The sequence below is a fragment of the Furipterus horrens genome, unplaced genomic scaffold, assembly GCF_987537825.1.
Source record: "Furipterus horrens unplaced genomic scaffold, mFurHor1.1.pri manual_scaffold_5, whole genome shotgun sequence".
Taxonomy (NCBI): domain Eukaryota; kingdom Metazoa; phylum Chordata; class Mammalia; order Chiroptera; family Furipteridae; genus Furipterus; species Furipterus horrens.
In genome coordinates, this window is record NW_028327175.1 from 71,633,041 (window position 1) to 71,777,219 (window position 144,179).

Below are 144,179 nucleotides of genomic sequence, written 5' to 3' on the forward strand. Positions count from 1 at the left end.
GGATACATGTATGGACTAAATTCAAATTAATTAGAAGCAAATTATTTTTAAGTGGGTTATGCTTTCAGGACACTGAATTTTATTCCTTTTCTTCATCTTAATTATAAATTAATTTATAATTCACACAGTATCACAGATATTTTGGTATATAAAAATATAAATATTCTATATCAAAGACTGAGGAGATTTATGCAGTAATGAGAAGAACACTAAAGTACAAAAATTATGAAATCTTAGTAAAGGAGGCTATTAGTATTAATGTATTCCAAATAATTTAAAATGCAATCACATAACATTGCTCTGATAACAGATAGTAATACTTGGAATATTCCTTTACCAAAACAACTTTTGATAATCTTCAGGATGCATTTTTCTTTATTGCAAGTATGTTTCCAATTGTAACATACATATTAGTTTTCTATAGTGTGATCTCCCTTGATAGGAGAGCAAGATGAATGTGAGCAATGTAGAGTAAAGTAGTTCTGATGAGAAGAGCAGCTACTGATAACATGTCAACCTGATTTTATACTCTCTAATATATCTACCAATCTAACATAAAATCTAATTCATGGTTTGATTATCATATTTAGGCTCTAAAGTTGATATTGAAAACTTCAAATATCATCTTTCAATTTCTACCTAAATTTAATTATAATCCAATAGCTGTCCATTCCTTCAAAGTAATAGAAAAAAATTTGCAAAGGTCTCTAGGGTTCAGAATGTGTGCCAGGAGTCTTGACTGTATTGTCTGTATTAAAGAATAACGCAAAGGCCATTGCACTGTAAAAAGAATCTATAAAAATACATTAATAATAACTATTTTAATACTATATGTTTTTATAGGTATTATTTTATGATGTATGCATTTACCTATATATGTGTATGCATGTGTATACACACATACACACACACTTTCTTCAGAAGCAAATTGGATAATTTTATTCTTGAATTCTAGTCTGTTGGTTTGGCATTGTCTAAGTGGTAACTCAAATATTAGTTGATAATAAATAAAATTATATATTTAAGTAGAAAAATGTCATAAATTTGGCAAAGATCTCTAAATGAAAAAGGAATCATCTCAAGGGGAGATAAAAGAGATTTCTTTTACTCACTTCCCTGCATTTCAAACAATTAAGAAAACAGAAAATCACTAAGCTTTTTACAATCTTTCAAGAGCACAAAGTGATTTTCAAGACAAAGTAATTTCTAAGATTCTAAATTGTAGTAAGAACTTGGAAGGAGACAAAAAGTTAAAAGGAAGGTTATCAGACTCAGTGTTGGTAATAAAGAATAAACATGTTTGAGGCACAATTTATTTTAAATTATTTAAAATATTTGGGCACAAAATGATGTAAAAGTTTCCCATTACTTGCTTTTCTGTCTTTTGAGCCCTTATTTCTTGCAGTTTATGACAATGAAGCTGACAGAAAAAAATTCTACTTCTAGTCTAAAGGAAAGGTCACAAAATTTATTATTTTAAAATCTGATTTGGATCTTCAGTAATTTTTGTACTTGTTGGGAGGACTGTGACAAAACTAGAAAACTTATCGAATAGCAGTGTCAAAAGTGAGCCCTAGATTTTGAAACATAACATGTATAGAACAGTGAACAAAGAATAAACTAAATTCATTAGTGAATATATTCTCTAACAGCCAAGCAGACATCCAGGCATCGTTAACTGATCATGATGCTCTGAGACTGACAGCAGCCACATAATTCATTCCCAAATTAAAAAAAGAAAGAAAGCTAGAAAGAAAGATAGAAAGCAAGCAAGAAAGAAAGAAATACTTTTTTTTTACACTTTGTACACTTAAGGAAATGGATACACATTAATATTACATGCTCATGGTCACACTTCAAATTGACCACAAAGCTAGGTCTAGAATGGACTAAATTTAATGTTAACTAAATGTTTAGAATGAGCCCCAAATTCTTTGTGTCACATAAAAGTCTATAATTAGGCATTTGGCATTTTTGTTGGGACAATCAATACATGTCAAATGAAAGATAGGATAAAATATTTTGATATTTCAAAATCTTGGTACTTGCAGTAAGTTCAGTTTTTCTTCCCTCACTCTTAATACACTTTTCATACTCTCTTCTCTTCTGAGTGTGTATGTGTTTGTGTGTGTATGTGTATATGAAAGAGAGAAAGCCAAATAAATATACTGTATTTCAAGTAATTTCAATACTATGTTATAACTTATGCACCCCTATGTTCATAGCAGCGTTGTTTACAATAGCCAAGTGCTGGAAACAGCCTAAGTGCCCATCAGTAAAGGAGTAAATTAAAAAAAACTGATAAATTTACACAACGGAATACTACACAGCAGAAAGAAAGAAGGAACTCCTACCTTTTGTGACAGCACGAATGGAACTAGAGAATATAATGCTATGTGAAATAAGCCAGGTGGTGGAAGACAAATACCATATGATCTCACCTATATAAAGAACCTAACGAACAAAATAAACAAATAGTAAAATAGAACCAGAAGCATGGAAACAAGGAACAGACTGACAGTGACCAGAGGGGAGAAGGGATGAGGATAGGGTGGAAAGAAGAGGAAAGGAATAGTCAAGGAACATGTATGGATGACCCATGGACATGGACAACAGGGTAGGGACTGACTGTGGGAGGGGATGTGGGCTGAACATAAAAGAGAAAAGGGGGGAAAATGGGACAGCTTTAATAGAACAATAATAAAATATTAATGAAAAAATAAAAATATTCAAAAATAAAGGTACATACTTAAAAAAAGAAAACCTTTCATACTTCAAACATAATTTTAACAGTCACTATAAGATATCTTACTATAGCAGTAATTTTGAACATCTTTGGACAGCTATACAAAGAAACAAATGACTAGCAACATCATGTACATCAGCTGTATCTTTATTAACAAGCTAAAATGAATTTAGTTTTATTAGGAAATGTATTCAAAATATTTTAATGAATCGTCGTCGTCGGCAGCCGTCCGTCTCGAGAGACGATGGTGTAGCTTCTTAAGAGCTGAAGCTACAGAGCCTGGGCAGGGTGATATGGAGGGTCTGCTGTTGCCCATGCAGCAGACCCCCCCTCTCTTCCCAGCTGAAGGGTCCAAGGGAAAGACGGAGTCAATACAGCTTGGCTTCAGGTGCGCCGCAGGAGTTGCCGGTGTTGACTACAACGTCAAACCGCCTTAGGGACTCCGGCTCCGGATTTTCTGTCGGGGTTTACTCCCTTAGCCTTTCCCCTGAAGAGGTATGCCGCAAGGCAGCGGAGGTTTTTTGGAGTCAGAGTTTTCCTTCTCTGATGTGCCCTGACTGGAAGATCGAACCAGCGACACTTAGCTCGCAGGCCGACGCTCAATCCACTGAGCCAAACCAGCCAGGGTCATTTTAATGAATACACAGATCAATAAAAGACATTTCTTTTATGCCACGTTAAACCACCTTCAGGTTTACGTTGTATAGTTCTTTACCTGATGCTGGTGAAGGAGGGGCCATGATAGGATTCAGGAGAAACAGCTCTTTCTATACCTGCACATGTTATTTGCCTTGATTTAATTAAGGCTTTGGTGCATCTGGAACTTTGTTTTTCCTTCTATAAAATGAGCAGGTTTGTGCTGTAGATCTTTAAAGATATTTCTAAAACTACGCTTATCAATTGTGAATTTATAATATGTCTGAAGCATAATTGTATTTCTGACAATATTTACTATAAAATACATTATTTAAGTGAAGTAATTTTTTAAATGCACATATCTCTAATGTTCATAATATATAATCTCTAACTTAATCCCTTTCTTTTTAATATCTGAACACTTTATTTCATTAAATTATACAATCAAAGTAAGAGCTTACAAACACAAAGACTCATCAAAATAAGTTTCATTAGGTGTCAGTAGGGAATTGAGTGTTAAATGTGGTTAAAGCATTTTTCCATCCCTGACATGACACAGCCCAAATTACACATTGTGAAGAAAGGTGTGTATGAGACATGTTCACCGCAGTGGAACAGGAAAGTCTGCCTAAGGACAGTGGAGTGGAAAATAAAGGGCAGGAAAGTGTGGAGACCAGACAAAATGACAAAGTCTGGTGGATTAGTAAAAAACGGCAATGAAAAAATAGAAAGAAAAAAGAAATCTTAATTCCTTATTTAAGAAATCAGTATGAAATAATTTCATGATGCTAGTATCTAATGTCATAAAGTTTTTGTAAAGTCATATTTACAAGAGAACACTGGCTGTAACTTCAGAGTATTAATTGGAAAAATATCTTCTGGCATACATTTAGTGCAAATATCTGAACCAAATGAAGTGGGAGAAACATACATACCAATTTATGATTCTATTATTCTTCTCATATCATTCTTCATGTTCCCACTGCAAATAAATGTGTTATTTTGATTCATTGTTGCAACAAGTAAAAATGTAATTAAATTTTAAGTTTAAAGATTAAAGAGCCAGGATTCTTCTGAATTTACCTGTGTGTTTTCTCTTAGGAGTCCTACAGTGTTAGCTAAACATTTCAGTCTTTGGCCCATTTTTGAGTTAATTTTGTATTTAATTGGGGTCCAGCATCATTCTTTCATATGTAGATATCCAGTTTTCCCAGTACCACTTATTAAAGAGACTAAATATAATACTTAAGCTCTCTTCTGTTGTCTGTACTATGTGTTTTCTCTAAGGAGAGTTATTCTAAAAGATCTGTGGACTGCCTTTTTAGTTCTAGATTTTATAATTTGCTTTGTGATTTGCCTAGTTTATTCATTGTTTTGAATCAAAGACAGGGTTAATTAGATAAAATAACTTCCCCCCTCTTTAATACATAAAGATACTGAAATGTTTATTCCTTTTGAGGGATAGATATATCTACAAGCAGGTTTTCTTTTGTGTGCTGAAGTAAAACAATCAGGAAGTTATGCCAAATTCACTCTTATGTAAAATGTAATCCCCTCTCTTGTAATACTCCTGAGATTATGCTCATATATGAGTATGTTACTTCTCCCTTCAGAGAAGGAAAACTCTGACTCCAAAAAACCTCCGCTGCCTTGCGGCATACCTCTTCAGGGGAAAGGCTAAGGGAGTAAACCCCGACAGAAAATCCGGAGCCGGAGTCCCTAAGGCGGTTTGACATTGTAGTCAACACCGGCAACTCCTGCGGCGCACCTGAACCCAAGCTGTATCGACTCCGTCTTTCCCTTGGACCCTTCAGCTGCGAAGAGAGGGGGGGTCTGCTGCATGGGCAACAGCAGACCCTCCATATCACCCTGCCCAGGCTCTGTAGCTTCAGCGTCATCGCAAGATGTCGATTCAACACGGGAGGAGACAGATACCGTGTCACTCCCGAGTCGGACTGCACAGCCATTCTCGGTGGTGCAGATAGACTCTTAAGCTACACCATCGTCTCTCGAGACAGACGGCTGCCGACGACGACGACGACTTCTCCCTTGTCTTCTGAATATATCCTTTATTAAATATATTTAATGTGATTTTAATAGATTTGGTAAGGAAGAATAAGCATCTAAGTAAACCCAATCAATAGTCAGTTACTGACATGTTTTAGCTTCATCATTTCTATGGAAGCTATTTTGAAATAAATGAAATAAATTAATTATCAGTTAGGAAATAATTAAATCTTTAAATAGCTCTAAATGAATTTGTTATATATATAGTGATCTAGATTCAGATTCCTCTTGTGGCTCAATGAAGTTCTTAAATAATGTAATTGAGCTTTTTTTTCTCTGTACAGCAGATAGAAATAATGTTTTTTATATAATTTCTCAGATTAGTCATTCACATGGATAAATCATCCTTATCTATCTTAATGATGTTCATTATATGGTAGTTATTCCATAATGGAGAAAGTTGATTTAGGGTGAAAAGCTTAGAAAATAAATTGATGATTTCTATGACATACACAAATATATCTAAAATAGGCATTGTAATTTCTTTATAATTTTAGGAATATGAAAATTGCTAAGAAACACACTTAGTAAATGAGATCACCAAGAGCATAATTACAAAGAAATGAGAGTGTGAAATAACTCATATGTTGTTAAACTCAAAGAATAAGGATATATATATACATATATATATATGTATATATATATATTAGATATTCTATGTGTAGACAGAATGAGAGTGGGGAGTATGTTCAGGAATGTTCATTGTACCTTATTTGCTTCATAAAAATAAGGAAAAATATTTTGAACTAGGGAACTCAACTGTAAAATGGATGTTGTCAATTATTTTTCAAAGGATTTTAGATCAATGAAACAAAATTTAGTAATAAAATATACATAAAATTCAATCTTATTAGATAATAATAATGCATGCATATTCATATAAAGAAGACCTATTACCTGCTGAGTCCAGTACAAGGTACTGATTGTGGAATGAGCCATATCTGAATGATAGTTCCAGTGCTCTGCCACTACTAGTTGTGGCATCTTGGTCAAGTAAATTACCTATATTGTTTCAATTTCCTAATGCCTAAAATGGGGGATATATTAACCCTATCTAAGGAATGAATAGAGGTAAATTTGATAATGTGTTTAATATTACACCATAGAATATCTGTTTACCATCATGAATCTGAGGCTGACTGGGAACTGTGGCTTACTTCTGCTGCCCAGAATACCTAGAGTACTGTGCCAAAGACAGTATTATACTGCTATTGACAGCCCAGGAACAGATACAAATTCAAAATTCAAAGTATGTTTTCTACCGAATGCATATGACTTTCTCACCATTATAAAGTCGAAAATCACTAAATCAGGTACTATCTGTATATCAAATGCAAATCCAATTGTCAAGTAGTATTCAATATCAAAGTTCAATCAATGAGCAATGGAGTTACTTTGTCTAGAATAGGTAGAACATTCCATCTATATTATCTTCAGACACTGGATATAATTACATGAAGAAAGTATTAATTCAAACAAATCAACTATTGCTATATTGGAAGCATTAATCTGAGCTCAGTGGGATACACAAGCATATAAAAGGACAAAGCAGTTGCCCTCAAACAAATTACATTTTAGAAAGACTAACAATAACTGAATACATAATGTAGTTTCCTGTTTCTGGTGGGCTAGATTACTTGCGTTAATTTTCCTGCTGAATATATTACACAATGATAAATAAAATGTATTTTTATTTTTACTTTTGATCATAGAAAAAAACAAAACTTTGTGAAGTCTTACTCTTTAGTGAAATAAGAATGCTACATGCAGAAAAGCATGAGGACCACTCTTGCCTAAAGAGTTTTCTTCTCCCCAGCTATTAAACACCTGTGCTAACAAACTTTCAGGAGAAAAAAAACATCAAAATCCAGGTTACAGTCAAGGGGATGAATGAAAGATAAGAGCTTTTCCCTCAAATGTGCAAGATCAAAGGCAGCAATATCAGGGTAAACATAACCCACGTAGAATTATAATCCAATTCAAAACTCAGTTCAACATTTCAAGTCTTGATTTTGGCTTATTGTGATCCTTAATTGGAAAAGGCACATGGTACTTCATAAAAGTAAATACAAATCTCATTGAATGGAAATAACCTTACTTTATTCCCCATAGTATCCATATCAATATGTTATTTTTCAAATATTATGTTCAGCCAATTGCCAAAAACAAGCACAGAAGGAACCTAGACTTCAAAACAAACAGCCAGACAAAACAAATACTGGCAACTGTTAATTCCCAACAATTCTAAAAATAGAATATATAAAACACTAAAATATGTTGAAATAAAAATTAGATGAATGGGTTTAAGAGTAGAAGAGATGGCAGGTGAAAGTTAGTTTTGTAGAAGATACCAGAAGAAATTCTTGAGAATGCATTAGGGAAACAGAAATAATAAAAGGAAAATACATAAATACCTGATATTTATATAGGGAAAATGAGCTCTGTGATAAAGAAATAGTAAAACTATTTTGCAGTTTTGTTTTGTTTATATAAGTCTAGGTGAAAGGACATCATAATGAACACTAATAACTTGTATTTGGAATTTATACAAAGGGACAGGTTTTAATAAATTATGGAATAGAATCCACTACAAATGAATATAAGTGGTGATAGAGATAAATGAATTGAGCATCACTTCATGGTTTCTGGCTTTTAAGATTGGAGGAGCTACAAAGGAGGAAAAATCTGCATTTTTCCGTTGGATTAAATATAAGGTGTCTGAGTACTATCTGAATAGAGATTTTTAACAATAAGAAAATGTGAATAAAGTGCAGATTTGGGTATTTCTAGCATAGACTGTTGTTGAAGTGATGAAAGCAAATAAATTGATTGATGAAAGAACAGCAGGGAATAGAACAAATATGTAAGGGGTATGGCAATGACTGTACAGGAAGGATCAGAGGGCTAAAGTGAGAAGAGAATGGCTATGCTGCCCCAGATTTCAAAGCAGGAAAGGCTGAATGGGTTTAAGAGCAGAAGAGACAGAGAAGGAGTAGGTTAATGATGTGGACAATTTCAGAAGGCATTGGAAAAAAACAAATGCTTAAGAGTAAAATACTTAATTTCTGAGAAGTTAAGATAAAAAAGGCATTAAAAATACTCTATTTTAGAGGAGTCATAGGAGAATTGTAGATTTCTAGTGAAGACAGGGAATATAAGCTATCTTTAAAGGGATGAAAAGTCACACATAAAAAGAATAAAGATTAAACACAAAAATTAAAAAAATTCAAGGGAAAATTTAAAAGTCCAGTGACCTTTATTTTTCCTTATATGTCAGATGCATGATAAGAACATTTTCTCCCAAACAAAACTAACAACTCTGCAATTTCTCATTGTAAAATTTAGAAAACACCCTTCATTAATCTATTTTCCATTAATTTATATTTTGCACTCGATATTTTCTGAAATGTGGATTCACCTTATCATTAATGTGGTAAGAAATTTTCATATCCTATTTTGATTGGCAGGATTGCATTTTGTAACAGTTGTAACTTCAGCTTTAATGAAATACAGATAACAAATGTAACTAACTACTAAAGTTTACAACGAATTATTCTTGACTCAGATCAAATATGCCAAGTAAATAATGACGCAGAAACATTACTCACATTTATATATTTAGATCCCAAATTCCTGATTGAGAAAATATTTTTATTTCTGTTGATTTCAAGTTAGAAAATTGTTACTGCAGAGCCTATAATTGATCACTAATTAAGTAATATAACAAACCATTTTACTTTAAAAAGGCATTCCATTTTAAAATTTAATATTTTGATTCAAATATTATAAAAATAAAGAGCAATATAAAATCATAAATATGTTAATGATAACACATACCATAAAAGAAGTTCATATGCATATAAATTCTATTGTGTGTTTTACTTATTTCTGACAGGTCTAAAACATAAAAAATTAATTTTGTTACAAAATATGGGTTTTTGCTCCCCTCATTTAAATAGTGTATGGGTTAAATCTCAATAGTAATTTGGTAATGCTGCTTTCTGATTTACTTGTTACATCTCAGAAGTTTACAGATATGTATATCTTAAGCTAACATTTTCTGTTAAAAACATAGGATTTGGTGCTATGGGCATTATTATTTCAGAGATGTCATTTTCGTCTTTAAGAGCATCATTTGGCTAAAAAAATTAATTATATCAATATATATATGTTCATCTATTAGATACTTTGATTACCTTAAATAGCATTTAGATGTGAAGGGGCATTACATGCTCAAGAAACACAAGGGAATGATTCCATCGTTATGAAAACATAATATACCTGATATCATAAACTGTTCTTAAAAACCTGAATAGTAACAACCTTCAAGTGACCTTAAACTAAGGAATAAAAATACTAAGAAAACTAAAAATAGCCCATCAAGTGCTTGTTGATTTATTATTTAGAAGAGAGACTTAAAGAAATAATATTGCTGATTTTTAGTACTTACCTCAATATCTCTTACATTCCATTTTCTAGATACTAAATTTCACACTGCAAATAAAAGATTTAAGTAAGTTCTAGAATGGTTAATTCAAATGGCTGATATCAAACATCTGAAAGAATTAAAAATATATGCTAAATCAAATTAGAATGCTTTGAATTAGAAAAGAGTTTATTGAGGCTTAGCATATGTTGAACTCAAAAAAGAATCTTAACCAAAGATACAAGAAAAACAGAATTCAACCACCAGTTTATTTATCTTGAGGAATATAATAGAGATATAATTTGTTTTAAATATTCTTTGAAGTAAGAAGTGAAACATGTAGGTGTCAGTAAATTATTTAGTATATAACAAGTAAACAGGCACTTGACAAAAAGTAAAGTGATGCAATTAATAATTAATTGGTTATCAAACATGCCTAAAATGAAAATCCTCTATTGTGGCAGTATTTAAAAAGGAAAGTGTCATTAGGCATTACAAATCCCTAACATAAATTTCATTCATTCATTTCACTTAATAGACTATTCATAGACTATTTTGGAAGGGTTTTTAACCACAATTTAGCCAATCAGTATAAAAACAAAAGGAAAAATAAAGCAAAGTTGTTTCAAGATATTATTCTTTTACTGTCTTTTTCTAATAAGTCAGTTATACTCACATTTTTAAAAGGAATACAGAAACTCCAAATTCAGAAAGAATGTAAAATATAATTATATAATATGATTATGCATTTGTTCCTCCTGATTTGATGAAATGCTTCTAAACTGTGCTGTATAGTCTGTGTACTTAGAAACAGCAGCACTTACATTGTGTAAAATGAACAGCTACTGAGCTCTAATGGGCTTCATTTCGTGTTTTAAAATTCCTCAAAATGATTTTGAGATCATTAGCTGCATAAGCACTAACGCATTCTACTATTCATAGAAGAGTGCAATTAAAAAGAAAAAGAAAAAGAAAAAGAAAAAAACATGAGTAGCTAACCTTAAAACTGCCTTAATTTTATAAAGAGGTGTATACACATATTTTTCTCATCCAAGAAATAAAAACATATGATATATTATCCCAATTTCTATTTAAAAATGTTACTTAAAAAGAAAGTATGATAATGAGATATAAGCAGAATTTTGCCTGAGGAAGTTAAAGAAAATTCTCTGAGGATTTTAAGCTTAAACTTCTTTATTTGAAGAACAGTTTAAATTACCTACCCTGGATCAGGGTGATCATCATCCTTAGTGATTGGAAACAAGTTTACTCACCATTTTTATACATCAGTTTATACATATTTTTTATTCATAATAGTGTTTGGGGAAACTTGTCCTTACTGGTAGATTGGAATCACTTTAATAAACAGCAGAAGTGCCCTGCTTTTCTTATTTAGCAGTGTATTAAATTCAGTGTGTGCCTTGAAAGTCTTACTTAGGTATTTAAATTTTTATAATATACCTGGAGCAAAGGAAATAGAATATCTGTGACTTCTGCCTTTTCCCAAAACTAAAATTACCCCTGAAAGGGAAGGGATTTCAGATCGTTGATGAGATTCAGGAAAATATGAGAGGGCAGCTGACGGTGATTGGGAGAACTGAGTGAGGTCCCAAGGTGTCTACCTTGAAAGGAATTGAGGCTTCATCATCCTATGTACGATGTTTCTTGTATTTTGTATCTATTTTTCATATTACATGGCTGGATACCTTTTGTACAGACCTTGTACACACAGCCATTTGACAACTTAAATAAAATGAACCACAACATATCTAATACAAAATATACTCATATAGTGTGATGTACCTATATATAACTCTAATGAAATGGAATTCATAATATAAATTATGCCAACTTAATTGTCAGGGCCACATAATTTCACCAAAATCTACCAACTGTTTAAAAAATAATTAACACCAATTCTACATAATATCTTCTAGAAAATAAACAAGGAGGGAAATCTTTCTGTTTAAAAACCTATTATTTTCCTGATTCCAAACCAGACAAAGAGAGTATGAAAAAGAGGTATATCATAGACTGATGTTCATAATAAATACAGTCACAAAAATCTTTAGCATAATATTATCAAATAAAATTCAGCAACATATACAATTATTTATACATCATTATTCTAGAAATGCAAGACTGGTACAATATTTGAAATTTAATGTAATTCAACATAGTATCATGAAAAATATCAACTGTCATCACTCCATCACTCATATTCAACATACTGCTGGAAGTTCTAATTAGTAACTCATTAGCAAGTTCATTCAAGTCACAGGATACATGACATACTCTAGGTGAGGATGTGGAGAAAAAAAACAACAAAAACAAAAAACCTGTCTTCTTTTGGTGAGAATGCACACTGGCATAGCAACTGTAGAATGTAGTATGGAGTTACCTCAGAAAATTAAAAATGAAACTGGTTTTGACCCAGCAATTCTATATCTGAGAATATATCTATGACATACAATTAAAAAATATTTTGAAATACCAGCATTGACCACAAACGCACTTAAATATATAAATATATAATGTCATTTATAGTTGCTAAATAAAGTAAAATACTTTGTTGTAATTATAACAAAACATGTACAGAACTTAAGTGCTGAAAGATCACAACATTGATGAATAAGTCCAAAGAGCTAAATAAATGAATAGGCACACTATTTTTATAGGTGGAAAAACTAAATATGTCAAAGATATCAATTTTCTCCAACTTAATATGAGGTTTAACATAATTGTACTCAAAATCACAAGTATTTTATAGACATAGACAATATTATTTTAAAATTATATGAAAAATAGAACTAGAATAGCTCATACTTGTCTATGTAACTTCAAAATTTATTATATGGCCACAGTAACCAAGGTTGTGTGGTATTGCATGGAGGAACAGATCTATAGATTGATGGAATTGAACCCAGAGCCTAGAAATACAATGAAACAAGTACACTCAACTATATGAAAGCAATTCATCAGCGGAAATATAGCGTTTAAAAAAAAATAGTGAGAGAACAATTGGACCTCCACAGGTTAAAAAGAAATTACCATAAACCCAGGTCTCATAACTTATGAAAACTACTGACATTGATAGTAAACTAAAATGTAAAATAAGATTATACAATTTCAGGAAAACATGGGAGGAAGTATTTGAAATCTAGGACAAGGTAAAAGTTTTTAGACTTGGCAACAAAGTACAATACGTAAAATGAAAACTGATGAATTGGATTTCAAAACTTAAAACTTTGTTCTGTAGATAATTTTGTTAACAGGATGGGAAAAAGCTACAAAATGGGAGCACACATTTCAAAGTACATATTGGACCAAGACCAGTATCTAGAGTGTGTGAATAAAATACTGACAAAACTCAGTAAAAAAAGGACAAAAAATCCAATTAGAATATGGGAGAAACATATGAAGAAACTGCACAGGTAAAAGATATACAGGTAACAAATGAGCATATGAAAAAATAATCCACATCATAACCATTAGGGAAATACAAGTTAGCATCAAAATGAGGCAACAGTATAGAACTATCTGAACTGCTAAATTTTCAAAAAATAAATACAAAATAATTGTGACAATGATAAGGGTAGTCAATGGTGTGGGACAAAAGCAAATCACTGCACAGCTGTTGGGAAAGTAATATGGTAGATCTATCCTGGAAAGGAGTTTGTTTCTTAAATCTAAACATACAATGATTGATCACAAAATCAGTGATCCCACTCTTAGGCATTTCTGTCAGGGAAATGAAGAATTATATTAGCACTAAATCCTGTACCCAAATGTTATTAGCAATTTTACTTATAACATCCAAAAACTGGAAACAACACAGATGCCTTTCAATGGTTGAATGAATGGTTTAAACAAACTGGCACGTCTATATCGTCATATACAGGGGTGCACAAAAGTAGATTTACAGTTGTAATACAAATAAATAATATAGTAATTAACAAATAATACAATAATAAACTCTTTCTTGTAGTTACTACTGTAAACCTACTTTCACCTACCACTGTACTTTTCAACAATGAAAGAACATAATAGATTATTGATATATACAACAAACTGGATGAATCTCCAGAGATTTATACAGTGTGAAAAAAGTCTATCCTAAAAGGTTAGGTATTGTATGTTTTGTAAACACTGTTGAAATGACAAAATTTTAGAACTGGAGAACAGATTAGTGGTTGTTGGAGACTGTTACAAAAGAGCAACATGAAAGATCCTCAGTATGATGAAAATATTTTGTGTTCTAACTATATCGATGCCAATACCCTGGTTGTGATACTATACTGCTGTTTTGAAAAATGGTTTCATTGGGAGAAAGAATGCATGGGATCTCTATTATTTCTTACAACTGCATGTGAATTTATAATTAGTTTAAGATCTAAAGAAAATTTTAATTGAGATGAAATCAATAGCAACTTTTATTTATTGATGTAGACTCTGGACACAGGGTTCAAGCAGGAAAACTGAATTTAATTTTCCATCTCATGTGCAGCACTTCTAGTCCCACTTATGTAACCAAACTTTCAGTTGTTGCTGACCACGTCCACACAGAGCATAGCATGACCATGTTTTGCTAATGTTTATGTTTGAATTTCTGTTTCTTTCTATATTAATATTGTTTATGAGTCCTGCTATCTTTTATTTATGCTTCTTAAAAATTAGTTTCCTGTCTATTTGTTTCTACATCTATATTTTTATGTCTTCCTATGTATATTTATCTGTCTTATTTAAAGATATTTAAAGAAGAGTAGTTATTTACTGTGTGATCCTGATAGGAGTACCTCAATAAGAATATAAATATTTAGAAAATATGCTGGCCCAACATTTATGGAATGAAAAAAACAAAAACAAAAAACAGATGTCATGACTAATATTTAGAATAGAATAGAGTCAAAGGGTTAGAAGCTTAAAATTGAGTTGCTTGAAATAAATGGTGACTCTGAGATATTTAAAATTTTCTTACCTGTTTTTATTGTTTCTTCAATGTGTGGGAAGTAGATGCAGACATTTAATTCCCAAAGGATTATACTAAACCAGGCAGGAAGCTGGGTGAGCACAGTTTCAGTAAAACACAGACCATCAGCCACTGAAAAACTGTGGAAGCCAGCATCTGACAGCCATTCAGCTGAGAAGACTCTTGGTGATGGTCACAGTATGTTATCACCTCTGCTGGCACTGGAAAAAAGCCTACCATTTTTTTTTTATCATCAAATAAAATCTATATAAGGTGAGGGCCAATAGAAAGATATTGTACTTACTATCCATTTGATTGTATTTATTCAATAAGTTAGCTCTCTTCTCTCAAAACTATTTATGGGGCAGCTACTTGATATTAGGTATTGTTCTAGATATTGGAGAGAAGAATAAACAGTATTTTTTTATGGTGATTAAATATGGTGCGAAGGAGATAACAATTTTAAGGACTTAGAAAAGTATAATGTGATTAAGTGTTTGGGGATGGAGATGAAAGTTTTACATATTTTCTTAAAGGAGAATTATCTGAAGAATTAACAGTTTAACTGAGATATGAATAAGTCAAGAATGATCGGTAATTGAGTTAATTTGTGCAGAGGTATTTTCAAGCAGGAGTTCCAAATAAAAATCTCTGAAAGAAAATTGTGATTATATTTGCATTCAAAATAGATTTTATAGGGTAAATGCAAATATATAATAAGTTTTAACTAGTTATTAAGAAATGAAGTTCTCTTCTCTATATACTAATTAATCACATATTGTTTTAAAATGTGAGAATTCTTAATTGGACCTGGGAAAAGTATTAAGTTGCACACTTTTGATTTGTCATTTCACAATGTATAAAGCACATTAAGCTGCTATGTTTATTTCTGCTAAACTCATATCCTAAATACTAGAAACATCTGATCTTTGCAAAAGATGTGGAAATTTTGAGACTTGTGTAATGTCTACAAAAAGCTTTTTATATTGTATATTCTAAAATATGTTAACACCTACTAACATTTCCTCATTAAAATATAAAGCTGTCTAATGAATAAAGCTCTATTTATTTCATTGGCAGTTTTCAGGAAGCAAGAATATGAGCCAATCCATGAATGTACTAAGTAATTACATGGATACCTTCCATTGGGCTGATGTGTTGAACATATTTATGCAGGTTAATAGCTTGCTGTAATATTTTCTACCACACTCCAAAGATGTAACTCACTTGTGAGTCGATTGATATTATTGATGTGTCACATAGATAACAATATAGGACTGGGTTGTCTGAACCAGAGGCGAGTAACCCAACCAGAAAAAGCCAGGAAGAGAGGAAAACAAAGAAACTTGAGCTGCCAATGTAAAGTTGAAAAATATTAAAGATTAAGTGCTGCAAACATGAATGGACACATTCAAGCTACAAAAATTAAAAAAAATTGAACACAAAAGTATATAAAATGTAAGAATACAAAGTGCTTTAATCATTATCTTTTTCATAGTTATGATTTTTTCTAGTTTCCTAGACATTTATATTTCATATTTTTAAACTCAGAAGGAATACTTAAATACAGTTTCAGTGTGAAAGTATTCAAACAGCAAAGATGAAAATCAAAACCAAATACTGCCATAAACCCTTCATCACCAACCTTTAATTCAATATCCTCATAAGAGATAATTCCTAATAATAGTCTGGATATGTTACTTATAACTTTTTTTATTAAACCCATTAGGGAATTTTGGATCTTGGGGATGTGTAAATTCCATGTCTTTTACCTTTTCTTTCATGTATTGTTTCTGGGTCCTTCTCCCCCCACCCCTTGGATTTAAAATAGTATTAGTTTAGATGTAAACTGAAGAAAATACAGTCTGAAAAAATTAGAAAATGATAGAATCTATTCTATATTCACTTCATTTCATTGTACCTATTAGACAGTTAAAAAAAAAAAACTAATCTAGACACTCTTGTACAGATAAATGAAGCATTAGATAATTAACATATTTAGGAAGCCAAAAATACCTAAGTCTTGCTTCTAATGATATATTACACTCCTTGATGCTAGGCTTTAATCAACACATATATTCAAAAAGAATAATATAAAATCATAATAAAATTTTTGGAAATATATTATGGCTCAAGAGCTGAGAACTGACATCTCTACCAAGCTAGGGTAGGTGAGTAAAGCCCCCATTTCCATCACTAAGTTAATTAGGCTAAACTCCATAGCAAGACAGTCATATTCCTTTCTCCCACATATCTAATACCTAAATTTGATTTTTTTTCTACTATATTTCATTTTGACTACATCAAAGGAACTATTTAAGAGATGATATAAAAAGCTAAGGAAGCTGGCCCTACTTAGGCAATTTTGCACTTATTGATTAAATCTACAAATAACTCAAAGAGTTCTTTAGAGAAAGAAGAGATAAATCGCACAACAGAGTAGCCCTGCCAAGATTCTGGATTTTCCACTTTCTAGGTACTTTTTACTACAGTTTTGGAAACCTTGAGACAAATTCTTTGGTAGTCCAGATGTTGCTTCTAGAAGCATATACAATGAATCAAAATGCAACTTTAAATATATCAACTTAAAGAATTACTCTATAATTACTCTAGTATGTTATCAAACTCAAATTACAGTTATGTAAATCAGTTGTTTTCAACCTTTTTCATCCCATGGCATACATAAACTAATTTCTAAAATTCTGCAGCACACCAAAAAATAAACATTTTGCTGATATGACAAAAAATAAGTGTAATTTTGATTAATTCACAACAGATGGCTATTGTTTTGTTGGCTGTTATTTTTTACTTGATAATTTAAGGGAAAAGAGGTCAGTGCCCTGACTAAGTACTCAAGAATTACATGTTTTAAAACTCCTTGCAGCACATATCATGGTACACCAGTTGAAAATCAAACTAAATTATTCAGTGTATAAAAGTTTATAAGATAAATGCAATGTCAGATATTGAAAAATGACTGAAATTTTTAACAATAACAAACTCCTATAGAATGTTTAAATATTGTGGGAGGGCAAGTGGAGGTGGAAGAAGGTATGGGGGGATAAATAGTGATAAAAAATACAATAAGGTAATTTAAAAATACAAACTGAAATTCTTTCATTTTACATAATCAAATTTACCAATCTCCCTTATCAAATTTCTTCTTACTCTAGTTACTCATAATCAAAAGAGTCTTAATCAGAGTTACAGTTTTTCTCAGTAGCCATATGAGGAAACATCTACAAAAAGGAGTTATATTGTTCCTTCAATATTCCCAAGAGTTACTTCAGTGTCTTGACATTTTGGTAGGCATAATATAGGACATTTGAAGTTACACTCTGTGAAAACTACGTACATATTATAGGTCGATTCATATTTTAATATGATTTGAGCTCTTTAATGAGGAATGATAGTTGACTTTGAAATTTTAAAAATCTAGTAACTTGCCTATGCAAGGTACAAATTTAATGAAGTACCCATGAACAGCAGCAAGATATTTATCAGAAAAGTATTGTTTCTTTCAAAATGCAGAAACAACATTTTTCACTGTGTATGGCTACAATATGTTGCTCTTGAAGAAAATTTTGGATTGACTAATGAATACACTTGCTATTAAAACAATCACACACACAAACCTTAAGACTGGATTAAATAAAGTAGCTTTAAGAAATATAAACTCTTGGTAAAGTATCAAAAGCACTGTATTCACAAAATACTCCCCTGTCTATTCAATTGAGTTGTTTTAAGAGTTTTTACATAAGAGTTTTGACATTCAGTCTTTAAGACTACATTAAATATATTCAAATTACTTTTAGAATATCTGGTTCAACCTCTTTCTAGCAATAGAGAGATGGCACAACCAGTGGTTCAATGATGATACTTCTTATCCTCAACACTATGTCATGGAGTTTATAGGAGAATGCTCTCTCTCTTCTCTGAAGGTGAAGGCAATGAATCCATGATATAAAACTTGAAAACATATGATTAAAGTATAATTTAAAGGCAAGAGTTTAAATGAAGATATCACTGGATTAGCCTTCTGATCCATGATCTTCATGGCCTTGAACTGTCTATGACTCTGCCAATATATAATTGCTCCAACTCATCTGAAAACAATGGGAGCCCCATTTTCCTAAGTGCAGGTTTTCAGTAGTTATAAATGATGACTATAAAAAGCTGGCTATTATTTCCAGTTGAAGCTCCAAACATAGAGCTGAGAAAAGCTATCCCTAGATGCTACGTGGAAATGCGTGGCTAAAAAAAAAAAAAAAAAAAAAAAAATCCATAACAAAATGTTGTACAGCACCACCCCTTGTTGTATAACAATAGTATATAGAACAGAAGTGTTACAAGCATGGAGGAAAACAGCATGAGATAAATTCAGCATTATATTAGATAAACCAGGGGCAAACAGGGGCAAATTTTTAAAAATTGCCTATTTCACATGTCTTCACCCTGGAATACAGATTAGAATGGCTTTTATCATTTTTAGAAATCAGTGTTACCCTTAGACACTAAAGCACTTTAATATTTTGAGCATTTATTCTTCAATGTAGAGTTACCTAAGTAATTAGAAGTACATCAATACATATTTTAGGCTAAAGCTAAGAGGATATTATACATTTCTACCTTCTCTATAGATAGTATTATTATAAAAGAGTCAATTTGAATTTGACTTATTTCATCAGCATCTCCATCTAAGAAAGAAGAGCCAGGAAATAGTTTTTAAATGTTTTTGTAACATATAATCACGTAATTCAGACTAATTGTTAAACTAAGAACAATTGGAGAACTGGGGCCTGACATTTAAAAGAATCAGAAAGCTAACAATGCAGTGAAAACTTACAATGCTGAGATCAGGAAGAAGAGAGAAATTTTGGATATAGCTCTCATCATCTGGGGCTATGTTTGCCTTGGGAATTTTAGCCTCTCTTGACTCATAGAGTTGACAAATCAGTATACAAAAACTAAAGAATAAACATTTTTGTACATAATCAGAAGAGTTTAGAAAATCACCAAATACTGAGCTATTAGGCAATTCCTAAAAATTTTCAATAATTGATATCATAAAAATTATGTGAATTAAGCTAGTATTTAATCACATAAAAACAAAATTAGAATATTCTTCTATATTAGTGTTGTAAACTGACTTGTATCTCCCCAAAATTCACTTTTAACTCCCAACTCCCAGTGTAACTTTATTTGGAAATAAGCTTTTTCAAGAGATAATTTAACTGAAGTCAAATGAGTGGAATCCTAATTGAATAGGAATGGTGTTCTTATCAAAAGAGGAAAACACCAGAAATGAACATGCACAGAAAAAAGACCATGTGAGGATTAAGGAAAAGGTGGCCATCTACAAACTAAAGGAAAAAGTCTCACTAGAAAACAACCAAATCAGCACCTAGATCTTGGACTCCCAGAACTGTAAAAATAAATTTCTGTTGTTTAAGCACCCCAGTCTATGGTATTCTCTTATGGCAGTATACTACAATGTGCGGAACAAAGCCAAAGTGGTGCTGGGAGGGAATGTTCATAGTATAAAGCTTATCTTAAAAAGCATGTCCGTGTTTTTAAAAAAATATGAACTTCCACCACAATGGGGGGGGGGTGCAATTTAGCAGAATAGGGGGAAAAGGGAAATAAACTATGAATAGAATAATGACAAAGAATAGTAAAATTCAATGGAATTTTCCCATTTTCAATAGGAAAAGCAGTTATTTAAACAGATAAGAGTGATAAGCTATTAAGAGAAAAGATTAAAATAATAGAAGTAGCTGAAAGTACCAATATTAATAATAAAGAACTAAGGACCACATTTTAATATTGAAATGGGAACAAAGCAAAGGTGTCAACACTCATTAATTCTATCCAATATATTTCTATAGATTCTAAGAAAAGCAATAAAGCAAAAAAGAAAAACGAAGGGAAAGAAGGGGAAAAAAGGAGAGCAAAAGGTATAAAATTTGTAATGAAAAAGTCAGAGTTTTTCTTTGCAGAAAACATGATCATTTATGCATAAAATGCTAATGAACTTTTTAAATTCAGTATTTTAGTTGACTTCTATAGAAATAATAGTACTATACAAAAACATTTGAGAAATCCAAGTAGTCAATACTTAAGAGTAAATTTGTACCCAATACTTAAGAGTAAATTTGTACCCTTTATGCATATTTTTTAAAAAAGAAACAGTACATAATAATATTTGGTAAATAAAATTTAGCAAGGAAATTTTAAAGTAATTTTCTATATTTCTCTAAATGAGGCAAAAGAACATTTTTGTTTCTATGAATAAATTAAAAATTAATTCAGGAAATTCACTCTAGAAAAAATAATCAGAAAATGAGTTTTCTTTCTTTCCTTTACCACAACTTTTATTCCATCCTGTACTGGGGGTTCTAACCATTAGAAGATGATAAATTGAATCAAAATGTAAAGTTTAGCAATAAATAAATTTTGATGACTTATATAGTGCTTATATAAAATAATTAAAAATAATCCATAGGTCTATTGTTCAAATTAATAAATGAATATAATCATGTTTACAAGAAGAATGAGTGAGTTTTTAATTTATCCATTGCTCTGCTTATAGGACATAGTTTATCTTTCCAGGAAATAAAGAAGATAATCTAGTTAAATTTCTTTGAAAAATACTGGCAATTTTCCTGACAAACACAGAAACTATGTTTTCTAGTGGGGGAACGTTTGTGGCAGTATATACCTACTCTGCCCGTGTTACTTAGGTTATCATGTATACCACAACTCAGCAAACTTCTTTTCCGTGAAGAGGTTGGATAGTAAACATGTAAGGAGTAGCAGTCCACATATGATCTTACGTATTCTTCTCTCTCTTTCTTTTAAATTAAAAACATTAAAGCCATTCTTAGCTCATGGGCCATTAAAAAAAAAAATTCTGCAGACCACATTCAGCCAATGGGCCATAATTTGTCAACCCTGACATAAACAAAATGGATAAAATGAAGATGTTTCATGTTCAGAATGACCCTTCTGTGAAAATTATGTAGTTGCATATATTACTTAGGGACTTCACATATTAACCTGAGCAAGGATACTTCTCACTAGCCCAAAATGACACAGTGAGCTGTGTTTCTGGTCCTGTGCCTCTTCTCCTGCACATTGCAATTGCTCACATTCTTGAAACAAATAGTAAGGTTTAATACAGCACAATAACTCCAGGTTGTATGAGTCTGATAGAAAATTTTAACCTTTAGAATATATTAAGGTCAAAATATAACAATAAATTATTCTCTCCCACATGCCATGATAAAGTAACAAGACACATGTAGCCTTCCACTTTAAACAGCCAAAAGGTGAGACAACCCATACAAAATATGATTCGTAGGCAATGCTCAACAGGAAACATAGGCAGTGATCCACCATCAAAGAGTAACAAAGGAGCAGAGCCCTGTGATTAATGCAGCACTTTGGGAAGTTTCAGGCCAAGCAGAGTGAGTGGGAACTTGGTAGAGCCTGGCTAGCAATCTGATTTTATGAGTCAGGGAGGCCTAGGTTTCTAGAAATACTAGAAAAGTCAGTCTACAAGAAACTTACATTAAATATAACACACTTGGTTAAATAAGGGGGAGGATAATAGAGGGTGGAGCGATGGAGCAAAAAGAAAAAAGAACTCATGGACATGGACAACAGTGTGGTAAATGTTAGGGGGTGGAGTGTAATGGGATTAACTGGTAATGAAAAAAATACAACAGATATAAAATTATTTAAACTTTTAAAAAATATGTCATGCTAACTTTAATGAAGAAAAACCTTGACTAGTACATTAAGACAAAACAAATTAGATCTGTAAGCTTAAAATATTACCAGAGCTAAAGAGAGTAATTTCAAATAATAAAGGATCAATTCATCAAGAAAATCCCCCCAAAACTAAATGTGTAAATGTGTGTGAACCTAACATGAAGAAATACAATACAAAAACTAATAGAACTGAAAGGAGAAATAAACAAATACATGATGATAGTTGAAGATTAATAGCATTCTTTTAATTGATACGGCAGAAAGTAATACTATACACAACTTGAATAATATCAGTCACTGTGAGTTAATTGTAATTATGGAAATACTCCACACAACATAAAGGGTCCTTTTTTCAGTGCACATGGACCACTTACCAAGGTAGATCACATTTGCTCCCATAAAACAAGTCACAGTGAATTTATGAATATTAAAATAATATAAATCATGTCCATTGATAATAGGCATAAAGTCGATATTAATAAGAGAAAGTGACTAAGAAAATATCAAAATATTTAAAAATTAATATTGCGAAATCATCTACGGTTCAAAAATGAATCACAAAGGAAATCATAAAATTCTTTTAATGACATTTTTAAAAATATGGTATGTTCAAAGTAGTGTGATGCAGCTAAAACTTTTCAATACTTACATTATAAAAAAAAAACAATTTCAAGGTGATGACATAAGCTTCCCACAATAAGAAATGACAGAACAGATTCAGTCCTATGCTAGCAGAAAAAAATAATTGTTAAAATAAAAATCAATGAAATAGAAAATATAACCACAATCAAATTAATAAAACAAAAAGCTCATCATTTGAAAAGATCAACACATTTAATAAATCTATTGCTGAATTTATCAAGAAGTGAAAAATAGAGGAATAACAAGATAATAGTATCAAGAAAAAGGAGGGGCAGATCAATAGAGATCCCAAGGGCATTTAAAGCTTAATAAAGAAATAGTTTAAATAATATTATTTTAATATATTCTACAGCTAAATAAAATGGGGAATTTACTTAAGACAAACTACCAATTCTCAAGAAAAAACAGATACCTTCAACAGTCTTAAATCTATGACAGTATTGAATTCATAGTTTAATATTTTCATAAAGAATATTCTAGGCCTAAAGGGTTTCATGTGGAAATTCTACAAAACCTTTAGGGAGAAATTCCAAACAAACTTTTTCAGGAAATAGAAAAAAAGCAATGTTTTCTAACTTCTATGAGACCAGAATTACTATGATATCAAAACCAGACAAACACATTGAAAGTAAACTTTAGATCAGCATCTCCCATGAACATAAATTTAAAAATTTCTTAAAAAGTATTAGTTGGTCAAAATTTAAATATATAAATAGTATATCATGCACTACTGGATTTTATCCTATATATGTGAACTTTACATAATATTTTTAAATCAACTAATTTTATTCACTATATCAACAAAACAGACAAAAAAACAGATATTGAATCATGTGATCATTTAATAAGGACAGAAACAGGTTTAGCGAAATTCAACACCTAATAATGATTTTTAAAAGCTAGGCAAAACAGGTATAGAGACAATTTTCTCATTCTGACAAAAAGCATTTATGAAAATTCTATATCTGATATCAAACTTAATGATGAAACACTGCATTCACCCAAAGACCAGAAAAAGGCAAAGATGTCTACTATCATATCTTCTATTCAACATTTTTCCAGAGGCCTTAGCTAGTCCAAATTAGAAAGGTGGTGATAACCCCTTTCTTGTAAGAACATAATTGCTTATGTAGATAATTATAATCAATATTTTTAAAACATTCAGATTGATTTAACAATGTTGCTGGGCAAAAATCAATATAAAATATTACATTATATATACAAAATATAAAATGTAGAAAAATAAAATGACTATCAAATTGTATACTTTAAATATGTTTTTTACTGAAAATAAATTTTTAAAATCAAACCATAAAGCATTTAATTGTTTTCAGCAGTGAAATTTTTAAAAATAAAATTTGAAAAAGACCTTGTTTACAAAACTAAAACTGCCAATTAGAATATATCAAAACTTGAATACACCTTTAAATAACACCTAAACCATTATTGTGATAAACTAAAAAAGAAACACATAATGATGGATGACATTTGCATGTTAGGAAAGTCAAGAATAAAGAGATTAAATCATTACGAATTTAGTATAGATTTATTAAAATACAATCAAAACCCCAGCTCATCTCTTTCTATATGTATGTGTGCAAACTGACAAGCTGATCCATAAAAATGATGTAAACTAACAAAGAACAAATATTGCTCTTTAAAAAATGGAAGCTAGGAAAAGGAGCTTATTTTTTAACCCGACAGTGTAGGTTAGTATATTTACTGTAATAAAGGGGGTGTGGTATTGGCCCAGAGATAGACACATAGACAAATGAAACAGACTAGAGATCACTAAGACATACCTCTGCATTTATCCATTCTTATTTCCATAAAAGTAGTATTCTAGATTGTTTTTTAAGTAACTTGTAGTGAATAGATTAGAAATGCATATGGGGTAAATGTGTCTCAAACACTATCCTAACCATACACAAAATTTAAAGCTAAGTAGACTGTAGAACAAAATTTAAAACACAGAGCTATTAAATTCTAGAGCTTAATAGATGAGGTTATTTTCATGAACTTGGAACAACGGAGCTGTTAAACAGGCTATAAAAAGCACTGGCCAGTAGGAAAAAGATGAGAAGTGTAAAAGCATTCAAATTAAGAAACTCAATTTACCACCAAATATGAAAAATTGACTGAAGATGTAACTTCCCTAGTGAGAGAAGATATTTACAACCAACAGATCTGACAAAATGTTGATATCCATAATGTTTGAAGCACTTACCATGCAACAACAAAGTCAGATAACATTATATAAAATGTAATTGGTGAAATAATAACTAATATAAAAATAAAATACATCTTCACATTTATGAAGAAGACTTGAAAAATCTGACGATACCCAATGCTGGCAAGAAATGGAGTATCTGGCCAAACTATTGCTGTAGCAGCATAATTTGTATTAACCAAAACACTGAAGAAAAAAAAAAAAAAAACAGTCAACGATAATATTGCATATATTCTCATAATGAAACGCCACATACTAAAGGAACTTGTGCAGCTATATGTTGAAAAATAGATAAATGTCAAAAAGGTAAACTGGAACAAAAGGAGCTAGACACAAAATTATACATGCTGTGTGATTCCACTTAGAGTTCACAAACTGTTCTATAGTATTGAGGTATATGTACTTCAGTAGGAAAAGTAGAAAGAATATAAAGGAAATGTATACCACAAAAGTCAGACAACTTTCTTTGAGAGGAGAATGATGGAGAAATTGGATTGCTATATAAAAGATACCCAGTGTCTTGTATGTTGGGAGTATTAAGTGTTACTGACCTAGGCCAAGACTTCACATGCATTTATATTGTCATAATTCATAAACTGTATATTTAAACTATATGTCTTATAGTCACATTAAAAATTTTGACTTTTATCATACTGGTCTATTTCTTATGGCAAATTTAAAGAAAATGCCTTCTGGGCCATTTCAGAGGCTACACATTAAATGGTGTGAATAAGCAGATAATACCCAATAGATTAAAACAGAATTTCTGTCTCATGAACTCATTGACTTCCATATTCTACATTGTACCAATGTCTTACACCAATTTGTTTTTATTAAACTGACCCACTTTAGACTGTTTTTTTACTGACCAACCCAGCAAACTACTAAAGTAGTATGTGACTCTCTGAGCTTGCTAGCTGAATGCAGAAATAAGTAAAAGAGACAGCATACACAAAAATCCTCTAGAACCAAAGATATGTTTCAGTTTTCTCTGATCAGTACCCTTAAAGTCCTGTATACACATATTATCTGATAGTTAAAGAAATTGAATTCTTTGTGGTATTACTATTTTATTGTAAAAGAATAAAAAATATTTATTTATTATATATTATTATATATTTTTATTATAAAATAAGAAACATTTAGTCTATAATCACAGAAGTTTTGAGAATTCATTAATGATTTAATGTTGTAATTTTGAGACATGTGCCAAGAATTCTTTTCAATCATCCTTTCATTCATTTGTTCACCTGTTCATCCATCCCTCACCTCTCTGTCTATCTATACACCACAGTGCTGCCCTAAACAACCATCCTGTTATTGAACAGCAAGTGAGGTCTTGCTGACCACCACCACCCTCTAGGCAAAATTCCTGAGGCAAAAGTTTAGTGGTAAAGGAAAGGAGTCTTTATATAAAAGCTTCAAAATTTTGGAATAACTGCTTTCCACAAGAATTAGTCACTTAGGCTTATCAATTAAGGTCAAACTCTTATAATTTAATCCTGACTTTAATCATGTAAGCCTATCAAGTAATGCTAAAATCTAACACTTGAGTTCTCCTGGTTTTTTTAGTTAGTTTCTATAGGGTAGTTTACAAACTAAGACAACACAATACACAAAAGCTACACAATTTTGGAAGAGTGGAAGGTTTCTGCCTCAAAGCCTGTTCCCTCTAGAACATCCAAAAAATAAACCTGCCACCTTCTGCCAGGCCAGCCCAATCCCTAGGCTGTGTCCATAGTTCCTTCCCATACAAAATACATTTCATTGGGAAATGCAGGCAGCTGCAGCACGATCACCCAGACATCCTCAAGGAAGTAGAGCCAGAGAGTGGGCTTGAGAGAGAGCCAGGGAGCCTGAGACTTTGAGAGCCAGGTCAGGAGCCAGAAAAGCTTGTGAGACAAAAAGCCAGCCCTGTTATTTCCATTGGCTCCGGAGACATTCAACTGCTCAGCCAATCCCTTCCTAGACTGCCTTGCATTGCCTCAGCAAACTGGCAAACTCCTACTATAGCACCTCCTCCTTCTCCCCAGTGATTGTAATCAGATCTCTCTGTATTTACCCCACCTCCTTGTTTTGTGATTTCTAACTTCCTTTAAAACTGATTTCTAAGAGACGTTTCTTGGATCCCCAAGTTACATTCTCAGAAACCACACATTTTCAGTCAACCTAAGATAAGACATGGTTAATTATTTCAACAATAGTACAAAAGGATAGCAGTTTTAGTTCTTAATAAACTAAACTGTGATGTATGAGAATTTTCTTCAAGATATTGTCAAGTTCAAAACAAATACTATACCAGTAAGTCACTAGTGAGATAAAATTTCCCCCAAAATAAACTTCCCAGATAAAAACTTTGGTTATGAGCCCGTTCTTTGCACCTGAGGTTCTGTGACTGGTAGACAATCCAAAATATATGTAGTAGAATAGAAACAGTTCCTCAAATTAATTGATGTTGAGCAGGCAAATATGAGATGCTTATTTCATTAGGGAATAAACAAACATATTCAAGTTCCAGTTTTGTCTGTAGTTGGTTGGTTGATTGTGAATAAACCACTGAGGGTGATACTATCCAAATCCCTAATATAGAAACAAGTTCTACAAGTTGACAATTATGCTTCCTTTTGTCCTAAGATTCTGTTATGTCTAATGATAAGTAATTAACATTTACATATGTTGATGGAACTAATTTCCCTTGATCAGGCCTAAAGCTGAGGAGATGCTGTTTATCTTTTGCATCTTTCTACTAAGAAACCATATAATTCTCAATGAAACTAAGCTGGAAAATGTGGATTTACTATTTTATATTCCACACTTGACCTTATGACACACTTAAAATTGCTTTCTCTGAAAACATGGAAGCTGTTTGGACTAGGAAGAGGTTCGGCTCTCCTAATTCTTTCTAACTCGTTATGTGAAAAAAATTGTTGCTTTAAAAATATTTCCCCTTTAGTTTTCATAGAAGTTTTAAGGAAATAGGCTTATATTTAATATTATATGTAATATGTGAAGTTTTACATAAATTTTGTTTGTGGTATTCTATTGTTTTTCAGAGCAATAATCAATCACAGCATATGTAATCATATGGCAAGAATTTCAAGAGCTATAAAAGTACTTTGATTTAGTAGACACACTGCATTAATGAAGCTCAATCCTTATTAATTGTGTGCATAGGGATATTTATGCATTGTCCAAAACTTTAAAAATATTCTAAGCACTTTATAGTGTGTTATATTTTAAAAAAACAATTTTAAAATACAGTATGCTTATTTAAACTGTTACTTTTCACAATTCATTGTCTCTTATCACCAGTCAGTATTTCATTCTATTACCTTATTTGGTACATTCATTAGTGTTACATAAGACTTCATATAAAATTCAATAAGAATTAAAAGTATAGCTAAGAATATAATCATGGCCCCTATGAGGATTCACCATCATGCACCCTGGTACCTATTGTGGTTATTTTTTCTATTTCATGAGCCTCTCAACCTAACTCATTTTTATTTCAGAGAAAATAAAGCTGCTCCTCTGACCTCTACCCCACCAAGTGCTCAGTAATCATATATTATGGGTTTTTTTGATGCAGTGGTAACTAAATCCTGTGTATAGCAACCATACTACCTTTAAGATTCTTATGCAATGTATTTTCTAGGAGGCCCATATGGCCATCACCATATTCTTTCTGTGGAGGATTTGGAACCAAAATTAAATGGGCTGTTTCAAGTTTTTAACCTGATACATAATCTTTAGATTGCTGACTTTAAGAAGCATCTGAGGTTTTCTGTTACAACCTTCTTTACTGGAGGAAATGCTAGAGGAGTTGTCTAACATACATCTACTGACAACATAACCAATTTGTTGGGAGATTTTCCATTTCTTCCAACTGCCTTTAAAAGAAAAAATTGGAAATGGATAATCTTTCTCACCTTACATACAGCACACTTCAAAGTGATCTAACCATATGGTCATCTCCTTTGGAAATCCCAAGTTAGAAAAATCCACTTCAAATTCAGCATAAGCCCTTTCTAGAATGGAATCTTTATTCTAAATATTTATACTGATAGATCTGAAGACTTGCCCATTAGAAGGGCAATCAGAGTATCAGCAACTTTCTGTGTTTTAAACATAATTGACATTAGTTGTTCTATAGAGTGTTCTATTTGATGTTTATTCAAGTTATCATATTTTTTCCATTAAACTTATGACAAAGAAAACTGTTGTTGCAACTGAGATTCAATTTCTTGAATCTCATGATTTCAAGAAAAAAAAAATTAATGAGGAGGTCAGCAAAAGCTCTTTAACCTCAATAAAAAGTAGGATGGAGTTAAAATACAAATTATTCTTTGAATTTACAACACTCTTCCACATCCATTAGCTCTGAAACTTATGACACAATATCATTAATTTTTAAATTTACCAAGCTACTTCTAAAAATTGTTTATGCTTATGGTATAATATTCAAATTTGCAAAAATGTATGCCTTGGAAAGTAATTAACTTTCAACTCTGTCTCCATCTGCCTGGGTGTCTTTTTTGAAGATATAGCCATTATAGTCTATTAAATCAATATACTCATACATACACAAAGGTGATAAAGCAATTATCTCTTTATTTATATTTAGTTCAATTTTTTAGTTCAATTTTTTTCTTAAATATTTTTGTGCATCTATTATTTTCTATACATTTAAATATACTTTAGATTTAACTCCCCAAAATGGTATTAGTGAGATGATGCAAGTATTTTAAATTTTGAATAGTATTGTCAAATTGAGTCAACTAAAGTTTTTGTCAATTTACATTTGTTTTATATATAAAAATAATTCAGGAGAAACAAGATGTCAGAAGAGTAAGTGGAATCTATACTAACCTCCTCCCAGGACCAGTATGGATTTACAACTTAATTTTGGAGAAATCACCTGGAATAACCAGCTGAACACTAGCTGGAAAGAAGTCTTATATACACAGAGAGACAGAAAAGGCCGCTACATCACGTGACTGGTAGGGAGCGTGGAGATGCAGAAGGGCTGGCTGGGCTCACACGGGTGGCAGCTGAAGGGACTGAGAAACAGCTCAGCAGCAAAGGGTTCCTCCTGAGAAGGGCAGGGTCTAAACCCCCAGCTGGTCTTCCCAGCCTATAGCAACAGAGTGGAAAGTAAAATAGTATCCAGCTGAGAGTGGAAAGTAAAATAGTATCCAGCTGTGAAAAGCGAAAAGCCGCAGGGTTTCTTGCTAGCCAGAGAGAAACAGCAGGAGAAAAAGAGCTCTTAAGTGGATCACATATGAAAATATTTTGGCCCCCACTTACCCTGGGCTCGAGCGGAGGGAAGGCGGAGAGGACTAGAGACCCTTGGGGAGAGTTTGGTGTGGTGGCTTTGAGGGGAGAACTGGGGAAGCAGCCAACTGGGTCCCAGTGCTGACTCATCCCCAGTACTGCAGGCAGACCATTCCCTGGACTCCAAGTGTCATTAGCCTGAAAGGAAGCAAAAGCCCTGCCTACAGGAATTAAGCTGCTGCACCTACGGTCCTTAAGCCTGACGGCTAATCTCAGATTGAATAGATTAACAACTAAAAAAGTCAGACAAAGGCAGTAGATCCCTGGAAGTCTCTAACAGGCTGCCTGGGCCCAGAATGGTACAGGATCTGACGCCAACAGGGACAGATCCAGGAAGTGCAGATCATTCTAAGAAGCACCAACAAACAATAGGAGTCACAAAAATGGGGAGACAGAGAAACAACCCCCCATCCAAAGGAAAGGGAAAATCCCCAGAAAGAGTGCTAAATGAAATACAGGGGAGCAAACTATCAGATATGGAATTCAAAACATGGATTATGGAGAAGCTCAATGAGCTCAGTGGAAACTACAAGGAACTCCAGAAAAACTACAAGGAAGTTACTGATAATTACACCAGCATGAAAAAGGACAAAGAAGCTATCAATAAGAGTCAGCAGGAAATGAAGAATATGATCTCTGAATTGAAGAACACAATAAAAGAAATTAAAAGCAGGCTAGAGGAAGCAGAAGGTTGGATCAGCGAGCTGGAAGACAATGTAGACAAAAACTCCCAGACAGTGCAACAAAATGAAAAAGGACTGAACAAGACTGAAGAGGCTCTAAGACAGCTGCAGGACAACATGAAACGTAATAATATCCATATCATAGGAATTCCAGAAGGAGAAGAAGAAGAGCAAGGGATAGAAAACCTCTTTGAAAAACTAATGACAGAAAACTTCCCTAACATGATGACAGAAAGATTCACGCAAGTCCAGGAAGCACAGAGGGTCCCAATGAAGATGAACCCCAACAGGCCCACTTCAAGACACATCATAATTAAAATGGCAACATTACAAGACAAAGAGAGAATCCTAAAAGCAGCAAGAGAGAAACAACTAATAACATACAAGGGAGCTCCAATAAGGCTATCATCAGATTTCTCAGCAGAAACACTACAAGCCAGAAGGAAATGGCAAAAAATATCCCAAGCAATGAAAAACAAAGGCCTACAACCAAGAATACTCTATGCAGCAAGACTCTCATTCAAAATGGAAGGTGAAATAAGGAGTTTCCAAGACAAAAGAAGGCTAAAAGAATACATCTCCACCAAACCAGCATTGCAAGAGATGTTAGAGGGTCTGCTTTAAGAAGATGAAGAAACAGAGAGAGACAGAGAGGAACACGAGTACAAAGGGGGAAAATGACAATGAATAAGTACTGAAAGAAAGAAGGAACTACTACCATTTGCAACAACATGGATGGAACTAGAGAGAATTATGTTTAGTGAAATAAGCCAGTCAACGAAAGGAAAATACCTTATGCTATCACCTATTACGAGATACTAATGAACAACACAAACAAATGAGCAAAACTGAACCAGAGGTATGCAAACAAGGAATAAACTAACAGTAACAAAGGGGGAGATGGGAGAGAGAGCAGGGGATAAGAAGGGGAAGGGTCTAGTCAAAGAACATGTATAAATAACCCATGGACATGGACAGCTGGGTGGGGACTGAATGTGGGAAAAGGGGGTCAGGGTGCAGGGAAGAAAGGGGGGGGGAGTGGGACAATTGTAATGGAAAAAAATTTTAGTGGGGGAATAATTAAAATATAAAGAATGGAAATGCAAGTTGAGTGAATATTAGGACAAGGATTTTCCTTCATACTGTATATTTTTCTCCCTATCTGATCCCTCCAGAGTTTGACATTCTAAAGAAGTAAGTAATGACATAAGTTTCTTTGCATAACACTAATAAGACCAGTTGTTAATAGAGGTTTTTTTGACTAAGACTTTGACTGAAATGTCATGCCTAAAAGAGACTTGCTTGGTCTCTGGTCGTTACCAAAAAGCCCTGAGGAACTGGGATTGACTTTCAAAGATAGTAAAAGCCCATGAGATAAAAGACCTGGTACCTTGGTTGGATGTGTGGTCCATGGCAATCTTTCCAGGGAAGAAATGAAGGTTGTTTTCCTGAAAGATGGCTAGATGGGATCTTAAGGCACAATGGAAAACCAGAAGGACTTGGAAAAGACAGGTGTTTACAGGCAAGGCTGAATGGCAGGTATGTGGTTCTGCTTCTGCACCCTGAAGAGCAGACTGAAGGTCACCCTAAATGTTCCTTGGGTAAGTTCCAGCAAAGCAGAACTAAAGATCATAAGTGATCATTTGCTGCTCTTGTTGTGTTTATGCAAATGAATAGGATAAATTAAAATAGACTTAATGTAGTCCCTTTAATGAGAAAGAGTGTAATCTTAGGGAGAAAATTTGTGAATCAAGAAAAATCACAATGCTCATTGGTAGACTATAAAGTAGTGCAGCTAACCGTCTTTAAAGCTTATCTTCATTTAAAGTTTGTTTGATTTGAAAATTAAACTATGTCTGTGGTATTATCAAAGATGTTTAATTTACAGGAAGAAGAATGTCAAATGCCTTACAACTGATGTCTTTCCGATAAGACAGTCCTACAGATTCTGAGACTTGTATGTGGGTTATGTTACATAAATTAACATGTGTTTTCTGTTTTCAAAGGGCATAAGCCTATGATCTCATTACCTGAGTGATTGTCTGTATGTGTAGGCCTCACTTAATCCTGTCTGCATTGCTGCCTCCTGAGACTCAATGATTTGGCTGAACTAAGTGGCTGGGTTGGTGAAAAATGGGGTGATCTGTGGGCTTCACTTTAAAACTGGCTTTTCTTTTCTGTCCTAATGGCTTGGACAGAAAGAGCTCAGAGGTCTGAAAGTGGGGAAACCTAAAATATTTCCGTCAGCCCAAACTAAGTATAATGGGCAAAAGGATTTTGGACAGGTGAGATGTGCCTGGGACACCTTCCTCCAAAGAAGCCCTTCTTTTCCCTAATGTGGGACATTGAAAAATTAATACCTGCCTTTTGTCATATATTGGTTATGGATTGGATGATGTCTTTTAACCCTGTTGCCAAATCTGTTGCCTCCAGAATACAACAAGTATACCAGCCTGTTAAATCAAGCATACTGTTGTCTGGGGACTGACCTGGAGTCTGCACGATCCTTCCCCATGTGAAAAGGCCACCCTCTTCTCCACATACCCACTCTTATTAGGGATTTCTGGACCCAAGGGTAGGTAGGACAACGACCATGTCCAGCTTGAAGCAGCTAGAGGAGCTCGAGACCTTCACCCATTGTCCTTTATAAGATTATAAAGGGTCTTAAGTCTGAGAGGGAGGGATTGTTATTTTTTATTGTTAATATAGTTATTTATTTATTTATTTATTTTAAAAAAGAAGAAGAAGAATATATAAAAGGGTGAGGCAGGAGAATTTGCATGTACGACCCATGGGCATGGACTTGGGGGGAGATTGTTGGGGGAGGGGAGGTGCTGCGTGTAGGGGAGCAAAGGGGAAAAATTGGAACTATTGTAACAATATAATCAATAAAATATACTTAAAAATAAATTATCTATATTATAAAAAATAATTCACACAAACTATATATATATATATATGTATATGCTTAAATAATGTTTTGGTTTCTTTGTTTTGCTATGACACAAAAAATATGATGTATTAGTTTTCTATTGAGGCTTTAACAAATTTAAGACAATATAGTGACCTCAAACAATAAACAAAATATTATTACCTCCTATTTCTGAAGTTTATATGTCCAAGCCACGTCTCACTGGGCTAAAAGAAATCAAGATATGAGTAGAGCTTCACTCCTTTCTGGAGATTCTAGGGCATCAACTGTCTCCTTGCCCTCTCCAACCTCCAGATAATGCCCAGATTCCTTTACTCATGGGCCATCTCCTCCATTTTCATTAATAACAATGCTATACTACCTGTCACAGCTTTCTTCAGTAGTCTCATTTGATGCCCTCCTCTGCCTCCCTCTTCTACTTTGAAGTATTTTTGCAATTCATTTTGATCTGTCTGGACAATCTTGGGTAATCTGCTAATTTTAAGGTTAGCTGAGTAACAACTTCAATTCCCCTTTGTTGTGAAACCGAATATATTCACAAGTTCTGCCAATTAGGATATGGACATCTTTGGACAAGAGGTATTATTCTGCTTAATGCCTATATAATAGCTTTAATTTTCCTTTATCTTATTTTAAATGAGATTGATCATAACATTTTTATTCTTATTAATTTATTATATAAAAAATAGTGTCCCTTCATAGCAGCCCTGTTTACAATAGCTAAGTACTGGAAACAGCCTAAGTGCCCATCTGTAGATGAGTGGATCAAAAAACTGTGGTACATTTACACAATGAATACTATGTAGCAGAAAGAAAGAAGGAACTCCTGCCATTTGCGACAACATGGATGGAACTAGAGAGAATTATGCTTAGTGAAATAAACCAGGCAAAGAAAGCAAAATACCATATGATATCACCTAATACAGGAAACTAAAGAACATAAACAAACGAACTAAATAGGACAAAGAGTAGAATAGTAGTCAGTAGGGGGGAGGGGGGAGGGAGAGAAGAGGGATAAGTAAAGGAAGGGTCTAGTCAAGGAACGTGTATAAATGACTCATGGACATGGACAACAGGGAGGGACATGATTGCGGGAGAAGGGGTGTGCTGGGGGGGAGCAATGGGGGAAAAATGGGACAACTGTAATGGAAAAACAAAAAAATAAAAGAAAAAATAATGTCCCATATACTTAAGGTGTTTTATTTTAAATGTTATATAAAAGTGGAATTAAAGAACTATTTACTAAAGTAAAAATTAATCCTTCAAGGGTCACAAAGATATCTTTCATCTAATCTTAAAATGAGAAATTAGATAAAAGATTTTAATAAAGTGCCTTGAATATATTATTTATTCAAATAGAAGCTATGAAGAGTCACTTTGGTGCATTTTCTTTCATGCCTATTCAATAAAACTATTTTACCTTATCATTTATTAGGTTTTCAAAGTTGTTTTAAGTTCCTAAGTCTGAAGTAAAAAATTATCTGCTGTTTTGTGCCCTATAAGACTTGATAAAGGAAAATTTAGCTTCAGCTGAATTATATCAGATTTGGCTCATTTCCTCCATCCTGGCTTTCAACAGACTCCAAGGAAGGATCAAAGGGGTACTGAAAATAACAGTTCTCCTCCCAGTGAGCCTTAATATTTGCTTTTAAGTAAATCCCCTGAGAATAAATTCAAACACAAAAGAGAAATATATTTTGAAGATAAAACATTGATTTACTGTTTAAAGGGGGTCAAATATATAGTGATGGAAGATTTCACTTTGAGTGGTGAGCACAACACAATACACAAATGATGTATTATAGAATTGTACACTGGAAACCCATATAATCTTATTAACCAAAATCACCCCAATAAATTTAATTTAAATATTTAAGGAAAAGAAGATTTACTGTTTGTATTATCTATATTTCAATCATGTATGAGAATATTTTAAAAAAGTAATAACTGGTAAAATGGTTTATGTTAGGTCCATAGACATTAAATTGGGTGCATTTAGAAGATTCATTTATAAATTACCAAGAAAAGATACGCACATTAAAATCCATCCAATCCTCCTGAAAATTACAAGTTCACAACTGTTCTAATGCAAAACATTATTTTGTTGGAGAAACTTTTAGAGGAATAAAGATGTGTGCTAGCATCACCTTAGAGAATATATGACCATTTTGCAGCTTGTTATAAAAACAAAATAAAATAAACAAAAAAATTATGTGAAAAACAGTAATAAGAACACATTTCCTCCACATAAGTACTTAGGTGCTTTATATTCTGTTAAGTTTTTGTCTATTCCCCAGTGTAAACCTGAAAATTTAAAATATTTTGTAATGCATAATGTTCTTATTAACATAACTTTTAAATCAAGATTAAGATTTTTTTCTTAGTTATTGGACTGATCATTTTCCATTCTCTTTAATTTGATAATATTTATAATGAAACATGCTATATTTTGTTGGTACCAAATTCAAGAGATTCTTTCACTAGCCAAACAAATCTGTTATTCCCTTGGTATTATCAGTAGAACATTTTCTTTTGATTTATAACTCTAATATAAAATTGTAATGTTCTTATAAGAAGTAGAACCTAAAGTCACATTACTGAATACTGTTATAAAAGGGACTGGTAGTATTACGGTTTTTGATTAAGGGTGATTAATTTTGTATGCTTTAAAATGTTTACCAATATTGACTGGTTTCAATTTCTTTGACTAAGAACATTATATCTTAGATTTATTTTCTTTATTTTTTTTCTGACAGAAAAGTAAGGTTTTAAAACACAAATTATAAGAATATGATTATTTCACTGTCTAAGGTAATCTTTGGCCTATGTGAAGTTGCATTATAATTTAGACAATTAGAAACTATGTATATTGTAAGATTAACACAGTGAATAGTACCATAAATAAAGAGTTAATAGGTACAATTAACTATCTATAAAAACATATAGAGAGCTTAATTATGTAGTCTGATATATGCAATTTTTTACTAGTGCCTTTATCAATTTTCATAACTCTACATTCACTTACCATTAATTATTTTTATAAATACAAAGAGGGAAATTTTCAAACAGTTGATCTACAACAGTAAGCATAAAGATCACAAAGACATTGTCCTCGCACAATGTATTTAAAATACTGGCATAACTTGAAAAAGTGAGATGACAGGCAGTATATGTATAGCACAGTATTTTCAATTAGTATTTTAATTATGCTTTGTAAAATTGTAATACATTTTTCCTTTTTAGAAATAACTAGAGTCTCATCAAAATTATCTATTCCTATGGACAGCAATTTATATGATAAACCACTTCGATCTCAGACTGCATTACAAAAACCCAATTGTCTCATGCTGTTCATGGAAGTCAGGAATAGGACACAGACTGTGATGCTATTAAAGCAATTCAATAATAGAATATTAATATGTCTAATAAAATATCATAAGTGAGTATCAAAAATTTATATAATGCTGGTAAAATGTTGTAGTAGCATAGTGTTTCCTTTTGTTTTACTGTTTAGGAAGTAAATAAAATTATTAATATATGTATGTTTCCTATCCTTAGAATCCAAGTTTACCCCCAAATCATAGTATGCATTTATCATACTGAAAACATTTTTTTCTTTTTTTTAGAAATAGTTTTATATTTCTTCATGGTTTTCCAACTGTAAAATTTTTGTTAAGTTTGCATTTATTGTATCTTCAGAATCTATGGAGTAAGTACTTAATCTTAGTAAACTTTATTAAACTTATTTCAAAGTATATTAAGACCCAAAGCAGAAATTTTGTTTTTCTTGTTAAAAAATTAAGCAGAAAAATAGTAATGTCAGAAAATAATGGTATTACTTTACATGGTCATTATTATATTTTCTCTGAAAACAAGTTATCTACCATCTTATCAGAAAATCCTTGTTTACATTTCATCTATTTCCACACTAGTAAATTTAAGCACAACATATTTTTATATTAAATTTGAAGAAAATAAACTGATACTCATGATTTTTTCAAAAATCAAACTCAGTTTTTGAACCTAATTGAAGAATAAATTAAAATGTATTGCTTAGACATTATATAAAAATATTTCTGTGATGCTTAGATTATGAGATATTGTCAGGTCTAAGGATTTATTATTAACCAGATTCAAGGTCAACATCATGATGGCGTATGAGAAACTAAATAACGGTAGGGGAGTAGTCTAAGAACAATAAGAATAATTTGAAAAATACATAAATATGTGTAAATGAGATACAATGCATGTCAAATATGCATTGTATTGGAAGAAGTTGAATTTAACTCAGTAAGCATGGTAGAAAGTTGTCACTTTTGTTATACACCGTCTTCTATGAATAATAGCCTTTGGTCACTTTGAACAGCACTTTTGAATCAGAACTTTTCCCCTGATAAAATTCATCAGCGACTGGACAGTCAAGCTTCTGAAAATAGACTGGGACAGTTGTGATAATTGTAATAAAGCTAATGAAACTTAAAACTATCTCATTAGGCCAGATGAATGAAGGTTATATTAATACTTGCTGTTTCTGTAGTTACCTCAGTCTATGTTGCTGTCTTCCACAGAAACACTACAGGTCAATGTGACATGTTTTGTACCAATGTAAGTTTTTGTCTAAATGAAGAGTGTTTACCAATAAATCTGCTGGACTCCTCAAAAATAAATGTGGATAATTAGCCAATGTGATTTTTATCACTCATAAAATACTCAAAAAGTTACCTTTCACAGAACAGTGTCTACTGCTGCTTGCACCCTCCCCTCTGGTACACATTTCTGTGTACGCAATATGTAATGTTCTAGCTTAGCATTTGACCTTGTACCTGAGTAATATAAGCCACATTTGCACTGCTTGCTAGATCTTTTCTTTTCATGCCAGAATATATCTTAAAAGCCTAAGCAAACTTTTCTATTCTATACACATAATAATAGATCCACACTCCTGCTGGGACCCATTTTCACAGCTCCCTCTGCAATAATTAAATGACCACCAGAAAGCATATCGCCCATAGACTTTAGAGAGCAAAAACATTTTTAAGGTTCCTTTTAACAAAAGTGACTTTATCATTTTTCTTCCCCTTTTTAAACTTTTTAAATAAATTTACTACTGATTAAGGCAAAGGTTATTTCTTAGAACTTTTAAATTATTTTTATATAGTTAATTACTACCATGTGTTTCTATTTTCTTACATAAATTTATTTAACTATAAATCTCTGGGTGTGTATATTAAATACTTATGATAAGATTTTGGTATTTTAATATATATCATTAACAAAATAAGCATCTTTTTTATTAACTATTTTTGAATATAAAGAAGGGTCTGAAACAGTTTACCAATATAAAATGCATACATTTTGAAGAATTAAAAGATTAATATTTCATATTTTCTTAATGTAATATCATGTGACGAAATCACATCTTAACAAAATAGAAATTACATTTTCCATGTTCTTTCAAGCTGAAGAGTTATATTTTATACATCACACATTCATGAGATGAAACTGAGAAATACTGTGAAACAGTTATTAAACAAACGGAAGTCTTTGTCTCAGATACATGAAGGGAAAATATATTTAAACAAATTTCAAACTAAAAGTTAAGTTGAATAAAGCCAGGAGAAAACATCTGAAGAGTCCTGAGATTTAAATATTCATATGAGAAAAACACATAATAGTCAGATAATCAATGTGGTGAACATTTACTTGATATTGTGCTTAAATGCAAACATAATGGATTTTTCTGAGGGAATCAAATAAGTGCTTTTCATCATCAAGAACAAGAGAGACAGCGAAGAGATAGGACTTGATAAAGAGACCTCACTTCTCAGGAAAGAGGGAGGCTTGATTTAAGCAAGGACTCTATGTTCTAACAACATAATTTATATTTAACTTACCGATGTTTAAAGAATGTCCATAGTGAAATATCTTTTTTTAAAGTATTTTTTAGATCTGTACAAGGATTTGAGTACTAAAATGCCAGAAAATTGCCTCAAAGTAATAAAGATACAATAAAATAAAGCAACAACAATGACAAAGAAAAACAAAACAAAGAAACAAAGAGGAAGCCATCTCTTTAAATTTAGAATTGAGACAGTAGAGAGATCAGGGACAAAAATGGGCCACCCATGAGGAGTATTGTACCTTCCAAAACAGAATAGAACTGGGATATCACTTAATAATCTTATACTCTTATCTTTTCAATATAAAAAAATAAGTTCTATTGAACAAAGATATGTATCGTTTTTAACTTGCCAAATTCAAAAGATTTTATCATTAAGTAAAATTTTAATTAAAAATCCTTACAATAAATATGCTATATTAATTCCCAATTCTAGAAAATACATTTAGAGTACCTTTGTTTCCTTTATTTAAAAACTCTCATGAATAATAATGACAGACTTGGATCAAGATCTTTTTTTTTTTAATGTGTAGAACTTTGATTAACAGATACTTTTAAAAAATTAAATTATTTTCTACATAATTTATCATGTTTGCAACCCTGCTGTAATATTTTAATAATAGGTTGTACCAACAGTGATTTTAAATTTTGCTTGGAAATTACAAAGTGTATATTATAAAGATGAGGCCATCTTCAAGGGAGTAAGTCTACCCATGCTTGACGTACAGTTTTATTTTTTAATATAATTATAAAAACATCTTAGCAAAAATCTTTTTTTCCAAGAAATCCTGTAAAAAGCTTTTATTACAGATTGTATGAATATTTTGCTATCTTCATGAAGCTAAGGAGAAAGGCTTCTCACTTTTTTTTTTAATATGGTGGAATTCCCATCATTTCTTAAAAGAAAAAGAAGGGGAACTGTTCATTTGGAGCATGACTTTTTAGTTGATACTCTACTTTCTTCACTTTCTCCTTAATCACTAGTAGGTTGGAAAATAGTAGGAAATTTTGACTTGCACAGGCACACAAATCAAGTCTTCAACTTAATGGTGAAACAGTATTGTGTATGAATCTAGGGTCTCTCATGGAGGATTATTTTCATTAAATGTTGACAGGTTGACTGTGGTCGCTTTGTAGGTGTGGGAAAAGCCGAGTTGATAGCACTCATATAAAATCAGTCATTTAATGGTAAAAATGTTTTAAAAGAATAAATTTCTTTGGGATACTGATTATAAACCAGGGAATATGTTTCCTGGAAACTTTGTATGAAACTATAATTGACTCAATGTAAAATATTAGAAAAAAAAAACAAAAAAGTACAAAGTTTGCTCTCCTCGTGTTCATTATTAAATACTCTTTCTAGTTGTTACTCCATTTTTCTCCTATAATAAAGAAAATAGTTTAAGAATTAAGTAGTTGATTATCAATTACATTTGTACACTTTTAGTTTGTTTCATCTAACTGAGTCAGATTGGCAAACCAATCTTAGACTATAAACTTGCTCATATTATCCAAGTAAGACCCATTTTCTGAAAAAATTGCAAAAAAACTATTGTTATCCTCAGGATAAAATAGATGTTATTTGTAACTGAATCCTATATTCTAAGAGATGGAATAAACTAGTTCACTGACTTCTTCAAGAATGATCAGTTGTTCTAACATACTGTGAGTCTGAATGTTCCTATTGGTTCTCCATCTACACTCAGAACAGGGCTTTGGAGAGCATATGAAGTGGTAAAAGACAGAAATTAAAAAAAAAAAAAAAAGCAAGGAGGAGACTGAAAGTTAAGAATTTACACAGAATTCTAAAGTGTTGTATTTACAGTTTATTTAATGATTACTACAAAACATCTTTGAAATAAACCAACTGGAATGAGCACTTTCTACTTTGCCTTCATGATATATTTACCCACTCCTCAAACTGTATTATACTTTATGTTTTTAATTTTTTTACATCTTTTCTTTTCAAATAAATATATTTTGCTGAAGCAAATTATTTTCTATTTATTTTTAAAGAAATTAAGAATTATACTGATTTAAAAGTGAAGTTTCTCTTTAGCCATTCCATATCTGTAATTTAAAAAATATATTGCATTTATAAAAACTTATCCCAGAGGAAATGACAATGAACAATTCTGTATTTTTTCTTCTTCAGGCACCTAGCATAAAACAAATACAAGTAATTTAAGTCTGGATCCTGGCTTTTTGTCCATAGAAAAAAGCCATTCTGAGTCATTCTCAACCACCTTTAATCACTTAATACAAAATCCAAGAAACTTTCCTATGCTCACAATTATGAATTGCATCCTTCTTTGTAACTTTGGATGTGAATTCAATTTTTTTTCAAATTTATATCTCAAGTTAGTAATGTTTGACAAGCCTATTTATCTCCTTGCTTCTTGACCTTGTGCAGTTAGATATTGTATAAGTAGGTAACTCATTTACAACATCCAGATGTTCTTCAGTCTTTTACTGTCCCATATATTCCTTCTCCACTGCCTAATAATTCACAAGGCCCTACTCATTTGCTTATGATGAACACCTTGCTGCCTTCCCTGATATATTTATTAATATTTTTCTTTATTACCAACACTCTGCAAAATTCAACCTGTTACAGAATAAGTGCAAGAAACCCTAAACTATTATCAAAGAAGAGGAGAGAGATCAAAAAGGAATTTTGTGGCATGCTGGGGAATTTGCTATAGGCATAATGCTCTACTGAACCCTTATGATGTTGGTCAGCTTGATAATCAGGGGCAGAATTATATTTCTATTGGTCAAAGAGATGTCCCACTTCTCTTTTACTTATTTAGAATTATTTTCCAATTATTGTATTTTAAATCACAGCAAAAGGTGTAGTTGCTTTTTTAGAGATTTAAAAACAACAATAACTAATATGGTGGTCCAAAAATACTAAATAAAAAAGTGCAAAAATAAACTATTCATGACTTTAAAATTGCACACCATTCTGAGTAGCATGATGAACTCTTGTGCCATTCTGAGGTCCAACCCAGAAGATAAATCATTCCTTTATTCAGTGTATCCATAGTTGCTGACATCCACTGGGGGTCTTGGAACATATCCCCCATGCATAAGGGTAGAACTATTGTATAAATATATTATACATTTCAAAATTCTAGAAAGAAAAACAAAATATCTTAGAATTCTGTTTTTATCAAGATAACAAAATCAGCTTTACCATCTTATTTTTAAAAAGTATAAAATTAGACTAAATATATAAATAAATATATAAATATATGTTTATATACAGGGGTGGGAAAAGTATCTTTACAATTTTTCCATATAGAAAAAGATATGCAGGTTATGATTATTAAAATAGCTTAATTAACTCAAATGAATGGCCCTCATAACTGTAAACCTACTTTTACATACACCTGAGTATATGAAACAGTGGTTCCAACACATTGAACATTAAGCAATGCAGTACAGTGATCTCAGAGTGATAAAAACTAACAAGCAAAATCTTAAAATTGTCTCATCTTATTGTCTTAAAAGAGTATCTGGTATCTAGTTCAGGGTCAGGGAAGTCAAGTGAAGCTCCATGATCTCATGAGTTAGTGTGATGCAGTAACTCAGTGGTCCCCAACTTGTCGGGCATCAGGGACCAGTTTCATGGGAGACAATTTTTCCACCAACTGGACTAAATGGGGTGGGAGGATGTTTTCAGGATGATTCAAGTGCATTACATTCAAACTCACCTCCTGCTGTGCTGCTGGTCCCTAACAAGCCAGGAAGGGTATTCAGGGGTGTGAGGTTTTGGACCCCTGTAGTAATTAGTCCAGAGAGGCCAAGGTGTCACAAGTTTATAGGACCATGTCTCATAGGGAACAGAGCTACACTGAAAGAGATCTCCCAATATCTCATGAGACTCTGCCTCAAGGCATCTGCTAAGTAATATTAGTACAAGAATAAAAGGAAATTATATATCACTGAGTAAAAAACCAAGTGACTGATTAGATTGAACAATTATGAATCTCACACAGCATCAGAAATAGTTCTCATTCAAAAAAAAAAAAAAACATAGTGGAAAACCTCATTATTCACAGGGAAATATGTAGAGAACTCAGATGATTCTATCTCGACAGTAAGGAAAAATATTCCTAGGAAAAATGTTGCTTTGGTTCAACCTAATAAAACTTAAAACCAGGTTCCTCCAAAATTAAAGTCCAATAATATTCATAGGGATACAAAAATATCATTTCCCAGAACAAAGCATGAAGCTATTTACAATAGTACAAAAATAATCAGCCCCTAAAATGTAAAAATAAAACATCTGATATGTCACCTAACTTGTCAGGCTTGTAAGGCAACAGCAAAAGCTGAGTCATAATTAGAAAAATAAATCAATGGAAATCAACCCAGAAATTACACTGATGACAGAATTAGTAGACAAGGACATTCAAATAGTCATTGTATTCTCATTCTGTAATTACAGGAAGCTAAAGGAAAAGTTGAGTTATAAAATAAAGACATAAAAGGTATTAAAAAAGACCCAAATCAAACTTTCAAAGGTGAAAATGACAACATCTAAGATTTTTAAAGATAGAAATAAGAGCAAGTTAATGAGTTTGAAGACAAAGCAATAAAAACTGTCTAAATGAAACTCAGGGGATAATAAAAGAAATGAAAAAATATTTCCTCTTTCTAGTGGCATAAATATATATAATTAGAGTCCATGAGGAAAGGGGGATTATAAAAACTTTGAAAAAAATAAAGTTTAACAGTTGCTTTCTTTTTTAAAAAAATTTAGAAAAAACAAATTTAATGAAACTGTAAGTTCATAGATCCTAGAATCTCAATGAGACACAACATATTAAATATGAAAATTACAACAAGGCCCATCATAATCATATTACTTAAAACCAATGGTAAAGAGTAAAATCTTAAAAGCATCTGCAGAAAAGTAACATATATGTACAGAGGAACTACAGTAAGCATGACAGCAGAGATCTTGTTAGAAAAAATACAAACCAGAATACAGTAGAGAAGTATCTTTAAATATCTTGGAAACAAAACAAAACAAACAGAAAAGAAACTACCAACTTATTGTAGGGTCTATCTTAGATTCCTAAATTCAGTTAAAATGTTCCAAACTAAAAGTAAATTAAAATATTTTAGATGTAAAAAAGCTGAAATAGTTAATTATCAGAAGATCTGTATTATAAGATATGAGGAATAAAGTTATTCAGGAAAAGGAAATATAATACTTCACTTGGTAAGTACCTGGCAAAATATAAAATGTTTATTCTCATTATTGCATCAGTTTTTAGCTAATGTCCTGTTAAAAATATAACTATGTATCAAGAGATTTATGAAATATGTAGTAGTGAATTATATGATATCTATAGCATAAAATTTAGGATGGGAGAAAAGGAAAGATATAGTTGTATACTATACATTAAATGGTATCATATCACTTGAAATTAATATTGATAAGGTCAAGAAGATAAAGAGCTGCCTGAGTGTAAATTAATACACTGCTCTATCACTGAAATTCTTGATACTAAAAAAAAATTCAACTGATTTAAGCAGTGATGTAATAAATTTTTATTATGGAGAACTTCTTATCTCATAAGATTTTGAGTATTGGTGCTGTAATAAACACAATTAACAAATAGGAATTTTAAGTAAATACAGAGTGGTGGCAAAGTAGGTTTAGAGTGCAAGTATGCAAAACACGAAGTGTATTTCTGTATTGTTATATATTAGCTATTATATTATTTTCCATACAAACAATTATAAACCTACTTTGGCCCCAACCCATATAATTATGTTCAAGAGAATAAAGAAAAAAGGTGTAAAATATCATTAGACAATTGGATTACCAGAAGCCTCACTTTGCATGACACTGTACAAACTGAAATATGTTCATGTTGAAACCACGTCTTTGCCTTGCATAGTCCCAGAGACTAAGAGACCTGTCAAAGCAAAGATAAGGTTCTGACTTGCAAGATTTTCAGTTAAAAATATTGTGTATCATAAGAAATGCCTGTAGATTAAAAAAATTCTAATGGAAAGTCTAAATGTGAACAATGTAAATTACAAGATTATGGACTCAATAGAATAGGTAGCCAATGATAGGGTTACTGAACTGGAAGATAAGTCAATTAAAAAAAAATACAAACTGAGGCACAAACACAAAAACAAAAACAGAATATATAGAAAAAAGCATGAGAGAATGGAGAACCAAGGGAAAAGCTTCATAGGTTTAATTGGAATCATGGAAAGAGATGAAAGAGTACCGTATTGAGCAGACTGATATTATAATAATTCATATCTGAGAAGTTTCTAAAATAATTAAGTATCACAAAGCTCTGTGGATTCCAGTCAAAACAATACAAAAACACATCCAGACATATTTAAAAGTGTATTTTTCAAACTTCACATTCTTAATAATATGGAAATCCTAATGTGCTTTTTTTTGTGAGTTGTGTGTATATATGTTTAATGCATTAGAAATTAAAACAGAAGTATTAAAAATATACATTCATTTAAAAATACTAATAATATATTCATTATGTTAATGAAACATAACATATATTAACAAACCATAACTGTATTTTCCAACAAAATAATTAATTCTATAATTAATTATTTCACATTTTTGTAAATAGTTTTCATATCTGGCTTACTAGAAGGTATCATGATTACTACAACTTGCTTCCAAAATCTGTTGTAATATATTGTTTTGGTAAAATTATATGAAGAAAATCTGAGTTCAAACAATTATTTAGTAAGAAAATGAAGAAAAAATGGATAAGGATAATCTTAGATAATGGAATATTTTTCTTTGATATACAAAATGATCGACAAGTGGTAGTTACGTTTTGTATTCTGTTACACTCAAACTCATTGACATGAAGTGTATTTTGTATAGACCTCAAATTAATGCATTCATCTTGTACAACCGAGCATTGGTCACTTTGGGATAATTGTTGAAAATCAAAGACAAATAGAAAATTTTGAAAACAGAAAAAAAGTCTTATTTGGAGAAACTATGTGGAAGAAATCAGAAAATAGTGGACTGACATCTTTTGAAGTGTTGAAAAAAATTAAAAGCACATTCTTCAACAGAAATAAAATTATTCTAGATTTTTTTTAAAAAAGGAAGTCCATGAAGTTTCAAGAGCATTGTAAAGCTTAAATGTATGCATAAATATAAATGAGTAAGGGTCATAATGTTGTATATGAACTCAAATATATGAAAATTAAACTACATGGCAAGAATGAAACAAAAGATGTGAGTAAAGCCCATGGGGATAAACTGTTTTAAGTTTCTATCTAGCACTGTTGGGAAGAGGCAAAAGAAGTACTTACATTTTTATTACTTTCAAAATTTGTATTACTTCCATAATGCATGGATATATATATATTCTGTAAATTAACCACTGAAGCAAATTTGAAAACACAGGGGGAAACCTTATAAATAAAAAGTAATCCATTGATTCTAAAGAAAAGAAAAAGAGAAATCATGAAACCTCTATGTCAAATGAAAATACTATTGTAAGATGATCAATGTAAATACACATATAAAATTACTAAATAGTCCAATGTTTTATATATAAAGTTGAACCGATCTATAAAATAATAGTGACATTTATTTTGAATCTTGCTCTTTTACCTCCCAAAGTAAGGCTTATTCATTATTTTGCTACTTCCATATACACATTTTAATGCATATCAGAATATAGTTATTTATAACATAAGAATTAATATATTTAAAATTTGATGTTAGGCAATTGAAAACTAAAGCATATACAAAAATAACTATGATAATACAGGCAGAACATGTTAGATGCAGTAAAGATCAAATCAGTATTTTTCCTACATATTGTATAGTTTAAGACCAATGGCATCCTATACAAAAATGAAACAAAACAAACAAACACCAGTGTTTTCTTTTTTACAACAAGTGATCAGGTTGACTTCGAAGCTGAAATTTTTATCTCTAAAATTGACTTTGAATTAACTAAGTGAACTAATGAGATTTGCATCTGTTTCAGAAGAGTGTCAAATTATGCTGCAAAGCCTAATCATGCGCTTTAATGCAGCTCTTTCCTTTCATTAAATTTTCACATTTGTTTATTGTCACACGTTTCAGTAGCCAACTCCTTATTTATCCTGATTATATTATCCTCCTCTGGAACTAAATCTGAAATGACACATGGTCAGTAGAATTTTTAATTTCAGTTGCAAAGTTGCTCACAGGAACTTTAAAAAAACACATGAATCTTTCAGAGAAGTTAGAAAGGGAAGCTTTACCCAAACTGCTGCTGGCAAAAAAGTCACTTGTAAAGATATCTCACTGCAACAATGGCATACGTGTAATCCCTTATTGTCCCAAGACTAAATACTCTTCGAAATTGCCTTCATTCTGAAATATGAATTTTCAATTCAATTAATTTAGAAATATATTTATTTTGATAATTAATATTAATTGTGAAAAGCCAACATGTACTAAACATTTGTCAAACATGACAGTAAAATCAACTTGCTTACATTACCATATTTATTTTATGTCACTGTAAGGAAGGTATATTTATCATTTTGAAAGTAAAGAAACTAAGGTTTATACATGATAAACAGATAATAAACAGATAATATAAGCTTTCTACTATGGAACTGGAGTGAAAATTCAAATGTAGATGATCTAAGTCTATGGTAAAGGAGATTTTAACTTTCAATTAATTAACTTATAAAGAATAACAAGTCTGTGAACCTAACAGAATATCTGAAATTTTCAAATTGTCATTTGTTTTTAGCATTTGAAAATTAAATTTATTGGGGTCGCATTGGTTAATAACATTATATAATTTTAAGATATATAGATATTTTGTATTTTTTATTTTTGAGGTTTTGTTTTATTTTTATTTTAAATTAACTTTTTTTGTGGTGACAGTGATTAATAATATTATATAGGTTTCAAGTACACAATTCTGTGATACACGATCTGTGTATTGCATTGTGTGCCCGCCACCCAAACTCCAGTCATCTTCCATCTCAATATATTTCACCCCCTTTACACTTCACTGTCCCCTACCCTTTCCCTCTGGTAACCACCATATTGTTGTCTGTGTCTATGAGTTTTTGTTTCTTTTTCTGTTTATTCATTTGTTGCTTTCAATTTCACATTCCTCATATGAGAGAAATCATATTGTTCTTAAATATTTCTGACTTATTTCACCTAACATGATATTTTCAATATCCATCCATGTTGTCTCAAGACACTACAGCCATGCCTTGGTACTTGTAGGCTTCAGAACTTGTCAACCCCTATACTCATTGCATTTTGACAAGAAAAAAGTGTTTCAGCTCTCAGCCCTTGCTTGCCACTGGTAGCCCCTCTCTTGCGATGAAACAGAGGTCAAGGTGTCAGTCTCGCGGTAGCTTGTGAACAGTTCAGCACTTGGTTTCAGCACTTGTCATGAGTTCTGAAAAGAATTAATAATGAATGCTAAGGTACCACTGTATTTCACATTTTTATGGCTGAGTAGTACTCCATAATATATATGTACCACATCCTCTTTATTCAATTATCTGTCAAAAGACACTTTGCTTGTTTTCATGTCTTAGATTCCATGAGTACTGCTGCAGTGAACACAGGGTTACATATATCTTTGTGAATAAATGTTTTCAAAACTTTAAGGTAGATACCCAGAAGAGGGGTTGATGGGTCATGTAGTAATTCTATTCTTCGTTTTTTGAGGAACTGCCATACTGTTCTCCATAGTGGCTCTCCTAGTTTACAGCATTCCCACCAGCAATGAATGTGTTCCTTTTGCTTCACAATGTCTCCAACCTTTGTTATTTCTTGTCTTTGGATAATAGATAACCATTCTAAGAGATGTGAGGTGGTATCTCACTGTAGTTTTGATTTGCATTTCCCTAACAGCTAGTGAAGTTGAGCATCTTTTCATATATCTGTTGGCCATTCGTATGTCTTTTTGGGAGAGGTGTTTGTTTAGGTACTCGTTTAAAATCCATCCATGTTTGATGTTGAGTTATGAGTTCTTTATATATTTTGGATACTAAACCTTGTCAGAGCTGGGTTTTTTGTAATATGTTCTTCCCTTAAGTTGATTGTCTTTTTGTTTTGTTGGTGGTTTCTTTTTCTGGGCAGAAGCTTTTTTGATTGATAAAGTCCCAATAATTTATTTTTGCCTTTACTTGCCTTGCCTTTAGTGTCAAATTCATAAAATCTTCTCTAAGACCAAGGTCCATAAGTGTAGTACCTACATTTTCTTCTATGTAATTTATTATTTCAAACCTTATATGTAGGTTTTTGTTCCATTTTGAGTTTATCCTTGTATGTTGGGACAAATAGTACTCTAGTTTCACTCTTTTAGTGTGTGGCTTTCCACTTTTCCCAGTGCCATTGCCATCTTTAAATGATGGAGAGCTTGTGATGTGTCTAAAATAAAAACCAAATTGTTACTCAATAGAACCTATAGGAAATCAGTTAAATAGAAAAGCTAACAAGATTGGAAACACACAAAATTTCATTTTTTTTCAATAAAACCAAGGAAATAAATTTGCAACCACCTCTTATATTCTGGATCCTTAGTGTTGAGGGGTATAGTTTTTGTAAGTTACTGGATGAATATTCAATTTATTTTTCATGTTAAGAATAAAAGGGAAATAAAAATAGAATTCCAGGGGAAAAAGTAAGAACAAAAATTCTCTTTCTGTAGTTCAATGAAAATTCTTGTGAAAGTATACACATATATGCATGGAAATCAGTGGGGAAAGGGTCTAAAAATTAGAGACAGCAAACTCAAGATCTCGATAGAGCCTCAGATATATCTGAAATATCTAATAATCATCATTACCATGAAAATAGTGATAAATATAACTCCTATTATGATGAATATCTAATATTGAAATGAGCTTAATGTAATATTAAGAATATAGAGTCTTCAGTTAGGCAGACCTTGTTTGAATAAAGCTCTGACGATACTACTTCTGTGACACTGTCTTAATCACTTTACTTTTTCTTTCTCAACTTTCTAATTCTTGAATGAAAGCTTCAACCCAGCCAAGGTACTCAGATAACCTGTCCAAGACTCACCAAAAACAAGACTCTGTAAACATTTACAATTAACTAACTGTCTTTGAGAGTTTAGCCTAACATAAAAATAAGTTTGAATAATCATTTTCAAATTTAGTCTATAAATACATATTTATACTTTTGGTACACAGTGCAAAAGTGGCCCAATTCCTAACTAAAAGTCAGAAGACTAATTTCTAGACTTTCTACTTCTAGTCACTATTGCTGAATTACTGATGAAATAACCTGCTTAAAATAGTTTCACTGCCTTTACTTTTCCCACCTGAAGAATCCCGGTTTACCTCCTTTCTCATTTCTCCTATTTGAGAGGGCAGATGGAGAGTTGTATTTTATCTAACTCTGTGATTCTTATGTTTGTAAACATCTGTGCAGATGGAAAACATTAATTTTGTTCCATTTCTGAAACTATAAAAGTACCTTTTTATATGATCAAATACACTAAGAATTAAAAAAGGTATAAAATATAGTGATTCCTCTTGGCCCTGACTTCAACTGATTCATGCAGAAGAAAAGTATTAGAAAGTTCAGATAATTTGAAGACTAATTAGTCTTAAATTTTCATATCTTAAATGAGAAAAATGCAGTCCACAAGATTAAGTAACTACAATTTATGACTGGTTAGTGATAAATCAGGGTCACAGCTACTGACTAAAAGTCTGGAAATGGGTGTCCTGAGTTTTAGTTAATAATAGTTCCAACTTTCCCAGTGTATTCTAATTACTGCTCATGTAAACATAATGCTGTGGACTAATTTTCAAAATAACCCAAACTAATACATGTGTATATACAATACTGGGTAATGATACCTCATACTTGAAAACAGATATTTTTGAACTCTAAAAATCTACCACTATTTGAATTCATAAAATTGAAAAAAATACTATGCATAGTAAAATCGACATAATAAATATTATTACATAAATGGGGCAATGAGTGTCAATGCTTCTCAGTAGTGTTGCATAAAGTAAAAAGAAATTTGAAATATATCAAGATTTCATAAAAGGTGATTAAACATAAATGTTCAAAAGGCATCATATTTTAACATAAATAGAATAGAATTCTTAAAATCCAAAAGAAACATATTTTGGGGTAAACTTCATATTTGTCTTAACTGAATTATTAAAAGTTAAATTATAATATTTTAAAAACAGCAATTTAATAGTTTTAAAATACAGATATAATTAATCTGTGGAGGTGCATATATTTTGGTTTTATAGAAATAGCAGTTAAATATGTTTTGTTATGGCTTTTGATTTAAAATAATAATCCCTTGATTGGGTATCCCAGTTTGTTGAAGCATCATCCTGGTGTGCCAAGGTTGCAGGTTCATCCCTTGGCCTGGGTACTTACAGGAGTCAACCAATGAGTGCATGGACTTTGGAACAGCAGATTGACCTTTCTGTCTCTCTGTCTCTCTCTCTCCCTTCCTCTCCCTATCTCTCTATAACAATAAATAAATATAAATAAAATAAAAATCCCCAATATAAATTTCTTTATATTTTTATTGACTTTTTAGTAATTTAGTAAGATATAATAGTTTCAAAATAGATATGTCCTGTGTGTTTTGGGTGTTGTCAATATGTTTTTATTAAAGTATTGTTGACATATATTATATTAGTTTCAGGTGTACAACGTAGTGACTGTATTATTATATACCTTATGATGTAATCACCACAATATGCTAGTGACCATTTGTCACTAAAAATAGTTATTATAATGATATGTATTATATTCCCTTGTTGTTCATTACATCCCCATGATTTATATATTTAATAATTAGAAGTTTGTACCTCTTATTACCCTTCACTTTTATTACTCATCCCTCTACCCATCATCCCCCCGGCAACCTTCTATTTGAATCATAACAAAAATAACAATGATGAAACTACATTTTAAAATGTATTTTTCAGTTTTGCACCACTTGATGGTATATATAATCTCTAATATATTTCTGAATTTTCCTTTCACATTTATTATATTATATTAAAACTCTTCCATTAAACATATGTTCCTTCTATTTGCCTGCAAGCTCCTTAGGCACTTTAAAAAATCTGCCTGCAAAATTGAAAAATATGGTTGATTTTACCACAGTAGTTAATCAACAAATGTTGAACTAAGTTTGATGGTTCTAAAATAAATTCACAAATGATAGCCTTCTGAATTCTTCTATACATGATATTCTCTTTTAGGATTCACAATTCCATCTAATTATTATAGACCCTAAGTCTAGAAGCAAAGAAATTATTTTTATATTGTTTATGCCAAAATTCCAAAAACTTATTTAATCATGGGATCATTGTTTGGTTGGGCATTTAATAAATAGACCACACAAACTGAGCCTCAGAAATGTACCTTATGACAATATACTTGCTAATATTTGAAAATTAAGGCATTTGATATAAATTTAAAATACTCATTTTCTCTTAAAAATATTGAGTCCAAATCTAGCATGGTAACAACAGGCTGATTATTAGCCACTTCTTTTAGAAAGAAAATACCAAGAATAAGAAAAATAAATGTTTATATCCCCCAGAGTTCCCAGCACTCCATTTGTCCAGACTCATTCACTTATGATATTGTCTGATTATTTGTGACCCCTACAATTTAACAATATCTGATAATAAAGGTTTCCCAAGCACACAATTTGTGAAACAATGCAATAGAGAATCTGTAGGATTTCTTAAAGCATTAAAGATATATGACTACATAAGGCTAGAGTTTTCTTTAATTAGAAATTATAGCATACTTTTTTAGTCTGATATGTACTTATTTTGCCTGTACTACAAAGCCAAGTTGACCTTAACATTCTGTACAATGGCTGATCCCAATGGTAGCTGCCCAAGACAACTGCTCAGATATTTTTTTTTTTTTTTTTTTTTTTTTTGGTCAAGGAGGTCTGCTTGCAAATAAATACTTTGTTCTTTAACTTCACAGGGTAGTGGTAAGTTATGAAGATAGACCAGTTTACCCAGCATCTCATATATTACTTAAGTTTGAGACTAGAAGTCTTAAGTATGGAAGTTGGATCCTTAGCTTCCTGATTCATTCTTGTTTATGATCCAATTAGATAGGGCTTTGAGAATCTTAAGAATATTTACCAAAACATATGTCATACCTGGGAACATAAAGAAATGTGAAAACAAGTAAATATAAGCATGCAAAGGAACTGAATAGATTATTTGTTTAAATCAAAATATATAATGAGGTAGGTGGAATTGATTTGGTTATTATAGTATCATCTTTTCTTATCTCTAAAAAAGCTTCCTTAAAAATCAGATAAGTGTTGCTGGTAATTTGTTCCCTGTTGAGTAGTGTTGTTGATCAATTTAATAATTTAGTTTTGAACTGTGAACTTTAAAGTTTATTAGTTATAATAAAAAAGTCATCAAAATATAAGAAGTATTAGGCTTATTTTACCTTTTAGTTATATAGATCAGTACTCAAAAATTACAGTGTAGTTAACAACATAACTATATATGATACAAGGTTACAGATAATTGGAGGAGCTAGAGGGAACATTCTTGAATAATAGAGATGGTTACTTATCTGACATGATCTCAAATAATTTGTCACATCTTACCTAATAATGGTTAAAGTCTGAGTACATAATTATTGCTATTTAAAGTTGGACTTATTTTCTAATATTGACCCTCTAATTCACCAGATATTGAGACATCTAGCAACTTGGATTGTGTAAGATTTTACAACTGACACTATTCTAATATAAATAATAGATATATAATTAAACATAAATAATTTATGAAAGGCAATAATAGTGGCTTGCCACATAATTAGAATATAATTACTTTTAAATAATTATTCCCAAATAGTAGTTTTTAAATCAAAACAACTTAAGAGATTTAGCATCCATAAAGTAGTCTTTCAATTTGAGGTTAACCTTCCTTCATAGTCTCTAAAATCAAATCCCTTATGACACATTAAATTTACATGTAGTTATTAAATATTTTAAGAAATAAGACTTACTCTCTCTGCTTTTCGTGTGAGAAGATGGTCATCTGCAAATGAGGAAGTGGGCCCTGACCAGATGCTGGATCTATTGGGACCTTGATCTTGGGCTTCCTGCCTCCATATCTGTGAGAAATGCATTTCTGTTTTTTTAAGCAACCCAGTCTATGGTATTTTTGCTATACCAGCCTGAACTGTCTGAGACAGTAATTTTCAACTGGTGTGCCACAAGAATTTCTAAAACATGCCATACCTGACTATTTAGTCAGGGGCACTGACCTCTTTTCCTTTAGATTATCAAATAAAGAAAAATGATAACAGCCAACACAACAATAAATGTCTGGTGTGAATGAATCAAAAGTATACACATTTTTTGGTCAGATGAGCAAAATATATACGATATATTTTTTGGTGTGCTGCAGAATTTTAATAATTAGTTTACGTGTGCCATGAGATGAACAAGGTTGAAAATTTCTGGTGTAAGACAATAGGTATACCCATTTCATCTTCTGTCCATTTCTTTAGGTAGGAAGAGATTTGACAATGTGAAATAAAAGGATTTGACAATGTGGCTTGCTGTGGACTGAAGCTGGATGAAGGCTGGAACAGAGCTTCTTCCACTGCCTGAGAAAAGCAGAAGGATAAAGAAGAAAATGGAACTTATTCTTATAGAGCTAAAACTGTAAGTATTAGACATTGGACACTTAAAACTATAGTAATGTATGATTTTCATTAATTTGTTAAAACAATATATTGTTCCATATAAATGATATTAATTGTTAATGTTTATTAAGCACATAAGTGGTCCAAGCAAGTACAGAGCACTGTACACATATTATCTCATTTTTCCTTTCCTACAACCCTTTAAAGCAAGTATTGCTGTGCCATTTTTCAATTTAAGAAGCCACATCTGAGGAAATGAGTGGTTAAATAAATTATCCAGGGACACAATAATAAAATATGAAACTGGAAAAAAATAAATAAAATTTATTACATGTATTTTAACAAGGTTAAGGTAGCAACAAATCTTTATTATATTTAAACATAATTTAACTCTGAACAGTTATATATATTGCATGAAAAAGGGTATGATTTAAGTGCTTTTCATTTTTATTATTGAGGTGATATTCACATAATATAATACAAACAGTTTAAAGTGAACAACAAAGTGGCATTTAGTATGTTTACAATGTGGTGCAACCACCACCTCTATATAATTCTGTTGTGAACTGAATTGCCCCCCAAATTTGTATCTTAGAGTTCTAATCTTCAGTATGTTTATATGTGGAGATAGAGCAGTTAGTTGAGGAGGTAATCAAAATTAAATGAGATCTTACAGGTGTGTCCCTAATATAATAAAACCGGTGCCCTTATAAGAAAAGGAAGAACACCGGGAATGTGCATACACAGAAAAAGGCCATGTGAGGTCATATGGAGAGGTAGCCATCTTCAAGCCAAAGATAAGGGTCTCACTAGAAACTAACTCTGTCTGTATCTTTATCTTGGATTTCCAGCCTTCAGAACTGTGAGAAATAAATTTCTGTTGTGCAAGCCACCCAGCCTGTGCCATTTTATGACAACCCATTAAGCAGTTACTTCCCATTCCACCAGCCTGCTTTCTCTCTCTGTGGACTTACCTATTGTGGTGATTTAATATAACATGACGTTATTTATGTGACCTTTTTTGTGTATGGTTTCTTTCACTTAACAACTTCTTCAAAGTTTATCCATGTTGTCACATGCAACACTACTCTTCATGAGTTTAATTGTGTCCCTAAACAAGCTATGTTGAAATGAATCTCCAATACAACAGAATGTGGCCTTATTTAAAAACAGGGTCATTGGAGATGTTATTAGTTAAGAAAAGTTTATACTGGGGCCATATAGCAACATGATGGATGTCTTTGTAAGGAGACAGTGTAAAGACACAGGGAGAAAACTTCATGTGACAACAGGGGCAGAGATTGGATTCTACAAGTCACAGAAATCCAAGTATTCCTGGCAATACCAGAAGCTAAGAGAAAGAGCATGGAGCAGATTGTTCCCTAGAGACTTTAAGAGAGTATGGACCTGCCAAGTTTCATATCTTCTAGCCTGCAGGATTGTGAGAGAATAAATTCCTGTTCTATTCATATTAAGCAACACAGTTTATGGCACTTGGTTATGGCAGCCCTAAAACTCTAATACAGATTTGGGTACTGGAAAGTAGTGTGCTGCTCTAATAAATAGTTACAAATGTGGAAGTCACTTTGGATTGGGTAAACTGATGAGTGGAAGAGTTTTGAGGCACATTAGAGAAAAAGCTTATATTTCCTCGAAAAGAGTTTTTATAGAAACACAATGTTGACAATGAGTCTGGTGAAGTTTCAGAAAGAAGAAAAGGAGGCTGTAGAGGACGCTTTTGTTATCTTAGAAAACATGTATCATAATGAGCACAATGTTGCTAGAAATAAGAACATATTTTGGTGAAGTTTCAGACAGAAATAAAGAACATGAGATTGGAACCTGGAGCATAAATGATCCTTGTTGTCGGTGGCAGAGAACACTGACAAGGAATGGCCAACCAGGTTTCTGAGAATTTTGTGTCAGCAAGAAATGCTTCCAGCTTACAGTAACGGGAACAGAGATGAGATAAAATGAAGGAAGGACACTGAGGGCACAGATTCAGGGATCTGAACCTACAGGATTTTGGTTCCAGAGAGCAGGGCCACCACCCAGGGCAGGGACACCCTGGCAGGCTCAAAGGACAAAGCATTGCAATGCAGGCACTTATTATATGATAATATTGTTATGTCTTTTATATCAAGCACCATAGCTCTTCTTTGTCAGTTTTCTGATGCCATTTGGAAAAAAAAAGCTTCCTCATATTTTGTCCATTTTTATAGCTGTTTAGGGCAGGTATAATTTATGTTCTTTATTATGGCAATAAGCAGAAACTCAATCTTTTTATATAATGAAAGTTACATATGCTTATAAAATATTTAAACCATTCAAAATTCTATACAGTGAAAAAGTATGTCAAATACTTTGACAAATATAATCAGCAAAACAGTTATAAGTGAACAGATAAGTGTTTCATGTATTGCTATTGCAGAAATATTTGTTTTTACTTAACTTTATGACAATTCACATTGAATATTTTCTCTATAATGCTTGTTTTCTATATTTTGCCTGTTCATTCTTGCATAAATGTGTACATATGTGACTGTGTTCCTTTGAGTGTTTTATTTTATATCTGTACATGTGAGTGTATGTGTATTTGTTGACATGTTGCCTTATATATAATTTATGTCCAAGTATAATTAATATATATAATTTAAAAGTGTAACAGTATATTTTAGCTGCCTAGTTTTTAAAAGCTTAGAGGAATATATTTTGCTTGTTTGGGGCAAAGAAACAATTTTATAGAAAGTCTTTATAAAGTATACTTTTTATTTTTACTTGTATACTATTTACCTTTTAATTCTTTTTAGTTATTATTTTTGTACTATTATAGCATAGGTAACATGTCCAGACTTGTTTATACTACATTTATAATTTATATTTAAACAGATTTCGCACATTAAAAATCATTCCAAATAAAAATTCCTCCATTTCTGAATATTTAATTGAGCTAAATTGGTATGTTAAAATGATAATTGTGGTGACTGGTATATTAATTTTTGATAGCTACTGCAGTAAATTTTGTGGCTATATTAGGATTCTCCAGAGAAATGAAAACAATAGGATGTGAATACATATAAAAGTTGATGTTTCAGCTCAAGTCTAAAGATAGTACGGAGACAGAATTCCTTCCTTGTTGGGTACTTTAGTATGTTTTCTCTATGGTTTTCAAATGATTAGATACGACCATTCTGCGTTATGGACTGTAATTTGCTTTACAGAGAGTCTACTGATTTACATGTTAATCGCATCTAAAAAGTAGCCTCACAGCAACATCCAGACATGTTTGACCAAACACCTGTGTACCATGTCTTAGTGAAGTTGACACATAAAAATTAACTATGATAATGTTTTATAACAGTTGAAATTTTAGAGGCGAAAATCCCAAATTAAGATGTGGACAGGACTATGCTCCTTCCAGAGGCTCTAGGGAATAATTCATCCTTTTTCCAACTTCTGGTGGCTGTTGACATTCTTTGGCTTGTGGTATCATGTCTCTGCTTTTTTTCAGTTTCCTTTTGTGTGTGGGGGGGGTGGGTGGTGAAGGAGAGAGAGAGGGAGATCCCTCCTGCATCTTATAGGGTCCACCCATATAATCCAAAATTATTACTTTTTTTCCCCCAAATAAGGGAATCTTTAAATTATCCGAGAATTTAAAACTGGACAAATCTTTGGGAGCACTTTCAGCCTATCTCAGATAGATTTTGTGATCAAATAAAACACATTTTTTCAAGGAGGAAATAAATAATAAATTATGTAGGTCCTAATCGAGTATAAATATATGTTAATGTTCATATGGCTTTTATAACTATAATACCCTTTGTTTAAAATTATTATGGTTGAATGACAATGAAAGGTATATAGCTTTCTCGAACCATGATATTCATGTTTCTTCTAATCACTATGCTATAGCTGGCCTTTACTCTGTTAATGACTGTGACAGTAAAGAATTTAAGAATTCAGTTTTTGTTCTTCTAGACAATTTAATTTGTTTCATACATATCTGTAAATATGTGTTGTATGTTTTACCTATGATTATTTCTTTTAGATTTTAGAAAAACTAATGTTCAATATTTTTCTCCTGCTGTATTTCTTTCACATTATATATCTATATATCTAAAATTTATTTTTATTTGCATATATAATTATATTAAAATTTACATTTATACCACACAAGTTCTTGCATTCCATGGATTTAAGCTTTCACTAAGAAAAGTTTTAATTTATTCTGTCTTTAAATAGTTCTTAAATCTTCTATTACATGTTAGAATTTTTTTATTTGCTTCCTAGACTTTTTCTCAATTATGCCAACTGTTTTCTTATATTTTACATTCTTGGTTATCATTAATAAAATTTATTTATTTATTTTTGTTCTCTTATAATCCATTTGCTTGATTTCTTTTCTCAAGCTGGACTGCTTGATACTGTTTTCATTTTGTACATCTATTTTATATTCTATTGATTCCAGCAGAGTTCTTACTAACATAAATGTGTACTGCAAAATTCAGTTTAATCCCTAAATCTCTCACTTAACTAGTCTTCAATTTTTTATTTCTTATGGATATGTTGCATGTATTTTTAGAGTCCATATTTTGTTTTGTATGTTTATAATATAGAAATATTTTGAAATGTCGTTGTTCATAGGTATGTATCTTCTGCATGTTTTTCAACTTCCTTCTCGTGGTATTTTCTTTTATTTTGTGTGTTTGTATGTAGGAGGGGATTTATAACTTCTGTGCATCCTCTTTGGTTATTTTTTACTTATTATTTACCTTTTAATGTAGATCATTCCATTTGGATCAGTACAAATTTTTTTTTTTTTTTTTTTTAGTTATTATGAAAAGGCTCCTGTAAGAACATATTAAATGGTGATGTAACACCTTAAGTATGCCATCGTAAGAACATTTTCTTACTGATTTGATCACTTTTTTATTTAGCTTCTTTCAGATTTTAGCTTTTCTCACTTCAGGTAAAAATATGTCTTAGATAATTTAGTAAGACACTTACACATCTACCTCACCTATTGTATTATATCAGCAAGAACTCTTGGTATGCAAACAGAAACTATCAGTAGTATTATGAGTAATTCAAACTGGTATAAATCTTGAGCAACAGTTTAATTTTAAATAGAATGCTTACAAATAGATCAATTTTGTAAAATAGGTGCATAGTGAAATGTCTTACTGCTTCACCATAGTCTACACTTTTGTCACAGATTTGGAATAATATATGAAATAAAAGTCCAATAGTAAAAGAAATCTAATAAGTATACTTTTAAAATTTGTCAAAATAATTAGCATAGCTCTTATAATCTATTATTTGCATTGATTAAGTAGCCTAAAATTAGCCTTTTACATAACTGGAACTAAGATAAAGTCATTAAATTTCTAGCAATTGAATAATCTTCTTATGTGAGCCAAGGTCCGAGAGAAAATATATGATACATTTAAAAGGAGGATCAAAAAGAGTTTGATGAAGGAAGTATTTAAAGTTGTAAGCAGGCTTAAGAGAAACCAACAAAGGGTGTAGCTAGCACTGATAGGCCTTTACCAGTCCTGGGCTTGAGGAGTTTGAGGAGGGAGCAGTTATCTGCTTAAAAAACAAAACAAAACAAAACTGATGCATGTCATAGCCTCCAGGGAACAGAACACTGTCAAGAATGTGGATTGGAGATTTGGAGGGACAAATGGGGAATATATCACATGACTCATTTTACTAAACTGTCAATTTACTTCATGAGTTATTATTAAGGAGAAGTGTGAAGGCTCAAAAACCTGAATCATTATTGTTAAAGGACAAATTGATAAACTTTGTGTACAGTTTTTGGTAAGAGTAGATTGGTATGAACTTCTGGTTTAAAACAACATATTAACCTTCTCAATTAGGCAATTTCTGCATTTAAGCTACTAGATAATTGCATTGTTCTGTTTGATGATTTAGCTTACACATGCATATTACATGTGAAAGAAAATACTATTTATGCAACATTTACTGCATGATCAGAAATACTGGTAAGTGCCCCGACCCTGACCAGTGTGGCTCAGTTGGTTGGGCATCATCCTCACAAAGTGATAGGTTGCTGGCTTGATTCCCACTCAGGGAATACGCCTGGGTTGTGGGTTTGGTCCCAGGTCAGGGTGCATATGAGAGGCAACAGGTCAATGATTCTCTCCTTCTCTTTCTCTCTTTCTTTCCTTCTCTCTAAAAATAATAAGCAAGTTTTCAAAAATAAATAAAATATGACAGTAGAAAGAAGAAAAGTTACCAATCCCAAAGCCATGGTTTAAAGTTAGAGTTCTGTGATTAACTAATTTAATAAATGCACACTCATTTCATGTTGTTGAGCCTCAATTTGTTTCATCTGCTAAAAAAAGAATTTACTACTTCTACTACCTATTTAATTAGGATTGTTTCTGTATAGAATTACTGTAATATTAGCTAAAGACTTAAACCAAAACTAATCCAAATAAGCTCAAATGTCTAATACATGAAAAATAATATGAACAATTCAACTGTAAAATAATATTCTATAAGAATTTAATCTAATTTACTATAGATATTCAGAGCTATCCTGGATAAAGCAAACTTACTTGTCCTATGGGATACATTTCCATAAAGAATAAAATGTCAAAAATTTATACATTTTCTATTTCCAATTCTTGTGGCTTTAAAATTGCAATTTTTTTTGTTTTCATTTTTTTTCCAGCAGGAGCAATGGAAAAAAAAAAGACTTTACAAGTGTAGTGTGTGTTCCTGATGAAGTTATTTTAGTTCCACGTAATTATAATTTATTTCAAAAGACTATCCAGTGCTAAAGTTGCTTTTATTTTATGTGAAACTTCAGAAAATCTATTTGAGGACAATATCAAATGTATAATTCAGAAGAACATAATACTTTTTAAGATATTTTAACTAGATAAATTCTTTCACAAATCAGTTTACTGCAACATTATTTGCAAAAGTAAAACACTAAAAACATTCTGAAAGTCCATCAATAGAAAAACAGTTGACAAAATCACGGATCTTAAACTATACTCAATAAAGAGAAATTTATGTGTACTGACTTGAACAGTTAGTTATCCATGATGAATTAGTTAAAAAATAAAAAATATATATATAGCAGAACCATACATATCATGTAACTATTTTTATTAAAACTTAATAGAAACATAACTAACTTAACTAGTTGTGTGTGTGTGTGTATATATATATATATATATATATATAACATTTAAAAATAAATAAAAATCATATTTTTATAGCATTGTGTAACTTTTATGTTTGGAAAAGTCATGGAGGGACAATCTTTTCCTTCACATTGTATTGTCTGGAATTGTTGCAAACAGCATGTATTATCGTATAATTTTTGAACATACAAAAATTATCATATAAATTAAAACTAATATAATGACAATATAAGAAAGCAACTGAATACCTTAGAGTGTCTGGCTGATGTGTTTGTTGAATAACAAATGGAAAGACTACACTATTGTTCAGAGCAACTATAGGTAATGATAAATTTTGAATTTATACTGAGAAATTATATGTATGTTTTTAAGCATGCGCACCTGTATATTTAAATTAAGAACACCCACTAATATTTAGACATAAAAATACAGACTAAGAAGTGATAACCTAGGGAATCTGGGAAGAGGCTGGGGAGAGAGATTATAAAGGGGTTTGAGGTAACTTTTAAATTTATGTATATATTCATTATCTTGGTTGTGGTAATTGTTTTGAAGGTAAATTCTTATTTCAAAATATGTCTAATTGCAAACTTTACACCCATTTTATTTTATATTAAGTATACTCAAGGGAAAAAAAAAGAATAATACCTGATTTTTGCCTTTAACAAATGAGTAGATTATGCTGGCAGTTTCTGAGTTGAGATAGAAGTATGTTTGGCCGTGAGAACCATAGCTTACTTTAGTAGGCATAGAAATAAGACCACATGGCAAGATCTACCTCATTAAGACTATACTGTTCTCTGGAAATCAAACTCTGGTAACTGTTTTCCTTCACAGAGTTTTAACTAATAGATTTTTGATGAGTTGCTTTGTTCTCTTCCACATCGTTATTTGACATTCCTTATTTTATAAGATTTAAGTTTTCTTTCAATTGCAGGACACAACACAATGACATTCAGATACATAAATGACTAAACACCAAAATTGAGAAGACTGCAGAACAGGGCCACACAGAGAGCTGACCTGAGGACAGAGTAACAGTGTGTTAGAGCTATAGGGGGATGCTTATGTATGGCAAGCCAGGTGGGGTAAACTGGTAAACTAACTGTGGGAGGCTCCCTGTGGGCTGACTGATTTGAATGTTTGTGGGTTAGGGAGGAGCTATCCCTCCTTGTCTGAGTCTTGGGCCTAGGGGCAGTTATTTCTGTAATGTAGTAGTCCTGGAGTATGAGAATCTGATAAGGAAAATGGTTGGGGTGTGGATTTAACTGCTGAAGAAAGAAAGAAGAAGGAAGAAAGAAAGAAAGAAAGAAAGGAAGAAAGGAAGGAAGGAAGGAAGGAAGGAAGGAAGGAAGGAAGGAAGGAAGAAAGAAAGAAAGAAAGAAAGAAAGAAAGAAAGAAAGAAAGAAAGAAAGAAAGAAAGAAAGAAAGAAAGAAAGAAACTGATCATTCTCTAGCCAGAGTCTAAAAACTGACTCAAGAATACATTTCTAAGAACTATATTACACCCTTGATTTTTGCAGCTTGCTCTGTGACTTATGTTGCCCAAATGCTCATGATTTCTACTTCTTACTTTCAATCTTAACAAGAGTCCATACTTCAGATTCAGTTCATTAATGCCTATTTTATTTCAAAGTTTACCCATCCATCGTACACCCATTCCTGTTACAACCTGCAATGGACATCTGGAGATTAGATATAAAATACTTCATAAATTACATATAAAGAAAACTCAAGTCACACAAATTGATTGTAATTAACTTACAAATCTTTCTTATAAATATGCAACTTTTAAAAACTAAAACAAAATGTATAACTTAAAGTATGCAGATTTCCCATTCATTGCAGCATGAAATAATAACTCTGATTTATAATGTAGTATCTGTACAAACCAGCCACCAATGAGCATCTTAACACACACACTAAACATTGTACTTTTGTGTAGCTCACATGTATATGCATACTATGTCCTTCTGTTACTGGAGGAAGTGTGGCTCTTGCGCTATCTAAAGAAAAATAATTTCCTGAGATCCACACAGAAAGATCTAGCTCTAAGGCATGGTTTATTGATGATGTGCAATTAATTACAAGAGTTCCCCTCCCTGACTTCCCAATGTCCCATCTCCGTTTGTCTCACCACAGAAAAAGTCCAGTCTTTTCTTCAGAAGGGCCAGGATGAAGGCCACTATTCAGTTTCTGCTTCATATTAAAGTATAGTCCTTTAAAGTCCACAAGTGGGTGCTAGGTGATTTCAGTCCCCATCCAGGGATCTTAGCTTGTTCCCAGCTGCTCTAGTATGGGGTCCATGAGGCTGCCAAAGAGGTTAGTAATTTCGGATCCCCCACCATCTGCTGCGAGCCAGTATTGGAGACCCACATGGTGCGTGCTCCCAGGCAAGAGCGAGCTCTAACAAATGGGTGAGCCTAACGGGCAGAAGAGGGAATGCTCCCTTGTTCCCCTTGGATTATATTAGTTTGGGGTTAATCAGGTGCCTTTTCAAAAAGAACCAATCAACTTGCCAGGTTACCCTAGGTTTTTGATGAGCCCACATCCCAACCAATTCCTTCTTTCCCCAGGCTAGACTGACAGGCCTTTTTGATCAAGCACCTCCCTCTGTACCCTTTTGGCTTCTATCCCATGTGTGCCTTCCTTCCCCTGCTTCTACCTGGGAACACGGTACCAGAGGGAGGAAGGGAGAAGCGTTAATCCTCTTGGTAGAACACAATACTATAATTCCCTGGAGTGTAAAATTGCAGTTTCCTGCTAGCAGGCAGGTTTATGCTCCCCATTTTATTAAGCTCAGTGTCAAGTTCCCTTTGCTCTCTTTCCTTTGTAACATCTAGCTAAATCCCACTGTTAACGAGGCTCAGACAACTGCAACCATAAGAAGCAAACTTGCCCTTTCCTTTCCTCAATCAGAATTAAATTCCAGAGGTTTGTGTTTCTTCTTCTGCCTAATCTTGAAAACATTCTCCTCAGATCCTAACACTGAGCTGACTCTTCCATTAGTAATTTGTCTCATTATTACTAGAACTTCAAAATTCATAGCAGATCCCATAGCAATAGGTTGTATGCATCAAGTTTCTACTATATAATAGCCTCTGCTGGAGGTGATTTGTCTACATATCTCTAATATTACATTGACTCATAAAACAAGGTTTATTGTACCTTTTTTAAAAATAATGACACTGATGACGATGATGTGCCCTAGGTCACAAAAGGGTGAGGGCAGAATTTTTAACCAGAGTATGTATTTTTTCCACTAAGCCAAACGGATTATTTAATCTTTTTTTTTTTTTTTTCACTTAAGGAGACATGACCCACTATCTAAAATTTCAACCAATAGTTTTACAATCCTGTATACTCATTAGTTAGACATAGTTTTAGAGAAAATTAATTATAGTTTGCAAATAATATAAGTATATAAAATAAGGTATAATGAAACATACTTATTTTGAATCTGTGTCAACTTTGAAAGGATTTTGACAAAATCTAGAATGAATATTTATGAAAAATCCTCTATTTCAGTATTAATTTAGCATAATTATTTCCCTTTTTATTTTAGTCTGGGTTATCACTTAATTAAATTATTTTAAAAACCAAAATTGAAAGTAGAAAATTTATTGGAACTTAATTTATCACAGCACATTTACTATCAAAACCACTAAGCACTGGCTAATGATCAGGTACTCGGCATATCACTCAGTAAATTTCTGGAAAGGTGTATCAGTACACTGAGTTATACGAAGTGATTCTAAGAAGCTTGTCATTCAAATACAAATAGCAAATCTATCCCAGTCTCATCTCCCCTTCTTCACTATACCCTCACACCTCCTACACCTACATATTGATTGATTGATTATAATTAGGCTTATAAAGAAACCATTCATTTGAAAGCCAGGCATCTAAAACCAGAATTACCTTTAAAAAGTTAGATTTGAGTTACCCACAATTCCTTCACTTGGTGACACAGATCCTCTAAAAGGTAAACAATGAATATTGGTTAGCTTAGGTTCAAGTAAGACATTTGATACCTAGAGAAAAATAAGCAGGAGAGTGAATAAAGTAGTAGTCACATTTCTGAAGAATGAAATCGGTATATTGCAAGTGACAGGTTCAATTACTGGTCCATGGACCACTGACACATCTGCCTTAAACTCTGAGAAATGGGTAGTGGAAAAAGGATGAATAACTCTTAAGATTTAGAGAAAATATGTAACCACTCAGGCAGAAAATTAGCAATTACATTTTGTGCCATCAGTAATAACTATTTCAACAAAGATCTTAGGTTAACGGCAGAGTGTGTGACAGTATATCAACCATTACACCTGTGTTCAATCAGCAACCACATCCCTCAATGTGATACTGAGCTGTTTAGTTCAAATGTGTCTTGTTCACTGATAAGCAAGATGGCTGACATCTGGTACAAAAGTACTCAAAAGGCAATTTACTTCAGTTTTGATGCTGACGGTTGAAAAGAGAAAAAAATCTGTAAAATTTAGACAGTTATGATAGTCTTTTCAGGTTTTCTTTTGATTTTTTCCTCTCTATAATAAATAAATTATAATCTTTATTAAACATAAAGCTCTCAATTATATCAGTGAGAACTTTTTATGGTGAAAGTCATCAGATTTACAGTTAAATATAATACCTTTAATAAAAAGTATAAATTTACAATATTTGTGGTTTTGAGTAAAGGTATAAAAATGGATGACAGATTTAAAATTGAAACAGGTGAACCTATAATTAATATATTACCTTCTCTAAGTTCTTAGTTTAAATCTAGTCTGACATTATAGAGTTAACCATTGTTTCATTTTTAATTTCTATACTTACCGAAAAAATAACATGAGGGTGATAATTTCTCACCAACAGTTAAATATAACTGATTCACTATGAGCCCCATTATCTTATACTTTTACCCCAAGAATAAGATAAATAAATAAAAAGAATACAAAAAAGTCAAGAACAAATCATAAAGAGAATTAAAAATGACTAACACCCATCTAATGACTAATCAGAAGATTATAACAAAAATATCTAAAATAATATTGCTTAGTTGAGTTAATAAATGATCATAGTTTATCTAAAAATGTATTTTAAAATAGCTTTAATAAGATGTAACAAGACAGAGATAAGATTTTACTAATGAGTGTTCAGGCACAAGACAGATATTATATATTGCTATCATGCTATTCACAATAGCTATAATTTTTTTTTAATGTTAATGGGTGAAACAAATAGAATGTCCTCAAATAAGTAACTAGATAAATTTTATTATTAACTTTTCTAGAATTTCAAACTCATGTTATTGAAGCATCAGACTTAAGAAAAATTTCTTAACAATAGGTTAAACTATTCTCATATAAATGCAACCATTTTATTATAATTAGTTATTGCCTGGTGGCAATTTAGACAATATGTGTTCATATATAATATATATTATATTTTGTATTATATAATATTAAATTCACATATATATATACAATTTAAATGTTGCATAAGATGTTATATATGTCATATGATAGGATATGCATGTATATCTATTTAATAATAAAAAGATAGTCATCTTGGTCTGCCTTTCAGGATTATGTAAGAAGGTAACAGATTATTGTGAAAGAAGAGAGATGATTATTGTTAAAAGACCTTCAAGAATTGTCCTTAAACCTAGAGAACCACCTGTTTACTTGTGTATGACTCTCCTGTATAATTTTTAACAAAACACATACACACAAATAATGATGATGATGAAGATTACAATGATAGGTCAATGAATGATGTAAATTGCTATACATAGAACATTATCTTATTAAATTCACACAAGAAAAGTATAAATGCACAAGAGTTAGATGGTATGTTGACTTATTAAATAGGCTTATTTCTGAAAATTATGTGTAGATCCAATGTTTGATAATTACGGACATTTTACATGATCTAAATGTATGCTCTATTTAAATAATATACAGGAAATATTTTTTAAGTAAAGACTTTATTTCTTTGTCTCTTATGTTACTCTGATATTCAGAATATGTGTTTATATTTGTGTTCTTAAAGCAAGTACACATAAACTGACTGCATAAATATGGACCCCTGCTAATATTGGAGTATCTCAACATCCTTCAACATGAATGGAAGTCTACAGAGAAATTAAATTGTTCTCCTCAAATGCAAGTATGCCACTGAAAGATTTAACATTATCCGTCTTTTCTTGGGTTTAGAAAACCTGCCCTCAATAATTGTTTATCAACTGTGATTCAACCTCTTTGAAACATTGTAAACTATGTTATTTATTCTTAGCTCTTTATTGCTCCTTCTTCATTTTTTCTTCCCACTCCTGGTTCCAAAAGTACTCTGTCTCATCTCCTTCCTAACAATGCTCAATTTCAGATAACTGTAATATTGGAAGGGTTTGAGTGACTACTTCTCATTAAGATGTAAACGATTGATTGATTCCTATACTGTCTTTTCCAGGGCATTTACATATTAATAGGCGATAATTCTCTCATTCATGAAGAATGAGTTCTATAATAGTGTCATTTCAAACTGGAATAATAAGAGAGTGCCAGAGGAACTTGGATTTGGGAAATCTCTTTTGTTCATTTTTATCTGTCATACCCAATTGCTCATTACTTTTTAAGAGTTCAAAATTTTACCTTACATCTTGGGTTCTAGTATCTCCAAAGTTGGGTTTAGTCACTACAAAGCTCAAGTTGTTTTCTGGAAATGATTTAAATATGGCTGCAGTCACATTAACTCTTGTTTATCACCAAGGTACCATTGATTACCCAGCACTCATAATATGGAAAGTCTCTGGGGTAGATGGGATCAAAAGCCAAAATAAAGCAAACAAAAAATGACAATCACAACTACAGAGAGGCAGAGAAAATGAAGTGCAACAACCTAATCAGCCACCCTAGCAGAAATATTTTCACATCTAGAACCATAGTAACTACTATTTTACGAAGATACACCATTCCTTTACCTGCAAGGAGAAATAAGAATTCTAAGTATCCTCTTGCTATACAACACTAGTAAATAAAATATACAGAACAGTAGTCCCTCTCACCCTGGCTGGTTTGGCTCAGTGGATTGAGTGTCGGCCTGCGAGCTAAGTGTCGCTGGTTCGATCTTCCAGTCAGGGCACATCAGAGAAGGAAAACTCTGACTCCAAAAAACCTCCGCTGCCTTGCGGCATACCTCTTCAGGGGAAAGGCTAAGGGAGTAAACCCCAACAGAAAATCCAGAGCCGGAGTCCCTAAGGCGGTTTGACGTTGTAGTCAACACCGGCAACTCCTGCGGCGCACCTGAAGCCAAGCTGTATTGACTCCGTCTTTCCCTTGGATCCTTCAGCTGCGAAGAGAGGGGGGGTCTGCTGCATGCGCAACAGCAGACCCTCCATATCACCCTGCCCAGGCTCTGTAGCTTCAGCTTCACTGGAGAGGATACTCCAGCGTCATTGCAAGATGTCGATTCAACACGGGAGGAGACAGATACCGTGTCACTCCCGAGTCAGACTGCACAGCCATTCTTGGCGGTGCAGATAGACTCTTAAGAAGCTACACCATCGTCTCTCAAGACGGACGGCTGCCGACGACAGTAGTTCCTCTATATTGCGGTTCACTTATCATGACCTCACTCTATCGCGGGGTTTTTAAAAATATTATATTTAATTATTTATCACGGATTTTTTGCTATATTGCAGAATTTTGCGTTACTGTATATGTATGTTATTAAAGATATGTATGTTATTAAAGAGTGTAGAATATGTTTAAGAACATAAGTAGTGTTTGTAAAGGTATGGAAAAGGTTAATAAGGGACTGGGAACAGCTTATACGTGTTTGGGAAGGGTTTATAAAGCCTTAAAATATATATAAAAACTAAAATAAATGTAAGGTTCCTACTTTGCAGATTTTCACCTATCGCGTGGGGGTCTAGAACGTAATGCTCATGATAAGTGAGAAAATACTATACTCCTATAACTATTTCAGAGAGACATGAGGATCACATTGTAGGCATTTTTATTCTGCCTTAAATAATTTTTATGAATTGTAAATAACACATAATTTCAGAAAAAGGAAATACACATGAAACTTACTGAAAACATCTCAGTCACAATAATATAAAACATTAAAATTTATATTATCTTTCTTTCACTATATTTTTATTGTGTTATTTACTGTAAAACCACAGCACTTCCAGGGTAATTTAAAAAAATAAACAAAATATTATGTTAGTTGAGTTTATGTATAATATTAGCTTTTATTGAGATAGAAAATTCTAGTTAGTCAATTAAAATATTCTGATATCTAAGGAGACAGTCCAAAACTTAATGCAGTTTCACCAAGTTTAAGTAAGTTTTTGTTTAAAAAAAGAAGACTAAGTAGAATTGTTTTTCATGCAACTCATGGGTCATTGAAAAGCCAATTTATGTTACTAAATTTCATATAAATTAAATGAACTCACAAAAATGCAGTAAGTATATATAGAGAATCTACATTTATAACAGAGCCTCAAATATATAGAGGTATTTTAATTTCTGACACCATTTGGAAAAATATACTGATATTAAAGACAACAGATATTTGTATGTTACATGATCTTCCTATAAACCTTTCTTATTAAAATTTAGTGTTATAAACTATTTAAAATTCTATCATTAACTAGAATTTAATATTATAAACAGCAGTTTTTAATTTGTTCTAGTTCATTTTAGTGATTTGGAAATACTTACCTATAAAGAATGTCAATGTCTATAAAATGGCAGTTTCATTTCATATAGGTTTCCCATTGATACCTAAAAGTGATTTTCTTCTCTGAGACAGTGTGTATGTGTATTCCTGGCTTAAAACTGGAAATCACCCTCAAGGAAAAAAATCAAAAACATTCAAACTCATGAAGAATAAATACTATGCTATTAAAAAAATGAATGAGTTAACGATGACATCAAGGAAGAAATCAAAAAGTTTCTGGAAAATAATGATAATGAACACACAAAAACCCAAAAACCTATGGGATACAGCAAAAGCAGCCCTAAGAGGAAAGTTCATAGCAATGCAAGCCTACCTAAAAAGAATAGAAGAATCTCTAGTGAAAAAAATCTAACCCTGCAGCTACAAGAACTAGAGGAACAACTACAAACAAAGCCCAGAGTGAGTAGAAGAATGAAATGATCAAGATCAGAGCAGAATTAAATGACATAGAGACTAAGCAAACAACTCAAAAGATTAAGAAAAGTAGGAGCTGGTTCTTTGAAAATATAAACAAAATTGACAAGCCTTTAACAAGGCTCACCAAGAGGACCCAAATAAATAAAATCAGAAGTGAAAGAGGGGAAATCACAATCGATAATCACAGAAATACAAAAAATTGTAAGAAAATTTTATGAACAACTGTATCACAAGAAATTTGACAATCTAAATGAAATGGAAAAATTTATGGAAAGATATAATTTTCCAAAACTGAATCAAGAAGTAGCGGAAAAACTGAACAGACCAATAATAACTAGTGAAATTGAAGCAGTACTCAAAAAACTCTTGGCACACAAAAGCCCTTGACCAAATGGGTTCACATACGAATTTTACAAAACACTTAGGAAAAAACTAACTCCTATCCTCCTCAGACTATTCCAAAAAATCCAAGAAGAGAGAAGACGCCCAAACTCATTCTATGAAGCCAGTATTACCCTAAATACAAAACCAGGTAAAGACACAACAAAGAAAGAAAACTACAGGCCAATATTGTTGATGAACATAGATGCTAAAATCCTCAACAAAATATTGGCAAACCAGATCCAGCAACACTTTAGAAAGATCATGCACCATGATCAAGTGGGATTCATCCCAGGGATGCAAGGATGGTTTAATATTTACAAGTCAATAACCGTAAACACATAAACAAAATGAAAGACAAAAACCACGTGATCACATCAATAGATGCAGACAAAGCATTTGATAAAGTACAACATCCATTTATGATGAAAACTCTCAGCAAAATGGGAAAAGAGGGACCATACCTCAACATAATAAAGGTCATATACGAGAAACCTGAAGCCAACATCATACTCAATGGGCAAAAACTGAAAGCATTCCCCCTGAGGTCAGGAACAAGACAAGAATGTCCACTATCTCCACTCCTATTCAACATAGTGTTGGAAGTCCTAGCCACAGCAATATGACAAGAAAGAGAAATAAAAGCATCCAAATTGGAAAAGAGGTAGTAAAACTGTCATTATTTGCAGATGACATGATAGTGTACATAGAAAACCCTATAGACTCCGCAAAAAAACAAAAAAAACTTGATCTAATAAGTGAACTCAGCAAAATAGCAGGGTACAAAGTCAATATTCAGAAGTCAAAGGCATTTTTGTACACCAAAAATAACATTTCAGAGATAGAAACTAGAAAAAAAATAAAAAACATTTACCATTCAACAAGAAAATAAAGTACCTAGGAAGAAACTTAACCAAGGAGGTAAAAACCTGTACTCAGAAAACTACATAATACTGCAGAAAGAAATTAAGGAAGATACAAATAAATGGAAACATATACCATGTTCATGGATGGGAAGAATCAACATCATTAAAATGTCCATACTACCCAAATCAATTTATAGAATCAAATTAATCCCTATTAAAACACCAAAGACATATTTCACAGACTTACAACAAATAACTTCAAAAATTTATATGGAACCAAAAATAGAGCCACAGCTATCTTAAAGGGAATCACAATACCTGATATCAAACTATACTACAAGTCCATGGTAATCAGCACAGTCTGGTACTGGCATAAGAACAGACATATAGATCATTTGAACAGAATAGAGAGCCCAGAAATAAACCCAGGTCCATATAGTCAACTAATATTTGACAAAGGGGGAAGGAACATAAAATGGAGTGAAAAGAGCCTCTTCAACAAATGGTGTTGGAAGAACTGGACAGGGACATGCAAAAAAAAAAATGAAACTAGACCACCAACTTACAGCATACACCAGAATAAACTCAAGATGGATCAAAGACTTAAATGTAAGCCATGACACCACAAAAGTCCTAGAGGAAAACATAGGCAGGAAAATTTCATGATATCCCATGTAGCAACATTTTCACTGATACATCTCCTAAGGCAAAGGAAAAAAAAGGAAAGAATAAACAAATGGGACTACATCAAACTGAAGAGTTTCTGCTCAGCAAAAGAAAACATCAGCAAGATGAAAAGGGAACCAATTATATGGGAAAATATATTTGCCAATGATACCTCAGACAAGGCATTGATCTCCAAAATATATAAAGAACTTATATGATTCAACACCAAGAAGACAGAAAACCCAATTAAAAAATGGGCAAAGGACCTAAATAAACATTTCTCCAAAGAGGACATACAGAGGGTCCATAGATGAAAGAATGCCCAACGTCACTAGCCATCAAAGAGATGAAAATAAAAACCATAATGGGATACCACCTTACACCAGTCAGAATGGCCATCATCAACAAATCAACAAACAATATGTGCTGGCGAGGATGCAGAGAAAGGAAATTCTGGTACACTGCTGGTGTTAATGCAGACTGGTGCAGCCACTATGGAAAACAGTATGAAATTTCCTCTAAAAACTAAAAAGGGAACTTCCTTTTGAGCCAGCAATTCCATTGCTAGGATTATACCCAAGGAATCCTGAAACACCAATTCAAAAGAACATATGCATCCCTATGTTTATAGCAGCCCTATTTGCAATAGCCAAGTGCTGGAAACAGCCTAAGTGCCCATTTGTAGATGAGTGGATCAAAAAACTGTGGTACATTTACACAATGGAGTACGATGTAGTAGAAAGAAAGGAGGAACTTCTATCATTTGGAACAATATGGATGGAACTAGAGAGAATTATGCTTAGCAAAATAAGCCAGGCAATGAAAGAAAAATACTTTACGCTGTCACCTATTACAGGAGACTAATGAACAACACAAACAAAGAAGCAAAATTGAACCAGAGGTATGTAAACAAGGAGTAAACTAACAATAACAAGGGGGGGATGGGGGTAGGAGAGAAGAGGGTAAGAAGGGGAAGGGTCTAGTCAAAGAACGTGTATAACTTACCCATGGACATAGACAACTGGGCAGAGACTGATTGTGGGAGAAGGGGTGGTCAGGGTACAGAGAAACAATAGGAAAAAAAGTGGGACAACTGTAATAGAAAAATGAACAAATAAAAAATTTTAGTGGGCGGAGAAAATGAAAGCAAAATAAATTAATAAGTGAGCCAGCAACCCTACCTCCCCCCAAATAAACCTCACATGTAGGACAGTGAACAAAATAAAATGTAAAGTATGAAAATGCAATTTAGTGAATATTAGAATATTAGACAAGGATTTTCCTACACATTGTATATTTTTCTCCCTACCTGATCCTTCCAGAATTTGGCATTCTGAAGAAGTAAGCAATGACATAAAGTTCTTTGCATAGAGCTAATAAGATCAGTTGTTAATAGAGGTTTTGTTGACCATGACTTTGACTGGAATGTCACACCTAAAGGAGACATGCTGGACTCTGGTTGTTACCAAAAGGCCCTGAGGAACTCAGATTTACTTTCAAAGGAAATAAAAGCCCATGAGAAAAAAGGCCTTGTACCTTGGTTGGTTTTGCAGTCTATGGCAGTCTTTCTAGGGAAGGAACAAAGGTTGCTGTCCTGAAAGATGGCTAGAAGGGACCTTAAAACACAATTGAAAACCTGAAGGACTTGGAAAAGACAGGTGTTTACAGGCAAAGCTGAATGGTAGGTATGTGGCTCAGCTCCTATGCCCTGAAGGACAGACTGAAAGTCACCCTAAATGTTCCTTGCGTAAGTTCCAGCAAAGCAGACGTAAAGATCAAATGTGATCATTTGCTGCTCTTGTGTTTATGCAAATTAACAGGATAAATTAAAACTGGACTTAATGTGGTCCCTTTAATAACAAGGAGGGTAATCTTAAGGAGAAAAATTGTGATTCAAGTGTCTACACTTCATTTCATTCTGTCTCCTGCCTCGCTATCTTAGTGTGAGTTTCTTAGGAAGCAGATCCTGGGGACATGTTTTGTGATGGCAGATTATTAGGGAAAGCTTTTCCCGGAAACAGAGCGGAAGAGCAGCGGGAGGACAACTACTAGGAAGCATATAACCAGGCTGGCTAGAGCAACAGAGCAGGCTGACTGCTTAGGTCTCAATGGAGACTTTCATGGAGAGTTCATGAAACCATTATGAAGTACATAAAAATCACAGAGGAGCTGACAAGAGAGAAGCATAATTTACCTAAAGACTTTTATTTCCAGTGGCTAAAATCTATCTCAAGAATTTCATATCCTTTCTCTTTTTTAGTGATGTATGCTTGTGGTCTGAAAAAATATTGCAATTACTGGGAATTCACTGGCGGCCTTCCCACAGAACTGAAGCAAGGTACTGTTAGTGTAGGCTCACAGATGGTGCAAAGTCTAGAAACTGTCACCACAGCTTACTCCCGTGTCTATAGCAGAGCCAGTTGCAGATAGCAGTGACCTGCCTGCATGCCCACCATGGGGATATATGCAAGTTGTTGCTAGTGTGGCCCCAGTTGGAAAGCCAGGCCTGAGCTCTGATCTGGGGTAATGAAGGCCCTGAGTCCCCACATGCACATATCTTTCAATGTATGTGTGCTGAAAAAATGTGCTGGGCCTGGAGCACCAACCTTCATAGACTCAAGGTGTCAGTCTCCAAAACTCTAAATGTAAATTCAAGTACACATAGCTTTTAAATGTACCCTGACTCATGCTTTAAACAAATACAAAATAAAAGTTACCTAAGTTCTGTGTTAAAAATCTCATTTGAACCAAAATTTTCTGTAGTGTAAAGTTAAAACTTGCATAAAAATGTAATTCATAATAATTAAAAATTACCCAGGTAACAACACAATGCTTACTATTACATTTTAGTAAGAAATTAAAATGGGAATCACACATCAACTAGGAGATAGCATTAAATACAGCTCTGCTTCTCAAACATAGATACAGATAACAATACTGCCCCACCCCTGATAAGAACCAATAAGAAAACATTAGGCTTAGTGTAGGCATAGAAAAAAATTAATGCTTTTTCTGAATTTCAATTTTAGTCAAAGATTTAAGAAGATATCTTGAATCATGATTTTCTGTGTCAACCTAATTTGAGAAAATATTTTCGTGTGTGGTGTATATTATTTTAAAATGTCTTCCCTCAGTGTAAGCAGGAAAACCTATATTAGTGTGACAGTCTCATTATAGAGAATAGGCTTCTTGCTGTGGAGAAAGTTTATTATACTAATTTTACTGATTTGCTTAGCATTTGAAAGCACCATTTTAGATCTAGAAAATGAATAGAAAACATTACTAATCAATCTAAAACTTGTATGGCATACTTATGTTTTCTTTAAATATAAATTTTAGAGTTGTGGATATGTAACCAAGCCTAAAGATAGATTTTTTTTTTTTAGAATAACTTGAGTAATAAATATTTCTCTGGAAATGACTAACCTAAATTTTACATTTTATACATCTTAAAAGAGACATGTCTTTGTTTAGAGAGAAATACAATAAAAGTATAACTTTATGTTGTGATGAATTCTCACTCTAGCAATATTCTAGAAATGGCTGAAACCATTTTGGTTTCAAGAAAGGCAAATAATCTGACCAAAATTCATTATCAATTAAAATATATTTATGTAATTTGTTATTTAAATATGCTATATTTTATTAATGTTCCATAACTGTGTATGTTATAATTAAGTAATGAGAATAAATAAAAATTAATGTTTCTGTTTGTTTCACTATGTATTTTTTAATGAATGCTATTGTAATGCTTTTCAAACTAAAGACTATGATTCACAATGCATGCATAAAGAAACACATGCTTTAACTTTTAAAACCCTTATTTTTCTAAATTAATGTTTTTTCTTGAATTTCAGCTATGATTAACTAAAATTTAACTAGTCCTCTTGAAATAAATATTGAAAGTGTACAGCATTGATTAGATTATTTATTTCTGGATTTGGACATCAAGCATTGCAATACTATAGTCACTGAGAAAAGGGAAACTTTTGAAGTGAGCCCCACAATTACTCAATTTTCTATCTGGGGAGAATTCCGCAAACATAAACAAGTGTGCTAGAACACAAGTAGAGCCACTAAAGGAAATTGTGCAAATTGTGTGTGTGTGTGCCTGTGTGTCTTGGGGTGGGGGATGGGCAACAGTTGGATGGAGATCTCAGCAATCCTTGAATGAAGGCTAGGCAACAAATTTCTAGGGCGCAGTTACCTGGGGCTTACCAGAAAGCAGCTTCTATGGGTTTAAGAACAAAATTAAAATACCAGAAATAAAATAATGATGGAGACACTGGAAAACTAGCTCAGTTATGGTACAATGTCTTCATTAATGTCTTGTAAACACCTAAGTGGAGACACAATGAAGGTCACGCTTTAGGGGTAATACTGAACACCCCTCCAAAGCAAGCTTAAAAGCTGAGTTTGGAGTTTGAGTCTCATCAAGTTAGAGGGATTTAGAAAACTCCTTGAATTTATAAGCTCTAGTCTACAAAAGCATAAGACCAAGCCTATATAAATGCAAATGTGATCAACTTATAATGAAATGTATACTAGAACAGAACTGAACTATTTAGAGGACCATCACAAACTGAAGGTCTTCTCCACTGTGTTACTAATGATGTCCTATTACAAGACTTAGAAATAAACAGGTGAATGTTGACACATAGGCAAATAAAAAACATCCAAAAGAAGCTGAACATAATATTATTCAAAGTTTACATTTAGCAGGCAAAAATTGAAAGTGGGTATTATAAATATATTTCAAGAATTTTAAAAATATGCTTAAAAATTAAAAGGAATTGTGATTGTAAAGAATAATCAGAATTTTAGCCCTGAAATGGAAATTATAAGAGAGCAAACTAAAACTTACAGAAATTAAGATACCTGAAATTTAAAATATCATCAGAAAACTTTAAAAGCAAGTTAGCAATATCAGAAAAATTATGTAATATTTACAACACATCATCAAAAAGTCACAATTTTAAGCAACAAGTAAAAAAGAATTAAAATAAGAAAACAGACTCAGGAGTCCAGGAAAAATTACACTACAAACTGGGAAGAAAAAGTAGACTTATTCCTGAATATTACTTTTTAAAGATTACCAATATAAATATCAAAAGATTAAGGAAATCCAAGGAGGATAAATAGAAAGTCACACTTGGGGACATAAGAGTTTAGCTGCTGAAAATAAAGAACAATTTGAATGCAGTCAGAGATAAAATGTGCTTCATGGGAAGAGGAGCAGAAAAAACAAATTATGGCTGGCTCTTCATTAGGAACAATGCAGAACAAAATAGAATGGAGTAGAAATTTTGGTGTTCAAATATTAACTAAAAGTTCAACATACAGTGAAATTTTTCTGCATAAATAAGAGTGAAACAAAGACATTTTAAGATTAAAAAATAGGAAGAATTTATCTTAGTTAACCTTCTCCACAGGAAATATTAAAAGATTTATATCTGGCTGAGGGGAAATAACACCATATTAAAATGTTAATTTGTAGGACAAAAGGGAAAGGGTAAAAATGTTGTCTGTTTGTATGTGTGTGTGAGTTTATAATCTATAACAATAGTTTAAAACATGTCAAGAGACAAGTAAGTGAAATTTTCATTTTTTATGGTTATTGTATTGTGACTAGGAAAGGGAAATGATAGTGGAATTTTGAAGTGTGAACTGTGATGTGAAAGTATAATTTGTTGGTATGTATAAGAAGTATTAAATGTGAGAGAAGATGAATGAGGGTCATCTGTGTTTTGTGAAATGAAAAATAAATAAATTTATAAAAATAGACTTAAGTACATTAAGGATAGATATAAGCCCTAGAGAAATAAATTATTGTAAAGTAATCAATAAACTAGTATGCTTTGATGGCAGACCACTAAGTTTGGAAGTTCAACAGAAGGCAATGTAGTAATACCCATCAATAAATAAAAGTTTGTATGTTCTTTGATATTTTGATCTATGAATTTAATATGATACATTCATACATGCTCAAAACAAGTTATGCTCAAAATTACTCAAGTATTAAATTTACTCAAGTAAATGTTGGGGGTAACTACCTAAAAGAACTAATATATTGATGTCTGTACAATTTTTTCAGGAATTAAATAGAAAAAGGACATGGGTTAAGTACTGATATAAAACAATATCAGAGAAAAATTATTAAATGAAAAAAGCAAGTTTCAGAGTAGTGTTTGTGACAAGATTCTACTTTTGTTAAAGGAAAGCAGTGCATGTGTGTACTTTACCTAAATGTTCATTTTATAAGCATAATTAATATATTTAATTTTAATAAGTATAAATATACCAAATTCTATATAAAATATCAAAATTTTTATCATAATATGGATTTTAAGTGAAATATCAGATAATAATTAATATTTTAATTTTAATGGAAATATAGATATATATATTTTAAAATATTCTAGAAAAACATTAGAAACACAGTAAAAGGATTAAACTTACAACAACCATATATAAAGGAAAATATAATTTCTGTCCTTGGTTATTTCTTATTCAGTGTCTTCTATAATCACTTGATAAAGACCATAATAGTGTGCTTAGATCATCTGAGATGTACAAAGACAGCAAGATACATCATATGTTTTTTAGAAGAAGGATGCTTTAAAATATGTTAATATTTTATTGGGATGGGCTTTAATCCACAATGACATATATGAAAAATATAAGTGTAGAGATCTAGTTTCCCCAGAAAAAAAAGAAAAACTTTAGCATATGATAACTAATAAAACAAATATAAAATAAACTTAAATATTTAAAGATAGAATAAGTCCATGTTTTTTCAATATTTTTTGTTTCATAAAATATATAAAACTATAATAACACAATATAATTAAGAATTTTGTAACTCTCAGTATGGATTCTTTTGAAAGTAAAACTTGAGACAAGGACTTGGATGCCATTGTTTATTTGGTGGTTCATTAAGGATACCAGGAGCAAGAAAATGAGGAAGTTAAGAATAAAAAATAAAAAATAAAAAATAAATTGAAAATGAGCTAGTTTTAATAATGAGAATCTAGAGGACCTCCTACCTTTTCAATCAGAGAAAGGCAAAGATAGAGCATTGAGTCATCAACTCCCGTTCCTTACCGTTTAACTTCTCTAAACTGCTGGGTTGCACTTCTGTGGAGCTGACTGGCCTTGAGTCTCTGAGAAAGCAGAACAGAGAGACCGTGTTACATGCAGTTAGTGTAGGATACTGAACAAGGGAACAGATTTTCTACCCCAGCTGTACTCAATCAAGTATCCTGAAGGTGGGGTTGGAAGGTATGGCTGGTGCATCACGTGTCCTCTACACCTGTATTTCCCACTGCTCTATACTATTTTGTCAATACATGATTAAGAGGCCATAGTTTATTAATAGGAATTCAGTCAAAGTAGAGCTCATTTAATTAAAATGACCTGGATGTGGAAGATCATGACCCAATTTTGAAAAGAAATTATTAGAAAGTATAAATGTTATGCATAGATATAATGATAGGGGAAATGATAGAAGTCTTCAAATATTTGAAAATTGTCATGTGAAAAACAGCATGCATTTTCTTTTATGGCTAAAACCGTAAAGCTGAGGCAAATATGTGGACATTAAATGGAGACAGATTAAGCTTGAAATGGGAAAGACTGCACTATGAAATCTATGTAATAAGGGACTGGGCTCTATCCAAGGTTAATATATATCTAATCACAAGAGATATTCAGAGATTAGATGGACCACATACTTGTTAGAGATGTATTAGAGCAGAATCGCCAGTCAGGTAGGTGGTTAGATAGACCTCTTGTACAAATCCCTTTTAAACACATAACATATAATTCTATAAATGTTAGGGAGAATTCAGGCTCATTTATTGATTTATGTCATTCAAAAATATTTAATAATGAGAGAGAGTTGTAACAGGCATCAGGTGTCAAATGATAAAATGGAAACTTGTTGAATGGTAGTAAGGAGTTATTGGATATAATAAAAAGTATATGTAAGTTCTATGAAGGAAAATCACAGACAGCAGAGTGAAATGTAATAACAGGACAGGTGGGGCCTGGATTCATTTTGAAGGATCGAGGAAGTCCTTAAACAGGATGACAGTATTTAAACTGAGACCTCAATGAAGCAAATTAGAAGACTTTTCTAATACGAGGGGACAAAATATCCTGTAATTTAAGGTTTTGCACTTCAAGAGTCTCTATAGTCATATATTTTTGTTGTCATCAATCACCCAATCATAAAACTCTATGCAAATTACTATAAACATATACATTTTGTTTCAATATGAAGTTATACAGAGAGCTTAAATTTAATAGCAGTAGAAATTTTTCTGCTAAAGTATAATGAATGGGTTAAAGTACTAAAAAGGTCCTCGTGGAAGATTTGAAACATTCTCAAAGAAAACTAGGTATTAATTCACTATTTTATATTTTTATTTGAAACAAGTTTCTTGAAGTACCATGACATCCACATATACTAAGGCATTTACTAATAGGTATTTTTAGAATTAAATAAACAAAAACAGAAAAACAAAGTAACACTTTTAAAAATAAGTTCTGAGAAGTTACGTCATAGTGCAATTAATTTATTTCTTCATTCATTTTAGTTTCCCATGTTAATTTTAGTATGAATACAACATTAAAAAGATTTACTCTCTATGGGGTTTATGCTGTTACCAGATTAACCTTTGGTTCTAGTAATTAGAATTTTGCCACATAATGAGCAAAAGGGGGGGTTGCATTCTGCAGTAAAAAATTAATCCACAAAAGCTAATCTTGAAAACAATGTTTTCAAAAGATACAGATGATTCACTCTAGAATATAATATCTATTACTTTTAGAAAACAACCTTGCAACATGACAAAACTGGTAATTTCCTGATAATGTATAATTTAAGAAGGTACTAATTGTCTCAGAAAATAATCAAGCTCATTATTAGCATGTACTTTGAGTGTATTCACTTTCCTACTGTGGATTAAAAATCTGTTTTAGTCTTTCATACTTGAAAAGGAGGTATGAACATTTTATGGAAAAACAGTTACTGATGAGTACTTGCTATGAAACTATATCAAGATTTTTATGGGCTTATTAAGAATTGGCATAGCAAGATATATTTTCCTTATTCTTATGGAAATTGGAGAAGCAGAATAGTTCCCCCATTAGGCAAAGTGACCGCAGTTTCAACTGCATAACAACCATACAAAAAATATTAAAGATCCACAAATAAACTTTTGAGGGTTTTTTTTGAACAAAAGGCATTTTTTCTATACTATGGATCACTTAGATTTCCATCCTTATTCACCTTCTGGTAATTACTAATGCAAAATATCTGTATTTTTTCATATAGACATTTTACTTTGAAATAAACTATATTATAGAAAAAATACATATTATTGAGTATTGTGAGGTGTCCTAATTTAGTGGTAACCAGCAAGTTAGATGCAGAATTTTATTTATGAACATATTTTAAGACATAATTTTAAAAATAACATAAATCAAATTTTGAGAAATATTTTAAAAAAGGTTATCTATGTTTTCTGAAATACTTTACAATGTCTATTCATTTTAATCATTTGGGGTACTTTCTTCCTATCTCCTTTTTGGCAGAAAAGTCAACACTACCCACAGTCTTTCTCTTGTTTGATTTGCAAAACCCTATGATCATTTTTCATTTATCTCCTGGAATGTTTCTATTACTAGTATGCTAGTCACACTCCATACAAAATGCATTTGAAACAAGTTTCAAATTTCTGTTTCAATCATAAGGACTTATAAACTCACAATTATAATTGTTAAATATTTACTCACTTGTTCCTGTATCTTTTGCTTTTATTACTAATGTGTCTCATTTTAAACTTCCAAAGGGATAATTTTTGACTCGTACACTATAGTCAATTTATTGTATGACCTTAGGCCAATCACTGAAATCTGTTCCTGTTTTCCTATGTGTAAAATGGGAAAGCTAGGATACTATATTTGAATATACTAAAAGATATATTGAAACACTTCGTTCATGTTATGAAAAGTAAATAGTAGTACTTCTCTTAATAAAACATAACTCTACAATTTATCCTGATTTTTAAAAATTAAAACCAGATTGAAAACTGTATTCCAAACTACCAGACGGTATTGCAAATGTCAACCAGTTTTGTAAACTCCCTAAAGTGGCACAATTTCTATAAGCTATATTACCTATATTAAAGGGGGAAAGTTTAAATGCAGAAGCCAAAATTAAGTTTCAAAGAAAATCAAGGTAAATAGATTTATACAATTTACGTATTTTTTGTAAATGTTTGTAGCTTCAACCTCTGTAGGCTCCTTTATATGTTTTCAGTGTATATTTATCTACCTTAAAGATAGATATTCTAAGCTAAAGTTAGAATTCCTTATGCCGTTGAAAACAAATTATTGTTAATTTTGACAAGGTGGGTATTTGCAAAGCTGAATCACTAGCTTTTTAATTAGCAGACAATTATGTTATTGGCAAAATATAACATTCAATTTAGATCTAAATTTATAAATATTTATCTAAAATAAACCAAATCATAACTTTAAAAGACTGCCATTAGTCTACTTTTGAAAAAGTGCAAAGATCAGAAATATCTATCTAAAATAAACCAAATCATAACTTTAAAAGACTGCCATTAGTCTATTTTTGAAAAAGTGCAAAGATCAGAAATATTTATTTAATCTTTTTAGAAAAGCTTTATTTGTATAAATTTTCATTCTGTTTTCATAATTATATTTCATTTGTCCTGAGTTAGGTTTGTAGCAGTGTAATGACTTTTAAAATTATGAAAGATTCCAGATGCTATACTATCTACTCACTTTTCTCAGTTTCCTAAGAAATTTGTGAATAAATCAAATTTTCAGGTTTAGTTTTATTGGTGAATTGAAAATACATAATACACTAGCACTTTTCTCTTTGGACTATCTGCCTTTTTATGGTTCATTGTAAGACCTGGCTTAAAAGCCTTTTGACACAGGCATGGTAAAAATGTGAAGTTGAAATTACCATCTGCTGAAAGCCACTCATGGTTATCCGCCTATAGAAGAAGTTGACAATTTCACTGTTTCTCCCGCTGACATCATTATCATCTGGCTCTACAAAAGGTGTGTATATATTTATAGACTCAGATATAGCATGGCAAGATCAATTCAGGCATTTCCACATGCAAATGCAGTGTTGGATTTCAACCCAATCATACCAGTGAATATAAAGGGAGAATTGTCTACAAAGATAAATTTATCAATCGCTATATACAATTTCAGATATTTTAATAAACATTTTGTAATATTTTTCAGCAACAAAAAAAAGAAAATTGATGATTTGTAAGAGTAGGGTTATACTTCAGAGTTATAAAACACACACACATACATTTCTCCCTTGCTCTGCATAGAAATACACAAAGATTTAACATCTTCTTCACTAATTCACCTTTCAGTCTGAGTCTTTGTATTTATTTTGCATTTATTTGTTTCAAAAAAGTACCTTAATGATCTGGTTTCCTTTATCAAATCTATTTCTAACTTTCCTATCTATTGTTCACATATACACTGTATGCAGTAAATATTTGTTTTATTCAATGTAGAACCTCATACGTGTCAACTTATGTTGCTTACACTTCCAAATTTAAGCCTGATATATCTACATGTTTGCATTTGATGTTCATTTCAATGGCATCTTCAAATCTTATTTTAAAAGGACTATAAGCTTTGATTTTATTTTTGTTTAGACACAATTAAGGGCCTCAATTAAGTATGTACAGTAGAAAAAAGGATTGTGGTGCTGGCCAAGTGGTTCTATTGGTTGGAACATCATCCTATACACCAAAAGGTCTCGGGTTCAACCACAGATCAGGGTACATACCTAGGTTGTGGGTTCTAATTGACACCATGCAGAAAAAAAACACATTATGCTGTTTCCCCTTGAATTTGACATAATAATGTAGATGTAGCTAATGCATCCCTAATTACTACCTAATGTTTGATTTATAATTGGAAAGGGAGAAAAAAAGCCCCCCTCTTCCTATTCTGCCTTTGAGCTGCTGTCAGCCATTCTCCCAGATCATGGCGCCTTAATAAACTATTTCCTTTCACACCAGCACTGGTCTCATGAGTTTGGCTTTCATTGTGGTGGGCAGCCGGACCTGTGCTTCAGTTACAGCACTGCGACAAAAGCCATCATGCCATTAGGTCATGAATTGTATAAGGACCTATTACATAAGCATTTCATAAGGACTCCTGAAATAGAAAAGTAATGATAATTTTAATAATATTTTGGAAATAAAGATTTTTTTCCTTATATTAGAAAACATAAGAATTGTTTGTATGGAGGAAGAAGAAAGTAACAGAGTTTCAAAAGTTTTATTTGATGATAGAGGGAGAGAAAATAGTTGGAAATTTTAAGAATCCAAATGTTGGATTATCTTTGAGAGATAAGAAAACAGAGGTAGACCAGAGAAACTTGATTGACATATTTCCCATTTTATGTAATAAAAATATTCTATCATGAGTTCTAGAGAGAGAGACAGTCTCCAAATGAATGCATAAATAAAAGAAGCGACCCAAGTTTAGGATTAAAGTATTAAAATGACATTATGTTCACACTAGCAGAAGAACAAAAAATGATGATATACAAAGTTAAATAAATAATATGCAGTGAGGAACATTGAAAGAATAAAGTCAATTATATTATTTGCTATAATAAATAGAAATAGTATAAATTCTTTAATGATGGCTGGAGTAAGACTACATTAAAAAATAAATCCCCAGATATATGTAAAAATCCTAATCCTTAATATCCCATTCTCCCTGAAATATCAACATAATTGGCTTCATATTTTCTCTTCCATTATCCACTCCTCCATATACTAGTATATATATATGGATAGTTTTGAAGGTATATTATTTTTGTACAAATGGAATAATACCTTAAATTCTTTCCTAAACTCTGTTTCTCTCACTCAACTATATGTTGTTTTTTATGTATAATACATGTAGATTTACCTAAGTAAAAAAAAAAAAAATTACTAATGCCCTGACTGAGTGGCTCAGTTGGTTGGAGCATCATCCTATACACCAAAAGGTTGTGGGTTTGATTCCTGGTCAGGGCACATACTTAGGTTTTGAGTGTGATCCCTGGTCTGGAGGATACTGATTGATGTCACATTGATGTCTCTCTCTCTCTCTCTTCTTCTCCCTCTAAAGTAAAAAGAAAACAAAAAACAAACAAAAATATAACTTCAGGTGAGGATTTAAAAAAATTAATACTGATTGGTCCACTATATGGATTATAAATCATCTATTTAATCAATGCCCTACTTTTTAACATTTTTAAAGAAGATGCCTTTCTGATATTCTACTGCAGGAAGCATACTTCACTGAGGTCCCCAGAAGCTGCATTGAGAAATTCATTGCTATACGGGGTGCGGGGGGGTGAGGTGGTGGTAGTGGTGGCAGTGTGGGTTTATAATTGTTATATGGAAGAAAATACAATAACTAATAATACAAGAATAAACTCTGTGTTTCACATACCCACAACTGTAAACCTACTTTTGCCTCTTCTTGTACTTCTACCAAGGCCGTGCTTCCCATGAAGCTCTCCCAGCCAGTGACTGAGTGTGGCAGGAATAATAAAGCAAGACTGCTCCTGGGGGTACAGGAATCCTCCAAGCCTCAGGCTCTGGGGTGGAACCCTAGCTTGGATTCTCTGATTTGCACTAGACTCTGCAATGCTTCCACATAATCTTTTTTTCTTCTTCCTCTTTCCTTCGCTGTAGGTCATACTTGCACTTCACAGCTCTCCCAGCCTCAATTGTCTACTTCCAGTATCTCTCACAATCCTTTCTCCTAATAAATGATTTCAGCATTTATTCTCATATCAGTGTTGGCTTCTCAGAGGACCCAGACCAAAGCATATGATTTTTCCTAGGATATTTTGTAATATACATCATAAAAAATCAGCCAATTTTTAAGAAAGTATGTCTTACAGTTTATCACATATTTTCATCAAATATTCTTAGATCTCTTACACCCAGGTAGAGTTGGATTATTTGTGATAAAAAGATTTGATTGCCCTTATTCGATATGACTCATTAAAACTATGTTCATTTTTAAGAGTTATTTGTTTTCCATCTCCCAAAGCTATGCCAGTTGACATGATTTATTCATACAAAGAGCAGGGCTATTTGTTATTAATTATATTCTAAGCAATAACACTTCATTAGCAGTTATTTAGTGTTAGTGCCAGCCTAATGGGAGAAAATACTAGATCCAACTGTGGTATTTTCATTTCAATCATTTTCCCCCTTTTTATCCAGACTTCATAATACTTTGTGATATTTGGTTTTAAATCTCAAGTATTTTAATATTTTTAGGTACATTTATAAAAGAATTAAAATTCTATTGGATTAGTAAAATATTTAAGTAGTTTGTTATAAAATTTTATATGTATTATAGCTGCAATAGAACAAAGTTAAAGTATTTTATAAAGAAGATTAAATAAATGAGCAACACAATACCTGTAGGATATAGAAAGTCAGACAAGTGATTGTCACAGATATTAAAAGAAAATCTTAAAAACTGTAAGGCAAAATTGTCACATTTTTGTATCTGAAATTTCTATGAAAAGAATTAACAGTATGAAAAATTGTTGCCAGTTATACTTCACTTACAAAATATTAGTCTTTATTTAACCCAAGGATCTCCCAGTTGATTATTAACCTTGAATAGGAAAAGGCACCAACATTCTTTTTTATGATTTTTTTTTATACTGAGGGAGGAATATAAATTTGCATTTATTTATTCTTTCTCATTGAATTTATTGGGGCAACATTATTGGTTAATAAAATATATAGGTGTCAGTGTGCAGTTCTATTATATGTCACCTGGGTATTGTATTGTATGTTCATCACCCCAAGCCAAGTCTTGTTCCATCACCATTTATTCCCTTATGCCCTTTTCTACCTGCCCACAACCCCCATACTTTCCCTCTGGTAACCACCATACAGTTATCTATGTCTATGAGTTGTTGTTGTTGTTTTTGCTTAATTGCCTCATGTTTATCACCCAGCCCCCCAATCCCCTGTCCTCTGACAACTGTCAGTCTGTTCTCTCTGATTCTGTTCCTCTTTTGTTTGTTAGTTTATTTTGTCCTTTAGATTCCACGTATGAGTAAAATCATATGGCTCCTGCTTTTCTCTGACTAGTTCACTTAACAAAATGTTGTCCATGTTCATCCATGCTGTCGCAAAGGGTAATATTACATTATTTTTTACAGCTGAGTAGTATTCTATTGTGTAAATGTACCACAGCTTTTTTATATACTCATCCACTGATGGACACATGAGCTGCTTACAAATCTTGGCTATTGTAAATAACTCTGCTATGAACATAGGAACATATATATTCTTTCAAGTTAGTGTTTTGGGTTTCTTCATATACCTTCCCAGAAGTGGAATTGCTGGATCATAAGGCAGTTCTATTTTTAATTTCTTGAGATAACTCTGAACTGCTTTCCACAGTGGCTGCACCAATCTACAATCTTCATATAGATCAATGGAACAGAAAAGAGAGCCCAGAAATACACTCACACCTTTATGGTTAATTAATATTTAACACAGAAGGCAAGAACATACAATGTGTTAAGGATAGTCCATTCATTAAATGACATTGGGAAAACTGGACAGATATATGCAAAAAAATTATATTAGAGCACATTTTTATACCACACACAAGCACAAACTCAAAATGGTAGGCAGTAAAATTTCAAACATTTCTCATAACAGTATTTTTCCTCATATATCTCTGCAGACAAGGAAAATAAAAGAAAAAATAAACAAATGGAACTACATCAAACTAAAAGATTTTGCACAGCAAAGGAAATTATCAAGAAAATGAAAAAACAACCCATTGAGTGGAAGAACATATTTGCCAATAATACATCTGACAATGGGTTAATATTCAAAATTTATAAAGAGCCTATAAAACCCAATATCAAAAACTAACAAACAATCTAATAAATGGGCAAAGGACCTGAATAGACACTTCTCCAAATTGGACATACAAATGGCCAACAGATGTATGAAAAGATGCTCGAAGTCACTAATCATCAGAGAAATGCAAATTAAAACCACAATGAGATATCACCTCACACCCATCAGAATAGTTATCATAAATAAATCAACAAACAAGTGCTGGTGAAGATATGAAGAAATGGGAACCATGGTGCATTGCTGGTGGGAATGCAGATTGGTGTAGCCACTGTGAAAAGCAGTATAGTGTTACCTCAAAAATTTAAAAATAAAACCAACTTTTGACCCAGTGATTCTATTTCTAGTACCAATATTCTTTAAGCAATTTTAATTTACTTAAATATTTAATGAACAATATATTTTAAAGACACTATATTATTTAGCATTAAGAAAGCAGTTTTTAGTAAGCCAATTTTTACTTATTAATCAAACTTAGCAACATTTTTCAGTAGCCAAATTATTATGCTGAATAGATAATTTATTAAACTTAGATTTAGTCTAGACTAAAGAAGATGATTTCAATGAGGTGATGTCATGTGACCTTTGTAGCTGAGAAAAATCAAGCCATAACATGTCAAGTAAATACCTTAGGAGCAGGCCAAATGAACAGGCAAAGTAATTTGATAACATAAGAAACATTAGAAATGTGTAGGAAAAGCAAATATCCAATATTGATTAAAATTAAATCACCCTCTTACTATTCAATGATTTACTCAACAAACACATAATTTGTACCTAAGAACGGTTCCATTTTCTTTGAGCTTATGTTTTACACATATATTCTTTATATTGGCTGTTATAACAAAAATGCTCTCATGGAATTAGTCTCTATCTTAAATTTATAACAAGAATCATAACACACTTATTCTAGGCTCCTATCACAACTCTAGTAAATCAAAGTGCTTATATCTATGCTTAGTTAAAATAGATAAAATTGGACTGTGTAAATAATTTAAACTTTGTGTGCATCAAGTGATATTATCAACAGCATGGAAATGCAATCTATGGAACAGAAGAAGAAGCTTGAAGATCACACGTCTGATAAGGGTAATATTAAGAACATATAAAAGACTCCTATGCTTCAACAACAGCAACAAAACAGCCTGATTTTTTAAATGGGCAAAGGGCTGGAATAAACATATCTCCCAAGAAGATATAAAAGTAGCTAACAAATACATGAAAATATGCTCAACATCACTAATCATTGGGGAAATAAAAATTAAAACCACAGTGAGATGCCACCTCACTCTCATTAGGGTAGTTACTATGCAAGCAAAATGAAAATACATAGTAATACACAAAAAAATCCAGAAAATAACACAAGTTGGTACAGATGTGGGGAAATTAGAACTCCTATGCACTATTGACAAAATATAAAAATGGTATAGCCATTATGGATAGCTGTATGGTAGCTTCTGAGAAAGTTAAAAAGAAAATAACCATATTATCCAGCAATTCAACTTCTGGGTAGATACCCAAAAGAAACGAAAGCAGGGTCTTGAACATATATTTGTACGTTTTTTGTTAGCATTTACAACACCTAAGTGTCCATCAGATAATTAATGGATAAACAAAATGTGTATATTACATACAGTGGAATGTCATTTAGCCTCAGAAAAGGAAATTTAGACATATGCTACAACATGCATGAAACTTGAGGACAATATATAGGAACTCTTGGTACCTAGATAAAGGTACCTAGTGTACTTAAATTCATAGAGACAGACAGTGGAATGGTGATTACCAGTAAATGGGGGAAAAGAGGAATGAAGTATTAATGGGTATAGAGTTTCAGTTTTGCAAAATAAAAAGATTTATGAAGATCAGTTCCAAAGTATTGTGAATGTATTTAACACTTATGAACTGTTCTCAACCATATTTAAGATAGTAAGTTTTATGGTATTTGTATTTTACCACATATGCAGTACGAAAAGTGGCAAATGATTAGGAAATATTTTTAATTGTATTATTTATATAAAAATATTCAATATATTTCTTGGCACATAGAAAGGACTTAAAAATGGTTGACTGGACATTTTTTCTTACTTATAACTTATAAGAAACAGGTGTTAGTTTTTCATTAGGAACACATAAATGCTATTTTAGTAGTCTTTTTATTTTATAATAAAATAAAATTTTACCTAGGATGGCACCTAGTAAAAGGATTTAAATCATAAGAGCTTCCACAAAGCTTAATTATTCCTACTTTCTGACCCATGAACCTCTGAGGTTTAAATCCTCCAGTTCTTTATGTTGCCTCAGGCAGTATTCTTCCTCTTGAAATCTTATTATCCAAGTTCTCTTGACTGTACAGAATACATATGCGATGCAGTTAAAAAGAACAGAAAGGGGCAAATAAACCAAAGTGAAGGCCAAATGAAATGCATGACAGAATTGAAATAAAGCTTACTGAAAGATTTGGTTAAAATCTCTTTTGTGACCAAAGTAGTAACATGATTATCACAAAGTACACCACAACTAATTGGAAGCAAATCATGCAGAAGGGCCAGGAGTTCTACTTTCTTTCTTTTACTATAATAAATCTAATTTGCATGTATCCCAAATCAGGTAATTATCTTCCAACTTGTTTAAAATAGTATAAAGTTGGAGATGCAAGATAATTTTATCTTTTATGTGGTGGATATTTTGATTTTTCAGTTTGACTTTAAAGCCCATTTTGCTTCCCATTAATAGGAAAAATATTTTAATTGTAATTTTCAGTTTATGAAAACATTTTCTCAAGTAAGTCAAATTAAATCTCTTGCATTTACATACCCTTGTAAACAATGCAGTAAAAATGTGTCTTTTTTTCCATGTTTCTTTTTATATTATTATAATTACTTAATCAGGCTAATTTTTATTATAAATGTTACAATGCAGATTTCTATCACTGTTCAGATACTTGTCCATTTTATTTTTTTAAATATTTTAATTATTTATTTTTAGAGAGACGGGGAGGGAGAGAGAAAGAGAGGGAGAGAAATATCAATGTCTGTTTGCCTCTCATGCATTGGCCTGAAACCCAGGCATGTACCCTGACTAGGAATCGAACCAGCAACCCTTTGGTTCACAGGCTGGCACTCAATTCACTATGCCACACCAGCCAGGGCAGATACTTATCCATTTTAAATTTCACTAATTAGAATTACTGCCAAGAATCATCATTTTTTTTCTGCCAATATTCCCAATTCTAATTCTGCAGTTTTCACGTTTACCAACAAAAATGTGTTCGTTTTGTGTGTAATTCTGAATCATTTTTATATTTTAGGACCAGAATAAAATCATGTGAATTAGGTAAAAGTATGAGTGCTTGCATTTATTACCTAATCTGTGAAAAAATGTGAGCAATTCCTCTCAAGGACTCTAGACTCGCTGTATTGACCAAAATACTTTCAAATACTAAGTAATAGTAAACAGAAAATCCCCCGCTCACAGAGACCAGGTCTAACTCTTCTGCTTTCATCACAACTCAATAATTCTCTTTCAAAGGCTATTTCACCAACATCTGAGTACCACCTGAGGCAAGATGTGTAGTAAGGATGTTACCCTTTACTGGTTAAGATGAACCTGCAAGTGGTATTTGAAGCTCCTTTTACAAAGAGTCCATGCTGATCACATGACAGGGCTTTCTACCTCATTTTAGTAAATTGCAAACACGTGGAGGGCAGAAAGCCTGCAGAAGCGATGGCTGAGAAAGAGTGATTTAACAGGATGTACAGTTTCCTGATCAAGCTGCTTTGGTCTGAAACTGACAAGTAGTGCCTGCAACTTTGAAAGAGCTGTGGAGGTAAAAAATGAGAAGAAAAAGGATGTTAGGTCAGCCCTTAGTGTAAAAAATGACTTTCACCGGGAGAAACATTGTCATCATTATATACAACAGTACAACTTTTATTAAATCCACTAGTGTAAGTGTACTTCTAAGATCAGTAAAATGATTTTGAACATTTCTGTTTCTTGCACGGAAAAAGAAAAGGTATTAGTTCAGTCTCTTTAGAGAAATTGGAAAGAGAGTAGCTACTCCAACCTATCTTAAATTTCTAGGAGGCAAGATTAAAGTCAACCTATATTCAAATTAATCAAAGCAAAATAACTAATAATTTTATGAAAAAATTATGCAATAAAGTTGAATGTTGCTATGTGTAGCTAAATTCTGATTAAAGTTATTTCTGGTTGAATATATGCCCTGCTTCTACCATTTAAAATATAAGCATAATAATTGCTAGTCTGAATGTTTTGTTCCCTCGAAATTTATATCTTGAAATCCTTCTCCCCAAAATGATGGTGTTTGGAAGTGGAGTCTTTGGGTGGCTCCCTCATTAATGAGATTAGCTGTCCTTATAAAAGAGGTTCCACATAGCTTTCTAGCCCCTTCCATCACCTGGGTACACAGGGGGAAGGTGCCAGCTATGAACCAGGAAGAGAACCCTCACCAAAATGCTTCCATGCTGGCTCCTTAATCCTGGACTTCCCAGACTCCAGAACTATTTATTAGCAATACATTTCTGTGCTCATAAGCTGCCTAGTCTGTGGTACCTTTTTATAGCAGTTTAGACTAAAAAAGTTAATTAGATTGAGAAGCCGTTAAAGGTGGCAATCAATGAAGTAATAAATATGTGACTTTAATTTGAATTTTTTAAAAGATTTTATTTCCTTATTTTTAGAGAGAGTGGAAGGGAGAAAAAGAGAGAAGAAACATCAATGTGTTCGGGAAACATGAGTTGGATGCCTCTCACATGCCCCCTACTGGGGACCTAGTCCACAACCTAGGCATGTACCCTGACAGGGAATTGAACTGGTAACCCTTCGGTTCACAGGTCATTGCTCAATCCACTAAGCCACCTCAGCCCTGGCTTAATTTGAACATTTTATAACAGGGAATAGAGAAGTCCAGCCTGACTACACAATTCTAACAAGGGCTGCATTAGACAACAAAATTTAATGCACAAAATTCTGAACATTAAAACACATACTCTGAACTATAAACACAGCATGTAGAATTAAAGTGCTGGCAGGCCAAGAAGGATTTTTTTTTAATTTTCTGTATTGGATCTTTCAATAACAGGATATGAGCATTTTAGCAGAAGGGAAAAATAACTTTTTCATTGCTCCATAGTGAATTTCTAAAACACAATATCATACACATTCATAGAAAGATAATATACCCAATATGGGTGCTAGAACAATGCACAAGATATTTGACACCATCTCAGAAGAGAAAGCAAGAAGCATTAACATTAGCTTGCTAGAACTGCCAAAACTAAGTACCACAGACTAGTAGCTTAAAAAAATAGAAATCCTTCTTACACTTTTGGAGGCTAGAAGTTTGAGAGCAAGGTTGGTTTCTTCTAAGGTTCTTTCTCTTTGGTTAGTAAATGGCCATCTACGCCCTGTGTCTGAACATGATCTTCCGTCTCTGTGTGACTATGCCCTAGTCTCCTCTCTTAATGAGAACATCAGCCATGTTCAATCAGGGCATACGTTAGTGATTTCATTTTAACTTAATTTCCTCTTTAAGGGCCTTATCTAAAAATACAGTCTCAGTCTCATTCTGAGTAATGAGGATTAGGACTTGAACATTAAAATCCAGGGAGCACATAATGCAGCCCATAACAGTGCTAGTCAATCCTGCAAGGAAGAACTATGCCTAACACCTGCTGATTCTTCTCCCTTAGCTGTGCATCTTCACAGTGGAATAATACACATAACACAATGGCCAATACTCAAACTGTTACTCAGAGAGTAAGGAGTTCTCACTTATACTCGGAAGCATATTATGTAGGATACATAACATCTTTAGGCAAGTTTTTATTTATTACTTCATCTTATCTCTTATTTCCTATTGGTCAAATTCTACCCAACAGGAAGTTAACTCTCTTCATTTATCAGGTTACCCCTTGGTCCCACCAGAGAGTCCCTGGTAAAGGAAAATCCTCTAAGGTTACAGTTCACCAGGGCCTGGTTGTGGGGTTCTCCTGTCAGTAGGTGAGAAGAATGGCACTCTTTGGCTTGTGTTAGAAGCAATGTCAGCAACATAGACTGGTACTTTTAATTCCACTAAAAGAGTTACAAAATGTGTAAGATTCACTCTGACAAGGAGGCAGACAGTCTAGGAGTTGGGCTAGTGGAAGAAGCCAAGCAGATCTGAGGTGGTACAAAATTTGGTCATGGTGTGACTCATTGCCAGTCACATCATTATATCCTATAGAAAATCAATATCCTCTTGCTTCTCTGAAAATGGAGATACTTGTTCAATCATTCAAGGTGAGGGATAGTTGAAATCTCCCAAAATGAGATTGAATAAGTAGTGTGAGCAAACCAAGTACTGTCCTCATGCTTCTGCTGGTTCTGGGACAAAAGTGATATATATATATTTTATTTTCTACACCCTTCACCTATTCTATCCAATTTTCATTCCAGATTTTCATCATATTTGGCCAGATCTTCATATCTTTTGAGTTGCTTACCTGGTAAGGTGTTCCAGAGATTCTTTTGTAAGTATTTTACAACCTTGGTAGCCTTTACTCTCTTAATCTGTAATTTATATCAATTTCTGGCCATATTCTAAGTAAATCTGTTGGACCCCAGTCATACTCTTTCCTGATGGATTTTTCAGTAACAACCAGCTTTTCAAAGTAATCACCATTGATTTTCTAGGTAGGACCAGTACCCTTATCATTGTCCTATAATTCAATGGAATGACAAATTCATTAGAAGTCAGTTAGTAGTAAAAGTTCCTAATTAGGGGAGTTCTTACTGTGCCTCTTGACAGAAGTATACTCCTCAACCTATGAACTAGGATTTCTAATCTAGCAGAGCATAATTTTCAAGGAAAGAAGCACCAAGTGAAGGGAGTGATGATAAGAAGCAGCAATTCTATTTCTGCCTCTTGCCTCTCAAACTGGTGTATTCGATCTCTATAGGACACATCACTTTACATCTGCTATTAAGTATATAAACCACAGCCTGTAAGACCCTATTTGCAAGGTGTTGTCTGAGATTGGTACCTTAGCTTTAACACCAACAAGCTCATTCACCATTTTATTTTCAGGCCAGCAGTTTCTAGGTTTGAGAATAAAATAATAAAATCAGTAAATTTTATAATCATATATCAATGTTCATCCCTCCTTTGCCTCAAAATTTCCCTTGACCTTAAGTGATGCTTTGTTATATACAATATGGATGTTCCTGTCATTCTTTAAGTCCTGAATGGTGGTGATGCTCAAGGTTTCAAAATCAAAGTAGGAAAACTTAAATCTGGATTATATGTTGATTTCCATAAGAATGCATTGCTACTTTCTCCAGAATAGCAGGAATTCAAAGTACTGTCAAATCCTGAAATGGTTAGCTATTGTCTAATCTGGTCAGAGGGTATGGCTTCTCCTCACAGGCCCAACTGGGGCACAGGTCTCTTAGGTCCATGGTACCATAGATGACTACAATTTTACAGCCATGTAAAGGGCATGATTGCCAAAGCTATTCTGGTCAGGAAACATGGCAAAAAGGTAAGGCTTGAGAAAGAGGATATGAGAAGTTCTGGGATGTTCTATAACCAGATATGCACTGGCCCAGATACGCAACTTCCTTTCAGATCGTTCAGATAAAGCCAATATGGCAAAATCATAACGATTGTTGACTTTAGAGGATACATACACATGTAAACATGCATACTTATATTTTCTATGTTTTAAAATTTTCATAAATCAAAATTGAAAATCATAAAGCATGATTTCTGAGAAAGAAAAATAGTGAAAGTAAAATTTAAAGAAATTTCACAAAAGAAAGAACTGAAAAAATTTTTCGAAATATGGAAAATATACAAGAGCAATCTATAAAGCATAAGATTTCTTTTCCTTTTTAACATTTATAATGCCTTTTTAATATGTTTTATTTAAATTAATAGATGCTTAAATGTATTTTTCATAATTTTTCCATAATTATATATATATATATGAGCCCTGGCTGGTTTGGCTCAGTGGATTGAGCGTCGGCCTGCGAGCTAAGTGTCGCTGGTTCGATCTTCCAGTCAGGGCACATCAGAGAAGGAAAACTCTGATTCCAAAAAACCTCCGCTGCCTTGCGGCATACCTCTTCAGGGGAAAGGCTAAGGGAGTAAACCCCGACAGAAAATCCGGAGCCGGAGTCCCTAAGGCGGTTTGACGTTGTAGTCAACACCGGCAACTCCTGCGGCGCACCTGAAGCCAAGCTGTATTGACTCCGTCTTTCCCTTGGATCCTTCAGCTGCGAAGAGAGGGGGGGTCTGCTGCATGGGCAACAGCAGACCCTCCATATCACCCTGCCCAGGCTCTGTAGCTTCAGCTTCACTTCAACACGGGAGGAGACAGATACCGTGTCACTCCCGAGTTGGACTGCACAACCATTCTCGGCGGTGCAGATGGACTCTTAAGAAGCTACACCATCGTCTCTCGAGACGGACGGCTGCCGACGACGATATATATATATATACAGATCAAGTTAACATAGACTTTTCCAACCCAGTTTTAGTTGAGTTAGGGAGACAATAGATGCTAATACATTCCACAGCGAGTAGTAAAACAGTCCACAGTGACAAATTTCATATCAAATACTCATCAACCTGTTAAAGAACTCACTAACATGGAGAATGAGGATAGAATTTTTGAAAGATTGGAAAGCTTTTGGGTTTTAGAGAATTTGTTTGGAAAGTCTTATGGATTGCTTTAGAGGGTAGAGGGAGTTGGCTGTTCTTCACCTCAAGATGGCTGAGTAGGGTTTCTACAGGAATTGGTGTCTTTGCAGTTAGTGGACACAGATTTCTTGGGTGTGACATACGTAAGTCAACTATAAGAGAAGGGATTGGCTATAGCATCAGGTTAATAGGAATGGAGAGACTCATGTAGGAATTGGCTGCACACCTCCATGATGATGTGAAAGGATATATGTAACTTGTGGGATAAGATATGGACTTTTGGCTTGGGGTCATTTAAAAGTTAAGTGATTCTGATCAAGAAGCTTCTGCAAGCAAGATTTCAGCCAATATTTTTTCTCAAAAATGGAAAGACAAGATGTTTTAACATAAAATTAATATCAAATTTTGATTATTGTGTGACATTAGGCATTTTCATTGGATTGGGATAAATTTGCTTCTTAATGTGTCCATAAAAATTTATATTACCTTAGAGTGAGCAAAAGAGCCAAGAAGCCTCTGTATTATTATTTAAGATAAATGATACATTTATTATTTAGCGTTTTAAAGGGCAATGAAGACTAAAATAAAAATTGTTTTTTATTATTACATCTATGATTTTTGTTTTGTTCAACATGTCTTTTCCATAAACACAGATAGGGGTGGAAACTTTTATTGATATTTTTGCTTATTTCTCTGAAATCTATCAACTTGATTTTCAAATAATTGCATATGTAAGACTACTTGAAAAGCATTTAAAATATAAATAAGTAAGCATTTTTAAATATTTAATTTTATGTGGCTCCTTCAAAGTAAATGGCATGTTTTTCTGGACTCAAATTGAAGCAGGGTAGTCAGAAGCTAGAAAAATTCCTGTGCAAGTTGAATGGGGAAACTGAGATAAGAAAATTAAATGAGTCCAAACAATTTGAGCAACTTACAATCAGCTGATGAACCTCAAGACCTTATCTCCCCTAAGCAAGAACACTTGAGAGTGAATGGTCATACCTCTCCTCCCTAATCAGATAATACATAGCTTAAATCTCCCTGGCCTGGGAAATAGAGCACAGAGACAATTAATGGCAAGTGTGCTAGTTAACCTAAGGACAGATGAAATCCGGGGAACAATAACAAAAACCCCACTAAAGCTAGAGACAAACCAAATAATATTTCTAAACCTCCCAGTGTGCTTATTTTGATCCATCAGCATATTAAAAATGCACCTGGAAAGCTGATGAATATTCTGTGGAAATTCTCCCCCAAGGTTGTCACCAGCAGAAAAAAGATATAAAGTCCTCAGGACGAAGACTCCATGCTTTTAGTGTGGGCTCACTCTAGAGCATGTCAATGCCCATTCCCCGGCATGGAGTTCCTCTTAAACTCTAAGGACCTCCAGGAGGTTTTCAGCCAGAGGAGCAGTGGGCAGTGGCAGCCCAACCCAGGTTACCCTCTGATCCTGTCTGCAAGGCCCCCTTTTCTCTGATTTCTGAATGAGCTAACAGTAGACCTACCTCGGCTTACTCCTTCCCTATAACTTTTCTGGGGAACCAGAACAGGTCACCACCTAGGCTTTCTCCTGTTACTTCTACCCTACCTAAGTTCTTCCTTTTTCATTCTTGCAGCCTTAATAAACATACTATCAAAATCACCTGGATTTACGGTGTGAAATCTTTCCTACATGAAGTCAAGAACCCACACTCTATAGTCTAGCCTGAGGTCAACTTACTTCCGGCTGGTTCTTGTCTGGTGACATCTCTCCTAGTAAACACACACACAAAGAATAGGCTTACTAATCATGTTGTATAATCTTCAGCAAGGCCTTTAGTACTGTTAGCCTCAATTTTCTTATCTATTCAGTAGGAATAACTACACTGACTAAAATCTGAAATATATATAGCAAGTGAGATATTGTAGGTGAGAGTGCATTTAAACAATAAGAAATTTTCTGTTTAGGATTTTACTAACAGTAATACTACAAATAGTAAAATTTAGCAGCTTATTACTAGAGCTTTAAATTACATTAATTTAGAAAATTATATTAAGTAGAATGAACTTTAGCCAAGTTAAGTAGTTCTTGTTTCTTTGTTTGTTTGTTTTTTTAACGGTGATTGAAACCAGTTTAATGCCCATGGGAGATTCTATAGTAGATTATTTTAATTTTCTGAAGTAAAAGGAATGTTATAAATTGCAATGTTAAAAGCACTATGTTGAAAATATTTTGGGTGACTTAAGCTTCCTATGAGTATAAAGAGAGAGAAAAAGTGTTATTTAAAATCAAAGAGCATCTACCCATTTGAAGTCATAATGACTTCACAGCATTGAACTTTTACAATATTATAACCCTTCTCAGCAAAGGAATGATGAGTCTACAATATACACCAACATTCAGAGAAAATCGACTGATTTTTATCTCTACTTTCATAAATTTTGACCTCAGAAACTTGTGATAAAGGTTAATGTACCTTGAGATTTTTTTGCTGTTCATTTTTGAAATGTAATTAAGCTTCAGCCCTATTCTTCCCTGACAATGGGAAAGCCATTGATTGTGCTGCTTTTGAAATCCTGTATCACATTAGGCACTTTCTAATAATGATGCCCTTGGCTTAAGAAGAAAATTGACTTGACCTAATTAAAAACTCTAAAGATCCTCTTTATTATTTTTTCATAAAACTTATTTGGGCCATATGCCAATCAAAAATGGACATTTTAAAAATTGTTTCGATCAAATGGAAATAAAATAATATGATATGTGTTAAAGTAAATCAGATGGTAAAAAGTGAGATTTGTCAGAGTCTATAAAATTTCTAAGGAGATTGCACATCAGTGAATTTTCGAAATGGGAGCACATTCATCTCTGTTAGTCTCTCAAGTGCCTTAGATCCAAGAAAAAGACAGGGCTGTGCCAAGAAAGGTGATTCTGTAGTATAAAAGCACCTCTCTTCAAAAATAATTACTACAAACTTCAGTGAATAATGAAGGCTCTCTTATTATCTTGGTACCATCATTCTATCTTCTTCCATTTTCTCTTACAATGAAATTGCCCCTATTATTATTTCTGAGTGGATCCAGAGCCAGGAAGCTACAGACACTTTGGAAATTTTTCAACTTGGCAGTTTTCATTCTAAGTTAGAGCTACTTGAATTCAGACAATGAGCAAGTCAAAATATAAAATGAAGTTCAGTCTCCTGTTACTCCTTCAAAACCCCAAGTAGCTCACTATTGTTTAACATATCAAAATCTATTTTTATAAAATCTCTGAAATCTATCTGTCACCCTTTTCATTGCTCACACATTTAGAATTGTCAGATTCTCCCCTGTGCTCTCTGGTTCCCGACCACATTGCATAAAATGGTGAAACAGCTGTTCTTGTCTTAGTTTTGTGCATAATATTTTATGACAATACATTTTTTTTCTTCTGCTATTAATGCTTGGCCATGAACATACATACTCTTTTTCTCTAATCTTTGTTTTGTCTCAGACTGCTGCTTCATGTTTATATACGTATGACTTCATGCATGTAATTACATAATAAATATTTTATATTTTATCTTATTTTATAAATACTATTTTAATATATATTACAAAATAGATACAATTGTATAATTCTTGCTAATATAATTCAAAATTGTATTGGCTCCAATCGACCAGAAAAAAATATTAGAATGTTGCCATTCTTACATAAAAGATTTTCTGTGATATGACCCCAACTAAACTTCTGGCCAGATTCCAATGGAAATTTTGAACTTACTCTAAACTCTGGCCTAATGAATTTTCACTATAGCTGAGAACTTCACTCTGCATGTCTGCCTCAAGTGTCTTTGTTTAGAGTATTCTCTTTTATCTAATCTTTAAGGCTTTATGAATGTCAAATAGTCAACCTTCAAAATCTATTGTTAATGAAGCCTTTAGAATATAACTTCTTATATGTTCCTACTGAAGAAATTTATGACTTTTTAGTCCTCCAAAATCCAATAACAATTTATTGATACCCCTTTCATGATACAGCAACAGCATTCCTAATTTCTTGCATGTATTAGGTCCTTGAGTATTCACTGTCCATTGAATTTGTATGTTTTAATTGACACAGTGAGTTTGTTTTATATGAACCATCCATATGTTATAGTTGTGATCTGCACATCTGTGTAAGGAAACTTGGCTTCTGTAAAAGAAAATATGACTGACAAGTCAACTAGACTTAGGAGAGCAAAGTACATGGAGAAAAACTTCTACTGCAAGATTAGTTTAGTAAAAGTAAATCATCAAGAGACTGGGCAATGAATTATTATAAAAAGAAAAACAGCTTAGATACAAAAAAATAAATAATAATAATAATAGTAAAGATCTTATACATAGGAAAAAAGAAACTTCCCAAGCACATACTAGATGGTGTTTTTTTTTGTTTTGTTTGTTTTTTTTTTTCTGGATAAGATCATATAGTTGTGTGCACATACATGTAAAACTACATAACATCATATTTAAAGAGAAGGGCACAGGAATAAAGATGGCAGCTGAGTAGGTGGAAACTGAGCCCACTTGCTTGTGCTCCCAGCAAGATCTTCTGACAAGTGATGTGAACAATCAATGGAATCTCAGCTGATATAAATTTTTGAAGCCAAGGAGTACAGAAGATACTTTGTAACCTCTGGTAGAGATTTTATAAGTTGAAAAGAAAATACCCTGTGAGAGGCACCTGCAGCAGAGAAGAGACCAGACAGAAAACACATCTTAGTAGCTCTCTCCTCTCTCAGAATAAAGTGGGTGGGCTGTCCCACATGAAGAACACCCAACCCTAATAAGAAGAGACTTGGGAGGATATAAGGAGTCTGGGAGACTCAGGCTGCACACTCACAGCAAGCAGCATGTCCTTAGCTGCAGCACCAGCTGGAAGAAATCCAGAAAGAAATTCTACCTATGAAAACTGTCAGAGGCGCTGTCAAGATGTGGCTATCCCTGACCAAATAAACGTTTTGCTTTTTGGAGGAGGTGGAGTTTATGGAGAACCAGTCAGTGACTAGACACTGCGGTGTGGTGCCATATAGATACTTTTTAAAGGAGAGCTGAAGCGAGGCTGGGCAGGGGCTCCATGCACGTGTGCAGTAGCACTGCCAACAGAGAAACCACATTAAAAGTGCAGTTTGTTCCCACTGAATCCAGATGCACAGGAAGAACAGAAAGTGGGACAGAGGAGGGACTGTGAGACCCAGTCCAGTGCAGGTGGCAAGCAGGGGCTGTGCAGAATGGAGAGTTAACAATGACATCAAGGAAAAAGTCAAAAAGTATCTGGAAAAAGCCAAAATGAACACATAACAACCCCAAAAGTATGGGACCCTGAGAAGGCAGTCCTGTGAAGGAAGTTCATAGTCATATAGGCCAATATAAAGAAGATAGAAAAATATCAAATAAATAAATAAATAATCTAACCCTACATTTAAAAGAACTAGCAGAACAACAACAAACAAAGCCCAGAGTGAGTAGAAAGAAGGAAATAATCAAGATCAGAAATAAATGACATAGACACTAAATAAAACAAAACTAAACAAAAATACAAAAAACAATTCAAAGGATCAATGAACCCAGTAGTTGGTTCTTGAAAAGATAAACAAAATCAACAGACCTTTAACCAGAATCATCAAGAAAAAAAGAGAGACAACCCAAATAAAATCAGAAACAAAAGAGAAATAACAACCGATACCACAGAAATCCAAAAGATTGTAAATTGCTATTAACAACTACATGCCAAGAAATTGGACAACCTGGGTGAAATGAATAGAAACATGCAATCTTCCAAAATTAAATCAACAAGAAGCAGAAAGCCTGAGTATACTGATAACAACTAGTGAAACCGAAGCAGTAATAATAATAATGAAAACAAAAAAAAAAAACAAAAAAAAAACAAAACAAAAAAAAAAAAACTCCCAGCACACAAAAGCCCAGGTCTAGATAAATTCACAGGCAAATTTTACCCAACATTCAAAAAAAGAACTAATTCCTATCCTTTTCAAACTATTCCAAATTTTTTTAAGAAGCAGAAAGATCCTCAAACTCTTTTTAAAAGGCCAGTACTATACTAATTTCAAAACCAGGAAAAGATACAACAAAGAAATAAAATTACAGGCGAATATTTCTAATGAGCATAGATGATAAAATCCTCAACAAAATATTGGCAATCCAGGTCCAGCAATTCATTAAAAATGTCATACACTATGATCAAGTGAGATTCATCCCAGAGATGCAAGGATGGTACAATATTCACAAATCAATTAATGTAATATATTGCATAAACAATATGAAGAACAAACATCACATGAACATATTAATAGATGCTAAAAAAGCATTTAATAAGATCCAGCACCTAATTATGATAAAAATACTCAGCAATGTGGGAATAGAGAGAGCATATCTCAAAATAATAAAGGGCATATACAAGATACCTACTGCCAACATCAGACTAAATGAACCAAAACTAAAATATTTTCCCTGAAGATCAGGAACAAGACAAGGGTGTCTGCTTCACCACTTTTATTGAAAATAGATCTGGAAGACCTAGCCACAGCCATCAGACAAGGAAAAAAAAAAAAAAAAGCATCCAAATTGGAAATAAAGAAGTAATACTGTCATTACTTGCAGATGAGATGATTTATACATAGAAAACCCTATAATATCCACCAAATTATTCAACCTAATAAGTGAATTGGGCACAATTAGGAGGATACAAAGTCAATATTCAGACATCATTGATGGCATTTCTCTATGCCAGCAATGAACTGTCAGAAAGAAAAATTAAGAAAAAAATTCTATTTACTATAACGACAAGAAAAATAAGGTACTATGGAAAAATTTAACCAATGAGGTAAAAACCTATACTCAGAAATATAGAACACTGAATAAAGAAATTGAGGAAGCTACAAATAAGTGGAAGAATATACTGTGTTCATAGATAGAAAGAATTAACATCAATTAATGTCCACATTACCTAAAGCAATCTATAGATACAATGAAATTTCTATTAAAATACCAATGGCATAATTCACAGATCTAGAAAAATATTTCAAAAATTTATAAGGAAACAAAAAAGACCCTGAATAGCCCTAGCAATCTTGAGAAAGAACAAAGTGGAGAGCTCACAATACCTGATATCAAACTATATTACAAGGCTACTATAATTAAAACAGTCTGGTATCAGCTTAAGAAGAGACACATAGATCAATGGAACAGAATAGAGAGCCCAGAATTAAATCCATATCTCTATGGTGAATTGATGTTTGACAAAGGAGGCATGAGCATACAATGGAGTAAAAATAGCCTCTTCAATAAGTGATGTTAGGGGAACTGGACAGGTACATGCAAAAAGATGAAACTAGACAACCAACTTACACCTTACACAAGAATAAACTCAAAATGTATAAAAGATTTAAATATAAGTCAGTCATGATACCATAAATGTCCAAGCACAAAATACAGGCAGTAAAATTTCAAGCATCCCATGTAGCAATATTTTTGCCCATATATCCATCCCTTATCACAAGGGAAATAAAAGAAAAATAAACAACTGGGACTACATCAAATTAAAAATCTTCTGCAGGGTTGAAGAAATCACCATCAAAATGAAAAGGGAACCAACTGGATGAAAGAACATGTTTGTCAATGATACATTGGACAAGGATTTAATCCCCCAAATATATAAAGGACTCATACAACTCAACACCAGGATGATAAAAAATTCAATTAAAAAATGGACAGAAGACCTGAATAGGCACTTCTCCAAGGAGACAATAAAGATGGCCCATAGCCATATGAAAAATGCTCAACATCACTAGCCATGAGAGAGATGCAGTTTAAAACCACAGTGAGAGAAATCCTCACAACTGTCAAAATGGCCATCATTAAAATCAGCAAACAAGTGCTGGTAAGGATGTGGAGAAAACTGATCCCTAGTGCACTGTTGGTGGGAATGCAGGCTGGTGCAGCCACTGTGGATAACAGTATGGAATGGACTCAAAAAATTAAAAATGGAACTGCCTTTTGACCCAGCAATTCCATTGATAGGAATAGTCTAAGAATCCTGAAACCCCAATTCAAAGGAACTTATGCAACCCATATTTGTAGCAGAACTATTTATAACAGCCAAGTGTTGGAAACAGCCTAAGTGCCCATCAAAAACTGTGGTACATTTACACAATGGAATACTATGCAGCAGAAAGAAAAAACGGAATCCCTACCTTTTACAACCAGATGGTTGGAACTGGAAATTATTATACTAAGTGAAATAAGCCAGTCGGTGAAGACAAAAAAATACACATGATTTCACTTATAAGTAGAATCTAGTGAATAAAATGAACTAAGAAGCAAAATAGAAGCAGAGACATGGAAACATGAAACAGGCTGACAGCTGCCAGTAGGGAGGGAGCAGTGGGAGGAATGGTTCAATGAACGTGTATGAAAGACCCATGGAGATGGACGATGGTGTCAGTATGAACTATGGGAGCAGGATGTGGTTTGGGCAGAGGAGGCAAAGGAGGAAAAATTGTACCAAGTATAATATAAAAAATAAAAATAACTTTTAAAAATGTTTAATGTAATAATACAATGAAATTGATATCTTAGCAGATCTGAAAAAGAACAGAAGAAGGGCATAGATGAAATTTTGAAGTTGATGATTACCTTCAGGTTTTTGTGTCAGCATAATGGTAGATAAATAATAAATAATAAACTATAAGTGGCTCTTGAGACAATCAATAACTATTAGAGAAAAAAATAAATTTCAAAGTAAGCTTTTAACAATGTAGTGAATAAAACTAGAATTGTTATTATTATGCCTAGAAAAAAATATTGATTAGGTATAATAATTTACTTAAACCTGTTCTATATAATTAATAGTAAATATAACATAAATAAAAGGAAGCGATATTTCACAAGAGTCAATAAATTTATGGAAATTATTATCTGACAAAGGAATGATGTAATTCTTAAAACGCAATAGTTTACTCAGAGTTTGTATATTAAAAGATACAGCATGCTAATAGAGCAGTGTGTGTATCTTATTATCATATATCTTTGTATGTAGTAAATTCACATATCCAGTATCCACTTTTGAGTGTTCAGTGCCCAGTGCTCATTAAAAGTTTGATAAATCAATGAGTATACAAATAAATAAAAAACTTGGAAGTTGTATACTATATAACATGTTCTTCAAAATAAATAATAAACTAAGAGAAATCTTGAAACAAATGTCAATTGAAGGGAGAGGATGGCGGAGGAGTGAGGGGAGGCTGCGTTTTCAGGCTCCCGAAATCCGTCTGCAGTTTGGGCTAATTGCAGACAGAACATCTCAGTGAACAGCTGGACACTGACAGGAGTCGAGCCATGGCACTGCTGGATTAGAGAAAATCCATCTGGGAACAACCTGTTTAGTGAGGATAGCGGAGGAAATGGGGACGAAATGGGATTCCTGACTGGGGCGGCTGGAAGTACACAAAGGCTTTTTGGCAACCATAGGCTTCCCCGGAGAGGAGTCCGGAGGAGAGCGGATCTCTGCCCGCTGGCAGAGACGGGACTCGACCAAGTGGCATTGGCGCCGAAGGACAGGAGACAGCGTGCTGCCGGGCAAGTGAGAACATAACTCTCCTTTATATTTTTCTCTAGTGGACGGTGGAGAGGGGAGGAAAGTTTGGGGTGGTAGGCCATTATTGAGGAGCCCATGTGCAGAGGTGCGCTCATCCACTCCCCCAACTTACCCTTGGGTCCCGGGGGCGTGCATAGGGAAGTGCCCTCATTCACTGGCCCAGGTGTGTGGGGCAGTGAGTCCAGACGTCCCTCGGACACTCCCCAATGGACATAAGATCAGTGCCCCAATGGGCACAGGGAGGGCCCACTGAACACGCAGAGGACCGTGCACAGACACCCCTAGCCAGCTCCCGTGGGCGCCGGACCCCAGGCCGGAAAGAAGACCACTAGCTCAGGCTCTGTTCGTGCCGCCTAGATGGGTGAGGGAAGGCAGGCGGCTGCAGCACGGGAACAGCGGCAGCAGCGACTCACAAACGCTCACTTCCACTGTGCACAAGTGTCTGTGGCCCCGCCCTAAGAGGCGAGAGACCAACTCCTGGAGCTCGGCTCAGTGGGGCTAAGGGCACATGAGAGAACACCTCAGCCCGGGGACAATAGATGCCAATTGCGGGGCAAGCTATCAGGCCGTCTGCACATGCAGGGATGCGTGCACTGGGACACCTCTGAGCGAACACAGAAACACCTCGGCCTGGCAACAATAGACGCCAATCTTGGGGCAAGCTCTCGGGCCGCCCCACCTCTGCAGGGGCCCGTGCGCAAGGACACCTCAGCTGGCTCCAGCGGGCACAAGGGAACACGCCGTGCTGGCAACCGCGGGTGCACACCAGTGATGCAAGAAACAAGAACCTCTGAACCGCCACACTAGACCAGCTGCGGAAGCAGAAAAAAGGTGACACACCAAGGCTAAAACGAAGTAAAAACATCCCTTTTTTTTTTTCTTTTAATTTTTTCTCTCTTTCTTCTTTCTTTCTTTCTTTTCTTTTTTTCTTTCTTTCTTCTTTTCTTTCATCTTTTTTCTTGGGATTTTATTTATTTTTATTTTTTTTTAATTTTCTTTCTTCTTTCTTTCTTTCTTCTTTTCTTTCTTATTTTTTCGTTGTTTTTTTCCCTTCCAAAAGAAAAACAAACTTTATCTCAAACGTGTTGCATATAACCTCTCCTTCTCATCCTTTTTCTTTAATCGTAGTTTATTTGTTTGTGTGTCTAGTTTAGCCCCTCTATCACTATAAATAATAGAATATAATTACTATATAAACCCAATACAATGCAATCACACTTTCTTACTATATTATGCATTATTCCATCCTTTTCTTCTATTTTTATTAACATACAATGTAAATATTACCTACTGGCTTGCATAGTCCCAACTATTATTAATCTATCACCCCCTCTATCAAAAATTATATTTTTCCTCCCTAAAAACAACTCATATATTCTTCTTATAGTATAAAAGCTCTAATCTCTTTACATTTATATTAATACAGGCTCGTTGGCAGATGATAGCGGGATATTTTTTGAGGGTGTGGGTCTCCTGCCTGGGCTGTGTGTTTATGTTTTTAACAGCATCTCCACAATAGAACTCAAGACAAAGTGGATAGAGTGACTCCCAAACAACTAGCCAGAAAGAAGATCCTACCAAAGAACATCTGAAATATAATCAGGCAGCATAAACAAACAACATAAAGGGTAACTCAAGAACATCAGGCTCAGGATATCAAAGAGACTGCACCACTGAAACCCCCAGATCTCCCATAAAGAATCTCATACCACAAAGGAGGGAAGTCAAAGCAGACCACCCCCTCCAAATAAATAAATAAATAAATAAATAAATAAATAAATAAATAAATAAAAACAAAAAGAATCCAACATGGTAAGACACAAAAATAACCCCTCAATGAAAAGAAAAGAGGAATCCTCAGAAAGAGAGATAGATGAAATAGACATAGCCCAAATGTCAGACATGGAATTCAAAACAATGTTGGTAAAGAAGCTCAATATACTCGACATCCTTAAAAACAACTATGACAACCTCCAAGGAAGTTACCAGCAGCTCCAAGAAAATTACAGGGAACTTGCAAAGAACTACACCAGCATAAAAAAAGACATAGAAACTGTTAACAAGAACCAGGAAGAATTGAAGAATTCAATCTCTGAACTGAAAAACACAGTAGAATCAGTCAAAAGCAGACTAAAGGAAGCAGAGGATCAGATTAGTGAGTTAGAAGATAATGTAGAGAAAAACTCCCAGACAATACAGCAAAATGAAAAAAGATTTAAAAAATATGACCAAAATGTAAGGGAATTACAGGATAGCATGAGAAGAAATAATATCAAGATCATCAGAATTAGAGAGGGAGAAGAAAAGGAGCATGGAATTGAAAAACTGATAGGAGAAATAGTGACAGAAAATTTTCCAAACCTGACAAGAGAAAAAGTGATACAATTTCAGGAAGCACAGAGAGTTCCAATGAAGAAGAACCCCCCAAAACCCACTCCAAGACATATCATAATTAAAATGGCAACATTTCAAGACAAAGAGAGAATCCTAAAAGCACCAAGAGAACAACAGCAAATAACATACAAGGGAGCTCCGATAAGGCTATCAACTGATTTCTCAACAGAAACATTACAAACCAGAAGGGAATGGTCAAAAATATTTCAAGCAATGAAAAACAAAGGCCTACAACCAAGAATACTCGACCCAGCAAGGCTCTCATTGAAAATAGAAGGTGAGATAAGGAGTTTCTCAAAGGAAGACTGAAAGAATACATCTCCACAAAACCAGCATTGCAAGAGATGCTAAAGGGAGTGTTCTAAGAAAAAAGAAGGAAAGAACAAGAGAGGAGAGGAACAGAGGTACAAAGGGAAATAAATAAATACACATCAATAATAACCTTAAATGTAAATGGATTAAATGCTCCCATTAAAAGACATAGGGTAACGGAATGAATAAGAAAACGGGACCCACATATTTGCTGTCTACAAGAAACACACCTCAAAACAAAAGATTTACACAGACTGAAAGTAAAGGTATATATAAAAAAAATATTCCAAGCAAACGGACCAGAAAAAAAAGCTGGCCTAGCAGTCCTCATATCAGACAAAATGGATTTCAAAGCAAGGGCAATAAAAAGAGACAAAGAAGGACATTTCATAATACTTAAAGGAACAATCCATCAAGAAGATATGACATTGATAAACATATATGCACCCAATATAGGAGCACCCAAATACATAAAGCAAATACTATAAGACCACAAAAAGGATATCAACAACAACACACTCATAGTAGGGGACTTCAACACTTCATTATCAACAATAGACAGATCATCAACGTAAAGAAACACCAAGGATATACAGGCATTGAACAACACACTAAACCACATGGAACTAACTGATATATATAGAACTTTCCACCCCAAAGAAGCAAAATATACATTCTTTTCAAAGGCACATGGGACATTTTCAAAGATAGACCACATGATAGGACACAAAACAAGCCTCAACAAATTCAAGAAAATTGAAATCATATCAAGCATCTTTTCAGATCACGATGCCTTTAAACTAGAAATCAACCTCAGAGAAAAAAATCAAAGACACCCAAACTCATGGAGATTGAATAACATGCTATTAAATAATGAATGGATTAACAATGACATCAAAAAAGAAATCAAGAAATTTCTAGAAACTAATGATAATGAGCACACAACAGCCCAAAACCTGTGGGACACAGCAAAAGCAGTCCTGAGAGGGAAGTTCATAGCAATACAGGCATATCCGAAAAGGATAGAAGAATCTCAAATAAAAAACCTAACCATAAAGCTATAAGAACTAGAACAACAACAACAAACAAAGCCTAGGGCAAGAAGAAGGAATGAGATCATCAAGACCAGGGCAGAACTAAATGACATAGAGACTAAACAAACAATCCAAAAGATCAACAAAACTAGGAGCTGGTTCTTCAAAAAAAATAAACAAAATCGACAAGCCTCTAGCCAGTCTAATCAAGAAAAAAAGAGAGAAGACCCAAATAAACAAAATCAGAAATGAAAGAGGAGAAATCACGACTGATACCACAGAAATACAAATGATAGTCAGAAATGACTACAGACAACTGTATGGCAAGAAATTTGACAATCTAGAAGAAATGGACAAATTTCTAGAAACATACAACCTTCCAAAACTGAATCAAGAAGAAGTGGAAAGTCTCAACAGACCAATAACAAAGAAGGAAATTGAAACAGTAATCCAAAATCTCCCTGCACACAAAAGCCCTGGACTGGATGGCTTCACAGGCGAATTCTACAAAACATCCAGGGAAGAACTAACTCCTATCCTCCTCAAACTGTTCCAAAAAATCCAAGAAGAGGGGAAAATACCAAACTGTTTCTATGAAGCCAGTATTATTCTAATCCCCAAACCAGGTCAAGACACAACAAAGAAAGAAAACTACAGACCAATATCACTGATGAACATAAATGCTAAAATCCTCAATAAAAGATTGGCAAACAGGATCCAGCAATACATCAAAAAGGTCATACATCATGATCAAGTGGGCTTCATTCCAAGGATGCAAGGATGGTTTAATATTCGCAAATCAATAAATATAATACATCACCTAAACAAAATGAAAGACAAAAATCACATGATCATATCAATAGATGCAGAAAAAGCATTTGATAAAGTACAACACCCATTTATGATGAAAACACTCAGCAAAATGGGAATAGAGGGAGCATACCTTAACATAATTAAGGCTATATATGAGAAGACTGAGGCCAACATCATACTCAATGAACAAAAACTAAAAGCATTCCCCCTGAATTCAGGAACTAGACAAGGTTGTCCACTCTCTCCATTCCTACTCAACATAGTGTTGGAAGTCCTAGCCACAGCAATCAGACAAGAAAAAGAAATAAAGGGCATCCAAATTGGGAAAGAGAAAGTAAAACTGTCATTATATGCAGATGACATGATAGTATACCTAGAAAATCCTATAAACTCCACTAAAAGACTACTCGATATAATAAGTGAATTTGGCAAAATAGCAGGGTACAAAATAAATATACAGAAATCTAAGGCATTTCTGTACACCAACAATAAAATATCAGAGACAGAAACAAAAAGGAAAATACTATTTACTATAGCAACAAGAAAAATAAAGTACCTAGAAGTAAACTTAACCAAAGAGATAAAAGACCTGTACTCTGAAAATTACATAACATTGAAGAAAGAAATTAAGGAAGATACAAGTAAATGGAAGCAAATACCATGTTCTTGGATGGGAAGAATCAATATCATCAAAATGGCCATACTACCCAAAGCAATTTACAGATTCAATGCAATCCCTATTAAAATACCAATGACATATTTCACAGACCTAGAACAAATACTCCATAAATTCATATGGAACCAAAAAAGACCCCAAATAGCAAAAGCAATCTTGAGATGGAAGAACACAGCTGGAGGAATCACAACACCAGATATCAAACAATACTACAAAGCCACTGTAATCAAAACAGTCTGGTACTGGCATAAGAACAGACATACAGATCAGTGGAACAGAATAGAGAGTCCAGAAATAAACCCAGGCCTCTATGGTCAACTAATCATTGATAAAGGAGGTAGGAACATAAAATGGAGTGAGAAGAGCCTCTTTAACAAATGGGAGAACTGGATAGGGACCTGCAAAAAAATGAAACTAGACCACCAACTTACACCACACACGAGAATAAACTCAAGATGGATCAAAGACTTAAATGTAAGCCGTGACACCATAAAAGTCCTAGAGGAAAACATAGGCAAAAAAATATCAGATATCTCACGTAACAATTTCTTCACGGATACATCTCCTAAAGCAAGAGAAATAACGAAAAAAATAAATAAATGGGATTACATCAAACTAAAGAGTTTCTGCTCAGCAAAAGAAAACATCAGCAAGATGAAAAGGAAACCAACCATATGGGAAAACATATTTGCCAATGACATCACAGACAGGGGACTGATCTCCAAAATATATAAAGAGCTTATACGACTCAACATCAAGAAGAGAGACAACCCAATTAAAAAATGGGCAAAGGACCTGAACGAACACTTCTCCGAAGAGGACATACAGAAGGTCCATAGACACATGAAAAAATGCTCAACATCATTAGCCATCAGGGAGATGCAAATAAAAACCACAATGAGATACCATTTTACACCAGTCAGAATGGCCATCATCAACAAATCAACAAACAACAAGTGCTGGCGAGGATGTGGAGAAACGGGAACCCTACTGCACTGTTGGTGGGAATGCAGACTGGTGCAGCCACTATGGAGAACAGTATGGAATTACCTCAAAAGATTAAAAATGGAACTGCCTTTTGAACCAGCGACTCCACTACTAGGATTATACCCGAAGAATCTTAAAACACCAATTCAAAAGAACTTATGCACCCCTATGTTCATTGCAGCGCTGTTTACAATAGCCAAGTACTGGAAACAGCCTGAGTGCCCATCTGCAGATGAGTGGATCAAAAAACTGTGGTACATTTACACAATGGAATACTATGTAGCAGAAAGAAAGAAGGAACTCCTGCCATTTGCAACAACATGGATGGAACTAGAAAGAATTTTGCTTAGTGAAATAAGCCAGGCAAAGAAAGAAAAATACCATATGATATCACCTAATACAGGAAACTAAAGAACAACACAAACAAAGGAACTAAATAGAACAAAGAGCAGAATAGCATTCAATAGTGGGGAGGGGAGAGGGAGAGAAGGGGGATAAGTAAGGGAAGGGTTTAGTCAAAGAACCTGTATAAATGACTCATGGACATGGACAACAGGGAGGGATATGATTGCGGGAGAGGGGGTGGGTGGGGTGGGGGAGAGAAATTGGGAGAAAAGGGGACAACTGTAATTGAAAAACCAAAATAAATAAATATATAAATAAAATCAATAATACCAAAAAAAGTGTCAATTGAAACACTTTCTTTTGAAAAAAATTTAATAAGAACATTAGACTTCTAGAACAGTCGATTTAAAATCACTACAGCCCAGGAATTTGCCAATCTGCAATGACACTATAAACAATTCAATGACCAGAATGACTTTATTTGTGTGTATGAGCAGATTATTAGTTCACTTGAGTCCAGTAAGAAAATGCTTGCACTCTTGCAGTAGTCCAAGAATCAAAATGAACTGTTTACATAATTGTTAGTTATATGACTTAGTATACTTGGAGTCTTGGGCTAATGATGCCAAAGCAAATGGCTAGAATCCACAGTAGTTAAGTTGGTTCTCTTATGCTCCGCTACAAAAGACTAAGTACCCCTACTCCCTTGCTGAATACTCTAGCAACACTTTTGACCACAGTGGTCGATAAGCAGAAATAAATAGATGAATCATCTTAAATTTAAATCTAAAAAAAAAAAAGAAACTAACTCAAAATAATTTTTCTCATGTGTGCTGACAAGGTAGAAGAATTTTTGTTGTTTTATTGTGCTATAATTAAAAAAAAATTACAAAATCATTATGATTTTTCAGAAAATACTGACAAGTTTAAAAACTATATTTGATAAAACTTACATGTGTGTATGTAATAGAAATTAAGGGTAATATACAGGAATGGGCAATGGTAGGTTTACACTTGTGAGTACCTGAAACAGAGTTTATTCTCATTTAGTTAATAAAGTTATTGCAATAATCATAATCTGCATGACCACTGTAAACTTACTTTTGCCCAATCCTGTATGAAGATGGCAACATTGCTTAAGTAAAGTTTTTGCTGCTTTGGGTAAAACTGCTATAAAGAATTACCATAGGTTAGGCATCTTTTGTTAAATAAACAAAACCAGCAAGCTAAGAAGAACACCTCAAATTTTGTTTTGTTTAAATATTGAGAATCCTGGACATATACAAATGCATACCCATATCAAATTGCTGTATTATAATTAAAAACATAAGTGTCATATTTTTTTCAGATTATCATGAATTGTTAATGTGCTTTCCTAAAGTATGCTAAAGGATAAAATATTATATATAATATTAGAGTGAATTTAGTTGTTCTGCTTACAATTTGAGAAATATAGTACAAAAAATATGTAAATGCTTATAATGCATATGATGTATATCTGTTTGTAGATTATTCTATTGTAGTATATTATATTAATTATATCAGGTTAAATATGACAGCTACACTATACATAAGTTTTTCTAAACTGTGGAAATGAAATATGTGTTTTTTGTTTTTTCTCTTACATATGAGTTAATGTGTAGATGAGCTAGAATTTCTTGTAGAATCTCCCTACATTTCATTCAGGCTTCCGAAATGAAGCACAGTGCAGTGAGCCAGAAATAACAATCCTTACTAAAACTATTAACTGAGAGCATTAACAACTTTAAAAGTAACTTCAGAATACAATGTTAGTCAGAATCTGAAACGTATTAAACAGATCCAACACTGCAATATTGCTTAGTATGTATATTCAGAAGCCAGAATCACAGACAAAATTTCATATATGCAGATGAGCACTTGTGAGCAACTCAAGAAATAAATGCTATTTAGTCTGAAAAGCCCTGTGATTTCAAGCCAATCTACTAGCTATATGTCAAATTTACTGATTATCGTCCTAGGCTGAAACTAGCCATACTGTCTGGTACTGATAGGTACTTGAAAACTAACATTTTCATAATTTCATGAATCTGTTGAATGAAATAAACCTTTAAAATCATAGAAATACTAAACCAAACATATTGCAAATGCAAATTACTCCTTTGTTAGAGAAAAATATTTTCTTAACATTGCTTAAAGCAATTCATTACAAAAGCTTAATTCACATTTATACTGCAGGTTATTCTTGGATAATGTTCCCATTCACATTGCCCATGTTTTACCCCATACATGAATGATAAATTGTGGCAGTGTTGTGGGTATAGCGGTTGACAAGATACATCATTGTTAATTCTTGGCATCCAGAAAAATCATTGGTTTTGCCAAGCATCAGAGTAAAATCATTTGCAAGGGCTTTTGCCGTCCTTACTACTGAATAAAGATTATGCCTTAGAATATTTATAAATCAAATCCCATGTAGCCTTTCTATCATACAGTTGGTTCTTCTTGCTATGAAAATTTTGTGGACATATCTACTGCCTTTAATTTCTGGGAAATTTCTCAGAAATATTAACTTGTCACATTGGGCAGTCATTAGTCACCTATAGAAAATATAGTGGTATATATGTATAAATTAGAGCAGCAAAAATGAATCATAAAGTTATATAGTTTGGAAAAAAGTGTTTATTCATAATTTTCACTACTATAGTGCCATATTTATCTTATACAGATTCATTGTTTAATACCTGTACCTAACTTTCTGTATGACTTTCCCTTGATTCAAATAATTACTTTTAAATTAAAAGAATAAACATAAGTTAACTTGTTTAAATATAAGACAATTTAGCTGTAAGGATGTAGATTAAACTTATTTATAGAAGGAACCATTTTTGAATGCCCATGAACATATGTTTGGGGGGTGGGGAGATGCAGCAACTTCCTTTGTTTGGATAAAAGTAAATATACTTAAACTGCGTGTTTCAATAATATAAGAAATCAAATTGACTTTGATAACCACAATAACATTAAGTTACGTGATCTCTATGGCTGTAAAATATATTGCATGATGTAACAATACTGGAATTATATAAGTTCTTTATCATTCTTTGGTACTGAAAACTAAAACATGATTTTCAGTATCTTCAACTCAGTAAAATTGATAGTTTGAAAGATACTGATTGTTTTGCATTTCACCACTCTTACTTTTACACAAGAAAGTCTATTGTCTCACATCTAATAAACCAAAATATGACATTGACTCACTTCATTACATCTTCAAAAATGAAAGACTTCCAATAACAGAATTATATTCCATATTAATACCTAATTCAGTTTCCACCTTATGCAATCAGTCAGACATTAACCTCTTATTGTTTTTTCAGTGCTATATCTGCTGCTGTCTGAAAAGTTATTGACAGAAAAGTCTGGGAGTATGAGGAAGATGGGGGGAACCTAAGGTTTTCAACTCTCTGTGATGCTAAGAGAGGCAGACATTTTATTATCATTTAATAGCTAATAAGATTTTTTACTCTAGTGATTTCTGCATAGTGGTAATTCTATGGGAAATGTTAAAATGTGAAGGGACACATGGAGAATCACCTGTCAATCTTTTAATATATTCATGTTTATATTTCTGCCAGATTACTATATCCAGATCTTCTGAGTACCAGTGAGGGTTTATTCATAACTCCTTTGATGATTATGCATTGTCTCTAACCTCTTTTTAGTTCTGTCAATCTCTGCTTTTTATATTTTGAAGATATGTGATTAAGCACACATCCTTAATAAATAATCCCAGATGATTGCCCATTTATTATTATTTGTATCTTTTTTATTTCTTGTATTAAAGTTGGTCTACTCAGATATGAATATTTTAGTTTAGCGTCCATATGATGCATCTATTTTTAAACTTCCATCTTTTTATTTTCAACAATCTTTGGTCCCTATATTTTAGGTGTTTCTTTTATAAGGAACATTTAGAGCTTTTAAAAAAATGTCTTTCAATCTAGCCCAAAATATCTTTGTCTTGCCATTAAAATATTTAGTTCATTTAAATTAATTTGGATTTATAATAATCAATTTACAACCTATTTTCTATTTGACCCAACTGTTGTTACTTTTCTTCTATTTTGTCTTAAAATAACCCCATATTATCCATTATTGCATTTACCATCATTAGTTGTTAGTTTTACATTATTTCATTATTTTAGTATATATCCTAGAGTTTATAATATGTACATTTAAATTATTATAGTCAAATATACATTTGTACTCTTACTAATTAACGGAAGATACTTATATATTTTCCAGTGCTTTTTATTCTTATTTACATTTTTTGTTTTGTTTTTGGAAATAATTTTCCTTCTTTCCAAAAACATCCTTTTAATTTTCTTTAGTGAGATACTGCTAATAATAAATTTTAGTGAGATGTTGTTAATTACTGCCATTTATGGTATTTATTCATTATTGAATGAATATTCAATAATAAATTTATTTATTATCGCCATTATTGCCATTAAATTCATTAATGGCAATAATGAATTAATACCTTTAAATCCTCCTTCACTTTGAATTTTAACTTGGCAGTTATCACCCTTGAGAGAGAAGATTGCATTTTAAAAGTGATTTGCTTGTAAGAAGTTAGCCAGTGTTCTCAGGAAGGATACCTGAGAAGGACAAAAGGAAAAAGATTGGCAGAAGGAGACATTAAACTGCATTGGCATTGCAAGAATTGTCTCAATGAATCCACCAGGGCTCTGTTTCTGAAACAGCAATTACAGTTATCCCGACTAGAAGCAAGGGGAATTAATATTTGTTTCTCCCCATCAGCCAATCATTGGATGTGCGCTGAAGCAGCTACCTTTAGCTGAAAGCATTTTCTATATACAATCAGCTGTGAACCATCAACATAACAGGGGAGGGGGGGATGAGGACCTCAATTCTGTCAGGGGATCTATCTGCACAGGGTACCACCTTTTACGTATAGCAGCTACTTTCACAAACTAGAGGTGTGGTTCCATAGTTGTCTGGTTCCTATTGTTCAGCTGAGATATCAGCAATACATCTCATCACAGGTTCTTTAAACACAATAGGTCAATTACTCAAAGTGCTTATAAGATTTTCTATTTGTTAACAGCTTTTCTTTGGAATGAGTTGTTTTTATATTATTTTATTTTTTAATTTATCCAGCTTATGGGTAATAGCATTTCCTAAATATGTGGATTGATAACTTTTATTAGCTTTTGAAAATTAACTATTATCTCTTTAAAGATTTGTTCCTATTAGATTTCTCATGATGTTCCAATTGTCATACATTAATATTTGCATAATATTTCATATATTTCTTACACTTCTCTCTCAAATTTTAAAACAATTTTTGCTTTAACATGCATATTTTTTAGTAATCTATAGTAATGAATGTCTCTTTAATTCTGTCCAATATAAGGTTAAACTCTTCTATTTAGTTCTTACTTTTATTATTGTATTTTCTCTTTTGATAATTTTATTTTATTCTAAGGTAATTCTCCATCATTTTATTTTTTAGAATTTACAGGGTGGGGCAATAGTAGGTTTACAGTTGTTCATATGGAAAATAATACAATAATTAATAAATAATAATACAAACACAAACTCTGCCAATATAAACTCTTGTGTTCAACACATTCACAACTGTAAACTTACTTTGGCCCCATCCTGTATGGTTGTTTTTGATTGTACAGTGTATATTTTGTAGTAAAGTTTACAGATATCCTGAAATATTGTCTTCCTCAAGTGGGGCTTTACTCTTAATTCTTGCAGACAGGATGGGGCAAGTTTGTTTTGATTTAATTACGGACAGGATTGAGTTGAGTATTTTTATTTGTAAGGTTTACGTTGGTTTACTTTTGACGCATCTTATCACTGAGAGTGAAGCCATCCAGAGATCTCGACAGATATTGTTTAATAGAATGTTTACTAGGCCTCTTCCTCTTGTCATATAGCAAATTGCCACTTATGTATTATCTCACGGTGTTGCCAAATGAATGGAGAAAAATGCACTACAAACAGACATTGGGGTTAATTTATTGAGTGATTTTTGTAATTCTTCATTTCTACATAATGGCATAGCCAAGTTTTAACCAAAAAAGTTACGGATCTGAGATGTTTTTAGATTGAAAGCGGTATCCTCTGTCTCGGTATTTGCAACAAGCTTATATGCAAACTCTTTGAAAAATATCTCCATGTGTGTCTGCCAATGTAATCACTGAAATTCTAATAATTTCTCACAACACGCTTGTAAAAAATGTTTCAAAAGCCATAGAAAACTTCCTTCTTCTGGACAATTACATTCGTGAACAAATGCCATTTTCCGTCTCCAACAAGACAGTTCTTGAACATTCAGTTGTCTTTCTGCTTGCCTTCCTTTTTAACTGTGCCTGTGAACTTGATGTCTTTGCATTTAGACTTTTGTGTCAGTTAACTTTGTCAAAATAATGTTGTTTTAAAAACATCTCTCGGTAGATACAACAGTAAAAACATGGATTCTTGCATATCTGCATGCGTGTCGTTTTTTTGTTTGTTTCTTTCCGTGAGGCTGAGTTTGGCTGCACGGCTTTCCTGTTGAGGGCTTAGGGGGCTGGGCTGTGGCCGCTCTGCTCCTCTTGTCTCTCCTCCTTTGTGGACTAGCAGGCTGGCTGCCTGGGATGTTATTTTTATAATGATGGTGGATTTCAAGAGAGCAAATAGAAATGTGTATGATGTTTTAAATCTTGTTATAAGAATTGCCTGCTGATACAAGTTGCGTGGCCAGACCAAATTCAAAGGGTGAGAAATTACACACCACCCATCTAGGGAAAAGAACCTGAAAATAATAACATGACAAAGTTGTGGATTCCAGAAAGATTAAATAACATAAATCAATAATGATTCTACTGCATCTTACTTGCATGCCTCGAGAGTTTTTATTTCTCTCATTTACATAAAGAACCCAGAGCCATTTCAGTGCTCAGGTAATAAATGATACTTTGGGTCACTTTATTTTTGCATTTCTGAATTTTCTGAGCAATTTGTCCTATAGTTCATATTTCATAAAACTATTAGAAGTTTAATTTACTACAAAATAAAATTTACATGTATAAGGTGGTTATACCTGGTAAAATTTATAAAAGAATAACATAGACAATCTAAAGTCATTAAACATTTATGTTGACTGACTTGCAACGTTTCTTTATCTCCTTATATGTTTATGTCATTAAATGAATACTACTTCTAAGTACTAGAAAATTTTTAATAAATTTGTTTTCTATGAGCCTCATCAATAATTTGTCTTTTCTTGTTCCCCCAATAAAAATAATTCTTATTGTCTTTTGTTACAATCTTTCCAAAACTATATTTTATTTCTAAAAATTGCTGCTATGATTTTTTAAGTGAGAATGCATATTTAGCATACTTATCAATTGCATTTCTATGTTATGCTGAATACACACTTCATGCTCTTGTTTATTTTTATTTATCTAAATTTCTTGAACATACAACATGACTGTGTATGTCCATGTGTACAGCTGTGTACTTGCATCCCTCTCATTGTCTCACATACCACCACACAAACATACTAAAGTTTTCCAATGTATGGAACATTCTGCTAGCCACTGAAGATATACCAAGCCACAGTACAACAGAAGTCCCCTTTGAGTGTCTTATTTCCAATGAAAATTTCAGCAATAAAATTATTGAAATAAGCATTTTAGTTAAATGTTGTAATATCATCATTAAGTAATGCAAATGATGCGCTCAAATTGCTCTTTAAAAGGAACTTCAGAAGAAAAAGTCCAAATTTTAAGTAGTGTTAGGTTTACTCTTCAAAACTCACTATTTGGTCTCAAATTAGAAACATGTGACATTATTTTTCTTTAAAAACTAAGCTGGTTTACTTTAAACTCAGCATAAAATCTTACTATATCTCTCCAATATTTTTAGCTTCTTTGTAAGAGTAATCTTCCCTTATTCAGACAGACCAATTGAAGAGGTATATAGATTACTCTAATTCAAACAATGGGAAGCTACATATGGAATTTACTAACCCCATCCTATCCAGGTTATTTTAAAAGCAACTATAGAAAAATAAATATTGAATTAATAAACTAAAAAATACTTCAATTTATTTGATTTGAGATTACTGAATATTCCACAGAGTCACTAAATCTTGCTCATAGAATTTGTCAGAATAAGAACCTCATTTTAGAATACAATTAATTTTTTTCTACTCTTTAATATAATTTGTGTACTGGAAGATTGTATTTGAAAAAAATAACTTTCTTATGTTTAAACATTTGTTGATTTTTGTCTTTCATTCAGTAACTCAGTAATACAATGTTAATGGGGAAAAGAGGAGACTGGAAGAAGGAAAAAGAATGAAGTCCGCATAGGATGTGAGTTTTGGAAACAGAAAAGTTGCCTACTTTGAAATGTTCACATTTAAAAGGCGCATGCGTGTGTGTGTGTGTGTGAGGCACTTATCCTGAAAAAATAAAAAGTGTTAAAAAGTCAAAAGCACACATAGTTGGTTGAAATAAAACCAAGAAACACAACCAAAAACTCTCCCACAAACCAAAAAGTACATAAAGAATTAAATTTCCTATTTTTCCATTCAGAAATCTTGCTACAAAGTGTGATTTGCCTTGCAACTTGGATCATTTTAATATTTAATTTTTTGAATTCAATTACTCAGAGACAACTCAATTGAGAGCAATTTTAGAAAATATAAATACTATACTAAGGCTTTCAGTATTTTCCTTTGCGTTGGAGAAGCCCTGGATCATGAATGTTTTCTACATGATTCACAATGTCAGGAGACATGTCTTCAGAGTGTTCACGCAAGAGTTATGTTTGCTTATATATACATGTCAAATACAAGTTGAGAGTCTTAATCTGGGATATAGTCTATGTGAAATTCAGTTCTAATTAAAATTCTTTTCTCCATCCAAGACACAAATGTCTTAAATTAGGCAAAAACTAATTATTTGTCATTTCAGTGAATTCCAAGTACTTACATGACTTAGAATTTTATCGATTTATTACTTCTAATGCAAGAACAACAAAGATAGATACTTTTAATCCAAATTATAATTCATTCTACCACATGTCTAAATCTAAGTCTAATATATTTAGTAAATACATGAAATAGTCTGAGTTTAAAGTATATATACAATATATCATTTTATCATTAACTCAATGCAAAAAATTTGTTGTGTAATATTATTAACTTTTTCCAGAGATGGAAATACTGAGGCTCCAAGCGAATGTTCCATGTTCATGCTACTGGTAAGAGAAACAGACTAAATTCTAACCCACTTTGCATTTTAGCCTGACTCCCTGCTCTTAATGCACTATATAAAATCCATCAAAATAATTAATGTTTGGTTAAGAAAAAATATTAATTAAATATACATACAGTAGGCATTTGAAAGTGGTTTAGTGTTCACAGCTTTTTAGGATCTGTTCTTATTACCATCTTCTAAGTGAGAATTATGAATCTGGGAGAGATTAAGGAATTTATTCCCCAAGACTCATAGTAGAAGCATGTAATAAATATAGACATGACTTCTAGCTACAAGGTCTGTGGATCTTCCAACATTCTGTGCTTCTTTTCATCTGTCCTATTTAAAACATGGAAACTATACATCTTCACCAGATAATTAGAGACAAATCAGGTAGCTGGCACTTTCAAAAAAGATTTCATAGTTTTTAAAATCAACAGTTTCCCCTTCCCCTTCAATAATATTAGTATCACAGTGTGCAATGAAAAGGTCTTTGGAATGGATGAGATAAAACTTACTGGATGTTCAAGACTGCTCAATCATTTACTTAGTATAGGACAGTTAGTTTCCAATTAATGCTATTATAAATAAATCTGTTGTCCTGAACAATTGGGCACAGGTTTTCAAGGGAATGTAAGCCCCTATTTTTGTGGAATAAATGCCCAGCTGTGTGATTTCTGGGTTATAGAATAAGCATATATTTAGTTTTCAAGAAACTGTCAAACTACTTTTCAGAGTAACTGTACCATCTTACAACCACACTAGCAATGTATGAGTAATCCAGTTTCCCTGCATTTTCATCAGCTTGTCACTATTTTTATTTAAAGCTGTTCTAATAGATGTGAGTGGTATTTCATTGTGTCCTTAATTTGCATTTTCGTGTTGAATATCTTTCATATTCTTATTTGCCATCCTGTAGCCTCTGTAATGAAGTGTCTTTGAATCTTTTGTTCGTTTTCTAATTGAATTGTTCAGAATTTTTATTGGCGAATTTGAAGAATCCCTTATATGTTATATGTTATAGATATTGGACTCTTGTTACATATGTACTTTGAAAATATGTTCTCCAAGTCTGTATTTTGTCTTTATGTAACAAAGTCTTTCACAGAGAAAAGTTTATAATTTTAATTAAATACAGTTTATAAATTTTTATATTCATTCTCTTTTATTTCATGTCTAAAAATTTCTTACCAAGCCTTAGGTCCTAAAGATGTTCTCCTGCGTTTTCTTCCACAAGTTTTATAGTTGTATATATATTTTACAGTAAATCTTTAATCCATTTTGGGTTATTTTTATGTACATTGTATAAGATTTAGGTGAATTTCCATAAATGCATAACTGCTGTGTCTACTTAATATTTTCAGTCTTTTTTCTTTATGTGTTTAGTTTTAAATAATGTTTATTAGTATGTCTTTAAGTTTACTAATCTGCAATATCTATGTTATTAGTAAACCCACCCAGTATAGTTTTAATCTAAGCTTTGTAGATTGTTATCTCTAGAAGTTTCATTTAAGTCACTTTCACATCTTTTAACAAATTCTGTCATCTAGCTTCTTGAAGGTATGGAATAGTTACAGTAACTCTATTAATGTGCTTGTCTAATAATTATACAATCTTTGAATTCTAGACTTTTTTGATTGATAGATTTTGCTTCTGATTGTCATAATTTTGTGATTTCCTGCTTCTTTGTATGACTGATACATTAAAATAGTTTATTCCAGAAAACCTGGAAATGGCCCAAGATGTTTAAAAGGATGTATTGCCCTGAGTAATTCCCAAACAAAGCTTGAAATATACTGATTAATGGTGCTGTTTTATAACTCTGGGTTTGACTTAAAGTATGTTTTTTGTTTGCTTGTCTTTTGACTAGTTTGTGAGCATCTGTTGTTGATAAAAATACGGTTGATGGTTTGTACCTGGTTTTGGCAAGATCCTCAGAGGGATAAAGCAGGTCGCATAACAAGAATGTGGTATATAAAGTCCAAGCTAATACTCTGTTTTGGATCCCCTGGATCTGAGGTGTCCTGTGCATGATGCGTTGGTTCTTAGAGGGAAAGAAAACACATTCTATATGCCCCTGTGGAGGGATGACAACTGAGTCTTGCTTCTGCAAAACCCTGCTGGGAAGTGGTCCTGAGCTTTGATGCACATTTTTATTTTCATGCTGTTGTATTCTAAATTTTTCTTGCACACACTTGAAATGAATGAGCATTGTCATTTTGGGTTCTATGAATTTTCTTTCACAAATGAAGTCTGATTTACCATCACAGTTAGTGCACCTGGTAATTTACTATCCGAAAGCAGAAGTTAAAATTTTACCTTGCTGGGTGCTAAATATCTTTGTTTCCCCGTAAATATTCATGAACTTTGTTCAGGGATACAGTCATGTTACCTACAACAATTTGATCTTTTTCGGTTTTTGCTGTAAGCTTTTTAAGTCAGGATGAGAGTAGTATTTATTCTAGGGCTGAGTTTGACCACTACTGAAGCCAAATTATTCAGGTTGTTCTATCTGATGGCTAATAAATCTGGAGTTTTTTGTTTGTTTGTCTGTTTAACTTCAGCTGTTCCAAAGTTATATGCCACCTTGCCCTGTATGATGAGACTTGAGGGGGATTGTTTTCTCTAATCCATTCAGGTGTTTTCTCCAGTCTCAGATATTTTCATCATGTGTAGCTCCTGATCAGTAGTTATCTGAAGCCCTGAAGGCTTGAGAGAGACTATGGTCAGACTTTGGATCTGTTGCTCTCTCTCTCCCCTCTCCCTCTTTCTCTGTTTCTTGTCAGCTCTTTACTCTTAGTATTTCATTCTGACTATACTAGCCACCTTGGGCCCCCTGGATTTCCAGATCTATCCCTCAATTGAGGTACATCCTTCATCTCATATTACAGGCTGGAAAACTCTGCCAGGCATTAAGATGGGACAATTATAAGGGTTCCCTCTGTCTGTTTCACATCTTTCAGGTATCACTGTCCTTTGTAGTCTGATATCCAATAAGATCTTTTTTTTTTTTCCAAACAGGAGAATAAATCTTATGTTATTCCATCTTGGCTGGTAGTGAAAGTCTCTAAAGAACATTTCTTCTTGTTTTATAAAACAAGCATTAGGAATGAATTTGGGCCTGTCCATTTACTAAAGATTTTTTTTACAAAGAAGTTATGATATAAATTGCTTTTAGAATTCCATAATAGAAAAAATATTATTTATGAGAAACCATTTTGCTTTTTAAAAATATCATAATAATAATTTGGCAAGTCTTTGCTTTTCTCGCATTTTTGCCTGGGTTGCAAAGAATTGAGATGTAAATTGTTTGATAAAATGCTAAGGCTATAATTTGAGCCCTATTTTCTGTTACTATCTTTATTCTATGTTTATTATTGGTGTCTTTTATATATTAACTTTGCTTCCATAGCTTTGTTGTATCTATCCCTTTAGTTAAGGTACTTGAGGAACTTAGGCAGAGTAGATAACATATTTTAAAGTATTATTTGCATGGAAATCAACCAATATCTTAGCTCTGTTTATTGAAGTACAGTATTCTCTCACTTATCATGGGTATTACATTCTAGACCCCCCTGAGATAGGTGAAAATCTGCGAAGTAGGAACCTTACATTTATTTTAGTATTTATATATATGTTAAGGCTTCATAAACCCTCCCCACACACTTATAAACTGTTCCCAGTCCCTTATTAACCTTATATCAAAAATCCACGATAAATAATTAAATATAATATTTTTTAAAAGCCCGTGATACAATGAGGCCATAATAAGTGAACCGTCGTATAGAGAGGGACTACTGTGTATACCCCAGGTCCAATGTGTCATCTGATTTGCCTTTTTGTATCTGAGTAGCTCTTACTAAGCACTACCTTTGCAGAGCAAATCTCCCAATTCTAATTTTTGCCAAATACTGGCCTACCATAGTTATTAAATAAATACCTGTTGGATTACAGAATCCATGATTGATTTAATTAGAAATTATAATCCCAGATAAGAATCACAGGATGGCATATCCTATTCTATACGAATTATGGAAAATTCTCTTCTTGGTATAGAATTTAACAATCAATAAATCCTTATAATAAACAACCTGTTATCAATTTTATAATGAGAAATAGATTGTAAAAAGTTGACCTATAAATTTGCATACCAAAAAATCCTCCAGCTGCATGTATACAACAAAGTATTTAAGTTTTTAATCAAAGTGTTTACTTTATCAGTATCATGGATCCCGCAATTCATGTGTGTGTGTGTGTGTGTGTGTGTGTGTGTATAAAAACAGATAGAAAAAAAGGCCAAAGAGATATATGTAGAAAGGGATAATAGCAGTAGATATTATACCTGGTCAGGAAGTTGGTTAATTCCTTAGAGCTCTTTATTAGAAAAAAAATAACAACTACCAGGGCCTCTCAGTATGTCAGAGCATCGAGTTGCTTTCAAAGCAATTAATTCTCTGTGGGGTGCAAGTGAATTCATTAAAATAGAGAATTGTATTGCCTCTAAAGATTTGTGGAAAGGATCAGGTCTTTTAGAAAAGTAACAGCTGAATGAGCAAGTAAAGCCAATTGTAACTTTTCCAGTATCTCAGTTATAATTCAGGTTGATTCCGGGTAAGATACAATTATGGTAAAAGGTTACAATTGTTTCATCTTTACAGCTGAGTAGAATCACTGTAGCTTATATGTATATTTACACTAATCTTTCATTTGACTGATTTCATAGATTAAATGAGAGATAAATGCAATAAATTTTTTAATAAGGAAAGCTTGAAGCAGGAAATTAGTTTATCACAACTTGCCTCTGAACCCTAGTACTTTTGCAAATAGCTCTAAATAGGAGTGAGTCTGTGAGGACGCCTAAGAAAATATGTGCATGTATATTAGGGGTTGAGTGAGTAAAAAAAGCACAGTCAGCTTCCAAGAAGACTAGAACATCTTTCTGTCACTTCTGCTTTCTAGCACTGGTCCTAATCTTTGGTGACAATGATAAATGTAAAAAGATGTGTGTCATTGGAGGATCTGATTCTAATGACATATTGACTTCTCATTTTGAAGTATTAAAACATTACCAAAAATTGTCAACATTCATTCTTATATGATATTTTATATACTACTAATTTCTCACTCAAATGTAGCTAGTTTTACTTCATAAGAAAGTTTCAAATATGTCATGGCAAATTACATTTAATCCAGAATTTTTTATTTTATTTTAACACTTAACAACATCATAGGTACTATGAAATATTTAATAATTTTGTCTTACATATATATTTCAGAAGCCTACACAAGTATTTCAAAATTATTTTTTAAGAGACATCTTATTTAGTATTTTAAAGAGTTAAATAGTTTCATGACAAAAAAAAATCCTCCTTTTTCTGCAGTGATACAGAACTCAGGTTGTGTGTGTGTGTGTGTGTGTGTGAGTGTGTATATTCCAAGAGACACAAGTGTGATTCTATATAAAGTTTCTATAAGCCTACCAGTGATATTGTCCCGATTAAACTAGAAAATGTTCAGATCAGCATGTATTGGACAGGTCTTGCCTCAGCCTTCTAGGTAGAGATTGGTTAACCTTTTTGTCACTTTTACTACAATAATTATTTGGTCCCAAAGTGCCAGCTATAAGGCAAAATTGCAATGTGAGTGCAGAAATTATTTTCAGTCTTTTCTTAAACCTTTGTTTTTTTTTTTTTTTTCTTTGCCATTCAGTTATCTTCTGCAGGCACCTGCTGCTGTTCTCACCTGCCACTCTGGAGGAAAATGACAACTCACTTTCTTTAGGGAAAGGCCTGAGGGATTTAGTGCACTTAACTGTCTGACTTTTCCACTTCCAGATATACTTGCTTTCCAAAGCAGAATGACCAGAGTGTTTTTGCTTCATTCATTCAAAGATTTCAATTTAAATTTCCCAGCCCTCCTTAAATAACAGTTTTCCTTTTCATAAAACCAATTCAAGGTCTCACAGCAAGCTTTGTGTGTTCCACTAGGCTTTGAAGAGACCAACATATTACTTAAAACACAACTTTAGTTTTTTTTATTTTGAAATTCACTGTTGAACTTTTGCCCATCCCACCTAACTTTTTCACAAATGCATGCCTCATTTCCACTAGTTTGTGCATAGTCACTTTATTCTCTGTTTAACTGGTAATTCTCCCAGTATCTAGCACAGTAGGGATTTGATCAATACTTGATGAAGCTATCCTACACCACAATATCTGTCCTAAATTGTGGCTTACGGTTCCCCGGACACTGTGGTTTAATTGCCTACAAGTATTTTAGTTCATGTCTACCCAAGCAAAATGAAGTAGTGAGTCAAACAATTGTCTTGTGAATGTGATCCATATAGAAATTCAATACGAATCATCGAGGAACACCCTACTCACTTTTCCCTTAGTAACAAACTTTCTGTTTACCAGAATTGCTCAGATAATTGCCTCAGCTGTCCATTTTACTTTTTATTATAGACACAAGTCTGTAACTAGCCTAACTGACCATGGGAAAAACTGAATGGTCAGTGCAGTCCACAGACAGATCACCACCTAGTTCATTCATCTGCACTTCTTCTGGATAAATGAGGCTGGTTGGCCCCAGATAATTGCATGGATTAGTTCTGCCTCTCCATGGCTGAGATACACAGGGCACAAAGATATGATCCTGGCTTCTTTGTTTCTAAATAGTTTCAGATCCACCATTTTTCCAGGTCTTGCAATGGCAACATACACCAAAGGAAAAGTATGACAACTAGATGATTAAATTGGAGTGCACAAGTGGCCAACATAAATATTTTGGACTTGAAATTGGTACTGTTTGGAAGGAGTATGACAACAGAAGTAAAAGACAAACCCGATTAATGTCATCAGACTGCTAGAGATGCATTCAATTTCATAAGGAAAATAATATACATTTTTGGAAAATGTTTCACCTTAATTATTGAAGTAAACTTTTGGACAGATCATAAACTTACAAAAATATCCATTGAGTGTTTTTAACCTCAAATATCTAAAAATGCCAAAATTTAAAAATTGATTGTCTCTATTTCCTTTCTAAAATAATGAGCTAAATACTATACAATAAGTTCTATGGGCCATGTACTTTTATTTTTTTTCCTAGAGCTTTCTGTTATTCCTAAACATGTTAGTTATATTGCATATTGTTTTATAGAAGACTGAAGAGAGGCCTTTTTTTAAAGCACTGTAAGAAGAAGTGCGTAAAGAGTAAATACAGAGAAAGTGAGGAATAGCCATAAAGGACAAAGTAAAATGTATAATTTAAAAGTCTGAGCAGACTGACTGAAGTTTTTTTATTTTATTCATTTTTTTTGACTATCTGAATACTTTGATATCATATTTATTCACACTTGGCCCCTAAAACCTTTGTGTTTATGTGGAAAAAGAGTTTATACACTTTTTGGCTATCTACTGGCCTTTGCAATGGTATACTTTAATGGTATGTTTATAGAAGAATTAAAAGCACATGCAAGAATTTTTTTCTTTTAATACAGATGGACTTATATTTTAGGGAAAACATCCTTGGAAAAATAGATTCATTTTAAATGAACTCAAGCACATTAAACTTAGTTTAAGAGTCATTGAACCTTCTCAAAACCTGGCAACATTTCTCATACATACCCAAGGTAAAGAGTTGTGAAATAAAGAAAGGTAGAGTAAGTTTATCATAGTAAATGACAAGCTTTGGACTTTTAAAATATTGATTACCCATCTCAAATTTTGAGCTTTTAAATAATTTCTTTCCTCATTTCAATTCACCCCAAGTCCCAAGTTTATATTTTATTTCCATACAAATGAAGTGTTAAAAAATACCCATTAAATGGAAAAAAACATATATATATATATATATATAACTCCTCATAATTCAGCACTAAAATGATTTGTTTTTCATGTTGCCAATTAATTTGCCTGAAAATTCCCAAAGAATCGCTTCAGCATGCACTTTATTTTGCTTATGTATGCCCCGACTGAATTGGATTTCCTGGGAAGTTGATAAGTATCGTAATACAAGGCCACGACCATCCTGGCACAAGCCAGATCACTTTTGTCGTAAATAGAAATGACTTCCTTATTGACTACTTTAAACAGAAGTCACTTTGTATGTAAACAAACCTTTGCCAAAATGAAATCATTAAATAAAAGAACACGTTGTTGTTGCATTATTCTGGCTGCTTACTACCATCAGACAGTACTTCAAATCATTACTGAAAAATATGTATAATAGTAAATGTTACACATTATGCTGCAAAATTAATAAGAAATGCTAATATTTATTTAAATTTGCAAAGTTTCTCTCATTACAAACCTAAAAATCCACTAGTTTTTATTGGCCCAACTCTGGTTTGCTGTGTTTAGTAACCAACTGTGATTTTGAAGCAAGCAACCCATTAAAATCAATTACAGGCTTAAACAACCTACACACCCTGAATATCAAAGCATGCTTATTATGCTATTCTAGGATAACCACAGAGACCAGCTGGGTAGGATTACCACCTTTAGCAAAACTCAGTAAGCAGTATGTAAAAGATTGAAAAATGCAGGTTAATAAGCTAATTAGAATTTTCATCAGTGGACTGAGATAAAATTTTAAATGTTGCTGAGCCTATGAAAAAGTCAAATAGTCAACTAGATTATAAATGTAGGATTTTGATGATGTAATGGATAAGCTAGTAGTTCTATCTGTAAAATAGAAATATTCAATATTTGTTCAGTGATGCCACATTGACATCTTGAAATTGGCCACATTAGGTAGATTTTATGATGGGAATAAGCAAATGCTGCAAATCAAGGTTTCATTTATTTTCCTAAATGTCAGGGCTTTAGAAAGAGATAGGGAAAACATTAATAATACAGATCAAACATAAATGTTAGCCATGTAAATAGATATTATATTGTATATTGTACATTAATTTGAGGAACTATTCTTCCAATACTAAAAGAAAATCATTCTCTGATTCAGTAACAATGTTTCATTTTATTGAAAAATAATAAAAAGTTCTAACATATAATCATTGTAATTCCATCTTATATATTAATTGAAACAAAATATTAACAATTATTCGTGTTAGAACCACACTTCTTAGTAATTGTGATAATATGTTTTGAATATTTTAAAAAATTTGAAAAGTCAGTGAATATATTCTGTGAGAATAAATTGGTTATATAGAGTTTACAATAAAGACTACATCTAAAGTAAAAAAAAAACAACTACATCTTATAAATATTTCTAAATTATGTTACATATCCATTATATAAGTAAAAGTCCCAATACTCTTAGTTACATACTTACATGCCTACATTTTTTGAGAGTCCTTTGTTAAACATTTGCTAGCACACCATTGAGTAAAAAAAACAAAGAAAATTATATATTTTGAGTTTGATACTCAAGACTATGGGAGTTTGCCCTGGAATCATTACAATGCTAGAGAAAGCCATTGTCAACACCAGCTCCCCATTCAAATCCTAGTCCCTATTTTGAAAAAGGAGAATAGAAATAATGAAATTTGAAGAATCAGGCCACATATATATTTGTATTTTTTTAATATACAAGGCTTTCAAATAGAGCTGACTGTATTATTTTTCAAGCTAAAGTATAGAATCGTTAAATGGTATAATTCAGGTAAAACTTTTTTTTTTTTTTTTTTTTTAATCTGAAATGATGGCTGGTACAAATGTAGGGGTTGCAAGTAATTACTCCTAAGGTTGCTCACAGGCAATAACTGAAACAGCATGCGGGGGAGCCAGCTCTTGCCCAGATATGGAGAATGGAGTGGGACGTTAAATGGGTAAACTGCTGCTTAAAAGCTCATTTTTGTAAAGTGCAAACATAAATGCAAAACCAAATTTTTTACATTTATTCCGACTTTATTGTGTAAAAGGCCTATCTGTATACAAATTTCAGAAGGCGTTGAAGTATATTTATGGAATTCTTTTGATAAACTAATTGAAAAATTTAAAAAAAATGAAATGAAGACTCTGTGTACATTTTGTATACAGAGTTGGACACTTTTAATGCATCCAACGGATGCTTTGTAAATTTATTTTGATGCTTAATATATAGACAATTTTGTTTTTGTTGTTGATTTTTAACAATCTTAAAATGGCCACCAAATCCCAGGTAGAAATATTATTGGTATTTACCTCAATGTGTAGAAAAATGAGTTTTTTAAATAGAATACCTTAAATGTAAATTATACAGGATAATTTATATATTGTTTTTGAACCATAAAATGTGTCTATTTCTAAAATAATTAGAGATTATTAAATGACAAAGTTATTGTTTTTAATTATTTATCCTCTGTTCCAAATTTAAATGTTCCTGCTATTCACATTCAAAGTTCAAACACATGCTAAAAATGTATGCCTGGGCCAATTACCAAATAGTCATTGTACCATCTAAATGGAATAAACTAGAGAACAAAATTTCAGATGATATGCATATCATATTTATACTAGTAATGTTAAAGTCCTCATAAATAAATAACAGTTGCCTATAAAATAATATATAATAATCAGGACAATTAATAAGAGCGAACAATTTTAAAGTAACTTGTAAAAGTTTACTTTTTTTTAGATTATTGTTTTTATTCTTGAAGATACACTAAATATCAGTGAAGTGGATAAAAAGCAAGCAACTGAACAGTAAAAGTATAGTCTAACTCAAGTAATAGCCAATACTTACTATGGATATGAAAGCCTGGAAGAAAACTGAAATAACTGCAGTCCATGATGTTTACCTAGAAAATTGGAGCAAACTATTAAAAGCTTGATAGATCAACTATGAATATAGGTTGGGAGTAATAGAATGGCATTTATTTATTTAACATTGAACACATATTTATTAACTACCCTCTGTGAGTCTTATACTGTCCTTGGTAATTATAATGCATCAATAAGCTAAACAGCAATACTTTCTGCCCTGGAAGAATTTACGTTCTAGTGAGTGAAGGCAGACAATGAGTAATAAACAGATATAATATCTAAACAAATTACATAAAATTTTAAAGTATGGTAAGTACTAAACAAAATGTGTAGTTTGTTAATGGTGAGTAGAACACTGGATGTGTGTAACATTTCAAGTAGTGGGATTGGGGTAATTTAGTGTTAAAATGAGATTTAACCAAAGATTACAAGGTGGAGAAGGAATTAGTCATGGTTAGAGCAAAGAGCATAAGAAGATAGTTTTTAAAAGATGTCATTTAGCTGGAACAAAGTAAATGAGGGAGAAAAAAGTAGGAGAGATAATCACAGAGGTTATTGAGTGCAGACAGATAAAGTATGGTGGAGTAGGCCAAGGTAAACTCTTGGTGTATTTCTCTAAGTAAAACTGGAAGCCTTCAGAAAGGGATGTGGAAGAGTGACCTGATGTTACTTAATATTTTTCAACTTTTTTTTTTATTGTGGTGAAACACATATAACATAAAATTTACCATTTTAAACATTTTTAAGTGTACAGTTCTATAGCACTAAGTACATTTACAGAGTTGTGCAACCACGACTGCTCCCCATATCCAGAACTTTTTATTTTTTAACCTTCCCTAACTGAAACTGTGTTTCCATTAAACAATAACTCATCAGTCTCCTCTTCTCCCCCCACCCTTGGCAATAACCATTCTACTTTCCATCTCTATGAATTTGATGGTTCTATGTACATCATGTAGGATAAATCATAGGATATTTGTGCTTTTGTGACTAGCTAATTTCACCTAGCATAATGTGATCAAGATTCATTCATGTTGTAGCCTGTGTTAGAACTTCCTTTTTGTTTGTTTGTTTGTTTACAGGCTGAATAATAGTGTTGCTTAGCATTTTAAAAGAATCTCTCAGGCTACTGTGTGGAGAATAAACTGTTGGGGTGCAGAAGTAATTCAAGAAAGAGATAATGATGGCTTGGATATTAGCAGTAAAGTTAGAAGGGGCCAGATATTGGTATTTTTTGTAGATAAGAAACGTGAGAACTTGTTGACAGATTGAATGTGGGTTTGAAGAAGTGTGGGTGGGGGCATGGTGGGGACACAGATGGAATGGGCATTTTTCATTTCTTAGCTCAAACATTTAATAGCTCTTTTTCTAAATAGTGGTTGCTCCATCAGCCTTGTTTCTCAAGCAAGGACCTAGCAGGAAGGAGACTCAGGCAACCTGGAATGATTTTGCAGAATGAATGAAAGACATGGATGGTTTTTAACAAGCTGAAGCTTGGGGGAGTGACTTTTACTATTGTGTAACCCAGACTATTTTTGACTGACTTATTTTTTAAAGAGAAAGAAGTACTAAAAAGCTGTTGATCTTTCCAGAAAGATTAAAATTATATAATTGCCAAGGGATTTTGCACTGTGGAGGTGGTTGATAATGTTCACATGAGTGCTGTGTTTAAAATAGAAGACTCTTTGGAATAAATATTTATTTGTTAGTAAGATGGAATTGGAAGAAAGGAATTCAAAATGCTGGCGTTAACCAGTCTTTGGGGAAATGTGGCAAAAGACAGCAAAAAAATAGAGCTTAACTGGCAGGGAAAATGATATCAATGCAAAGTTTGGTTTTGGGACAAAAAAAACAAAACAAAATTACATGATGCACTAGTGAAAATATTACAGTAGAGAAAAAAAAGTAAATGAAATATAAGGGAGAGGACAGAATTGTGTAGTGACGGTTTTGAGTTGTCAAAAGTGGGAAGCACCAATGCAACTAACTGAAAGCCTTGTCTCTGAGCCCAGATACTGACAGGAGAATGTAGCTGCAGATGCTGGCAGAAGGTTAGATGTTGGCGGAGTCCTCAATGGCTTTAATTTTCTCAGTAAAGTAGAAAGCAAGGTCTTTAGCTAAGAATGAGGAGAGTGATGTGATGTTAGAGAATTGAGGTATAGGAAACTATATGAAACAGGTATGCAAGTCACTAAGACATCGTGAGTTCAGAAGTTCGTGCCTACATGAATCCTGAAACCTCTATTACCTAGCACTGCTGCTTAAGAAGTCAAGGCTCTTCTGAAAACCACCTTGAAAGAAATGGAGCAATCTTCAATTCAACTTTTGATTGGGACATAGTCTTCCATTTGATCATATGTGCTGAGTGTGTTGTAAACAGGCAGATTTAGGAAACAGAAAACATATAATCAAAAACAGTCTAAAACCCTAATAAGCCTGTGATATTGGCCAAAATCACCTCTTGAGACCTTTTTTTCATCATCTTGTAAATCCAGAGTTTTCAACTAGTTTGGGAGTTTTTATTTATATAATTTCTGGAAATAAAATCCCTCTAATTAGATGATACTAAAGATCCAGTCCATGTTAGTACTAAGAACTATAAAAAAACGTATAGAGTAATGAGTTTCTTTTTAAAGTGCTATTTACATTTATTTTAAGACTATAAAGGTTATATGCATATGATTCCTTTTGTTAAATTCCAAGGCTTTCTCTTTCTTATGTTGTTAACTAATAGTCATTTTTACATTATCATATTTGTGTTTTAGATTTTCTAAATAAATATAATATGTTATTAAATTGTGATAACTCATATTTTAGCCTGTAACACCTCAGAAGTTGCAGATGAGCAGTTCAATTCACAATTGAAGGCAATTATAAGAGACCACTGGAAACATTCCTAGGAGGACAGAGAGAATTGTATGATAGTTTTGTGTCTGTTAGTAATTCATTTGGGAGCTTAAGAACCACATTCATATATTTTATTTAATAACTGTTTCAACAAACAACAGCTACTCTATCTCGTACTCAAAAATTGACTGGAGCAAAATCCATGTGTCCCCAAATTCCTCTGAGGAAGTTCATGTAGTTAAAGACATCATTATGTGGTTGATTTTACAAGACCTCTAATTGCAGGATTCTCATTTAGTTTGGGTTAAAACATTATTTTAATTGAAATTAAAAGGAAATTGCAAAACAACAAGAAAGAGAAGTCTATCATATGGTTCATTTTCACTTTAAATTTGTACTAAAATAAGTGATCACAACACATTTAGCTAGTAAATGCCTAAAGCTTAAAAATATCAAGTGTTCAATAGGTTCTGAACCCCAGTTAACATTTCTTATTCATTTAGATGGCTTATGAAAAGATGAGTGTCTGCAATTTCCAGGCCAACTCCATTTAATCTAGTAAGGGGGTGGTTTCCTGATTCAGATGAATCACTTTTCTGGGCTCTAAGAGGACAAGGTTGTGACATGATGAGAAAATCTAATCATAACCTTCCCCCCAACCCTACCTCAATCTCACTAAACTTTCTTCAGTGACATCCTAACCCAGGCAATCTTTTCAGTTTGTAGAAAGGGATAGTCCCTCCTCAAAGAGATTATGGATTTAAACATTTGTTTGCATGAGGCAGCACTAACCTATTATTACCTTATATGCATTGAAATTTTTATTATATTATGAATAAGTAGAAATATATCTGGAATTTGCATTGTTTTATAACTATTAATTTGTAATGTTTCATTTGGAAATATTTGTTTCTTCCATTTTCATCTGTTTTTTAGCCCCTTTCCACAAAAAGTCTTGTTAAGCTCTCTAAAAATAAACACTATCTTTCAACAACTTATCATTTTCAAGTATGAAGCCCATATTCTGTTTTCTTTGTATTGTGTTTTATAATAAATAGATTGTTGAAGTATAATGGATATTTAATAAACTGAGCAAGTGTAAAACATATACATTTTTAAAGTTTTCACATGTATTCAACTATGAAACCATTACTATTATCAAGATGATAAGCATAAAAATTGCCCCTAAAAGTTTTCTTGACTCCCTTAATAATCATTTTCTTCAAATAATTTATACTCAGTGACAGCCCCAGGTGATTAATGTTTTCTTTCATGATAATATTAGTTTTAATTTTCTAAAAATAAATATATTGGATCATATAAATGTATATACCAGTTTTTCTGATCTCTTTAACTCAGCATCACTATTCTTTTAAGATTCATCCATGTTGTTTATATTGATAGTCCATTCTTTTTATTGCTGAATAGTATTCTTTTGAATGGCTATACCATCATTTGTTTATCCATTCATCTATTTCTAAACAATTTATGTTTCTCATGTTTTGCTGATTTCAAATGCAGCTTCTATAAAGCACTACTTTGTCTGTATAATTTTGTATTGACATGTACTTTCATTTCTCTTCACTAAATATCTAAGAGTTGAATGTTTGGTTTATATAATATGTTTACAGTTAATATCATTAAAAAAACCCAAACTGACATCTAAAATAGCTACCCAATTTTACATTCCCATTTGCAGTGTTTTAAGTGTTTGTTGCTTCACACTCACATTAACAGTTTAACTATTTTGTTTCCTTTTTCTCTTATTCTTTTTCATTGTTTGTTTTTATTGTATTATTTCCCATTACCATTTATCCTCTTATACTTCCTTCCACCTCTCTTTTTTCCCCCTTCCCACAATCACAACACTGTTGCCCTGTCCATGAGTTCTTCTACTTTTCGCTGGACCCCTCTATCACCCCCGCAACCCACCCACTGCCCCAGAGCTGTCATCCTGTTCTCTATGAATCTGCCTCTGTTTACTTATTAGTTCAGTTTGTTCTTTACATTCTGTGAGTGAAATCACATAGTATTTGTCTTTTTCTGACTGGTTTATCTGAAAGAATATAAGCACCCTAAGTTCAGTACAGTGGTTTTTACAATCGCCAAGTTTTATAAGCAGCCAAGTGTCCATCAGTAGATGAACAGCTACACAAATATACACTAGATGTATATTTACACAATGGAATACTACTTGGCCATAAAAAGAAGAAGAATTTACCCTTTGCGACAACATGGATGAACCTTGAAACATTACGTTAAGTGAAACTCTGTAGCTGTTTTGAAATAAAGTATATTTTAATTATTTTCTCCAACAGTTACAACTCAACCAGATCTGGAAACAGAACTACACTATGTTTCTAACATTACTAATTGCAAGATCGAACAAGATCAGGAAGATCTGGAAGATAATAGCAAAAATCCAGTGAGAAAAATAAAAAACAAAAGAGTAACCATGTCAAATGCTCATGAACTTGAGATTCTTTCATTAAAAATTCCACCAAGTGAGAAATGGGAGAAAACATGGGGTAAATAAATTTACAAAACTTTTTTGGAAGAGGACAGTGCAAATATTGACCCGATAATTCAGGTGTGGAAAGCAGGTCTGAGGCGTGGCGGGTCCTGGCGAGCCAGGGGACAGTTTACAAGCCCCGAATGACTAGACAGCATGATACAAGGAACCAGAGAGATCTTGTCTCTGCAGAAATACAGAGCTAAATCTTTTAGTTTCTTGATAGGAGAAGAATACTATCTAAAAAGGCAGACTGAGTCTGAAGTTTACAATAATGAACCTAGCAGTTCAAATTCAACACATTTAGAATTTTAGGCTTTAGTTGCAAATGTGTCACAAAAATTGAGTCAGGCTTAGTTGGAAGGTCATTAATTTTCTACTCTGATACTGAGGGAAAGCACTCTTTGGGCTCTTCGTAAACTTAAAAATCTAAATCAGCCAAGCCCAAAACAAACAAACAACAACAAAAAACCTGTTTCAAATACTTAAGTGGGGAAAAAAAAAAAAAAAAAACTCATAGAAGTTAATCAATGCTGAGCAGTAAATGAGCTCATTGAGGTTTAGACTACTCTCCACACTTTTATTCATTCATTTTCCCAGCTACCAGATAGAAAGTGGGAACTCAGCGACACCACAACCAGAGGTCATTTTCTGCCCAGAGAACCTCCTCATTAAGTTTCAATTATTTTGCTAGTTTGTAAAACTGCATGGTTTTGCCTGTTCCTTACATTCCTAACTCATGTAGGTGGTTAATGTCTCTTCACATATGTTTCACAGCAGGATCTGAACTATTAGAATACTTTCAGCAAAAGTTCTTTTTTCAATAGAGCATGTAAATGTGACCCCTGATGGGTGGTGTTTTTTAAGACATGATAAGAATCACTGACTCAACCAAACTATACGAAGTAAGAACAGTAATGGAAGACTTCCTTACTAAGTTGTCTTTGGCAATGGGTATTAACAAATAGACCACACATAAGGCATGATGTTCATGATGTGTGCTACATTTAGCTGAGAGAGAGAGAGAGAGAGAGAGAGAGAGAGAGAGAGAGAGAGAGAGAGAGAGAGAGAGAGAGAGAGAGAATGAGAAAAAAAAATCACTTTCTAGATGTTTAATACATCAGTGAGTGGCCCTAAATAATGCCTGGATTGCTTCCATTATATTTACTCATGGAAATGACCTGGAAATCTCAAAATATGATGTTGCAGAAATTTGATGTGGTTAGTGAAACTAGTCTCAGTAAATCATCTAGTTTATTCACCTTCTTCTTTCACTGAGTGAGCTACACTAACACATCTGGAACTTCATCCTAATTTTTAATAGAAAAAAATGTATATGCATGTAAGAGGAATTATGTTAACATTAATTTATAAATCTTATGCATTTTAGTTTACTTGGGCCAAAATCACATAAAATAGGATAATTGTAAATATTTAACAAAAACTCCTTTTTAAAATTGTATAGTTCTATGTATCTTAATTCATTTAATTCTCTCATGAAACCTGCTGAAGGTGAACAGACCAGGTGGGTAAATGTTTATCTTGCAGAAAGGAAAACTGAAGTTTAGGCTACCACCAGGACGATACAGTCAGATTCTAGTTCAGCAATGCATTTGATTATGCACTCTAACTTTGACAGTATGTTTACATTATGCCATAAAGTTTGTTTTCCCTACCATGGGTCACAGAATAGTAAAGTGGATACTTTTTATATTTTGTTCCTGAAAATTGCCCCTCCAACAGCTGAGTAAATCCTAATCTACCCAAGAGCTCACACACACATTCAAACCTCCAATAAAAAGAGATAATTATTTAATGAAAAAAATTTGAGGACTGTGATTTTACCAGTTAGTATCCCCACAGGAAACAGATGGCAAACTCACTACAGAATAATTACAATTCTAGGAGGCTTTATTTACAATAAATTGAAAAGGTGTAGGCTAAGGAGAAACAGGGAATGGTGCCGTGAGCAGGAGTTTACCACCCGGTGTCCTAATGGATGTGGGTAAGAGATATGTGACCAGAATCTGAGATTGGAAAAAAATACAATAAGTACTTCTGTCCTGAAATAAAAGTGACTTTGGCAACCCAAGGAAATCTTGCAGGGAGGATGTGGGGATAAGTACCTTGGCTTCACTATCTCTTTTATGACCTCCTGTCAGGGCTACCTTATTGGCTACACATCTAAAGGCACTGAATATATTAATGTGGTCAGGACAGGATGGCCTCTGGTTGTAGAGAAACTCATGAAAAGGATGAAAAGTGTCTTTAAAAGAGGGTAAGGCATAATAGACCATACTTCAATGAGAACTTTATTAGAATAAATAGACCACTTAGACTACTCTAATGGTAGGAAAGTCAATCCCTTGTCTCCCTCCCTTCTCTTGGTAGACATTTAGTTCATACTAATTTTTAAAATTGAGCATAACTTGTACCAGTACACATATACATGGCATCTGATTCCAATATCATAAGAAATGAAGAGATCTAGGAAATTGTCCTACTACTTCACTTGTCATTCAAATGTAAGTAATTTTATATGTGACCACACACAGTGGATATCCATGGTAGTCCCCAAGTATATAACAAAGAAGTTCAATGCCTTTAAGATCTAGGCAAATATCATGAATGAGTGAATTATGCCAAGCTTAAGAAAACATATTTTAGTCAGCATTTAAAATGGTGAGTTTCTTCCTTTTTTTTTTTTTTAATTATTTCTTCAAATTTGATAGGGATGTGACTCTAATTTTATATATTCTTTTTATTTCTATTTGAAAAGAAAACAAAAGCAAAAACAACAAAAATCAAACAAGGAATCAGCATCTCAGCAATCCAGTAATAATCAATTTGTGCTAGAAAGAATTTGTAGTATTTCTTGGCCACCTGCTAATTTCAGAAGCAATTAAAAAGCCCTGGGCCTTTCTCCCTTATTCAGGTGAGAGAAACACTTCTATTAGTGAGTTTTAAGGGTGCAGCAGTTTTGGGAAGACAGAAAGATCTAGTTTTTGCTTAATCAAGCTCCTTGGAGGACGTAAACCATTATCTCTTCAGTCACAAGCTGAGTGTATCAGTAATCTATTAACACAGTAGTTTTGTCTGACATAACATGTACAACTCAGACACATATAATAATAAAGATTTAAGTCTGGCATGTCTTATAGCTTTTGTTAATATAGACACAACTTGGCTGTTACTGTTCCAGTCTCTGTGCAGCAGTTTGCTCTTTAATATGTCTGCCAATTGCCTCTGCTAATCTGGGGTTCACTCACATACTTGAGGCTTAACTAGTTATCTGCTCTTCTAAGAGGGTCTCAGCCGGGTTGACTGGGGTAAGTCAGCTCTGCTTCCATTTGCTTATCTTCCAACATGTTACTATGGGAAGGTTCTCCTGGTAAAGAGAGGAGCAAGAGTAAGAGCCAGCCTCTCTGAAAGCATTTTGCATTTTCTTCTATTATCTTATAGGACAAAATAGCACTGAGTTTTCTTATTTTTAATCTTTTTGGCTCTAGTAGCATTTTTTTTTTCCACAAAGCCCTCTAGTTAATGAGATTTTCTGTATTACTTAGGAAAGTCAGGGTGGGGGTGGGGGTGTAAGTATTTATAGAACACTTGTGAAAACTCATGAGCCATCTGTGGAAGA

General features: G+C 32.9%; 1 pseudogene; it reads right to left on the reverse strand.

Annotated features, from left to right (window-relative positions):
* Window positions 1–29,087: 29,087 nt before the first annotated feature.
* On the reverse strand, window positions 29,088–88,106 carry LOC150008782 (protein BTG4 pseudogene; annotated as a pseudogene).
* Window positions 88,107–144,179: the final 56,073 nt, after the last annotated feature.